General features: G+C 38.4%; 1 protein-coding gene across 1 annotated transcript; it reads right to left on the reverse strand.

The window, feature by feature from the left end:
• Positions 1–27,414: 27,414 nt before the first annotated feature.
• Positions 27,415–113,912, reverse strand: LOC139731794 (5'-3' exoribonuclease 1-like). The gene is made up of 38 exons (XM_071642666.1): positions 113,740–113,912; positions 112,085–112,220; positions 110,303–110,399; positions 102,958–103,165; positions 101,355–101,465; positions 96,733–96,900; positions 95,274–95,439; positions 92,994–93,061; positions 91,351–91,479; positions 90,834–90,918; positions 89,897–89,975; positions 85,194–85,283; positions 82,813–82,969; positions 81,525–81,644; positions 78,304–78,473; positions 77,489–77,615; positions 76,938–77,030; positions 74,790–74,893; positions 74,401–74,508; positions 73,364–73,438; positions 72,731–72,818; positions 70,694–70,807; positions 69,831–69,917; positions 68,141–68,256; positions 65,715–65,876; positions 61,635–61,842; positions 57,760–57,822; positions 57,198–57,330; positions 53,106–53,296; positions 50,756–50,902; positions 49,451–49,813; positions 48,980–49,393; positions 44,616–44,757; positions 41,654–42,375; positions 38,309–38,422; positions 37,700–37,826; positions 36,276–36,400; positions 27,415–27,862 (listed from the first exon to the last, which is right to left on the reverse strand). Exons 1-38 carry the CDS (start codon positions 113,812–113,814, stop codon positions 27,422–27,424), a joined length of 6,123 nt encoding a protein of 2,040 aa, XP_071498767.1. The 5' UTR covers positions 113,815–113,912; the 3' UTR covers positions 27,415–27,421.
• Positions 113,913–116,191: the final 2,279 nt, after the last annotated feature.

A 116,191-nucleotide genomic window follows, 5' to 3' on the forward strand; every position in this document is an offset into this window, starting at 1 on the left:
TCTATTTTTTTTTTAAGAAGAGAAGTAATGAGCTGTAGCATGTTTATGTAATTCAGCTGCTGGGACTTAACTGTCAAATCAGGATGAGATCTTGGGGAAAAAAAATATCCAGAGATTTTCTGTGCTATGTTGTCTTGTGCTTTCAAGCTTTTCACAAAAAGATGAAAAATGTGCCAAATGAGTGATCCTGATAATCTAGCATAAACATTGTTGTTACTGCTGATTTTTTTTATTCGGCATTGTTGTTGTTGTAATATAACGTCTTTAAAGGACTTTTCTCACACTATTACTGGTAATTTGAAAAGTGTATTCTTGTTTGCCACATTATGAACCATTGGTCGTAATCCTGTGTAGATTTATTTCCCAGATCATGAAATGCCAATTTTAAATTGTCTTCAAGTAAAATATCATCCAGACATTATGTTGCTTTGTATGACAACAAAACAAAACAAAAAAATCAAAAGTACATCGATGATTTTTAGCTCACTTGAGCTGAAGGCTCAAGTGAGCTATTGCGATTACTATTGGTCCGGAATGATGAACTTTCACAAGACTTGGCAGCTTTCATCCCTATGGGAATAGGATTTTAATTTGTTTGAAATGGGCACCAGGCCCCACCTGGGGACCCCCAGAAGTCCTAAACCCCCCAAAAATTAGGGAATCTTTAAAAATCTTCTTTTCTAGAATCAGAAGTGATAGAGCTAAGTTGATACTGTGGGTAAGTACATTGATTACTGTAGTTTCAAGATTGTTCATGGCAGATCCAGGGGGGGGGGGGGGGGGGGGGAATGGGGGCCTAAATTGTACATTTCCATCTTCTTGAAAACCCCATGTTAAATTTTCACCAAACTTGGCAGGTAGCATCCCTTGGGGGATAGGATCTCAATTTGTTCAAATGGGCAGCATGCTCCCCCTGAGGGCCCCTGGAAAGTCCCTGAGGAATCCTTAAAAATATTCTGAAGAACCAAAAGTGATAGAGTTAAGTTAATACTATGAGTAAGTACATTGATGACTGAAGTTTTAAGTTTGTTCATGGCAGCTTCGGGGGTCCAAATTGGGGCCTAAATTTTACATTTTCATCTTCTTGAAAAAAACCTGTGATGGATTTTTACCAAACTTGGCAGGTAGCATCCCTATGGAGATAGGATCTCAGTTTGTTCAAATGGGCACCATCCTCCCCCTGGGGCCCCTAGGTGAGCTCAAACCCCTCGAAATTAAGGAATCCTTACATTATTCTCCTCTAGAACTGGAAGTGATAGAGCTAAGTTGATACTATATACTGAGTGTGTAAGTTGATACTGTATACTGAGTCTGCAAGAATGCAGGAAGGTGAACTTGCAATACTCAGGGTTTTTGGGGTGGGAAATCAGACACATATCAAAACTATGAATTTTAAAATTGTCAACTCTTTGATCTAGGTTTTGAGCAGCTCTTCAGTTATTTTCACACAAAATTTCACTAATTCTTATTTTTCTCAAATATTTTGGCCCTGAGAAAACAAATAAAATGTACTCCTATCATATACCAAGAACAGGTCCGAACAAATTTTTTCAGGAGAAAATTTAAAATTGGTGAAACCTTTGCACGAACTAAATGGTGAGCTGCTCAACACCTACATCACACAGAGTTGCCATTTGTCTTACCCTCTAAACTTTTACAGAATTTCATAACTTTTTTCGTGTATCCGATCTTTTCCTGAATTTTCACTGATCTGGTGCTGTGATTTGACTGTTTTCATACAAAGCAACATAATATCAGGATGGAATTTCCCTGAGGTCTGTTGCCTTTGACTGACAGTGGACTGATAAGTGGAGTATGATACCTGTAAAGTGTGTACATAGTGCAAGAGGGAGTTTTTATTAGCATTTGTCAGACATGTGCTTTGCTTTCATCCTTTTTTTTTTTTTTTTTTTGGGGGGGGGGGGGGGTAAACAAGTAATCTATCTCCAAACACTAAAATTGACAGTAAGTGTGTATAATGAGATGGATGAATAAGATCAGGGAATGAGAAGTAGTTATCTTCTTTTCTGTACTTGTAGTATAGAATTATGATACGTTTCATTAAACCTGCATTGCATTATGTCATTGTACAGAGTACAATCATACAAAGCTGGAGGATGGTAAAGCCTATTATAGGAAAGTTAGTGCTATTCAGCAGACGGTTTTATTTCTTGTTTAAAATAGGAACTCAAATTAGGCAAAACATGACTGTATATTCCGTATATTTAGCAAGCCTAATTTTTTATGCATCGGAACTTCCCAACTATTTCGTGAGTGGATAAATTTGCAATCATTATACCCCCGCCAAACGAAGTTTGAAGGGGGTATATAGGAATCAGCGGACGGTCAGTCGGGCGGTCGGGCGGTCGGTCCGTTGCAAATCTTGCGTCGCGAACTACTTACTCAGTTTTCAACCGATTCCCATAAAACTTGGCACAGATGTGTGCCTTGGGTTGTAGATGTGCAAGACGTATTTTTTGACAGTACCCAAAAGTACGTTGCCATGGTAACGGCATATTATGGGCAAAAATGGGTACAAATCTTGCGTCGCGAACTCCTCCCACAGTTTTTGATCAATTTTTATGAAATTAGGTACAGATGTTCATCTGAATATGTTAATGTGCAAGACACATATTTCTGCAGTGGCAAAAAGTGCGTTGCCATGGTAACGGCATGTTATTGGTAAAATATAGGGCAAAATGCTTCATGGCAAAACTGCTTCATCAGTGTTCTTCCAATTCTCATGGAATTCATATTGAATGTTTGTCTTAGGATATAGGTCAGCATGACACATTTCTTGACAGTGACAAAAAGTATGTTGCCATGGTAACAGCTCACATATTATGAGCCAAAATGATGGAAAATTTTGTGTTGCAAACTACTTCCTCAGTTTTTGCCCAATTTCCATGAAACTTGGTACAGATGTGTTCCTTTGGTTGTAGATGTGCAAGACGCATTTTTTGACAGTACCCGAAAGTACGTTGCCATGGTAACGGCATATTAATGGCAGAAGATCAAGGAAAGATCTTGCGGATTTAACCACTTCCTCAGTTTTTTGACCAAAGCTTATGAAATGTGGCACACACCTTGATCTTGGTGGGAAGATGTGGAAGACATATTTTTCGGACGTGTCGGAAGCTGCGTTGCCATGGTAACGGCATATAAATGGCAGAAGATCAAGGAAAGATCTTGCGGATTGAACTACTTCCTCTGTATTCGACTGAAGCTCATGAAATGTGGCACACACATTGGTCTTGGTGGGAAGATGTGCAAGACATATTTTTTGGACGTGTCGGAAGCTGCGTTGCCATGGTAACGGCATATTAATGGCGGAAGATCAAGGAAAGATCTTGTGGATTGAACTACTTCCTCAGTTTTTGACAAAAGATTATGAAATGTGGCACACACAATAGTCTTGGTGGGAAGATGTGCAAGACATATTTTTCGGACGTGTCGGAAGCTGCGTTGCCATGGTAACGGCATTTAAATGGCAGAAGATCAAGGAAAGATCATTCCTTGGGTAAGACTGTCGTCACGGGGCGGGGGTATTAATCACCTTCAGTGATATTTCTAGTTAGTACAGCAAGGGATGGAGAAGTCAGTAAATGGGTATTCAAGCAGTCGCTGCCCCAGGACTTAGACCTACTAAACTGTATTATCACACACCTTATTCATGTCCTGTGCACTGTGTAGCAGTACTTGTATGCATACATGTCACATTTATGCCAGGATCAGAGTTGATATTTTCGCTTATTTGCAAATAACACCCAAGTTGCCAAATCCTTGAAAGTGAAAATTCCCAAAACTATGTGGTATATACAATATGATATAAGATTTTTTAGGTGCCAAAAGTTGCTTGACAGAAAGGCTCAAGGCACAACTAAAGATGAGATTGAAGTAGATATAAGATGATATCACATACATAAGATATTCAAATGTGCAACAAGATAGGACATGAGATATAACAGATAGGTAATTATTTGCCACGTTTTATGGCAATAACATTTCAACTGAGCTGCCACTTTTAGTTTCTTGAGATAAGAGTATCCCACAAAGAAGGCCCAGCATGAGCCCGGGCTTTCTCGCTCTCCTTTGTAGTAAGCTTCAGAAAGACAAGTAATCTAACATTTGGGAGCTCACAACCTGGATAGAATGTGATGAATTATCAAACCATTGCACTGAGGAATAAAATCATGTGCACAGTGAAATAATAGCAATATAATTTGGGAACAAATTATTCTTTCAGGCAAGCAATGGAGTGATTTTAGAATTTGTTTAAGGAGATTGTCTATTGGAGTGGCCTTGTTCTGTAATTTTTGTAGCTTTGCAAGCAGGTTGTGTAGAAGATTAAGAAGTAGGATATACCCATTATCAAAACAAGCATGGATGATCTTGATTAGAAATCATTCCAGTAGAGATAGCAGTTTGTCTATGTTACTACTGTACTTTTTCATTATAAATATCTCAACTTGTGAAAGGAAACTGTTGTAATCTTGGTGCTGCCCCTTCTCAAAATATGTAAACAGACAGCCAAGTGTTATGTTTTAAAATGAATGGGCTTAACAAGGAATGCCTCCATGAAAAATCTATGTGCTGTAAAGGTGGATATTTTGCATTGAGTAATTTTTGCACTTGGCTGAGTAAGTGGACTTTGCATGTTTTTAATTCTGTGGAATCATGACATTACATATTGGAACATGCAAAAATATTCACATGCTTTTATTTTCACGCTAGTTTCTGGTCGCATGAAATGTGCGAAAATTTCCACATTTACAGTATGCAACTCATTTACATCTTTTACTGAAAACATTGCTGTTCTACTGTATTATGACGTTTATGAATCAACATCTGTGTAGTAGGTATGTAAAAAAAAAATAACTGTAACACTAGGGAAAACTGCAAAGTTCTTTAGAGCTTCATATGTATAGCGGTATTATCATACAGTTTATCACAGGGAGGTAGAAAAGATCTCTGCCACCTCCCTGGTTTATCTAACACTTCATGAAGCAGAATCTATATCACATTGGGAAAATACAAGTGTGGAAAGAGACTAAAATGTCACCCTACATGTTGTATTTCACAGGTTGGCAACTATGAGATATACGAGTTGTTGCAGGAAGTGAAAAATAAGATTTTTTTTTTCATTTTCGACATCTTCACCACAAGTGTTCTATAATCACCCCTACAGCTCTTGATACAATATATCATATCGATGTATGGGATTATCACTGCGGTCGATAAGATATTTTATTGGTATGTTTGTACTTTACAATAATGACAACTCTGTATTTGTGAGTAATATATACCCTAATTAGGAATGTATCAAGTAACACTGATGATGCTAGAGATTCTGTATATTGATTGTAAACAACATTTTGTGAAGTCAGTATGTCATTGCAGAAGTTTCTAATTGAGGAAAGTTTGTGTCAAAAAAAATATCAAGGAATTGAATACTTCTTTTGTACATACATGCCTTGTGACAGAATAGGACAGACTTTTTTTCATGATCAAAATAAAGTCAAAGGAATATTATTGCGGCCCACCCCTTGATCCTTATTCCAATGCATAGTTCGTGCCTCAATGTCACAATAAAGTGTTCTTATGTACAATAAAGACAGATGCTGAAATATGCAGTGGTAGGGTCAGTGCCGTATGCTTTGAATGATGTGGCAACAGATGAACGTTAGGCTTTGCATTTACAGGATTTTAAAAAAAAAAAGGCAAAAGAAATAGGCTAGCATAATAATGTGACCATGCATCACAAAACGAACAAAAAGTCGCACGCGTTGATTTTGTGTGAGGACTGAAAATAGGTGAAATGGGTCAACCTAGAAAATATTTAGTTTTTCACATTTTCTGAAAGAGCAAGTTTTCTTAATTGTGCTAAAGTTTGGGATCATAAAACAGACAGGAAATTGTGTTTTTAGCATTTTTCTTGAGCACTTTTTTGTAGAGTATAACAGTCCACTTTTCATTTCTTAAAAGCCCTTTGCACACTCTTAACTTTCAACTCAAATACTGGTAACTTAAGAAAAAATTATGCTACTGCTGTGAAATTTGGCAGTAATCATGGACAAAAGGTATTTTTAAAGCATGCCCAATTTCAGCTTAATCTGATAATCCCTTCATTTTTATTGCTTCGATGGTTTACATCCTGTTTTTGTCACACTCATCGCACAGCTAGCACGGCTTGGTAAAGATTAAGCGCTTGAATAGACACTGTACTTCAGAGCCTCTTTTCTCAGTTCAGACTTTTCCAGAGTGTTTGCTTTCTTTCTAATATTTAGATAGGTTGGGAGTGTCCATTTGAGCCGAGTTTTACATCATTTTAAAGCTTAGAGTCTGCTCTTTTAGAATCTGCCCTTAACTAAAAATCCATGACTGCCGACTTTTTGTTGGTTTTGTGATGCAGGGTAACATGTTTATAGGCCTCATTTTGACTATTATAAGCTACTGTGCGTCCTTATTAAGATAACATGGAAAAAAGGTCTCAGGATGATGTGTGTATTATGGGTGTCTTGCATCAAATGGAATTTGATTTTTCAGATCTTCAGTTACATAAGTGCATGATTTTCCAGTTATTTGGATATGATTGGGCATGAATACTGTAAAACATGATATTCGCGGCATGAAATTCTTGCGAATTAGAGCCGACGGCCTCTTTTGTGGCATGAAATTTTCGTGAATTGCCACTGGCGTGCAGTGCATACAGTGTAGACAAGAACTTTCACGTGCATTTTAGTTTCGCGAATCTTGGTGCTCGCGAAATTTGCGAAAATAAAATGCATGCGAACATTCCTCGTTTTACAGTAATCAAAATCATCAAAACAAAAGTATAATTGAATTGAATGTTAAGGGAATGCACCTAGTGAGACAATGGAATTTCCATGAACATTGCAAAGCAGATACAAAAGAGCTTTGATGATTTCAGCAATCAGACCATAATGTAATAAGACACCATAACTGAAATGTAAGGCATCTTCAAAATAAAAATTTTATTCATGTGTGCTACGTCACTTATTTAATGTTTTATCAAGGCACCTACAGTCTTCATAAACTCCGCGGCATATGTACATATGTATATATATATACATATATATATACATGTATACATATATATATATATATATATATACACACATATATATAAGATTATATATACATGTATATATATATATATATATATACAGCAATAAAAAAAGAAAGTAAACACTTTTTTGAGTTAATATTTTTTTGTAGATTTTGATGAAAATCATTGTATCATATACCATATTAAAGGTAGTTTAATTGGCTATCAAATTAGTAGGCCAGTATAAAGGGAAGCTTTGCGCATGAGTGAAAACATTCGTTTTTTGTCCTCCAAGGTACAAAAGTAAAAATTACAAAAATTGCAAAGTTGTCCTTCAAGATAACGATAACATAAAACCAGTTTAAGATAATGAGAGACATGAATTAAATAGCAAAAATAAGTTTTCGTTCTCTTAATCTCTTTATAACCTCAAACAAAATCAAAGCGGTAAACTAAAGGGGGGAAATATAAATTTTCTGTTAACTCAAACGTCAACTGATATAGGGAGTAAGGGCAAAAAGATTATTGAATGAACATAATGTTTTATTTCATTCTTTTGATTTAGTAATTTAAGAATTCATGAGACAAATTCAAGAACCAAATATCATTTACAATTTTCCTTATTGGAGAAATCAATTCAAATTCCTACCATTTTTGTTTATATTGCTGCTTCTCTCATTTCATTCGAATTTGGATTTGACAGATTCTTCATTTTCCTCCAACTTTTTAGTCTTTATTGATCTTTTGGGCTTAAAAGATAGATCATTGGTTTATTTTTGCAACTTTGTTCATGTTTTTATTGAGCTAAATTTGTCTTGTTCTTATTGTTGCATGGAAAAGCAATAATGAAGGGCACGCATGAATAACAACTTGTTCATTTTTGCAATTTTTACTATTGTGCCTTCGAAGACAAAAATGAAGGTGTTCACTCATGCGTAAAGTGTCCTTTTTTTATTGACTTAACAGGTTGATAGCTAATTAAATAATTTTTCATATGGTATATAATACGTTAACTTTTAGCCAAATATTCAATGAAAAATACAAACTATAAAGTGTTTACTTTTTTTCTGAGTATAATCATGTATTATATAAATCATACAATAGTATGTGAACATCCGTCATGAAGACACACACACATACACTAGAATCTATGGCGTAACTGGTTTCATATCTCCTCAAGGCATATACAATTTTCTTGAACTCTTCTGCAAATATGTACATATACTCTGTATATGATAAGACATATATGTATGTATAATATATATATATATAATATATATATATATATATATATATATATGTATATATATATATATATTTACACACACACACATTATTATAAACTAATTCGTAGTTCACATGTTGGTCTAATGATATCAGTAGTATTGATGATATTTATGAAGAGTTTTTCAAAAACCGATAAGTCCATTTTGTTTATTTTTTAATTACTGTTTGTTTGTTTTTTTTATACGTGTACTCTGTTGGCATGGAATGCGAATGATGTAGAGATCATTATATGAATGTCCTTTACCTATGTAATAACAGTAATGATAATAGTGGCTACTTGTATAGCGCACATGTCCACCTTTCGGTACTCACCGTGCTTCAAAAAAGAAATGAAAAGATGGATATTTTCAAATATGACAACAGATAAGAAAATGGCAAACAACAAACAAACACATACCAGATATAAAACAAATTGTTCCGAACATTATAGATTGCAACATATAGAAGGTTTAATTTTCAAAAATCTACACAAAGAGGAAAAAATGTGGAATTTTGAACTTTTCAATGTGTTTTGCAGCAAAAATCGAAGAGTCCACGTCTCGTTTTGTTGCAAAAGCTGATAAGTCCACCGTGTGTGATATAAAATCGGTGCATTGCAAATCTTGCGAATCGAATTATTACTCCAGGTTTTAGCAATGCTCATGAAATTTAGCACACACACATTGGCTTTGGGATGAAGATGTTCAAGACATTTTTTTTTTTCGAATGTATTGGAAACTGCGTTGCCATGGTGATGGCATATTATGGCCATATATCAGGGCATACATTTTTTCGTGATCGAGGTACTTTCGCATTTTTCGAGTAATGATCATGAAATCTGGCGCACACATTGGCCTTGGATGAAGATGTGCATGTCACATTCATTACTCAGTAATGACTAAAAAATTGCATAGCCATGGTAACAACATATTACGGCGATTGATCAGGAAACGTTAGGGATCGAAAAAGTTTCTCATTTTCAAGCAAAATGTTCACGAAGCGTGGCACACACATTAGTGTCGGGATGAAGATGTGCAAGAATATTTTTGAATGTGTTGGAAACTGCATTTTCATGTTAGCAACACATTATGATAATTACGTAAATGGCATATCACGGCTGTAAATTGGGGAAAATAATGCCGATCATAGAATTTCCTCTCATTTTTTCAAGCAAAATGCTCACGAACCGTGGTACATGTACACACATATTCGTGTCTGGGTGAGGAAATCTTTGACTGTATTGGAAACTGCATTGCTATGGTAATCACATGTCATGAAAATATATCGGTACAAAATATTTGGATCAACTACAGTCAACCTCGCCTTAGTCGACCTCGCATAAGTCGAAAACTCGGCCAAGTCGAAGCTCCAGAAAAGTCCCGATTTTCTCTTTACTTATTTCTTTAAAATAATCTTGCACAAGTCGAAGTTTTACAAGTCGAATTTCGCCTATGTCGAAGATAATTTCGAGTCCAGATTTTATGTAAATACATGTAATTTTCATCGCACAAGTCGAAGTTTTTTTTTTTTCCCAGTACGTCATTCAAACATGGAAGTGAAGCATTCTTTCATTCTTCGATAAATAAACGAAGGAAAAAAACACTACTTTTGTAATGAAATACTCCCACGGGTCGAATACAAGTTAACCCTAATATCCCTTGTATCCTTGATGTCCAGCTGAGAACATAAATCACATGTACCAGGGTAGAGGCGAGCCATGTGCGGGCTGCGCAGCAGGGTTTGGGGAGAACATGGACCTAGGTCCATGGTGAGAAAAAGGAAGAAGAAAAGGTCCTCACAATCCGGTACAAGCCACCAATCTCTGTTTGCGAGCGTCTTTGGGACAACAAAAACCGCTTCCGCGACAATAAAAACAGTGTGCGAGTTTGACTGCAATAATGTTTACGAATTTGATTGCAACTGTTGAAGAATTTTGAAATTCCCTAGTAGGTGCCTATTCGCCACGCTCGCAAACATCTGCAACTCAGTGAGACTTTGCGGAGCATGCGAACGATTTGCGAAGGACGTGAATGGCAAAATCAAACATTCGGAAGTTTTCATCCGAATGTGTTCCGAAAATGAAGCAAGAAGCAAAAAACAATACAAAACAAAAACACGCATTCTTGCGCAGTTTATGCCAAGTTCCCATGATGTAGGCCTATGTGTAAATGTCGCGTGTATACTTTTGCTAAAATACAGCCAGTTACGTAAACGAAAAACACGCAACGGAAATGCAACCACGCAAATTTTTGATTAATCATGGAAAAAAAATTTTCAAGGAGATTGATAACTGTCTTGAGTTTAGGATTTTCTCTTTCCTGTATTTTACCTTTCTTTCCCTTTCATTTCTCCGTTGCGTATGTGTGTGCAGACCATGAGTGCTACCCCACAATTCACAAGCATCTTTTTTTTTTTCCTAGGTTCCCCCACACATTATCTTAAGTTTCAAACATAATTTCCGCGTGCATTGGGAGATATCTAAAGTGTATTTTGGGACTTTTTTTATTAAAAGAATAATGCATTTTCAAACAGGCCTACAGTGTATATACCGGGCTCGACACTAACGGTGGCCCGGGACTACCAAAATTTCAGAAATGAAGATTTTGGTGGCCTGCGAAAAAAGTTGGATGTTTGCCATTACTTTTTTAAATGAACAGCGGTAACAATCGGCTCCGTAAGATGCTGAAATAAATGTCAGATGTTTGCTTTTAATTTTGGAAATGATTAACGGTAATATTCGACTCCATGTGATACTAAAATGAATGTCGGATCTTTGCTCATACTTTTGGAAATGAATAACGGTAAGATTAAGCTCCGTACGGTGCTGAAATTAATGTCAGATATTTGATTTTTGCGTTTGGAAATGAATAAGGATAACATTCGGCTCCGGATGATGCTGAAATGAATATCGAATGTTTGCTTTGACGTTCGGAAATGAATAATAATAATGTTCAAGTCCGTACGATGATAAAATTAATGCCGGTTGTTTGCTTTTACGTTCGAAAGTAAATAACAATAACATTCAGCTCAAGAAGATGCTAAAGTAAATGTCGAATGGTCACTTTGACGTTCGGAGATGAATAATAATAATATTCAACTCCGTATTTGTACCATGATTTAGTAAATGTCGGATGCTTGTTTTTAATTTCGAAAGTAAATATAGCAATAACATTCGGCTCCGAAAGACGCTGAATAATGTCAGATGATTGCTTTTACGTTCGGAAATGAATAGCAGTAATATTCTGCTCCATACGATGCTAAAATAACTGTCGGATGTTCGCTTTCAAATTTTGATATGAATAACAATAACATTTAGATGCGTTTGATGGTAAAATTAACGTTTGATGTTTGCTTTGACGTTCAGAAATGAATAACAATAGTATTCAACTCCGTACGATGATAAAATAAATGCCGGATGTTTGCTTTTACGTTCGAAAATAAATGGCAATAACATTCAGCTCCGGAAGATGCTAAAGTAAATGTCGAATGGTCATTTACACGTCCGGAGATGAATAACACTAATATTCAACACCGTATTTGTACCATGATTAAATAGAATAGATGTCGGATGCTTGTTTTTACTTTCGAAAGTAAATAGCAATTACATTCTGCTCCATACGATGCTAAAATAACTTTCGGAAGTTTGCTTTTAAATTTCGAAATGATGCGTTCGATGGTGCAGCGGAAATTAACGTTTGATTTTTGCTTTGACGTTCGGAAATGAATAACAATAGTATTCAACTCTGTACGATGATAAAACAAATGCCGGATGTTTGCTTTTATACGTTCGAAAATAAATAGCAATAACATTCAGCTCCGGAAGATGCTAAAATAAATGTCGAATGATCCCTTTGACGTACATGAAACGCATTTCGATTATTACAGTCCAATAACTAAGTTTCTCGATTTTTTAAAATAAAAAAAAAAAACACCAAAAAAAAAAAAAACCACTAAGTACTATACGTATTGCTACCGTCTATTGTATTTCAACTGCCAATAAAGACATAAAAGGACACTGCATTTTAAAAATTTATCGGAGAATATTGCGAAACATGCGCGAGACATTCTCCGAAGAAGCTTCGGAGTCTGTTCGAGGTTTCACGAAGATTTTGCGAACATCGCGCACGTCTGGCGAAGGTCAAGCGCTATGTCGAGACAGCTAGTAAAGACATTTTCAAAAACAAATCACGACCAGATCATGACGCATTGTGCGGAAAAGTTCATTGAAAAAAAATATATATATATCTAATTCAAATTCTTACCGAAGTAAAAACATCCCCAAACAAATAACGGCGCCACGAACTCCCGCGTTCGTTTCGCGATCTTTTGCAGAAATTACGTGCAACGCATTTCGATTATCACAGTCCAATAACTGAGCTCCAGGATTCTTTTTTAAAACGTAAACAAAACAAAAATACTAATTACAACATAATACTACCGTCTACTGTAATTTCACGGCCACTAAAAACATAATAAGACACTGCATTATGAAAATTCGTCTGGAAGTACATGTCGAAGAAAAATTTGACTTCCGCGGAAGTCGAATTTCGCGTAAGTCGAAGTGTTTTCGCCGGTCCTAATAGATTCGACTTAGAGCGTGTTTCTACTGAGAGCACCTCGCATCACCGCGAATTTTGTCTCCCGCATCACGTCGTATTTTACGACCACTCGAGCTGTTTCTACTGAGCGGTAAAATACGCGGTGACGGAAGGTGATGTGCAAAATGCGGTGAATCCGGAAGTCACGTATTTTCAGGTCACAGATCGGGTCACGCTGCCTCGACTGCCATTTTGTGGTAGACCACTAAATTTCGTTTAGTTTTTCCATTCAAAATGCCTCTCACCAACATTTCCTGCCACTTGGTTATTAGGAATCGTCGCAGGTCCTAGGGTCCAGTTAATGCTGTCTAGAGGCTCCGGCATACTAACGGTTAGTATTCCAGCGAAAACGAATTAGGGAATCTACAACTTCGAGACGATACGATATTTTGGGAAAATGAACGTACCGTGTAGTGTAAAAATCAGAGTAATAATAAGTAGGCTGCTGGGCATGAGGCAAACAATAAATGATGAATGCACGCAATTCACATGTACCACCACCTCATGTACAAGTATTTAGTAGGAGTTCGTACAAGGCATGATGTGTGCGAAACTACGGTCGCTGTGCATGTACACAAGTGTCGGAGTGTGCGATGAACCGATTTGAAAAGCGCGGGCGAAAGCTCCCAATAATTCGAGACTTCCGGTACACCACAAATTTTGCTACCCGGTGTGTTTCTACTGAGAATTGTCCCTCACATCACCGCGCATCGACCACCTCAAAAGGTGGACGACGGAGCACCTCGCATCACCGTGCATCGGCCACTACCCGATCTGTTTCTACTGAGGAAAAATTCGAGGTGTCACCACGCATCACCGCGCATCACCACGTATCACCACGAATCACCTCGCATCACCACGTATCACCACGAATCACCTCGCATCGTCTGGCATCACCTCGAATTTTCATCGCTCAGTAGAAACACGCTCTTAGGCGAGGTTGACTGTACCTTCATTTTCAGAGCAATGCTCATGCTATTCGGCACATATACCGCTCTTTGGAACAAGGGGAGCAGGAGACGTTTCGAATATGTGGGAAGATGCGTTGCTACAGTAACGACATTTTCTTTTTCTTGCGCTCCCGTTTTAGTCACAGGTTGGACGAAAGCTGGGCAGCCTCTAGAAGCTTCTGTCATATTCCTCCATACGATTTATATTTAGATCAGCATGCAGTAGCCGAGACGTAGGCGCTGCAGCCATGCTTGTCGCGAAGTCTGTATCATGTGTACATGTACATACTGTACAGCATACATAACACACCGTAACATGGAGGCAGACATCTTGAAATCGCATGTGATCACCTCACACATACGACGTGCTGATTAGTTAATGTGGACTTAACTGCTTTTGCAAACAAAGGAGGATGACGTATATCAGTTTTTGCAACAAAAAACTGGAATAGATTTTATACTGAAATGATCCGAGTTAAAAAGCTTTTCGTTACAAATTGATTTTATCCTCAGATTGGTCCCACAATTCCGTAGATCACAGTAGTCCCTATAAGGATTATATCGATTAATTTTCTACAAGTGTGGGCCAATATTGATGAAAGTAACAGTTATCATTTTCTTTCAGAAACAGTTTCAGCAGATTTGGCGGGAATCATCTCTGGGGAATACAGATAGTTGACCAAAAGATTATATTTGTCAAGGTCGGGGTGGGGGGGGGGGGGCTACTAAGAGCCAGAGTGCTCAATACATCTCTAGCCAGCATAACAGGTACAGCTGTATATTGCATTTTGTGTTGACACTCGATAAGTGAACAATAACAATTTATACATTGTAATTACTTTTAAGGCCTCTAAGGAGACCTCAACCTTTGCTCTTCAGGCTGCATGTGCCGACCTTGTACAGTATCTGACAAATCTCCAAAACCTAATGCAAGAGTCAAAATGTCCCGAAATGAGCAAAGGTGCACACACGAGTAAGTGTTGAGTAATTGGTTGGGGGTTGGGTCTTGGGTCTTGGGTCTTGGGTCACATAATTTATTTGAATAACAGTTGCCTGGGACTTACACAACTTTCTATTTCTTCAAGTTCAGATCGTGGTTGGTGCACGCAACCACCTGCGTGCAGACAGCTATACAGTACACAGACGATTTGTACACCCGTACGCCCACACACACACACACACAAACACACACACACAAACAATACAATGCGGCGAAGAACTATATATGCGTACTTCAAAAAAATCTAGGCTTTTGCTGCCTATAGCCGAATGAATATTCACGAGTTAGTCTCTCGTTTGGTCAGGAAAAGAAATAGCTACCCGGAGAAGGTCCGCCCTGCCACGGTAGGGAGCTTTCTCAATTTTTAGCTCTTAATGGTGCAAGCTGGTGCATACTTAAGCGACTATTTTTACTTATTTTGAAAGACAAAAGGGAAATATGCCTTCAATTGCAACTCTCACTTTAATCCTTTAAGCTATGCTCCCAATGCGTGAGAAAAATGGGTGTCATGCGTGAGATCGTGAGACAGACCCTAAATGCTTGAGTCTCACTCACAATGCGTGAGACTTGGTAGCTCTGGTTTCATGATGATACCTTGAGTCACTTTCGAGATATGGAGGAAAAGTGAAATTTAGCTCTTCCACTAGAGCTTTGACCTTTTGACCTTTGACCTTATTTTGGCAAGAAACTTCCATAAGAATCTCTATTGGGTAATACATGTATATATTGAGTTTCAAGAAAAATCCTGCAGGCATTGCATAAATAGGAAAATAGTGAAATTGTGAGGAGTTGACCTTGACCTTTGACCCTGACCTTTGACCCATGACCCCCAAATTCCCTACATAATTACTGCCAGTTATTACATGCATATGTACCAAGTTCCATGAAGATACATTGAACCATTAGCGAGATATGGAGGAAAAAATAAAATTTTAACATCTTCACTTGACCTTTGACTTTTCACTTCGTGACCCGAAACTCTCTCTGGGGAATCTTTATTTGGTAGTACATGTATACACTAAGTTTTAAGAAAATACCTTCAGGCATTGCATACAAATATATATGGGGGAAATAAAATTTCGAGCATTTGACCTTGACCTTTGACCTTGAACATGCAGAGCTACCAAGTCTCACGCATTCTGCGTGAGACTCAAGCATTTAGGGGCCATCTCACGATCTCACGCATGGCACCCATTTTTCTCACGCATCGGGCGAAGTCTGCAACTTGGGCCTATAATAATGAGCATAGAGCTCAAAAGATCAAAGTGATAGTTACAAATGAAGGTATATTTCCCTTTTGTCTTTCAAAATAAGTAAAAAATAGTCACTGAAGTATGCACCTGATCGCACCAAAGAGCTAAAAATTGAAAAAGCTCCCTACCGTGGGAGGCCACAGGGGAAAAAAAAAACCCTCCCACACCCTCGCTCGCGCGCACATTAGCATGCCGAGGTGCCGAGTCATGAAAATCTCACTCATAATTTTTTTTTTTAACTTGGCATCCCTGGAACATGTGCACCCAAAAGGTGATAGGCACAACTTCGCCCAATCATACATTGATACATGCCAAGTTTCATAAGGATACCTCAAACGGTTTTTTAGTTATGCTGCCCACAAAATTGATTACGGACGAAAGGACGGACAGAAGGACGGACGGACGGACGGACGGACAACCCGAAGACATAATGCCTCCTGCGACACTTTGTGGCGGACGCATAAAAATGAAATAAAACAAAATGATATGGGAATAGAATATGAATTATCGTTTATATAATATAGTAGGTGATGTTGCTGTCATCTGAATACCAAACCTCTGCAGTTTTGTTAGTCTTTACGTCCGGGGGCCTCTATACCACTTTTAACTGTTATATTTTATAAACACATATTTGTACACACCAGAAAGTGGAGTCTTAGGAGAGGCTGGTATTTTGATGGACCATATTTGTCCGTTGATGACCGCCTATAACTCCCTGGGCATACAGTCGTCTAATCTACCACAAACTTCCTGTCTTTAGAGATAGATACTATACTATAGATCTCCATGTTCCTGCCCGATAGCATTAATTCCAAGTGAGCTGAAGCCTATCGTTGAAGTGCTGCCGATTGGATCGAGGCCGGTTCCTGAGGGCGCTGTCATCCCACATGTGCTCAATTGGCCATACATTATGTCCCCCCCCCCCCCCAAAAAAAAAAAAAACAAACAAACAAACAAACAAACAAACAAACAAACAAACAAACAAACAAACAAAAACTAGAAATGTCGCTATGGCGACTGATGCCTCCGCCATAATGCATGATTCTCCCAATAGGCGTATAGTACAATGTCTTTACAATGTGTGATCCATGACATTTTCACATAACTGGCAAAATATTGAAATGACAGGTTTGTCAGAAATGTCTTGAACTGGGTTTGCTATAATTTTCTAAGAGTGCAGGTATACATATTTGGGGAAGTTTATGCATTGAGTAATTTCAAAGGTATGAAAAAAGAGTGTAATAACGGTACAATATATATATATATTTTTTTTTTTTTTTGGGGGGGGGGACATTGAAACCTGGCCTTTGACTCTTAACCTTTGACCTTTGACCTTCTGGCTGGAAATTTCCTGGAGAATCTCCATCAGGTAATGCATGTACATAGTTTTGAAACTAATAATGCAAGCATTGCATATACTAGTATATGAGGGAAATAGTAAAATTTTGAGGAGTTGACCTTGACCTTTGACCCCTGACTATTGACTTATGACCCCTAAATTCCCTAGAGAATCCCTGCCAGACAGTACGTGCGTATGTACCAAGTTCCATGAAAATACATTGAACCATTTGCGAGAAAAGTGATATTGCAACATTTTCACCTAACCTTTGACCTTTTGACCTTTGACCTTATGACATGAAACTCTCTCTGGAGAATCTTTACGCAGTAGTACATGTCCACACCAAGTTTCAAGAAAATACCTTCGGGCATTGCATAGATGATACTGACATAGTTTTGGATGACACTCCTTTGGAAAGAATTTCACATTTTAAATTCCTTGGGGTTATTTTAGATGAGAAACTTTATTGGAAATTGCATATCGATTATATTTGTAATATAATTTCACGTAATATAGGCGTTATTAATAGACTAAAATTGTGTTTACCTAAAAAATCATTACTTATGTTATACTCCTCATTGATATTGCCTTACCTTAATTATGGACTTTTAGTCTGGGGCAACACGCACCAAAATCTTTTGGATAGAGTGTTCCTTTTGCAAAAGAAAGCTCTTCGTGTTATTTGTTATTCTCCCACACGTTCTCATACAGATGCACTGTTTGCCTCTAATAAGTTGTTAAAATTTAGAGATTTGTTTTTATTCAATTTAGGTCAATTTATGTATATGTACAACAATAACCTTCTTCCTGATGTTTTCCATTCCATGTTCCTAAAAAATCAGTCATTTCATGAATATCCAACTCGATGCATATAATTTGATTTGCTGTTTAATTGAAGAAACTGTATTACTTTAATCTATTCTGGACCCTCCTGTAAAACAGCGGACCATAATGGTCCTCTTCGCTGAGCGAGGCTATCCAGCCGTATTATTTATGAGTTTTTGTATCACATGATTTGTAATGTTGATTTTTATATTTACGGAAATAAATTACCATACCATACCACGCTCTAACGAATATCATTTACCTCTTTTCCGTACGATTTTAGCAAAGAACACATTTGTTTATACTGGCCCGAGCTATTGGAATTCCATGCATCCTGATATCAAAAATGCCCCCTCAATATACTCATTTAAGAGGAAATTGAAAGTTTCTTTATTGCAACCTTATTCTACTGAATAGAATCAACCAGCTGTTATAACTTCTTTTCTAAGAACTGACGTTTTCACATATTGATTGCCAAGTATACTTTAGCTCTTGTATACTATATTCATATAATGCTACGATGTTTCTCCGATCATATTATATGTCTATTGCCCTGTTCTTTCTCGCGTCACTTTTTCTCACTTTCTCGACATACTTCTTACGAGATCGCTGTCTCTGTAGAACGTTTTTGTCTGTTCTGTTCTTTTCTATTATGTTAGCTTTGCCTCATTTTGTCTCGTCTCATAGTCAACTCTCCATTGTATTGTTACTCCTACTCCAGTCTCATTTCATGTTTATTTGTTTGTATATCTGTCTGCTTTTGTTGATCTATCTTTCTAGTGGGCTTCCAGACTATTACTTTTTTTCTCAACTGATGTTTTTCCTCTGAGGGGCCCACAATCTACAAGCTTTGTCTTCTTAGTGGGTCCCTCCATTTTTCGAATTTTGCATATTGTATAATTACTTCTAATCACTTGAGTTATATGATAGTGTATAATTATTATAAGGTGGTACAATCATTGTATATACATTCTTTCATGCTATACTTTACGCACCTTAATTTCTGTTATTAAAAAGTGATGTTCATATCTTTTTTTGTCGAAAAATGAAATAAAACATTGAATTGAATTGAATATGGGGGAAATTGCAAAATTTGTAGCATTTTACCTTGACCTTTTGACCTTTGACCTCTGGCCAATGTCACTAAAATCTACTCAACTAATTGTCCCATCATACATCATCCTTGGACCAAGTTTGGTGAAAGCTGCTTCATCCAGTTTTGAGTTATCACGTAAACAGATACATTTTAGGATTTGACCTTGATCTTTGACCTTTGACATCAGTCCGATTTCACTGAAAAACTAATTAAGTAATTGTCCCATCATACATCATCCTCCAACAAAGTTTGGTGAAATTTGCTCCATCCAGTCTTGGGTTATCGCGTAAACGGATACAATTTCATGATTTGACCTTGACCTTTGACCTTTAGCCGATTTCACCCAAAATCTAATCAAATAATTGCCCCATCATACTTCATACTTGGACCTAGTTTGGTAAAATTCCAGTCAATATTACTCAAGTTATCGCGTAAACGAAAGCGGACGGACGGACGGACGGACGGACGGACGGACGGACAACCCGAAAACATAATGCCTCCGGCACCACTTCGTGGCGGAGGCATAATTACAATCGGATTTTTGCATTGATAACTATCAATATGATTAAACTGTCTAAATGCAACATCTTAGCTATATTTTGCAGAAAACCCCATTACAGAGAAATGAGGATTGTTGTAAAACATGTCATGAGTCTGATTCTTCCAAGTTTAGCGCTTGGATGCTCTTGGAACTGCATTACGTGTTATGTGTGAACACAATGGACAGAACTTGGAGGGAAGGGATTCCTGACATACTCTACAAAATACCTCATTTCTCTTCAACCACTGAAGCAAATTGGATGGGGTTTTCTACAAGATGTGGGTAGTAAGTTATAGTTTCATACCCTGAAATTGTACTTGGATTGATTCACTATCTTTAAAGTTACCATTGCAAAGGTTCCCGTTGTATTTTTTTTTTTTTTTTTGGGGGGGGGGATCGACATATGGTATGATTCTTGTTGTTTTTCTTTTTATATCAAGGCTGCAGAACCAGGGGGAGGGGGATACTCTTGTGATCCCTGTATAATAATGGCTTCTTCCTGTGATTCTTCCACTCAGTCTAGTAGCATTACAGATGTTATGGACACAAACTTATGAGGGCACAGGTTTGTTCTTGTCACCTTGTATGGAACTTGGATGCATGCTTCTTGGCTGGAAATTTGCGATCTCTCATCTTTACTGTTTGATGCATCTGTCTGTCCTAACTGATGTCTTCCTATTCCTTCCAGTCCGGGATGATGGTATAGTGCCAGTATGTTGGTACTTCTGGGCCCCATTTCATAAAAAGTTGATATGATAGCAACTCTTGCTGGAATGGCAATTGTCATGGTAATGACAAGAATCCAGCTTCCTGATTGGCTGTTGCTATGGGAAATTGCAATTCCAGCAAGAGTTGCTCCCCTAACATCTTTTACGAAATGGTGCCCTGGACTATGTACTTGACAGTTGTGAGTACCAGGTCCAGCCTGGAAGCAAGTTTGCATGCAGAAAGTCCCTGTTTATGAAAGGATATCACCTTCTCTCTCTACACTATGAATATTTCACAATAACCAGTGTGTACGCTTACATCCCCTATATAACTTCTCCAAACCAGTCAACACAATAAACCGCTACTGTAAAAGTGGAAATTTTCGCGGTGTTGAAATTTTCGCGCATGTCGCGCAACCCGAAACTAGCGCGAAAATAAAAGCACGCGAAAATTTTTGTTTGCCATATGTTCCAGCAGGTAATGACTTGATTCCGCGGAATTAAAAACATGCGAAACTCTTACCCCGCCGAGCGCGAAAAATTAGTCACGCGAAAATATCCACTTTTACAGTAATCTTGCTAAGTATGTAGGCCTATACCTAGCTGTATATATCACGCTGATCATGCTGACCACCATGGGACGGCACAAAAATAAAGGGAACTTTGTGTGCAATAATCAGATACATGTATAAAACTATTCAAATTAAGCCCATTTTCGGCTAGCTGAAACAAGTGTCTTAACCAGCCAGAACAGGTGTATGATCTAGTTTTGGGCACTAGGAATTAACAGTGGCCTGAGAACTTACAAGCAGAACAGCAGAGATTTAGTGTTCAGGTGAATGTGGCATCGCCTACCTTATAGTATCAATACTGATAATAATTCTTCCTCCACATTATTTCTTTTTATTTGATATTTTCAAAATATACAAATATATTTATATATATATATGAATGTGTGTATATATACATATATGGACACTGCATATTCCTCTGTATTTATATACTTACATATCATTTACCAATGGCTTGGTGTAAATTGATACACAGACAAAGCCACATCATAAAATACAATCTGATGCAAAATTTTGCTTTAGTAACAATGTGATTTATTTGTTAGTTGTGTTTGTCACATATATTACAACAATGCATCTTACTCTAATAGTTTTTATACATTCAACATTCACAGCAAACACATATCCAATTGGTTATATTTTGTGATATGTTAGAAAAGTTAAACTATCACTAGCAAACCCCATGCAAATTCAGTTTTGTTGGGGGCTATAGATTTGATTTATGTCTTATCATGTAAGTAATCTTTCATGACCATAATACCAAAATCTTAATGTGAGTACATGTGTGTCTCCTACAAAAAGTAAATAGGATAGAACCTCTTCAAAAAGCTGGAATCTAAGTGTCTCATTCATACTGTGAATACCATTTTCATTGGTTTTCAACACTCAGATGCAATGTTTCATGCAGCTTTCCTCTTTTTAACAAGATGTAACATTCTATTCTTATTTGTCTTTGAAGCAATTTTGAATTATTATTTTTTTACTTTTTTTTTTTTGCTACTACAGTTAATAAAAATAAAATCAACACAATAAAATGAGCAACTGGTTTTTATCCAACTGTCCTATGCCTTTGGTGGCAATAAAGTAGACAGTTATTTGGACAGTAGTGAGCTACAAACTAACAGCTATCTTATTATGGTTATCGAATGTCTTGTGTGAGTTTCCACTCTCAACTCATATTGATTGTAACAAATAGAGTGAAGTCATGCAGACCATGTGCATTTCAGTATAATATGATGTACAAAAAAATATGATCCAAACATAGAAAGTTCACATGTTCTTCGCAATATAGGTCACAACCACATAATAGGCATATTGAATACAGTGATATCACCTCACAAATTTTTACATTGACCTGCACACATATGTCTGAAATAAAAGATGGTTAATTGCTAGGCAATGCTGATTTTTGAGGGTTGTGATTAGACTATCAAAAAAGTTGGTATTCTTTTTTTCTTTTTACAACCAATGATCAAGCTGCTAGGAACTGAATCACTGGTTCATCTGATTTGTATTCCTGGTTATAACTGTCCTACTTTTTTATGCAAACATGGGAAACATCATAAAATATCCAATCCTAATGGATTGAATCTGTCATTGTTATTAGTTTCAATATTCATTTTCAGGTAAGTCTAAAGAGTATCAACAGAAAATGCAAACATGCACATACCTATCTCATGTTTACAACTAACATGGTCAGTATCTGTCAATAATTCAATAGCTTTTTTTTTTCTACAAAACTAAAAAGTTCAATGCCAAGGGTCTTAGTGTGACATGAGGATATTTTCTTTAAATTCCTGTGTAAATACACAATGAGAAGACATTGCACAGTTTAGATGTATCATCAACAGCACCTGCACAAGCTTAAGATTTAAGCAGATGCACTGCTGTAACATTACAATCAGTATGATAGGAGCACAACAGAAGTCAGCATTCTTCAAAAACACCTTACATGAACAGATCACCAGTATACAAATGAGTTATGACAATAAGTAAGCTTTTACACCTATGAAAAATACTTCTAAAAAGATTTGCTAGATAGGTTATACAATGATAAGAAACATGCCTTTCAAATATCACCTCTAACCCACACATCAGTGGCTAGTAAATGCAGGGTAAATTCATCCAATATAACTGTTTGAAGTAGGTCAGTAAATCTTATGTGAAATATCCACATGGGGATTATCCATCAGATCCTGAGAGCTGAAAGTTCTCAGATCTGAATACTGTATATGTCATTAGTCATTTTTGTGAAAATTAACTTCTACACTGTCACTTCTGACACAGCCATATATTGATTGACAGATACAGATGTTCCACTTCAGTCCATACTACATACAATGTAATGCATATATGTACATGATAATGACAAATAATTCAGCATAGCTTGACAATTAAAATAACAAAAAACAAAACATGTACCATATCAATGCAATCATTGCCATTTTTGCGACTGTGAAAAGATTTCAGGAAAAATAGTATCATTGATGATCTTACTTTGAAAACACAATGAAAACACACAATAAAAATAGTGTTAATTTGCATATTCATCATCATCCTGTAAATTGATTTTTGGAAGAGTATCCTCGGTGAATCTACTCAATAATTTCCAATTGTACATTATTACATATTTCCATGAAGTGTACCAGGGACACTTCCACAATGTACTGTATTTTGGAAATATTTCATTACAAACTACACACATCACTACTACTGTAGCAAGCAAAGTATCAAGCAAAATAAAACTGGAAGCGCCACATTCTATGATGCACCAGATTAGCGTACATTCATATACAAACACTTACATCTGCATTTAAGTCACTATCAAACTAGATATTTATACAAAAATGATAAGTAACAGTTCACTTGAAGGGAAGGCATTTCCTGGACTTTTGACACAATATAATATCACTAATACTGCATTCAGTGTAAATAGTTTGCAGGACCTGAAGCTATTTATGTGGTCAACAGTTATGTTAATCCATTGCCATTCATCACTCCACATCCATGTCTCATATTTGCAAAGTCTACAAATAGAAAACATTTAAAAACGTTTCATTTTCCCACAACACTACCGCATATCATTGTTGTGGAAAAGCAAAAATTTGTCATTCTCATGTCCACTGGAGGTAGCATTTACTCATAAAGGCATGTGCTTCTACAGTATTAATTGCATCAGAATGACTGGCACATGGAAAAAAAGTGCTGTATGACATATGACAAGGCAAACTGAAAAAGTAGTACAATTTAAATAAATACATTCTTTGAGAAAAGAATTACTGAATGCACTCAGTCATGCTAACTCTTTGCTACATATCATCTTGTGATATGAGTAACATCCATCATGAACCAAACAGGCTTAAATGCTTATGGTTTCCCCTCTCCATTATTGGAATATTTTGTACAATATATGTAAGAAAAATTACCAAGCATTCTTATCAATTTGTTACAGCTCACATGTAACCATAAATCACAAGTGACCCACTGCACTCAAAAGCAGGCAATCTAGCGGTCAATATTGAGGGGGTATGATTCTTTTTACATTCTTTGATACAAGATAAAAGTGATTATGATAAAAGTGATTTCAAAGATGTCAAGATTTCATGAGAGACTGGGAGCACATGCAGTGTAACTCTTGTAAGAAAATAAAGTCTTCATATGACCACAGCACATGTGCAAAAAAGACCAACCAAACAAACAAATTAAAAAAAAGCAATGTCTCCATAGAAACCTCAAGGAGCAGCGCTAACTGTACTGTTCTTTTTCATTTAATTCAACTAACTACAACAGCCTGTCTCTTTCTCTCACTGACACAGAATTACACTGAGATAAACACTATATATGGATATCACTCAATATGCTTGAAGCACTGTTGATAATTTCATTCACAGCTCCTATTGATGTTTTAATCAAATTACAACAGTGGACACAGCTGTTCAACCAAACTATATGTATAGATTGGGGTGAGTGTCTATGATTATGTTATCATTCTGATGAAGTCATCCAAGTCCATGGGATCCCTACCAGTTTCAGAAAGTTGTTTTGGATTTTCTCGTGATTCTCTCTTGAACCTCAACTGGTGCCAATTCAGTACACAAGTTGTCTGCATCACTAAGTATTCACTCTGTGTTTCTTTGTATGCTTGTAAAGAAGAAACCACTCTCAAATTATGTAGCAAATAATGAGTGTAAACACTGTATGTTTCAAACAGAATTCAGTGTGTGTTTACCTGAAAATTTGAAATTAATCCTTTCTGATAACAACCACCTCTCTCTTTAAAAGCAAAAACAACTAGAAATGTCACTCTGGCGAATGGTATGCCTCTGCAATAACGCATGGCTCTCCGAACAGGTCTATAGCACAATGTCTTGACAATGTGTGATGACAGTTTCCCATAACTGGCAAAATATCAAAATGACAGCTTTATCACAAATGCATTGAATGTTCATTTTCCTTGAACTAGGTTTATTTGGATGAATGGCTATATTGTTTACGAGTGTAGATATTTGGGAATTTGAACTCACCTTTTGATCGTTTTATAAGTTTAAAGAAGAAGTGAAATTTAGCACTTTCACTTGACCTTTGACCTTTTGGAAAGAAACTTCCAAGAGAATCTGTGTTGAGTAATACATGCATACACTAAGTTTAAAGAAAAAATCCTGCAGGCATTGCATAAGATAAGAGGGAAATAATGACATTTTGATGAGTTGACCTTGACCTTTGACCCCTGACCTTTGACCCACGACCCCTAAATCTTCTACATGATCACTGCCAGTCAGTACATGCATATATACTAAGTTCCATGAAGATCCCTTGAAATATTTGTGATATATGGAGAAAAAAGTACAATTTCAACATATTCACTTGACCTTTGACCTTTGACCTCATGACCCAAAACTTTCTCTGGGGAATCTTAATTTGGTAGTTCATGTACACACCAAGTTTCAAAAAAATACCTCCAGGCATTGCATAGATACAGGGGAAATAGTGAAATTTTGAGCATTTTACCTTGACCTTTTGACCTTTGACCTTGAGCATGTGTGCCCAAAAGTTCATAGGCACAACTTCGCCCTCTCATACACATACATGCCAAGTTTCATTAGGATACCTCTGGCGGTATTTTAGATATGCTGTCCACAAAATTGATTACGGACAGACGGACGGACAACCCGAAAACATAATGCCTTCGGCGACACTTCGTGGCGGAGGCATAAAAACAAACAAAGCTAGCAATATTCCTCAGCCTTAACAAGCTAAAATTGTAGAGCCAGAATATACTTCTAGAATAATGTGGTATTCCATGTAGAAATGTTTTAAAATGCAAAATTGGACAGGCACAAGGTCAAATGTTTTAATTTCTTTTTCTGTATTACAAAATTTTACTAAAGACATCGTGAATAAGGCAATACAGTAAGAAGAAGAGATTATGAATACGACAACCATTTCTGTTGCAATTTGTCTTTAATGACGTTTCATTATTTGGTATTGATCTTGGAATCATTTTCCTTGTTTACAGAACATATCAACCCAAACAAGCTATTCCAGCTGCCTTGACTTCTTACCCAAACAACGTGTTGGAGCTTCTGTCTTACTCATCTATTCATGATGGATACCAATCTGTTGAAGCATTTTTTACTTTACTACTAACAAAACTGAAAGCGTGAAGGTTGACCTGCAAGATGTGATTTATAGACCCATAATCTACACTTCTGTCTTACATGCCAATAGTCACAGAGTAATACTATACAAAGATACAGAAAGAAAAACAGAAATCAGATGTGATGTCACATATCTCCAAGTGACCCCATCTTGATACAATTAGTTTTAACATAGTTCAAATGCATTTTCAAGTTAGTGCAGACAGCACATGACTACTGTGTCAATTAGCCATCTTAGTTTGTTCATCACTGTAGCCTCGCACTTTGAATTTGGTGTGAACAATTCAGAGCGGAGTTAATCTTTCAATGAAACTGTCAGTATTCAGCTGAATCTTTTTCAAATTTTGGCTTTCTTCATGGATATGGGTCACATACAATAACACACAAATCAGCATTCATTTTTAGCATATCACTATAAAGACAGAACAACAAATGACACATGCAAAATAATAAACTGGCAAGGCTTTGTTATTTGTACAAATTTGTAAGCAGTTTCATTGTTTAAAATATAATCTATGCCAATAATCTTCATTCACTGACACATCACATCACTTTGCCCCTGAAAAGCTGATTGCTAATTTGACACTTCCTTTCTTGTTGGCCTTAGCTACAGCCATTTTTCCAGAACGTTTGTTTTCATGACCAACTTGATCAGTTGTTTGATTAGCTTCTTCAGAAACACGGTCACAAACTACACTAGAAGAAGCAGTCACTTTTGTCTCAATATTTGGTTCTGTAATCTTGGTTGGAGTGATGTTACCAGGCAGAGTTATGTCTTTAGGCAAGCTCACTTCAGACTTGGTTGGCTCCATCTCGGGTTGGTCACTTGTCAAACTGCTTGATTGTGTGAAGGAGATGGGAAATGACACACTCTCATGTTGTGCCTCTTTGTCTTGCTGCTTCTCAGGTAAAGACTGCATACTGTAATTTGCCTGAATATCACTCACATTTCCTGGCTTGAATGGTGCTGTAGCAAGCTGTTTCGTCACCTGTAGATAATATACAAAGTACAAAAGAAATTGAGAAATGGTTTATTATCTGACAACTGGATTCTCCCATAATATCACAACAGGAACTTTGAACACCATTGATACTACCCAAACATAGAATCTCAGGTGTTTGTGTACATTCAATGAGTCACAAAGCAAGTCTTTTTGCCTATCAGTATGTCAGTCCTCTGCAAGATTTGAGGGATTTCTAAAGGAGCAAATTTTTAAATTCACTTTCACTCCAAAGATTTATTATTACAAAGTTAACAGAATACCCAAGTAGTTGGAGATGGTATTATGTATGTTTTGACAGAAACATAATACTATCATTATAAAATTGAATAGTTTCATTGATTTCTACTATATAAGGGAGGGTACCATGTAACCATGTTAAGTTATCATTGATTTGCTGCTGCATCCAGTAAATGGCATTTACTGCACTTTGACAAGGGCATCATTAAACAGGAACACAGGTACAGTTTCAACAAGAAAACTGCTTTAATTGATCAGTTTTATGCATAAAGGTGAATTGTAACCAGTTGTCTGTCATGTATTCATGTCCTTGTTAATGGTTCATAGCCACTGACTTGTTGTATTGATCATATATGCTATCACCTAATTTCTATGTGTCAGCAATAGCGGCTCACTTGATACATACTGAATAACAAAGGATATGTTGTGTTCAGTCTCTAAGGATGACAGATAATGTATAATTTTGCTGTGCAAGAAGTGGTTGCTGTCACAATGCGACCAGTTTTACCCCCCCCCCCCCTTCTCCTCTCATTTGCATTAGGATCATGCATGCTCACATCTTAGTTTTATTTTGAACACATTAGATAGGGACTATCATAAGGAATAGGATAAGGTACCAGTCTGACTAGCGGGTCAATAACACATAGCCCAGGGTTTTAGCATAGTTCAGACAGGTGGGTTTTATTGGGTAGGATGCAAAATCTTTTGTGTTTGTGTATGCAAGTGAGTATGAGAGTGCCCAGTTATGAGAGAGAGTGTGTGAGAGTAGACAGAAGATACCAAGAGCTCCTTGCAGAAGGATGAAGAGCTGAGGAGCTGCAACCCAGGCTCCTATGTGTGGGTAGCTATATGGAATTGGGAAGGCACTGAGGCTGAGGCCCTAATTCGCAAGGTGGTTTTAGCATGGCTGGCAAAACCACAGATTTGCAGGCAGCGTGACTTCTGGCAGCACAGGCCAGGAGAAGCCCATTTCAGCGCAACTGTTGGCAGCACAGGCCAGGAGAAGCCCCCAACTTCCCCCAGCTCGACTCACCCCTTTTATGAACTGGATGAGCTGGGCTCACGACAAAGCTCACGACAAAGCTCACGACAAACGTCTAGCCCGCATCGCTATATAACGCGACATCCGGCACTCATCGATCCCGAGCTGCTATTCAGCACGCAGCATCCCCGGCACTCGGCATCACGCCACTCGCCAAACACTCGTCGACATTCGGCATCTGTCGGCGTCGTTCGTCTCGGAGCCCCGCCTTCGGACCTACTCGCCGTCTTCGTCCTCCAGTGTGACGCACCTGCCCGTCGTCCGCTCTCCCGCGTGTAAGACCCTTGGACACTCCAACTTTGTGAACTTCACGCGAGTGAACTGAAGGACTCGGTAGCTCGATCCGCACACCCCCCCCCTTTTCCAGGTGCTATTTAACTATTTAAATCCCGTGATTGTGTGTATGTCTGCCACAATGTGATTTGGTAGGATAGTAATTTTTGCAGCAATACTGTTCGTTTATGTAACCCTTTGAATTGTTCATTTCTTGTATCACTTGATTTTTATTTCATTTTGACGAGCCGGAAAGCACCGAGCTTCGTCAATAATAAACAATTTATTTCACGGAATACATTTGTGCAACGCCGCCTTTCTTCGGAGTTCATAATTTATACCATTATACCACTGTAACAGGACTTAATCTATCGTCAGCCAGACTACTCAGAGCCAAGAGCTGACATAAATGGCGACCACGAAGGGACTTTTTTTCTTTTGATAGATTAGGTTAACATATAGTTTGGTGTAGTTAGCAAGTTTTGTATGTGTTATCAATTCTCATGCAATGCTATACCCATGTTATATGCAATTCTCATGCAATGTTATATTCTATGCTGTATAGGTAATTCTGCATGGTAACAGTGTGTCAAGTGGGGAAAAGGAGGCTTCATCAGCTGTGCCTGTCTTCACTTCAATTCTGTGCAGCGCGAAATTTATTTTGGTAAGTGTGCAAACTTATCCTCAGTGCCTTACAGTATGGAACGTGATAAATTCATTGCACAGGGAAAAGAATTTGGGTTTAGTGGCAGTGGGTTGAAGGAGTATGTTGATGAGTGCATTAAGGAAGCCAGAGATGAGAGAGCAGAAACTAGGCGAGCTGAGACAGATGCTAGGAAAGAACAAGCAGACTTGATAGCCCAACAAATCAAACTAGAGGAATTGAGGAATGCTAATGGGATGGGACACAGGCCCAAGGTCGCGAATAAACCGAGCATCCCCCCTCTGCCCGTTTTTCAAGAAGGAAAAGATGACATAGATAGTTACCTTTGTCGGTTTGAAAGACATGCATCCTGTGTTGGATGGGATAAGGAAGATTGGGCGCTAGCACTGTCCGCTTTGTTATCTGGTAAGGCCCTTGACATTGTCTCTAGGCTTACATCAGAGCAGGTGCAGGACTATGAGATTGTAAAATCGTCCCTGCTGAAAGGTTATGACCTTACCCAAGAAGGTTATAGGTTAAAGTTCAAGCAGTCTAAACTCCGCCAGGGTGAAACATTTGTGCAGTATGCTTCCCGAATCGAAAAGTATTTGGATAGGTGGATTGAGCTTAGTCCATACAATGATGACGTTCAGGGACTTAAAGCTTTGTTGATCCAAGACCAAGTATTTGATGCATGTAGCAAGGAGTTACTGATGTTTGTCAAAGAACGTCAGCCTAGGAATCTGACAGAGGTTCTATCACTTGCTGATCAGTATCGGGATGCCCACATGGACCCTAGGATTAGGAGGATGAAAGACAAGCCCATTCATTCTAGTGGAGCCCAGCAATCCAGTTCATACACTGCTAATACAACTAACAGTGGTACTAACAAACCTAATTCCTCCCCCGGAGCAGTACCATTTAGAGGAAAGTCTGGTCAATCTCAGTCACCCATGAAAAGGTCAATGAAATGTTTCAATTGTTCTCAATTTGGTCACTCCTCTTGGAATTGTCCAGATAAGAAAGGTCGACAGGAGAAGGGTGCGAGTTTCACAGAGGGCAAGCCAGCAGCAGGTCATCCCCAGGACACGGGACCCGCTGAGCCACGACGCAAGGAGCCGAGTGAGACAACCCACCTGCCGGAACAGACGGGGATGTGCCTCATCGTGGAGCCCTCACCGATCGTGAGGGAGAATCTCACCGACAACGGAGCTGCAGTGAAATTGGCAACTGGTGGCACACTTCCTGTACTGTCAGCGGCTGCGTGTGGAACACGCGGAGATGCTATGCCAGTGTGCCAAGGCATGGTGAATAGGCGGCGTGTGGAGGTACTTCGCGACTCGGGTTGTTCAACCGTTGTTGTGCGACGCAACCTTGTGTTGGAGGAGCAATTCACTGGTGAGCAGAGGACCTGTGTGTTGATCGATGGAACAGCGAGGATGTACCCCGTCGCAATTGTTGAGGTAGACACACCCTACCTAACGGGCACACTTGAAGCGTTGTGTATGGATTCGCCTGTTTATGATCTCATTCTCGGAAATGTGAATGGAGTCCGCGAACCAACGAATCCAGATGAGAAATGGGAGCCAGAAAGTCATCAGGCCAGTGCAGTGGAAACCCGAGGACAAAAGAGGCAAGCAAAGCGTGCACAACCGGCCCTTTTAGTGCCGGAACCACTGGAAAGCATTGTGTCAGTGGATGGCTTGGTGCAGGCTCAGAAGGATGACGAGTCGTTGAAATCGCTGAGAAACCTTGCGGAACTGGGGGATCAACGTGTGACAAAGCAAGGCAATACTACGTCGTTCGTGTACAAGAGCAATGTGCTCTACAGGAAATTCCTTGACGTAACCCCAGGATCAGATGTGGTGATGCAAGTCGTTGTGCCATCAAAGTTTCGGAATCAGGTCATGAAGCTGGCACACGAATCCATTTTTGGAGGTCATCTGGGAAACAAGAAGACCTGTGACAGGATTCAGTCCAACTTCTTTTGGCCTGGGATGCATGCCGATGTGGGACGGTACTGCCGTTCGTGTGGGCCATGTCAGCGAACCTCTCCAAGAGGTAAAGTAACAAAGGTGCCCCTAGGATCAACCCCCCTCATCGATGAGCCGTTTAGACGGGTTGCCCTCGACATCATTGGACCAATTGAGCCCGCAACCGGAAAAGGGAATCGCTTTATCCTCACTGTAGTCGATTATGCCACGCGATACCCGGAGGCGGTAGCTCTACGCCGGATTGACACACAGACAGTCGCCGAAGCATTGGTCAACATCTACTCGCGCGTCGGAATTCCACGTGAAGTGCTAACAGACCGCGGAAGCCAGTTTACATCGGATGTCATGAAAGAAGTTAGCCGCCTGCTCTCCATCCGGCAGATGACAACTACACCCTATCATCCGCAATGCAACGGCTTGGTCGAGCGCTTTAACGGTACGTTAAAGGCCATGCTTCGCAAAATGTGTGAAGAGAAGCCCAAAGACTGGGATAGGTATGTCAACCCCCTACTTTTTGCCTACAGGGAGTCGGTTCAAGAGAGCACAGGATTCTCACCCTTCGAACTTCTATTTGGAAGGACGGTTCGAGGCCCTCTCACTATTCTTCGTGAGCTGTGGACAGGAGAGGTGGAGGAACCAGAGACCAAGACAACGTATCAATACGTTCTCGACTTGAAGGACCGGTTGGAGGCAACATGTAAACTTGCCCAAGAGAATCTCGGCCTGTCAGCCGAGAAGTACAGAAAGCAGTACAACCGGAAAGCAAGGCATCGGAAGTTCGAAGTTGGTGATGAGGTCCTGCTCCTACTGCCAAGTGACCGCAACAAATTGCTTATGCACTGGCAGGGACCATTCAAGGTAGTTCAGCGAGTGGGATACCTGGACTACAAGATCGATATGGACGGAAAGGTAAAGACCTTTCACGCCAATCTTCTGAAAAGGTTCTTCAGAAGAGATAACCTCGACGAAAATGATGTCGCTTGCGTCTCAGTCGTGGATGACGGCACGATGGATGAGGACGATGGGGAGAACACCCAGCCTACAGCTAGGAACAACCTACTGCATCTACCAACATTAACCCCCACTGAATCGCTCCAAGACGTGCAGATTAATCCCGAACTGGATGAAGGTCAGCGCGGGACTATAAACTCTGTACTGGAAGAGTATCAGGAGACCCTGACTGACATGCCTGGATTAACAACTCTGGGAAAGCACGACATCAAGCTACTGAGCAAAGAACCGATCAAGAGCAAACCCTACCCACTACCCCACGCACTGCGAGGTGAAGTCACAAAGGAGGTGAAGAAAATGATTGACCTCGGAGTTGTAGAGCCATCTTTGTCACCGTATGCATCTCCTATAGTCATGGTCAAAAAGAAGGATGGCTCCATTCGGTTTTGCTGTGACTATAGGAAGCTGAACCAAGTCACAGTGACGGATGCAGAACCGCTCCCCGATCAAGAGGAAATCTTCGCAAAGCTGGCTAATGACATGTACTTCACAAAGATCGACTTAGCAAAAGGGTATTGGCAGGTGCCGCTCACAGAGAATGCCAAGGAACTCACAGCCTTCGTGACCTCAGATGGCTTGTACCAATTTTCGACAATGCCGTTCGGGTTGGTAAATGCGCCAGCAAGCTTCAGTCGCATAATGAGGGACTTACTCCGTGGCCTGAGTAATGTGGATAACTTCATAGATGATATCCTGATCCACACGGCTACATTCGAGGAGCACATCGTCACCCTAAACGAGGTACTGAGGAGGCTGAGGCAGGCGAACCTGACGGCAAGACCGACCAAGTGCTTCATCGGGTACCGGAGCGTCGAATTTCTTGGTCACTGTGTAGGACAAGGCGAGCTTCGACCAGTCCAAGACAAGGTAAAAGCCGTCAAAAATGCACCACGACCGAGGACAAAGAAGCAGCTCCGCTCCTTTTTGGGCCTTGTCGGGTACTACCGACGATTCATCCCGAACTTCGCCGCGATAGCCGCCCCATTGACGGATCGCACAAAGAAAGGAGAGCCCACAGTCATTAGATGGGGAGACGCGGAGGAGATGGCCTTCAACACGCTAAAGAAGAAGCTAGAGAAGGAGCCCATCCTCCATCTTCCTGACTTGGATGCACCCTTCATTTTGAGGACAGACGCCTCTGACATTGGCCTGGGAGCTATCCTCCTACAAGCACGAGATGGAAGGAAATTCCCAGTCGCCTACGCCAGTAGGAAGCTCCTCCCAAGAGAACAGCGCTACTCCGTAATGGAAAGGGAGTGCCTAGCCATCATATGGGCAACACAGAAGTTTGAGGCCTATCTGTTTGGTAAGCACTTCGAACTCGAAACTGACCATCAACCTCTCAAGTGTATCGCACGATCGAAAGTGGCAAACGCCAGAATCCTACGATGGGCGCTTGCTCTTCAGCCATATCGATTCACCATCACTGCGATCAAGAGTAGCGAGAATGTAGGTGCTGATTACCTCAGCAGGATCCCTGAAACCTGAACTTAGGACTGTCGCCTAGACAGGGAGACCTGTTTTCCCTTTCTTTCAGATATATTGACACTGGATTTCCACCCCAATGTGTATTTCACAGGAGAAAGCCACTCCGCTAACACAAACTAATGATTTACAATGTTCTAATTCACTAATGTTTTTTCCCTCTTTGAAATTATAAAAATTTCTTGAAGGAGGGGGAGATATGTCACAATGCGACCAGTTTTACCCCCCCCCCCCTTCTCCTCTCATTTGCATTAGGATCATGCATGCTCACATCTTAGTTTTATTTTGAACACATTAGATAGGGACTATCATAAGGAATAGGATAAGGTACCAGTCTGACTAGCGGGTCAATAACACATAGCCCAGGGTTTTAGCATAGTTCAGACAGGTGGGTTTTATTGGGTAGGATGCAAAATCTTTTGTGTTTGTGTATGCAAGTGAGTATGAGAGTGCCCAGTTATGAGAGAGAGTGTGTGAGAGTAGACAGAAGATACCAAGAGCTCCTTGCAGAAGGATGAAGAGCTGAGGAGCTGCAACCCAGGCTCCTATGTGTGGGTAGCTATATGGAATTGGGAAGGCACTGAGGCTGAGGCACGCCCTAATTCGCAAGGTGGTTTTAGCATGGCTGGCAAAACCACAGATTTGCAGGCAGCGTGACTTCTGGCAGCACAGGCCAGGAGAAGCCCATTTCAGCGCAACTGTTGGCAGCACAGGCCAGGAGAAGCCCCCAACTTCCCCCAGCTCGACTCACCCCTTTTATGAACTGGATGAGCTGGGCTCACGACAAAGCTCACGACAAAGCTCACGACAAACGTCTAGCCCGCATCGCTATATAACGCGACATCCGGCACTCATCGATCCCGAGCTGCTATTCAGCACGCAGCATCCCCGGCACTCGGCATCACGCCACTCGCCAAACACTCGTCGACATTCGGCATCTGTCGGCGTCGTTCGTCTCGGAGCCCCGCCTTCGGACCTACTCGCCGTCTTCGTCCTCCAGTGTGACGCACCTGCCCGTCGTCCGCTCTCCCGCGTGTAAGACCCTTGGACACTCCAACTTTGTGAACTTCACGCGAGTGAACTGAAGGACTCGGTAGCTCGATCCGCACACCCCCCCCCTTTTCCAGGTGCTATTTAACTATTTAAATCCCGTGATTGTGTGTATGTCTGCCACAATGTGATTTGGTAGGATAGTAATTTTTGCAGCAATACTGTTCGTTTATGTAACCCTTTGAATTGTTCATTTCTTGTATCACTTGATTTTTATTTCATTTTGACGAGCCGGAAAGCACCGAGCTTCGTCAATAATAAACAATTTATTTCACGGAATACATTTGTGCAACGCCGCCTTTCTTCGGAGTTCATAATTTATACCATTATACCACTGTAACAGGACTTAATCTATCGTCAGCCAGACTACTCAGAGCCAAGAGCTGACAGTTGCCATAATTTAAAACAAGATAGTCACAGGTAGCTTAACAACTCAAATGCTTGTTAGAAGTGGCACAATGAGCTGAGGAATTGTAAAGTAAGCAACTGAACAACATCTCTGACCGACAAGAACAAAACAAAGTGCATATCATTACTGATTACATGGCTTGGCTGCTAATCAATTTTTTATTTATTTATTTTTTTGGGGGGTAAGCATGTTTACTCACAAAATCTGTGACAACTAAAACATTCTTGCACTGTGCAGAGAGTGTAGACTGTTACCTGAAGCGGCACAAAAATGCTACCACTCTGCTGTGGATGAAGTCCTCCTGGATGTAGGTGTGGTATCTTTTGCTGGTGATGGAGTGGTTGTTGCTGTGGTGACATCATCATTGGAGGTGTGTAACCTGCAAACCAAGAAAGAAAACAAAAAGAATCAAGTGCTGTAATCATGAACTCAATAATGTTTGTGACCACCCAACTCAAAACAAACAAAAAGTCGCAGATTAAGATTCCCTGTATAAATGTACCATGATATGTCATCTGGGTCTACCGCCTCTAATTTTTTAAGGTTGTCCTACCTTGGAGAATGATCTTTTCTCTACCTACTGTCAATATTGGCTTAAAACAAACCAGAAATGAATATCAGCAGTTTATCGGAACCGTATTTTTGTTTTCATATGGATGCTGTTTTTACTGTGAAATAAAACAGTTTCATTGTTACTCCTGCACAGCATGCCTGAGTGTCCCTTATCTTTGAATCCTCACTGCAAAGAAGAATTCTTGATAAGAAATTTTTTCTTGCATTCATACTTTAACATGTGACCTTAAATGACCTTTGACCTTAAGTTCATTCATAATTGGCTCAAAGTTATTTTCAAAATGCAGTCTTGTAAGTTAACTGTGACAAATAATGACAGTTGACTGCAGCATGTGACCTTGGACAGCACCACAACAAATATTTCTAAGTGCTTCTTTGACCCAGATTTGGTCAGAAGTGGGGCAATTATTTGAAATCTATTTGAGAAAAGAGTTATGGATATAAAGATGACAGAGGCCATTTGGATCAATTGTAATCAGTGTGACAGTGAAAGTAGCTATATCTTCTGTAACTTACAACTCAATGGCATGTAAAAGATTCAACTCTGAAATGAATAAGGGGCAAATACTAACATGCACTGTAAATGTTACCATGGATATTAGGATTTGAAAAAAAGAACAAGGCAGTGTGCGTGTTAGTGGTGTGATTAGAATATTGTACCTGACACAGTCTCGATATAAAAAACGTTTTGGCCATAGAACAAAGATCATTATCAAAATATATTCATTCATTCAAGCGTATGGCATAATGTGCCTAGTTGATACTGTTTGCTGACTACTGCTAGTGGGAGGGTAGGGGGACCATTTCACCAGGTTCACACCCTGCTCTTTGCGATGAATGAATGAAGTGGAATCTTTTACGTGCATGCGTCGTGCCTAACTCACATATGGGACCTCCCATTTAATGTCCTATCCGAAGGACAGAGTGTTTTGTCTCTCCACTAGAGGGAGCGGAATACTTACACACAACAAAATATATCTACAGAAGGCTACTCTTTTACTTTTTATATTCCAAGCAAACTACTTCTGTTCTATGGAAACCAAGTACTCCTTCTGTTCTATGGAAACCAAGTACTCCTTCTGAAAGGAATATTACAGAATTTTACCTTTTTGTTGACAGCTTTGTGAAAGTGGCATTCCATGTAAATGGAAATTGGAGTTCATGGGTCCCTGGGGCAACACAGGTCCAACTGATATGGGAGTGCCCACAAACTGATGAATCGGAGCAATGCGCTGGAGAGAGATAGAAAATGTGTTGATATACATTAAATGCAAAGTGCCTTGTTTACATGAAACAGTGATTTGTATGCAGGTCTAACTCTTTTTTTACTCTTGCAGCTTTTCATGTAATGTCATCCTACATGGTAATAAAAACATTTGCAAATCAAACCCAGTCAAAGCATTTTTACTGATTACAAAATTGTATTTGCCAAAGTCTACTACACAAATAGTGAATGGTCACGAGTGCAATGGTACAAGATTCCAACGCATGAGTAAAAACTATACTCTACACGTACTTGTTTGATATAACACCCTACAACAAGAGGAGTCAATGAAAACTGGTGATGTCAGCGATGCAGGATATCCATTTTTGCTCAAACACAATTGCACAGCTGACAATGTCAGCATTCAATGGTACTTTTAACTGCATGTCACATATGAGCAATCGACCAATCAGTAAAGTGTCAACAAATGCTTGTCATACATAAACTTACCAATCTATTGAGAGCTACTCCAGCTGCTCTCTCAAGGGCAATGGACTCTGATGGGCAAGGTGGTCCTTCATACCTGATACCAGTACCTAGTGTGCATATGGCAGTCACCATACCCTGCAACAAAGAAAAGTTACAGCAATGACAAATTCTTCATTTCTTTTCTGCATAAGCACAGGAATATAGACAACCAATGTGATAGGAAGTCTTTATGTTCACAAGCATTATTTCCTGGCAAATCTCACATCACGTAGTGTATATGCCAAGCTGTTTTGTTGGCTCTTAGTCATATTGTCTTTATTCAAAAAAAAATTCCCATAAATCCTTGATTAGATGATAGCCTAATGGGACAATCAACAATGTTATTATGCATAGCTAGTGTTTTGCATTGGCATGTCATTTTCATTTTCTATTCAGCATTCTTTTAAAGCTAGATTTTACCATGTAGTCCTAAAACAGAAAAACCAATATTGTTCACCAACTCTTACAATTTAATTTTTTATCATAGTTATTATTCCCATACATTTCCCTTCATGTTAAATGTCAGTTTGATTTATTTTCCTCTTTAAAAGCTAGGAACCCACCCCCTTCCCCCAACTCACCCCCCCCCCCCCAAAAAAAAAAATGTCTTCTGGAAAATCATTTCAAGTACAGCTTTTGCATCAATATTTCATGACTTTGAAGTTTCCTGCACATCTCGTTACCACAGTTTCGAAGATTGTACATACATGTAGCTCTCAGCAACTGTATTTGCTTTAACTTCCAATATTTACAAGCAGAATAAACAATTAGAGAAAAGCAACAAGGCTTATATGATCCACTCGATAGTTTTTTTTTCCAGATTTTAAAAAACACTTTGTTTTAAAAATGTTGCAAACTATTGGTAATGATTTTTACCCACGCCGATGAAAATCGCCAGGGGGTTATGTAAAGGGTTCCGTATGTTTGTTTGTTTGTTTGTTTGTTTGTTTGTTTGTTTGTTTGTTTGTTTGTTTGTTTGTTTGTGTGTGTGTGTACAAGATAACAAGAGAACGGGTAAACGGATTTGCACAAAATGTTCAGGGGATGTTTGGATAATGGCAGGAAAGAATCGATTAGATTTTGGTGATAATCGGTTGACCCTTGCAAATTCTGTGTGACCTTGAAGTTTTGACCCCATGGTATAGTGACCACTCCGAATATTTCCCGTTTCTCACTTTGCGATTTTCCGCTACCATACGAACACATAAACTCCCAAACGATCCGACTTCGCTGCTGAAATGTTCGTAAGAATTCCGAAATTTACGTTTAGGCCTATTTGAGGGACTATGTCCTTCTAGATTTATGAAAGTTCGTTCTCCGTCGTCACGAACTGGCCCGTATTTTGATGATTTTTCAAATTAACATTGATTGTTTTTTTCGTTGGAGGAGCATTTGCTCAGTCAGTCACACTGCACGATATGCGCGCTCAATGTCAATGCGTGTGCAAGGCCGCTGAAAATGCATCGCGCTCTACACTGTTGGTGCAAAATTGCATCGGGGACGTTGCGGCGCTCGTTGGTGACCGAATACTGGTGCAGTAGACATTTGCATTCAACCCTTGCATTGAATAATTTCCGTAGACACTAATCATAGGGGTAATTGCCTAGGGAGTACGTAAATTTTGTTTTTCTTTTGCGCTTTTGTGGATACCATCAAAGATCGTACACTCATACGACCTTTGATATCATCACACTCTCGGCTTGCTATGAGCAAAATATCCCGCAAGAAAACGGTGTATTTCTCGATTTTTAGTGTTTTTTCGGCGACCCGTCGCGTAGACAATACTCTTAAAACTGGACTTAATTCGCGCGCGCTTGGAAAAGTTCTGATTCTGCACTTTTGACGGTGGTATTTGGGATTTTCGATGGATTTTTGGAGGAGACTAAAGGACTTTCCTGTTGTGAATGAGTGCTACCGTATGTGAAATGATGTGATTTGCGTGTGATGTGACTGTAGAGCCAAAGATCGCACACTTCAGTGTACGATCTTTGGTAGAACTCACTGGCTGGTGATAAAGCACACTGGCAATTAAGTGACCAAATTCTGGTAGATGACCGAATGCACATTATGTTTACCCCGACTTTGTACAAGGCGTGGGTCTGCCGCCTTTGACGGCCCCTCTCTAGTTAACTCATGTTTTCACTCCTTTGATCTCAGAGCAGCATGTTGCTGGCTCTTTGAAAGGTGCCAGTTGTATCCAGTGAAACTTGAATCACAACAGAATTCACACACTTTCTGCCCACCCTGCCTTCTTGCTTTCCAGTAGAATTACACATGCTACTCCTACAATATTTTAATTTCTTTGCATTTCCTCACCTAATGTAATGCTTGCTGTGCAAGGAAACAGAAGGTTGATAGATATATTTTGTAGCTACCAAATACAACTGATGTACAGAGGCACAAATAGTGTGCAATAACCTTGTTTTTAATGAAAGTTTCTTTCTAGTAATATGCATTTTGTAAATATCTTTTCATCCAAACTTCTTATTTTCAATATTTAAAATTTAGATGAGTTCATTCACAACTATAATGGACAAGGAAGCTTGGACTACCAACTCATGTGTCTACTCTTTGCATGTGTGTGTCTGCAACACAATTGAGGAAAGCATACTTTGTGTATTGAGCTTACCTTTACGTCAAAATCTATACACTCTGGAAGTATTTCATTACATAAATTTCAAGAGAACTAATTGATATGGAATGAATAATACACAATTATCCACACAAATAAAAGTCTCTAAAATTTATTACAAGGTGAACAAGCCCAATATTGATTACCTACAAACCAAGCATTCAAAAAAAGAAAAAAAAAACTGTCTAGGCTACACATTCTGGTACAAAAAACCTCAAAATTTATATGAATGTTTCACTGTGAAACTAAAATTCATTCTGCAATTATACATATTTGTTGTTGTTTTTTTCTTCCAATATGGTTTTACAATCTATGGTTGGCTCTAGCCGTAGGCCTAATTGAGAAAAATAGTGGGATCACCAGAGACGTGACAAATTTGCAAACAAGTTTCAGGGTCTTCTTTAAAAAAAAATTAATAAATTCAAAAATAATAATAATAGTAATATGCAACCTACCTAGCACTGATGAATTGAGTTCTGCTACTTTGCTTATACAATGACTACCACTGTTAACTTCTAGAAATCAATGTTTGTATATCATCAACACCATGCCACCATGTGTACATGTGCAATGACTACACTCAGTACAAAGCAAATGTTAACGAGAGTTTTTGACATCTAGACATTTTCATTAGGGGGGAAGAAAAATGTATTGTATTGGAAGTAATAAACGCTTCTGCAGTATGTGGTTAATACCTGAGGACATGGCTTGAAAGTATACTTGGGCCTGGAGAGCTTCTGCAAATTGCACCATCCCTCCAAAGTTTGTGCAGCCGAAGGGACAATCAGTGAAGATTGTGCCACAGACTGCCCAGTTATAAAGCCCTGTCCCATGGGATACTGCCGTGCTGGGGGTACCATTGGAGTTGCTACTCCACCACTACCACCAGCACCTGGCATTCCTGAAGGGCCTAGAATCCCTGGAGGGCCTGGCATTCCTGACGGACCTGGCATTCCTGACGGACCTGGGATACCTGAAGGGCCTGACATCCCTGGTGGACCTGGGAATTGGGGGTGTGGGTAGCCAGCTCTAAATGGTGGCTGCCTCATCGGAGGTGATGGAAATGGTTTCTGTGGTGACATCTTAATCTGTTGCTGTGAAGGAGGAGGTAGTAATGGGTCCCTGATGGGCATTCCTGAGTGTTGACTAGGCATATGAGGACTGGTTTGTTGGTGCCTCTGGAATGGGTCCATGAGAAAAGGGTGCCTGGCATGAGAATGCTCTGTTGGTGCATGGAAAGTCGGCTGCTGGTGCTTTTGCAAGGGTAACATATCGGATGTCTCTTGCGGCCCTCCAGACATGGGACCGGTTTGAGGGTTTGGAGCAACTTGACCAAGGGGCTTGGAGTGCATGACAAGGCCTCCTTGTGGAAGGTTGATGGGGCTCCTTGGGCCACCTCCAGACACCTTGGCTGATTCTGCATTATTGAAATGTAAAAAACTTTCATTACAAGCAAACTTATGCATGTACTGCATTATGGATGAGAGCTGGCTCATATTGTAATATTCATAAGAACAGCTTGCACTGAGTGTTTCATTCAGCAGTATGGTAATTCTTGTTTTATATATTCAAATTTGAGCTGCATTTACCCACCCAATCTATAAAGTTCTGTTAGAAACAGAATATGCAAATTTTGCTTCCTGCAAGAGATTAAAGGGGATGGCTAGTAACCGATCAGTGGGAATCAGTGGGAATGCTGAGGGATGATTGTTCCAATCCTTGTGGGATTCATTTAAGAGTACATTGTATATCTACTGTTGTGTGAAAATTATTTGCTTCAGAATGGTCTCATATTCAAGTAATGTGCAGATTAATGCCCCGTCACTGACCAGGGACGCTTACCTGGAAACATTAAACTGCACAGATACTGTTCAGTACTGCATCAGGATACTTTGAATTCATCTAACTGTATGTCCAATAGTTAACATGTTTATTGCTTCCACATGGTCAGAATTTTGTTGCATATTCATTAGCAGAAGTGGTTTGCTACACATGAAATCTTGTATCAAACATCTTCACTATCAGACATGTCTCAATAACTGGTATGTTGAACCAGGAGCCTGTGCTATAGAGACAAGGGTTTATACCTGTCCATATTTTGTGGGTTGATTACATATAATCATGAGCAGTTATGGATGTTTGGAATAGATATGAATATTTTTAAGTCACAAACATAAAACCAAATCACAATAATTTTCAATACACAGGCTATACATAATTTCCTCACATGGGCAGCCCTAACAGAAAAGGACTACACAACAGTAAGGCAGTTATACTGTCTTGTTGGCTAGTAACTGATCAGTGGGGATCAGTGGGAATGCTGGGGGATGATTGTTCCAATCCTTGTGGGATTCATTTAAGAATACATTATATATCTATTGTTGTGTGAAAATTACTTGCTTGAGAACGGTCTCATATTCAAGTAACAAGCAGTCTAATCGTCCCGTCACTGCACAGGCATGGTAACCTGGAAACATTAAACTGCACATTACTTGAATACAAGACCATTCTCAAGCAAATAATTTTCATGCAACAATAGATACATAATGTACTCTTACATGAATCCCACAAGGATTGGAACAATCATCCCCAGCATTCCCACTGATTCCCACTGATCAGTTACTAGCCATCCCCTTTAACTGCTGTCCATAATCTTGCTTGCTCTGGGCAAGGAGGTTATATACATGGAGTAACAACAGTTTTATTCCCTTTCATCTCATGTTTGATGCCGCCACTAAGAAATATTTTAAGTATGTGCTAAACTGGAGCTGCCTCACAGATAGGAAGACAATTGACTAGTGTCTCATTGCATAATCACCAGCTACTTTCAAAGGAAGATATGTCTTTGTGATGGTAATTACTTTTCGCTACCCCCTTCTTAATAAAAGGTAGGTGGTACAGACACGAGGATGCGCGAACAGAAATTGAGGAAAAAATGCTGAAATAAAGCTGAAAATTACTCGACTGGGCATATGTGGGCACTAATCTGATATATCTATCAATGAAGAATTATATTTGAAGATTATTCCACATTACTTTTAATTGGGGAAATTAAGCCGAAAAGTGATAAAACCAGCTTTCCAGGATGGTACAGTTTTAAACATTTTCACATGAAACAGCTCTGATTTACACTTTTGTGCAAATTTCGGGACGGAATTGACTTTTGTTTTATATGCTTTATCATTAAGTGAAATTCCATTTAATTCAATGACTAAATACGCAAAATATGGCCAACATTATGATAACGTTCAAAATAAATCTTCAGATTGCTCAGCAAGACGGCGGCGTCGAACATCGATTATCAAAGGCACAAGTGCACCTGCGGAATTCTTTTGACCATCTATAGAAATCTGACAACTGTTTGAATAATTACAGCCAGTTGGAACTCCATGTATAAAACCTCCTTGCTCTGGGTAACTGGAGAATCGGGAGAGCACTTCTGTCCAGCACTTCTCTTGTGATATTTTATTTTCTTATCTTGATATAAAGCTTCACAACAACTTTCACCCTAAAATATGCAGACAAATTTCATTTCATTATGAACTCATAGATCACAGCTTTTCAGATATCTCCCTATACTCTCACAGCAGCAAACATCAGTCATTGCCATTAGCAAAAGTTCTACTTGGTAGCATTTCATAAAGCCTTAATTCTTACCAAATAACTCTGCCACTGAGACTTGCTTTGTATACACAGGACGGGAAGCAGCATTGTTCTCTCCTGCTGTTATTTCTGGCACACTGTTTACATTGTCAGATTTAGTGATGTTCAGGATACGACACAACTGCTCTGTCTGAGTCTGCGAGAAATCAAGAAGCAATAAAGATCTATGAGGTAAATTTTGCATTGCTTACACAAAAGAGAGTGTGAAATAAAATATATGCATAACTGAATAATCAATAACGTATGTTACATGTTTAAGTATCTTGTAATGGTGCACCTTTGGAACATACTGAATTGTTGGATGCTTTGAAACGATCAATGATAGGAGGAACAGGAAACAGAAACTGTGAGTTCTTTTTCCCCATATATATTGTATAAATTTCTTTAAAATAAGGGTTAAATCTTTGATACCAGATGTTGAATAGAGATTTATCTATAGGCGCCTGTGAAATTCTGGATCCTTCTGGGATTGTGCAGTGTAAGCATTGTACACTCCCCACAAAAAATTTGTAACTTCAACTGGCCAGAAATTGTCATACTTACAAAAAGGACTGAAAAGGTACGATGTACTTGATTCTATACATGTGATGACAACAAAATAAACTGTTTTGATTTGGGTGTTAGCAAATTCACCAGAATAATCAATTCCAGTGATACAGGTGTATGTTATTTATTAGTGGAAAAATGAGCAAAGAAAATGGGATTCCATCGAGATTCGAACCCGAGACCTCTGGACACTAGCCCAGTGCTCTTCCAGCTAAGCTAAGCTATAGAAAGCCCTAGTACAGTGTTCGTCCCAGAAAGTAGTCATCACGCGAGAAATAGCTTGATATTCAAAATTAAAGTGAATTATACATTTCTGGAGAGCTTAAGTCCCTAGGAATATGAATAATTAAGTTTCAGAACATGAAAACGTCTCTACAACGATGGAGGGATGTTGTTCTGAGACCCTTTTCTGACCGCCAGAACCCGATCTGACGGCGAAATTTTGGGGACTAAAATTATGACGTCACGCAAGGAACGAATCAGTCCTGCACTAATGTGCTGTTGCTACGCAGCGCCGTGGTTCAAAGCGTGAATTCCGCATGATCTGCGCAGGAGGTGAAGTCCCTCACCAAGAGGGGGCTGCTCAGTGGCGACCAAGTCACACATTTTTTAGTCCTGTCAATATGCATGATATGTGTTTATGAATGTGCGACAAAACCAATTTTTCAAGCCATGTTTTTATACATAATTTGGATAAATACAGAAATGAAATGAAATGAATCTTGCTAGGATTATTAGAGGGGAAGTGATATTGTAACAGAACCAGACATGGTTCCATTTGGGGCACCATAGCAAAACACATTAACATGGACACACTACAGACAGACAGTGGGCTTTATTGCCTCACCCTCGCTTCTTCTACCACCTCGACTTTGCCGTTGTCACTATCAGTGTCAATGTCACTGTCATCATTCAATTCACTCTCAATATCAAACTCAAAGTCTTATCATACAATATAAGGTAAAAATTGGATGTTTTAATAGCTCAGTCGAGAAAGCCAATGTGAAGAAAGACAGGCCAGATATCACATCCGCTTGCCCTGGAATACGTGCTTTATGAATGACGGCCTCAATGTACCGCTGCACTCGTAAAGGGTTTTGAGCCTTGCATGACGTACATGTAATAATTTAGGGCTCAAAAAAGACAGCTGTTCCGGAGCAAAAATCAGTGAAGTGATTCAATCAGTTTTAACTCACGATTTCTCAGTGGTGCGAATATCTTTTAATAAGTCACATTAAAAATCTGTTTCAGGTGACATTTTCCTCTGCTTTGACACCTTTTTATATATGATTTTCTTAATTTAAATCTCGCGTTCTTTGTCCTTTAATTCTCAATGCACGAATGGTCAGAAGCTATAGCATTACTACAATATGTTATTTGTTACACTTCATTTCCAAACACAAACAACAGAACAGCATGAAAGTCCGCCAGGACATAAACACAATTCTGACTAAATCAGCTTTGCATCTTCAGATACTGTCAAGCCACTGGAAGATCAGGCATTCAAACAAAACACGTCAATTCAACACACCATAACAATGTGCTTCACAGGAATGGTTATAGTTACGCTAAACAAACCTCAATATTCATACTTTCATTGTGGATACACGATTTGACATTCTCTTTGATGTGAGGTGTCTATTAAAGTAGAAATTCAAAGCGAAGGCTCAATTTTTTCAATTAGACATCAATGGGAAGCTCAGAAGTCATAGAATGTAATGAGGTGACGTTCCCTCACTTGAGCTATTCTAGAAGATACAAAATGGTCACAGAAATGCAGTGTTCTGGTAGAACCTGAAACCCCCAATTCGTCAAGAAAGCCGCACATTTCGCCTGACGTCACGCACTGGATTTGCGAACTCTGCTCTGTGAATTTGTGTGCATGTCAATGGAAGTACTACATGTCTCTCTAGCTTTATGTTTTCTTATTGCTAGCTTGAATGGGGGTCAATTTTAACTTGTAAAACATAAGCAACCATGGAGGAATCTTTTTTTTCCCACCTTTTATTCTACTTTTACTCATATTTCTCAAAATCAAGAGATTTAGATGACTACTGCACAGTCATTTTCTTACGTCTTTGATGTTTAGTACGTCGTAGTTTATACGAGTCATATAAACCCTCTAACGCAAAATCATGGAGATGGAAGGAAAAAGATTGGTAACTGATCATGTAATGATGTGTGTAATGATGAGCAGACTTCCGAAAAGCAACAAAATGTCAAATAAGGGGAGATTTTAGACATATTCAACTGTGATATTTGCTGCAGATCAGGCAGCTCACGATCTCATGTAGGCAATATTAATCCGCGCGGTGATGTGGCTCTGCACTGTTCGGGCGAAAACCAGCTGACAGCGCTCGCTAAGCATGATGTGCATAACACATGCTGCGGCGTATCAAGGAGGTGTGAGTCGGCAAACGTAAGGCACCACGTGTTTCTGTTTGGCATGTGCTTGGTGACTTGACTGAATCGTGTGGTGGGTTAGTCTCATTCCTCAGTTACGTTACTTTGTCTTGATGCTTTACGAGGAAGAAAAAAACACACGATAGACTCGTTGATCAGATTAGGTTTGATTTCAGTAAAAAAAGAATTCAATATTTTAGCATTGATGTGCAGATCACACAAGGGAGGTTCTGATCACACGATAGTGCTGGAACATTGTGTAGCTGGGAGTGGGTCGCAATCCCCCTAACCGGAAAATGCTCCACAAAATGTACCGGATTGATACAGCATGCGAATGTGACAGCTCCTTTTTAATGAACTTGCCTTGGCGTACGAGTATTAAAGACCTCTCGCATTTTTTTTAAAGACATGTGACTTCGTTTTTCTACTAAAGTGAAATTTTCAACTTTCAAATGCATGAGTCGACAGTAGTGATCAGTCCAGTATAAGAAATATAAGCTGCGATAAGAGCTGATCGACAGTTCAGCAGCAGAACTACTTGGAATCCCAGCATGATGGTACGGTGGGAAGCTTCATTCATTTGCTGCATATCAATGTAGCGAGTTCACGCTTACGCAATCGTCACACACACACACACACACACACATACACACACACAATCACAAATCCTGCAGATATACACGAAGTGAACAAACGCTCTCAACTCTACACACGCATGCACACACACACACACATGCATACACACACACACCAGTAAGCGCACTGCATGCTGCTGAGAGCGGATGAGAGCGGTGGCGTGCGACTGCCGGACCTACTTCTTGAAGGAACGGAGCCGAAATGAGCACCAAACGCAACACTCAATGGTGAAATAAATCCCCTTTATGCAACATTAGCAGTCATAAATGTTATGATTTGAGAGGTTCGACTGGAAGCGAATGCTATGATCTACATGTAGATGTGGAAGAAATGTACTCAGAGACTGAAATATTGAATTGATCAGGCTGTGAAAACATACTTCAAACAATTTCCCGGTCTTCTCCCTATGATACCTATATGGAACACGTAGACACTCGGAGACTACATATCCAGTGCATGACGTCATCAGAAAAGAACCTTCTGGCGGACGATTCAGCAGGGTCTTCCGAACACTCCTAGGGCTGAATTTTTAATAGCGACTGTGAAGTAGCAATACATTTTCCTCTCTTAATATATGACTTGATACCTTCATCATACATTGGAATTCCCATATTCCAAGTTCTACTGCTATCAAATTCCTATGAATTTCTACTTTAAAACAAGGTGATGGGTGACATTACAGACTACATGCATTATACATACTTACATATATTGCTAGCACCCTACTGATCTGAATGATCGAACAGCAATAGTCACATCCTGTGCTGACTCACCTTTCTGTAGGTGTTGGGAGTCATTCTCTCTATTTCATCATGATCATCAACATCAGCGCTGTCTTGGTCATCTCCAGAACTACAACTGGTAACATACTCTTCTGTGTCATCAAGCTTCTCTCTCTTGACTGTTTCCTCCTTAGCCTCTGTTGTGGCTTGCGTAATAGTCATCACTGTTGTCCCTTTGTCATCCTGTTCAACAACCATAGAAGGAATTTCCTGTGCCAACATCAGCTTGTTCCAGATAGCAGAGAGCTCATCCAGATTGTCAACAGCTCTATCATTCTGCATATCTGCCTCACTACAGCTTTCCTTTGAGAGACGTGGCAATTGCGCTGAAGGAGAATCCACATGTTTTATTTGGCTATCATCCTTTCTCTCTGATTTCTTCTGTGATGGAAGAGTTTCTTCATCCTGGATAGGATTAGAGAAGTCTACAATATCATTCCTCTTCCCCATATCTCTGCTGACTGTCTGTTTGTTTGGAGAAGCATCATCTACTTTTCTAGATCCCTGTGGCTCTAGCACATTGGTCTGTGACATGTGTTTAGTCTGAGCTTCACCAATTCTCTGATTACGTTTCAGTATTGTGACCTTTTTCTCTTGGACAGGAAAGTCCTTCTGCCTGCTGTGCTGTTGGTTCTGCTCACCCTTCTTCTCCTTTTTACTACCTGGTATCTTCCCAAGACCCTTCATTCCAACCACAGGAGGCTGGGAAGTGACTGCTTGTTTCACCTGTGCATCTAGTACCTTGTGACGAGATGTATTTGTGGCTGCTGCATAGGAGAGTGGAGATCCTCCAGCTCCTTCGGGCACTTTGTTTCTGGTGTCAATCTTTAGAAACGTGTAAAATGCCACATTATTACCAACAAACATAGTGCCATACAAAATACATGTATACAATATAATTTCTCTCTTGTGTCATTTGATATCTTTGGAAGAAAATGAAATGGTAGATCATGGATCAATGCAACCATAGAATAAATGTTTGAAGTGAATGTATGCAGTCAAAGCCAGAACAAACTGGTCAAAACTTGCACAAGCTCAGAGTTAAAAAAAGAGAGTTTTAGAACATTGTCTTGATACTGTGGGTCATGTACATATAATTATAGCACAGGATATCACTGGTAGTTTGAAAGACTCAATTTAGTCATATGACTGGGTAGGTGTTTGCATAATATTGCTAGCTTTGAATTTTCTTAAAAGCATAATACTCTATGACCCTATTGCAGATAAAGAGGACACAATGTGTCTGCAGAAGAGTTCTGCATGCAGATCAATTTCTTCATCATATTTGGGACAGTCTATTTACACATCATATGAAAATCAGCATATCATTAAAACGTAAAGACAGCCAAAACTTGTACATTGAGTTGATCTATTCTGATAAATCTACAAATGGTTTTCCTTCAGTCATCTCAGCCATGCTACAGATATCTTACTGGCATGCATTTTTTAAAGCAAAATACAAACATCTTCCTCAGCACTGCAGTCTCTTATAATATGTGTAATAGTAATATTTGTGTAATTTTACTTTCACTTTCAATGGTTTGGCATTGGTAATATTATCAATCATTCATAAAAGTGACCTTTCCTTTTGGAGAAATTTCACCCTTATTTTCAAGATGGCTGAACCTTTAAAAATCTAACTCAACAACTCCATTTACCATTTAGGTGATAGACATAATGTTAGTGTGACTTTCAACTTCATGAACATCATACAACATTGAATACAGTGTACACACTTTTGAAAACGTAAAAATATACTGAACATACCTGGCTCTGGACTGACTCTGACCTGATCTTCCCAATGGAAGCATTGGACAGCATAGACCGCCCATCAGCAGCTCCAGGAGACCCTAGGCGTGCCATGCGGGTCTGATAGTAGTCCTGTGACTTTGTGTGTCCAGAGGTCTGTTTCACCTGTGATTTATAACCCATGCAGCAAACAGAACAGATCAACTATTAAGTTATAGTGGCAACACAGTTGCCTTTCCAAATAGTTAGGTGGGGTGCAGACTATTTATTACTCACATAAAAGAGAGAGAGAAGATAGGATATTTAAAGAAGAATGAAAATCAAGACTTTTAGCCCACTGATTATGTTGAGGGTGGGGTAAAACGCATTTCAGTACAAAAACCAGTTATTTCAGGCCCTCAGAAGTGGCGATATTCAGTATCAAAAGTGTAACATGTCATCTGCTGGTGCATCACACTACTCACACTGGAGGTCGCCATTTTGACAGCCGAATTCACGCACCCCTGCGAAGGTGTGACGTTTTTGCGGAGTACTGCAAAACGAAGTTCCAAGATGTGCGCGACTGAATGCAATGCAATACACACGTAAAGTAAATAGAGAGCGGGAGCAGACAACCGACATGATGGTCTACTGCCAAGCATTCGGCGATCCAAAAATGCAATATACTGTACTGTGTGTATTACAACACAATACCTATACTGCGTATGTACGTGTACAGTACTATACAAGTATAAACGCCAAGCGAACTAGAGTTTATAATTCGAGACTACGTGCAATTCTCCTTGTGCGAAACTGTTCGTAATCAATTTGAAGCTCAAAAATTGATGCGCTCATTCTTCACAAATCTTGAATTTACAAATCAGTGACATTAATAGCATATATATATTTGATTGGAATTATTATCAAATATACGGCAAAAATAATTCAACAAATTGAGTATATATGAACTGTATTTACGGTGAAGCTTGACCAATGAGAGACTGATACTGTCTACTCCACAAAAACGTCACACCCCCCGCGACGAGCGGCGACACCTTCAAAACAATGGCTGCGTGCAGAGACAGAAACATGCCCATTCGGAGCTCTCAAATTCACTGATTTTTCTCTTTTTGGAAAAATCTTCTAAGATTGTGCCTTGGGCAAATGTGGGAAGTTATCAACACCCAATCTAATGAGCAGAATTCATGTTTTGGGTTTATTTCCCCTTTAATTTAATATATGGATTGTTTCCCATATTGGTACTCTCTTTTAGAGACCAAGGTAAGGCCACCATTGCCACTGAGAGAAACAATGACTACACTCGATAAACTTGACTATGCTACTTCCAAATGTGGAAAACAAAGTTTGAATTTTATAGTTTTGGCAGGTCCAAGCTATGCCCACGGGCCCAAATGAGGGGGTCACACTTAAAATTTTACCAATTTTGCATCCCCTGTCTCTGAAAACTATTGCTTGCAAGTTCAGTCAAAATCCACCTTGGTTTTTTACAAAATAATGAAACTGCAATAGGATAATATGGTAATTATGAAAGATGACCAGCAGCCTGTGCAAGATGAAAGATGAATAGACAAAATACAAAAAGCACAAAGATAGGAAATAGCGAACATCAGCCTTTTGATCAGAAGACAAAAATAAGCCATGAATGTGAAGATGATGCAAAGATGCTATATTTGGTATATCTACTCAACAATACAGCCTATGCATACACAGTCAAGATTTCATGCCCTTCTCATACTTGAAAAGAAAGAGTAGCAGCAACTACTAGACTAGTCATCCAAGTATTTGATTACCATTTGCAAATAACACAGAACAACTTTGCAAAGTCTTGTCAGATATTTGCCAATACTGCCAGGCTAATTGCCTTCCTGAAAACGCTTTGCATTGGTGGAGATTTACCCATTTGGCTAGAGATTGGTGCATAAGTTTGCTACTGAGGCATGCTTTGAAACTTGGGCTACATTTGGACTCAAAATTTGTATATGCATAGCCAACAAATTTATCAAGGCCACAAAACAGTGGAAAAGTATGCAATCTTTATGATTATTGCATCTCACACTTCCATAACAGAAAGTATTTGTCTGACATTTTTATATCAACAACAAAAAATGGGCACAGATATACGAGTCAACAAAATTAAAATGGCTTTACCATGTAGAATATGATGCCGGATATCAGAAAAGATGGGACTAGATGCAATTGAGAATTTCAAAGATATGAAATATGTAATAAGTATCAGGAAGTCATATAACGTACATCTTACATTGCCATGAATATTTCTTACTATGGCATGAAAGGATTTCTGCCTTATAATGAAAATGAGCAAGAGTTTAAATTTGGCCTCTTGATGCAAAATATAGGCTCAGTTTACCTGTGGTTTCACAACAGCCATTGTCTTCTCAAACTTCTGTTGACCTTTAACCTTCCTGAGGCCAAAGGACATGTTGATAAGTGCTGTTGGAGGCATTCTGTATCCTCGTTTCCCTGTGCATCCCAATACCAGCCCACCTTGGAACTCCTCATCAAACACAACAACATAGCTGGTGTCCAAAACGGTGGCTCCTATATCAAAAGAAAAATATCAATACAAATATGATAAAACATAGCTTGAAAACTTTCCTTCTCCCCCCCTCTCTTTGGTGGGACTGTACATGTGGCACTGTAAATGGCACATCTTTGGCATCTGTAATATCTTTCAAGACATTTCTTCCACTAATTAAAAAACATTTTTCAGTTAAATGTATAGCAAGGCTTTCATTTAAAAAAAGTCTTGAAATGATTACATGCTTATTAGCTTATCAACAAAATTAAGAATGTTAATATTAGAATTTAACACATGAACCTCATATGACTGATAATCTACAAGTCTATTACCCTTCTACAATATCTTCATGATTCAGGTTTCAGCACACTTTACATATCACATTTTGCTGTATCACAGTTCTAGTCAAACTTGTTTTATTTTATATAATAAACCAAATTCAATGGAATAACAAATATAATCTGTATCAGACGTTTTAGCAGCACATTAGTAATAAGTATTCTTGTCTGTTCGATTTTCACTATGCAATACAAGAGCATACTGAACAAAACACATAGGCTAATGTACTGATTCCCATAGGCTGCCGTTGTTAGTGGCTGTGTAATAATACACTGAACTTTGATCTCATCTGTTCCGTGAGTGCTTGCTGAGTGCGCAAACACTTGCCACTGTACTACATTTAAGTGTAAGAACTCTTATACAGTTTACTTGTTAGTTGCTTTATATGCAGTTGCATGATGTAGCAACTAGCAAGTTGATCCTTTTTCAGTGCACAGTCAACTTCAGAGACTAGTTGAAGTATTGTACTTTTGTACAGTTTATGCTTTTTCTAGATAATAATTAGAGGTAATAACGTTTTATATTGGATGGCTTTATTTCATGGAATACCAGGGAATAATGCACTTGTTTGGACCAATACTGCACTCATCTTCGATTCATGCAATATTCCCTGGTTTCTCATTCATTGCCATCCAATATAATTATTTCTTGATAGCTACAATGTATTATACAATAAAACACAACTGCCCAATTTGGGCAAATAAAGTGACAGCTCTGCAGCATCATATGTGACCCTGCATCACAAAACCAACAAAGAGTCGCCAGACATGGATTTTTAGTTACAGGTAGATTCTTAAAAGCTTTAAAGTGATGTATAGTTCAAATCAAATGGACTCCCCAAGTGTGAAATGAGAAAAGAGGCTCTGAAGTACAGGGTCTATTCAAGCGCTTAATCCTTACAAAGCCGTGCTAGCTGTGCAATGAAAGGGACAAAACACAGGATGTAAACCATCGAAGCAACAACAATGAAGGAATGATCAGATTATGCTGCAAATTAAGCATCTTTATTAACATATTTTGTCCATGATTAATGCCAAGTTTCAAAGCAGTAGAGTTATCCTTTCAAAAGTTATCAGACTTGAAAGTGAAGAGTGTGTAAAGGATTTCAAGAAATGAAAAGGGGACTCTATGGCATACCTGATCATTCTATTCTCCCCAAAAAGGGGTCGTAGAAAAACTATTTAAAACACACCTTCCCATTCATGTTATGATCCTAAATTAAAGAATAATGTAGAAGAAGGATAGCTCTTTCAGAAAATATGAAAAACTCAAGATTGACATGGTTGACCTACTACTCTTTTTTGAGTCCTCACGTAAAATCAAGGGGCGTGACTTTTTGTTTGTTTCGTGATGCCAGTCACATATAACACTTGAAGTCCAGTTTGTTTTTCAGTCATACAATCTGCAAAAAGAACAGGTCATTACACTCAACATCCCATCCTTCCATGACTATAGTTGCCTCTCGCAGTGTAAAGGTTTCCATCATTGAATGATTACTAGATTTTCAGTAATAATTCATTTATTAGTCAATAGTACTGGCTGACTATTTTCAAGGAAACCCAAGATATACTGCCCTGTCACTCTAATATTTAGTCGGTGATCAGAATTTGTAACATTTGACATTCCCTGGATTCATCTTTAATCTAATCACTGTCCTGCAATACCATTGCACTGCCCGAAAATCTGACAAAGTGCCACAATATTTCTTGAATCACTCTATTAACCCTAAAAAGAAGGCCGGGGGGGGGGGGGGGGGGGGGGGTGAATCAACCCCCCCTCGACATTATTCATGACTACTCTGCCGCGCGAAATTTTTTGACCGCGCTGTTCGCTGACTTTTTACTTTCAAGTCTCGCGCATCTTTTGACACCATTTTCGCGAAAATCGCGCATACCATTACGACGCTGCATGACGTTTTATACATGCCTGTCAGACCGAAAATGGCTCAAAAACGTGATTTTGTGTATGAAGTCAAGGCAAATGGAGTTTTCTCTTCTTATTCATAAAGATTTGATTATTTTCACTTTCATAGGCTGAAACTAATTAATTTTAACATAATTATGCTTGAAATAGGTTCTGTCATAAATTTTGCGGAAAAAAAATGATAAAACAAAAGGTCGAAAAAAACAAAATACATAAAACAATAAAATACATAAGAAATTTATTTTGATACCAAATTTTTTTTTCAAGTACATTGTCAGAAATGCTACAAAGAATGTTTTCACCAAAAATTAGGATTCTAGGAGCTTTAATTTCTGATTTAGAGCAAAATGTATGATTTTATGCATATATTAGCATAATTAATTATTATGACAAAAATTCTCATTTCTTTTTGTATAGCTTGGTAGAATATGCCACAGGTAATGCACGTGCCAAATTTCATGGCGATTGCGTGATCGATTGCCGAGATCGATTGCCGAATCAACCCCTCCCCGGCCCTAGAACACCCAAAAAAGCCCGGCCTAGTTAGGGTTAAGCTCCCCCCCCTCGCCCCCCCAATAATTTAGCCTTCAGCTCCTTGTCTTAGCCACGAGCCACTTGATTTCTGTGTCCATTATCACCCTTAAGGGGAAAAAAAAAATCAGAATGCATTTCCTAGCTTTGTAACAACCAAATTTGGATGATGGGCATGCTGAAAATCCTCAATGTGACACTTTGCCTGCACACATTCCAGATTATTGCACTGAAAGGAATGCAGTTTTTGTTTCTTCCCTTTCTCAGTAAAGCCTGTTATGTTTCGATCATAAGATATAGCAAGAAACAACTATGCAATAAATGCATACACAGGGATTTCATATACATAGCAAACCAGCAAGATGAGAATATTTAAAAAATGACATCAGACTGAAAAGATTTATCAAAATATGTTCTATCTTACTGCACACTGACACTTTCATCCACACTTAATTTCACTGGAAAGTCATGTCTTATCATGTCATAAAATGACATATAATTACATTGAAACTGGCATCATCAAAACATAATATTGCCTGCATGCATCACATACAATTGTGTACACACAAGTGCATGCATATATGAAGGCAATGAGTAATGAAGGAGATAACTCCAGTATCCCTAACTTTGAGAGAAAACTATAATAAAGCCATCATGTTTTCACGCAATGTATCTTTTAAAGAATAGCTGGCACAATTTGTGTCCCTTTTTAGTTTACACAATCATTACAATCACCATACTAGCATGCAATTGCACATGGAGCATGAAATGTAAGTAGTAATGCTAGAAACATTAGATAATTATGATCACTATGCTCTAGTCATGCCTGACTGATTGAGCTCAATGTTGACAGACTGCAGTGAGCACAGTATTTGACGAATTTACAGCTGGCTAACACAACATCAAAGCTTAACCATTACATATGTCTACATGACAAGGACAATGTATTGAGAAATGTAGTATGCAACTGATGCATGAGTGCATGATACACAATATTAATGCACATCCTATCCTAGTAACACAGTTGTCAAGATTTACCTACAATGTCTATGTAATCTTATTTACACTCTATGGCAGAAGTATGTGAAACACAATGCAGAAGAGAGAATAGGAAAGTTGAGCACTGACCTGTTTGGATACCAGTCACTACTCCTCTGAGACCTAGTGGAACAGTGAAGCCCTCTCTAGCATTGACAACTCTGTCAAACAGCTGATAGGTAGCATCTGGATCTGGGATGAGGTTTCCTTGTCCATCAAGGGGCTGAGAAGAGGTTAAAGTAACGCAGGTGATTCACTGGTATTATGACCTAAATATACAGTGTATATGTTTGTTTGTTTGTCTGTTTTATGTTTGTTTGTTTGATTGATTGATTTTTTAAGCCAATAGTTGTAACTGTGCCCATGGACTTATTTTGCTTGATATACAGAACGTATTTAACTACATATAAAAACATGATGATTAGCAATTCACTACAGGGGAACAATTGCTTTGTCTTAGTACCCTATGTCCTCCCTCTACACCTCTTATCAACTTAAATGGTACAACATTTTTCTCACATATAAAAAATGAATGTCATAACAATAAATACCTACACTGAAATACAAATTATAACATTAAACTCTTCTGTTGTGTAAGCAACAGACTAGATTAAAAGTTCTCTACAGGATTATGATACAGTCTTTTTCTCACCCTGTAAAGAAGATGTGGCCGTACTGCAAAGTTCACCTTCCTTTTACTTGTTGACTGGGTCACCTGTTTAATTGAAAAATAATACAAGTTAGACAAAAAGAATGAATTAACAAACAGCAAAGCAAATATGCCATACATCAAATCAAAAGGAGCTACAAGTCAGAATTTTCAAAGTTTCTATAAACACAACATTTATTTGGTCCATGGTATACGCATGAATTGGAAGTGTACTCCACTACAAGAAGCACTGTACATCCAGAAATATGTTGCAAACTTGGAAACTTGGCAACAAAATACAAAGATAATTGCTTCTAAAGTTTGCTCTCAGTTCCTCTTTTTATTTGAGATTGCTCATCTTCTGGGATGGAAATGTAACATATAAACTACCTACTACTACTAGCAATATATTTCCTTCATCCATTACTAATGTCACTTTGCACACTGCATCATCACACGACTTCATACTCTGTTTGCTGGTGAGTATGAGACTCCAGCTTTAGGGTAGCAGAATAACATGGGGTACAACCGAGGCTGTGTTCATTTGAAAAACACATAAACGATGCCATTCAGAACTAACGGCCAAGTGATGGGGGGCACACTGGTCAATTGCAACTAATGACCATAAGCGATTCAATCAATCTTCTGATTGTCTTTTCAGGGGCCCCAGTCACAACAAATCTGTGTAAAAGTTTCAAAATTGATTTGCCTGCCCTACACTTTTCTTTTTCTCTTACTCTTTCTACGTCAGCAGTGATTGATATTGCCGAGTTGTCAATTGGAAGATTATCAAATGTGTAAGGGAAATTGTATTGGTTAACAAAATGCAAAAACGCATGGTCTTTACTGTTTTGAGTTGAGACCTTGAAGAAGAACACTGAAAGCACACACACAAAAAAATGAAATCTACGGAATATCTTTATTTCAGTTTCTCACAGCAGAAACAGTTGTTCGCTTCTGCAAATATGGAGCAAGTAAAATTCTTCCCTCAGTTGTTATCTGAAGATCAAGTTTGATGAGAAGGTTTGAACTTGGTTGTTTGTTGTATTGTGTTTGTACATTTTCTTTTTCACCGCTAAAGTTGAAACTATTGTACCTGACTATAATACTTGTGACATTTTCATGAACAGAATATCAAAACCAATCACGAAGAAAATGTACAGAACTGTAAAGCTTTTCCTGTTGTTTTTTTGTTTTTTTTATCCAATGGCTCCACTAGGATTCTTTTATTCTTTGTATTGTATCAGTACTCTGTTATACAATTAGTGCATGTTCTATCATGCACTATACTGGATTATAGAGTGACAAATACTAAATTATCCTGAGTGCCATTCTGTTTCATCGAGGCTGCAGGCCGGAGTGAAATAGAACTGCACGAGGGATAATTTTGTATTTGGAGTTCTAGATACAGTCCAGTACTGGTGCATTAATAGAACATGCACTTATTGCTACAGTAAATAGACCCCTTGATCTACATACATTTTCTGTAGGTCTAGGTCCCACTAGATCTACAAGTGATTTTGTGCCGGCAGAGTATAACCATAATCTTGTTTATGTTCAGCCGCATATTGTGCTGAGCAGACTTGTGTATAAACTGCATGATTTCTGCTATTTGTGCTCTATGCATGAGCTGAAAGAACTACATTGTAAAGGAGGCCTTGCTCTACATTCCAGGCCCCCCCCCCCCGCTGTAGAGATAACTAAAGCGTAGGTGCACAGCGAGTGTTTCAGTATGGGGCATGGCCATGCACTATACCAAAATGTTTACATGATCATGTGATGGAACCTAACTAATCACAACACATATTACACTTGACCTATTTAATAAAACAGATTATTACTTTACAGGATGCAGCAGCGATAATAATAATTTAAAAAAAAATGCTTAGACAAATGTCCAATGACAATCTTGTTATTGTGTATCAAAGAAAGATATTTTGGGCAAAGTCCAACATTGGTTTCACATTAGACAACCAAAGGTAAAGGTGGCAAACAACTTCAAAATGACCCTTCAGAGGAATGATTGTTTGAGTCAAGAAAAGGCTCAGTAGCAAATTTTAGTACATGAAACAACTTAGAATTATCACTGGGCAATAAGGTTTTGTGGAATCTCTGTTTAGTCAAGTCATCAAAAATTTGTCTATAACTATGTACAGTTGAACCTCTCTTATCCGGCCTCCCTTTATCCGGATCTCTCTATTATACGGACGCAATCTCGCCGTGATTTCTTTTTTAATAATTACGGGAGGAAAGGGGGATTCCCAACTCCTTGAGATCTCCTACACAAACACAATGAATTACATATACTTGATACATTTCTTAATAATTATTTAGGTAAATCATCCCAAGAATTTATAAAAGAAAATGATTTCATTCTTGCAAACATGAACCTCTATTTTGGGGTCTGTTACTGAGTGTAACAATGAAAAGGTTGCAGTACACACATTACTACATGTGGTACTACAATGGGCTACATCAGTACATGTGTATGTATATGTACATGTATAAAGCATTGAGTCTCCCGTATCAGGCCAAATCCCTTATCCGGATGAGCCCCGGTCCCGACTTGTCCGGATACGAGAGGTTCAACTGTATATGTGACCCGCTACAACAAAATGATCCTAAATTAATTAGGTCAATTATTTGAAAATTGCATGGCATAATTTCCTAATCTTTCTGCTTTAAATTGATATATAACACATCTTATAAAAATAATCGGCTGCGGAGATATCGATGTTAAAAAGAGAGCATGTCGAGACGTCTGGGAAATCACTGTTTCGAGAAAAGCACCCTAAAAGCTTTCCTTGTGACGCAATCGCGATCAAGGGACACGCAAGTCAGTTTTCACCTCCGGACAATAGAAGGCAAGCCCTAGCAACTCCCGAAATGCTCATTCAAGCACAGCGTCGGCGGTCTCCTCACCGACCAATCAGTGACCAGGATGCCAGGAGAAGCAGCTGGGCATAGCGCACCCCGCCTGCACGCACCAGTCGACTGGGCAGTGTGTGAGCTTCACGCTTCGGTTAGCGGCAAGCAGCAAACTGACCAATGAGATCACTCTGGTCGTTGTTAGGGGCGGAGCCTATCTGTGGCGCTCAATCCAAATTTTGGAACCCGTTTCTGCTTCGTTGAAACGCCCAAAAACATGGCCCAGAAAAATGCTATATTTTGGTGTTTCCTTTCACCATTTTGCTTCAAAATTTTGACAGATGATAGAAGATATGTCAGACTAAAATATTATGTCAAAATCAGAAAATCGTAAGTTTTGACCAATTTTGATGCTCTGACTTCAAACTCGATTTTCACGGCTTCAACCGTGCGCGACTTTAGGACCCTTTTGTTGTAGCGGGTCACATATATTCTAAAATTGTGACAACACAGGTACAAATATGTATTATTCAGGTAATGCACCAGATTTTGTACTTCATGCTAGTTAAGAAGCAGTTTACAGAATTATTGAATGCCTGGGCTTGATCACGGATTGCACTGATAGACATCTCCCTTTTTTTTTCAAAACCCTTTGGGTTTTTGTGTCACCGTCAGCTTTTATTGCATGGAGAGTAGCTGCTCAAGTGATTGGACGAGAACCGGTATATTAAGCGTGGTATGGCTGTAGGCAAGTGATATGAACATTGGGATAGCACTGGCTACTCTTAGGGGAGTTTGCAAAAAATTTTACTGTGCAAAAAATTCATACTTTGAACTACTGCGTATATAAATTCAAAGGGGGATAAGATGATAGGCTGTTACATAAATCTTGACAAGTACCATGGGAGGGAAGGGTAGTACACTTAGGACAAATGAATTGTTTGCTTTAAGCACATTACATACTTGGTATACATCTGTCAGTAGTCCTCAATGGGTACATGCACACAAACCTTGACAAGTTCCTCCTCAATAGACTTGACGACATTTAAGTCCAGACTCTTGGCTCCAATTTTGGCCTTGGGTGCCTTGGAGCAAGGCTGTTGATCAATCCATGCTTTCACATCCTTCAGGGTGTGACCAGAGTTATCAAACATCTCCTCCTCATAAAAGGTATCATTGAAACCTTTCCTGTTCAGATATATAATAACCTCTGGAAATCTGTAACAGACAGATAGGATAGACTTGATCATGAACACACTTACAGCATATTACAGCATGCTGTTCATCATCAGCATTTATATTTGTAACACAATTACTTAGATGAAAGATTTCATCATGTTATGAGAGAATTATCCAATGCAGTGGAGCCTTGTTCAACTAAAATAGAGAAGTGAACAGAATAAATTCACAGAAATAAATCAAAATCAATCAGTTCCAATAAAGTTGTAAGTTTGTTTATATCAGTATTCATCTATCTATCATGAAATACTTTAGGAAATCTCAAAGGCTCTGAGCCTATGTCCTCAAACCTAAAATTGTTCCGAATATACTCGCCATAAACTCATTCATTCTTTGTGTGCCATGTTTGTACACCAGACTCAGACTTGATTATTTGTATTCGAAGCTGATTTATATGTGTGTTTGTTTGTTTTGACAACTGCAAAGCGCTTTGAAACATGTTGTATTAAGCGCTGTATGAATATTTCATATTATTATTTGTTACCTCTGCCAAGGGAGGAGGTTATGTTTTTGGTACCGTTGGTTTGTGTGTTCGTTCGTTTGTTTGTCCGTGTGCAAAATAACTCAAAAAGTAGTAAATGGATTGGGATGAAACTTGCAGGAAAGGCTGAGAATGACACAAGTAACAAACGATTAACTTTTGGCAGTGATCCGATAATTTTGGGGGAATCTATGAAGGATTTTTGATATTTTGGCAGGTAGGGTCAATCAACTTGGGAGTTCAGGTTGCACGTATTTGAGGTGTGCATGCGCGCACTAAAGTGCGTGCTCTAGTTTCTGCTAGGGCGAGGCACGCCGTGCAGCTGAGGGTTTATGACGTAACAAAGGCTTCTACATTACGTATATTGGGAAATCAGGCGACTTTCAGCACACAATGCTATATAAGTACGTATGGGTGGAGATGAGCTGCATGCTTGGCGGAGGTCTGCGCTCTCAGAGTGCTTTTCTAGTTATTATTAAAATGATTTGCTTTTGGTATGAGCTTAGTCCTGTGAGAATGATTTGTGATCAAGTTTCTATGTCAGTAAGAAAAAAAACCCATCACCACTCCTAACCCAAAGAGGGAAAGAGAAGGGTTTGTAAGACAGGTCACATACACTGGGACATAAAAATGTATGAATATCAAGGGAACCTTGTCTGTGAAGACCATTTTGAGGGGCAATCCTTCAAGGGTGAAATACACGCCAAGCTGATAAAAATCTTCACACAGCTTGATACATATTCCTTGTGCAGAATTGAGGCAAAGCGATTCTGTGCTGCAATTATGACAAGATTGTAAACTCACTATAATGATACAATTTTTCATTTACATTTGCCTGAGAAAGATAAAAAATTGCAGCTTTATGAAAAAAAAATAACATCAAGATAGCTCTACTTACAGAGCCAAGTGTTATCAACTTAACTGGCCAACTCACAAATTTCTACAAACTTGCATATTATCATAATGCTAGTATTCATGAGCAATCACAGTAAAGTGACACTGCTGCATCACAAAAATTGACTTGCAGTGCATTCTGAAAGGGATCCTGTTTGTTGGAGATAGAATAAAACTGTCTGTTACTTAATTCTAAACTAGAAATGTCGCTATGGCGACTGATGCCTCCGCCATAATGCATGATTCTCCCAATAGGCGTATAGTACAATGTCTTCACAATGTGTGATCCATGACAGTTTCACATAACTGGCAAAATATTGAAATGACAGGTTTGTCAGAAATGTCTTGAACTGGGTTTGCTATAATTTTCTTAGAGTTCAGGTACACATATTTGGGGAATTGAGAATTTTTACTTGAATTCTGACAGACCTTTTTATAAGTTTATGCATTGAGTAATTTCCAAGGTATGAAGAGTGTAATGACGGTACAAAATAGATTTTTTTTTTTTTTTTTTTTTTTTTTTTTTGGGGGGGGGGCATTGAAACCTGGCCTTTGACCCTTAACCTCTGACCTTTGACCTTCTGGCTGGAAATTTCCTGGAGAATCTCCATTAGGTAATGCATGTATTATGTTTTGAAACTAATAATGCAAGCGTTGCATATACTAGTATATGAGGGAAATAGTAAAATTTTGAGGAGTTGACCCTGACCTTTGACCCCTGACTATTGACTCATGACCCGTAAATTCCCTAGATAATCCCTGCCAGTCAGTACATGCGTATGTACAAGTTCCACGAAGATACATTGAACCATTTGCGAGAAAAGTGATATTGCAACATTTTCACCTAACCTTTGACCTTTTGACCTTTGACCTTATGACATGAAACTCTCTCTGGAGAATCTTTACGCAGTAGTACATGTCCACACCAAGTTTCAAGAAAATACCTTTGGGTATTGCATAGATATGGGAGAAATTGCAACATTTGCAGCATTTGACCTTGACCTTTTGACCTTTGACCTCTTCCCAATGTCACTAAAATCTACTCAACTAATTGTCCCATCATACATCATCCTTGGACCAAGTTTGGTGAAAGCTGCTTCATCCAGTTTTGAGTTATCACGTAAACAAATAAATTTTAGGATTTGACCTTGATCTTTGACCTTTGACCTCTGTCCGATTTCACTGAAAAACTAATCAAGTAATTGTCTTATCATACATCATCCTCCAACAAAGTTTGGTGAAATTTGCTCCATCTAGTCTTGAGTTATCGCGTAAACGGATACAATTTCATGATTTGACCTTGACCTTTGACCTTTGACCTCAGCCAATTTCACCCAAAATCTAATCAAATCATTGCCCCATCATACTTCATACTTGGACCAAGTTTGGTTAAATTCCAGTAAACATTACTCAAGTTATCGCGTAAACGAAAGCAGACGGACGTACGGACGGACGTACGGACGGATGTACGGACGGACGTACGGACGGATGGACGGACGGACGGACGTACGGACGGACGGACAACCCGAAAACATAATGCCTCCGGCACCACTTCCTGGCGGAGGCATAAAAAATGATAGTAAAGGATTCATATGGTCTTGTTTTTAATGAGATAAGGCCCCAAAACTGAAACTTTCAATTACTGCTGAAAATTGTCTGAATCTCTCATTTAATATCTACTATATGAAATATATATCTTGTATTTAAGATACACAAGAATTATTGGCTGCAAATCAAAGTGAGCGCTGCAAATGTGTCATCAAAGAATGCCAAACCTGCAACATTTCATGCAAAACCAAGGATCTTTTCACAGTTAAAGGGATCGTATAGTTTTGGTTGAGACCTGATTTCAGGTTTCGGGTTTCAGGTTTTTTTGGTGAGATAATGAGAAACATCTTTTGAAATATGAAAGAGCATGCAATTCTATGAGGAATTCAACGTTTATTTGATGTAAATTGGTTTTGAAATGGCTGAGATATCTAAAAAGAGCGATTCTAATAAAGTGTGGGACCCACACTTTATTACGATCGCTTTGTTTTACTTTGTTTTTGGATGTTTCAGTCATTTCAAACCCGATTTTCATCAAATAAACTTTGATTTCCTCCTAAAATGGTATGTTCTGTACTATATCATAAGTGTTTTCTTGGTATCTCGCAAAAAGTTAAAAGCCCAATTCTCATCTCCACCAATACTGTACTATCCCTTTAACATAAACTTTCTATAAACGTCTCTTATCGTAGTTATTGAAATACTTAACTAAATTAAACAGCAATGGTTTAACAACTTGCTACACTTTCTGTACATTTTTGTATTTCTGAAGTCAATCTGTCAGGAGTATGTTCATATTGCCCTATGTCTTTTTTTAACAATGCAATGGTGAAAGTCACATTACTGTGCACATACATACAGTCACAGCACAAATTCACAAAATCTGTTTTGGAAGGATCAATGCGTAAACATACTGCAAGTAACTCACCTTGCACAGTAGTCCCTGAGAGTGTCCAGAAGCTCACGGGAGTATGTCCATTTCCCACTGTCATTTCTCCTTGTGAACCCGGGTACTTCTTGCTCTGTCTTGTTGAACTTGAGGTTGAGTCCAATGTTGACCCCTGCTCCTTTAAAGCCTTCATCACTCCTCCTTATATCAAAGAAACAGGAAGTGATACAGTGCTTACTGATCGTCATAAAGACTTTCTCAGACGTGAACTCTCCAGAGTTTCTACCCTCTGAACCTTTTAAAAGCTAAGTCAGCAAGGCAGTATACTGTATACCCAAAACCTGAATGACTTTGGTATGTGCTAGTGAGTTTTAAGTGCCCTATAAAACTCTCATGAGTAGGTGCACTGATTGTGGAATTTTCATGTTTGTTGTAATCACTGGCCATTTTCACGATGAAGAAAGGAATTTCGGTAGCCACTTGCTCTGGTAAAAAGAAAATCTAGTTGTTCTTCATTTCTTATCCTAGCTCTTTCTTGAAAGCTTTCAGACATTTTTACACCTTTATTGCCACCATTTATTTCTGGCTTTAGTACAATGTACCAGTCAATTTTATGTCCTTACCTCCACAGGTTCACATTTCAGTTAGGCTTGCATTCACAAAATACTTGTCAACTTTGTTCCTATGCGAAGATCAATATGTACAAACCCATACAGTTCCCGAGCACGAACTGCAAAGTTTACTTTGGTCCTGGCCAGTGCCACATACAAGTCAAGGCTTCAACTTCATGATAACCAGAGTCACAACATTGTATATTTTGCCTCTAAGAACCCACTGCTCTTGATGAACAATATCCAGTGAGTGAACAAAAACATTGGGCCGAATGCATAAAACAAGCAATTGCTTGTAAGCAATTGCTTCAAGCAAAAGCAGAAGCTCGTATAGCAAAAGGTCTAGCTCAAGCAATTGCTCAAATCCATATGCATAATCTTTTGCTTATGCCAATACCTTTTGCTTGTCCCGCACAAGCAATTGCTTGCGTTTTCAACAAAAGGGATGTCACGCCTGTGCGAAGACAAGAACAAAGGCGAGTGTGGCAGCATGTATTTGAAAGGGCATGTGTGTGTGGAAACATTTCCTGACATAGCAGAAGAGCTATGAAATGCACACACAGACACATACACACACATCTATACACACACACGTATTACTGGCTGATTCCCATCACTGCAGCTTACAGCAGCCCGGATCTGCCAGATCGCACGTGGAGAGAGGTCTCCTCGCTCTCCACCGAAGTCAGACATCCTACCTGTTTTTCATCACATTTTGCGTGATAACCACCGGACATTCTCGTTGTTGAAATGAAAAAGTTTCTTACACTACTTATGAGTAATTTCTTGTAGATTTATACCACTCCTTCACAAGTGTGGTCTTTCTTTCATAAATATGAAAATGATACTTAAAAAGGAACGTTCCGGTTCAAGCAAAAGCTGAAGCTCATTTTACAGAGCTTGGAAAATCGTAAGCAATTGCTAGCAAGAACTAGCAAATGGTATGTTTTATGCATACGTTTTTAAGCAAATGCTTGGTCTCTAAGCAATTGCTTGCGGGCAGCAAGCAATAGCTTGTGCTTGCTAGTAAAAGCTTCTGCTTGCAAGCAATTGCTTGTTTTTATGCATACGGATTCGAGTAAAAGGCTAGCACAAGCAATTGCTAGCGTTTATGCATTCGGCCCAATGTTCAGGTTGTAAATCAGAATTCATTTTCATTTAGTTGTTTCATCTTTTAAGCATTTAAATTTATCTCCATAAGTTTTCTCTATCACAGAGTATACAATTTACACCAGAATACACCTGAAAGGATGTAAAATATCATTTGTAAATGTATCTATGGTGGTGACTGTGAACCTGGGTAGATGTGCCCTCCAAGGAGTACAAAATATGTTCTGTTAATTACCAACACAGCACTGATATTGCATCCAAACTTTGGGAGATATTGAATGTATAATCCAATAAAACAGGGCAATTGCTAGATTTTTTTGTGTGTCAGCCATAAGAGACAATTCAAAATATACGTCTTAACATGAAATAGATGAATAGAAGAAAAATCAACTGGAGTACTTATCTCAGAGAATCTAGCAGGTTACTTACAGATAACATATGACATTAAATGACCTTTGATCGCAGCATGTGACAGACAGCATTATATCATGAAGATCCCTGCAAAACATCTGTCACCACGGTTCAGTCATTACTACAGCAACGATTGTGTTAAATAATATAGCATAAGAAAGTCTTGCAGAGGAACTGTTGACAAGTGTGATGAATAGCAGACAGGTGGAATTTTGATCCCCCAGTCCCGCTCATAACTTAAGTGAATGTTCAAAGACAAAAAAGTAATATGCACAGTAAACATGCTAGGAAGCAATAGAGCAAGAGGTTATGAAAGTTGGCATTTATGCTTACGATGGTCTAGGTCCTTTTGTGACATATACACATCCTGTGAGTTGCGACACCTGCTGAGAGGCTATGCCGAGATGTTGTGCCATGATGTAAGCTTCAACATACTGCTCTGAGCAGGTCTGCCACAGCAAAATTGATAGAGAGAAAGAGAATATGGTCCATTATACTAAAACTGTTCAGTACATCTATATTTTCAATTGCTGTTATTATTATTATTATTATTATTTCGTTTTATTTATACAGGGTGGCCCCGTCAGTAATCAAGTACTGTTTTCCAGGGGGCCCTGTAAACACATACATACAAGGTGACAATCACAACAAATAACATTTACATAACTCCGAATAGTACATCAAACAGAACAGAACTGATCATAACATGTTGCCTAATAGTACATCAAACAGTACATCAAACAGTACATCAAATAGTACATCAAACAGAACAGAACTGATCATAACATGTTGCCTAATAAGTTGCTTGATTTATCAAATAGATCTGTTCCTATCACAAATATGATTGGTTCGAGAATGCAGATAGAGAACGTGTTCTGCAGACACTGAAAAGTCTTTGTGGGAAATTGTAGATCTCAACACAGAGTGCAGGGACTACAACTTTAGGCACCTCCCAAAAGCAGTTAAAATCTTTAGTTCCACATTCACAACAATAAAAGTCTTCCTTTGTGGTATTACATGGGTTTTTCAAGTCTTGAAGAACACCTACCTTTAATTCATCATTAAAAAAAATCTAGAGTTGAGACTGCCTCCAGACACTTTAAAGACTTGCAAAAAATCACAATCCTGTACACTCTGCAAATTACTGGTCATTTTTTCCCCTCCTGTTGTTACTAGTCATGACCAATTTATTTGATCCATTAGCAACACTAAATCTCTTAATGAGGAAGGAAATCCCTGCAGTTGAACAAGTCTGTATTTAGAGTGCACATTCAGATTTGTATCCCCCCTAAATTTGTTTAAAATAATCAAATCATTTGTTGATAAATCTGTTGAGGTCATTTCTATTAAACACTATCAAGGTAAAAGGCTGAACTTCTTCAGAAATCACAAAATTGATGGTAAAGCAGCTAGAAAATGACACCAATATTCCAGACCACTAGTCCAGGGGCAATTCAGTGCTCCACAGACCTCTGCAACCAAGCTTTCAGCTGCTTCTTTTTTTGGCAAAGTGCAAACTCCACCATGAAATGTTGGGACAAGAGTGCTTGATACAACATTTCTAACATCTCTTTATTTAAATTTGTGCAATAGAATCTTTTGAACTGTTAAAGTCTGTTAAAGCTTCTCAGCAGAAATGAGAGGCAAGTTTACATTTCCTTTTACAATTTATGGAGTAGCACTATACTGCACTCCTGAGTTCAAAAGTTTTCTACAATATTGAGACTTGAAGAATGGGAAGTTGCTGATAGATAAATGCAGTTGACAGGGCCCCAAAGTGATTGTCTTTTGTGATTTGGTTCACTGGAATCTTAGTTGCCCATTAGGCCACCAAAAGATACCCTTTTTGAAAGCTTGGTGGCCTTACATCAAATTTTTGTGGTCCTGGACCATCATTACTGTCATGTCCTGGTTTAAATGCATAGCATACTTGAATTGCAAAAAAGAAAAAGAAGATAATAAATAGATTAATATTGTCAAAAAAATTGTGTAATCTATCCTAAACCTACAAATACAAACTTACACTTTGACTGGTCTTGATCGCTTCCAAGTCTGGCTCGTTGGGAATGGAGAAAATAACCTGTACTCGATCATTTTCCACTTTGTCAACCTGGAGACAGGAGGCAAGTCACATGCAATACACATGTGTCATGGCACTAGTGACAAAGAAAGTCTCTACATTGCTCTTTGAGAGTAACATCAAAGTCAATGAAGGCCTTATGACTGCCTCATGAGGTCGTAATCCCGACTATGCGAAAACATGACTGATGTGTCCACCTGGTTATTGTAATATGGTAGCCCACAAAACAAGTTTCTCTTAAATAATGAACAATACATATGAAGAAACTAAGACTACTTGTGCTATGTACAACACCTTTTAGAGGAGGCTTGTACTTGTGAAAACTGATGCTAGAGAAAATTGGAGTGGTGGTAGGAGAAGTGGAAACCTTATCCATCCCTTTGTCTGTTGTTACATTCATTACTGTACAATTGACTCTTTCATACTCCCTAACACCATTTGTTTCACTAATTGAATGCATCAAGAAAATGTTTGCCTAGCTCATAACACACTCATCCCTGGCCTAACACATGTCACTCCCTTCCTTTACTTCCTGTTCATCTATATCTTTAGTATCAGTATCTTTCTTTCTCCCAGAATCGTGGATAGTCTTGTTCCCACATCTGTGTATATGTCTAACCATCATGCTCCTTATAAATCCAACAAAGCATGCTTCTTGCCCCAGATCACAATTCCATCCATAATTTGTTCACAGTTTAATATGCTGACTGTTTTTTTAAGTTCATGCTTTTTATCCATTTCAACTTTCTCTCTAGACAAGCTATCTAGTAACCTTTAGACAGAAGTTTCTTCACGTTAATACTCACTGTGCCTTGACAACCGTAGTGAGGCACGCCCAGCATAAAGCAGGAGGAGTTGGCTGGAAAGACCTCTGCCAGTGTCTTATACTGCTTGAAGCTTGGGTCATGAACAGTGATGTCCTGTCAAGTATCACAGTAAGGACAAAAACAGGTTGATGTTCTTGTTCATTGGAGTATTGAAAAATATGTACACATTGAAATACCACTTCCATTGAATGACACAGAAAGAGTTTCACCATATCTCATGAAGGGAGATGCTACTGCAGTAATCTCCTACAATTAGTTTTCCGCACATAATTGGGCTCACAGCTGTAAAAACACTTATTATGCAGACTTGGCCGCCAGAACCACTATAAATTTGTGCAGCAGTATGCTCAATGCAAACTGCTTTTCAAGTGGAGAAGCCACAAATGGGAAATCTTCCAGTATAACATAATATTCTCTGATCATATTTTCACACTATCAGCTTTGTTATACTTTGGAGACAATATAAAAATATTTGCTCCAAAACATCAGAATTGATACTACAACTTGTAGCTTGACTTATGATACTGCAGCGCTCCCATAGACTCACACGTAATTATGCTACACTCCCCAAGCACAAGACATGGCTTGCGATGAATCGAGTGGAAGGAGAACTTTGCTGACCGAATGAGAAATCTTCCTGTATATAAGATGTTCTCTGATAATAATATTTTCACCCTACTACTATCAACTTTATTGTACCCCCCGGCATGTATGCCGGAAGATACTTTGGATTCAGCAGCGTTACGCCACCGCCACCGCGTCACATTCTTGTGTGTACTCTAGCGGCCACAAACCTTGACAGATTTCTTTGAAATTTTGTATGGCGGTTCATATTGGTAATTTCTCCACACCTATAACTTTGGGTGATGTTGCCCTCAGTGTTCCGTCTCTTATAGGGTAAAATGTCACATTTCTGTGTTTAGTTTGTGTGCACTCTAGAGTTCACATTTGTTAAAAGATTTTGATCAAATTTGGTATGGAGGTTTATCATGATGTAATCTAAATTCCTATAGAGTTTGGATGTGCTGCCCCCAGTGTTCCGTCTTTTACAGGATCAAAGGTCATGTTGTTCTGGGATACTTTGTGTGCGCTCTATAGGCCACCTTTCTTGACGGATTTTGTGCAAATTTGATATGAAGGTCTACTATGATATAATCTACAAGCCTATAGATTTTGAATCTGCTCCCCCAGTGTTCCGTCTTTTATAGGGTCAAAGGTCATATTATTGGTAGATGGTTTGTGTGCTCTATAGGCTACATTTCTTAACGGATTTTGTTCAAATTTGGCATGAAGGTCTACCATGATATGAGCTACAAGTCGAAAGATTTTGGATGTGCCGCCCCCAGTGTTCCGTCTTTTATAGGGTCAAAGTTCATATTGTTGATGGATAGTTTGTGTGTGCTCTACAGGCTACATTTGTTAACTGATTTTGTTCAAATTTGGTATGGAGGTTTATTATGATGTAATCTACAAGCCTATAGTTTTGGGATGTGCTGGCCCAACTGAATTTTTGAATGTGACATGCAAGCATGTATTTCTCCATTCTACGCGTGCTGTACTAACAATCACAAATTTAAACATTTGCAAAATTGTTGGGAACTCAGACTCGCTACTTACACTATGCTACACTCTTGAAGCACAGCGATGCATCAAAGTGTATGGTGAGCTCTTGGAGATCTTTGTAGAAAGTTTTCTCAAGAATTTTAAATGGTACCCCCTATCGAATTTGGTATCTACAAGAAGCGGATGCAGCGAACATGCAAATGGTGCACTTTCACTGTGCGAGGGCAGCATACAAGCACTTTATTTACGATCATAGACAGGCATGTATTTCGTTAAGTTGACTTGACGTTGGGCTGTAACCTGGCGCAGAGCCCGGTGAGTTAACTCACCATTGGTCGCGATAAGGTTAAAAGCTTATTTCATACTGTTCATTTGTCATTACAAATGGACTATTCATTTGTCATTAAATGAGGAGATTAAATCAGCCTGATGAAATTCACTGAATTGTGTCACCTGTACAGTGGCTTGGTATGCATAGGGAATAGGGGACGTTGTCCATTGCTTTTCAATGGTGATGCTGCCATTCAATCCGCATGCATATCTGGAAGATTAAGATGAAAATGATCATACCATATACTGTTAATCAATGAGAAAATACTATGAAGTAGATGTTACTGCACACAAATACATACACACACACACACACACACACACACCCTTCTTATTAGCACACACAGACACACACACAACAGCAACAACATAAGAAATGAATGGAAGAGCAAATGCTGTGTCAATGTCATAACATCAACTGCCAGGGTTGAACACAGCATTTCAGAAGGCATTACAATACACGATTTACTGGCATTACAGTTAGATAAGTGTACTTCTCCTGAACATTCAAAGATGGGATTGTTTGGCATGGTCACACAAATGTACGATACTTCATCCATGCCATCAAAAGAAGAGACCTGATTTTAAAAAAGAAAGAAAAGATGTTCTTCTACTTGCACCTTGCAACCTACCATAGGTAGTTAATAAGGCATCATCACAATACCAGCAAAGAACGCAGGGCAGTTCAACTCACTGACTTACTTGGTGAATTCAATACTTGTTTCAAATCACAGATTTGTATGCAGTGTTTTATACCTTCTGCCAAGCAGGGGACAGGCATACAAGATGATTTTGGTCTCTCCAATGTTCACACCTTTCCTCCGAAAGTATCTGGAAATAGAGCATGACAAGTTGTAATGGAATATTAGAAGAAAAATGAACTAAAAAAATCACTGAAGGTGATTAATACCCATGCATAAAGTAATTCACGCTGCAAGACTTTATATTAATTTCAGGGCCACAATCCACTGTTACCACAGCCACATATTCCCCGCTACTCTTGGAAAATATATCTTACACATCATCGCATCAAGTCACATGCATGCCAAATTTCTCTTCAATTGCTTCAAAACTGGTCATTTTTGTACCTGCTTTTCCTGATTTAGGGGGTCATTATGTACCATTACCATGGCAACATCCCACAACTCTTGAAAAGTTTGTATTGCAAAAATTTATATCACACCATGTCTGCCAAATGTCTTCTAAATCTCTTTGGAGTGGTGACACTAATTTTAATCTGTAAGGCTTTTTCTTGATTTGTGGTCATACTGGTAATGCTCTCTTATAATAATGCAATCTCCAGTACTTTTGAAATATGTGTCTTGCATAACATTATGTAGAATTTTTCATATGTGCAAATTTTCTTGAGAAGTATTTCATCTGAAAGCCTTTCATCTGATGGGAGGGGCAATCATGTGTTGTTACTGTGGCAATGTACTTTCTGCTACTCAAATTGTGCACAATTTTATATTGAGCTCCAGATGTGTGCCAAATTCTTTTTGTATTACTTGAAAACTTATAAACAGGAGAAGTACATTTTAGTTTAATCCACAATAATTCCAACAGACCTGCCACCACATGCCAATTCCTATCTACCCCTTTAAACTTTGTTTGGTAGGATATAGCTGAATATGAGTTTGGTAATATTTCCTTTTTAGCTCGTGAAAATTTGAATAAAGAAGGCCACATATTTTCTTTATATTCTTTAATGAATGAGTTATCAATTACACAAATTAAATCACTTTGAATTTGATATGTATTGCTCTGTGCAAGAAAAGAACTCCTGCACTTACTCTTCTCCAATTGTCTGGGCATCTTTCTTCCACTTTGTTGCCTCAGCTCCCTCAAGTTTGATGGCATGCATCATGCCTTGTCCTCTTGGGTCTTCTGTCAGTTCATACCTAAATACACAGAAGCATGTTTTTAAATCAATGTTAAAAAATGGGGGAAACTCAAAAATATGAAAAACTGTAGAACTCTGAAAATAAGACAACATTCCCTGACTTTATCATGATTTTGCGTAAATCTAATCATATACATAATGTATGGTATCAATGTACAGTCACATGTCATTTTAGTGATCGGCACCAAAAAGAAATATGTGATAGAATATGCTTACAGTATACTAAGCCATGTAATGATTAAACTATAATCTCACTATGCTATTAATACAGAAACAGACCTTTGTTGACCATCAGCAACACCTATGACTTTCACCTCCTTGAGATGAGGCCACTCCGCATAGACCGTTGAGCCCAGCAATTTTTTGGCTACTCTCTCAACATCCTGTTAAAGACAAACAATTTTAAAAAGAAAATATGTCTAGGTTAAAAGCAGCTTGATATATCTTCACTTACAAGTGTAAGAACTTCATCAGTTTCATACCTCACAAATACTTGTCATTAAACTTACTTTGTCATTTATTCCACTTACCTCTCAAATGTACACTGCTCAATCAATATATGACATTTACCATCAGATTTTGCTCTGAAAATGGATCAGTTAATATATCAAGAATAAGCACGAAAAGTTACCATCTCACTTGGGTATGAACTGTGTCGTTTTCTCCCAAACGTCAATCCTTCAAAAGAGCACACTTGTTTCAATTTGATTTGCATTTACTTCCAAGTCAAAGGGAGAGAGCAGACATTTCACAGTGTATATAACTACGACTGCATAATATACAAATGATGCACAGGATAGAGTGTGTTAGTGAAGGTGCGGCGCGCTCGAGAGTATTGACAATGGTGCGACATGCACGAGGCGCAGCCGAGTGCATGTTTGCAACCGTTGTCAATACTCGAGAGTGAGCCGCACCTTCACTAACGCCACGAAATAATCCTGTGCATCATTTGTTTTATAAAATGGGTCGAAAACTAACAGCATTATTCACGTACCTTTGTGGGTCAATACCAGTCAGCTACATGTAGCACTCGCTCAAAAGTCAAGATGTCCGAAGATGTTCGTCCCATAACATTTACGCATGTCGCACTCGGAAATCCCGCACATAAGTACTGTACGTACGTATAAGAGTATACGTACGCCACGTACTGTTATGCACAAGAAAGGCCGCCGGCTGTTGTGGCAGCCCGCGGCCCGAACTAGAAGTTGTTTACAGGATTGACAGCGCGTATAGTAGCGCGTGACACACTTGTAACAACTGATTGAGTGCGCACTGCTAGTGTAAACATTGTGACGTACGTCAGGCCAGGGAGGTGGAAGAGAGACTCTTCTTAGTGCATACCTGAAGAAATTAATGCACGCACACGTGACTCATTTCAGCGCTTCCAATTGGCTACATTCTTGAACCCATTTTATAAAGTTTAACAATGCAATGCAATGCCAGCTTGGAAAACTGATGCACTGCAGAACAAAGTACAGGACTTGACAGTAACATCGCCTTGTCAGCCAGGAAGGTATGGGAGTCAAGAGTTGGAAGTGAGAGTTGCTTACTCTCTTAAACAAGGGAGTCAAGAGTTAGAGGTGAGAGTTGCTTACTCCCTTCGATTTACTAATCAAATAAGAACGGTATCAAACCAGAGTTTCTGCATTTTAAGGGTACTGCCAAGCAAGGACTTTGTTTTTGCTGTATGACAGATAAACCACTCATAAACATGTGAGAATATTTTTTCATCTCAAAACTCCTACAAAAAAACAAACCTCCAAACAAGGACAACATCTATCTAATCTTTTATTGAGTTGACTTTCAGTAGTGATAAATCACTTGATGCAATCATGCACAACATAGATCATCATATTGCTCGCCCCTGCATGTACTCAGTCACAACCAGCGCACATGAAATGCTTGGAAATAGAGTTAGTTTATACTGACTGTACATACATGCCTTTGTAGCGGCTGATACTATGGCCCAAATTCACAAAGGTGGTACAATCTTTGATGGAAAAAGATTGTACCACCTTTGTGAATTCGGGCCTACAAGTCTATCTGTAAACATTGCACAGCTCAAAATTCCCTGTGTACCTCAAAGTATGCAACTCACAAGTGATCATACCTGTTCAATTAACTCTCCTATGAAAACTTTTTACATTTTCAATGACCTGGAATCAAGGCAAAAAAGTTCACAATTAGAAGTTTAGAGAAATATATATATATCTCAACCATACTTCAGAATTCTGACATTGAACATCAAGTCCCATTGTTACATACTTCATTATTAACATCCTTTGTATTTGATGTCTGTTCATCAGAACTGCCACAGTTGCTCAGTGGCACAATGGTGGCACATTAATCAATGATCAGTGTGCCAAAATGGGTAAAACTCTGTCAAACTCCTTTGCGAATCTCTTTCATTGTATCTCAAGTTCTCACCGCTGCTGGGTCCGCTGCCTCAATGGTCAGAATAGCATTGTCTCCTCTGCTCAGCTGCTGAAATACTTTCACTTCAGCATTCCGAATCTCAGACTGTTAGATTTAGAAAAAAAAAAAATCAATAAATAAATCAAAGGCTAATTTCAATGAAAATTATCAGGAATCATAATTCAGTTATATACCTGCCACATGAATAATACACAAGACAGTACTTCTATACATTATTTTAATTTCAATAACTGGCTGAAGAAATTTCTTCATAAAAAATGCAACAGGTTAAAGACCCCCCCCCCCCCAAAAAAAAAAAAAAAAAAAAAAAAAAAAAAAAAAATGTTACATTGAAGTAATTGGTCAGATTCATAAGGGAAGCCAACAGGCATTTGAGACACATTTAACTAGACCTAAAAAAAAATGTCACAAAACTATGAAAATATATGGGTTACAAAGTCTGAAATGTGAGGGGCAATTAGCCACAAAGTTGAAAAATAAAGTGATAAATAAATAGAAGTGAAGATCAATAGTACAATCTGTTTCAAATAATATCAGCTTACCTCAAAGTTAAGGTGGTACAGGGTGGGGAAGCCTGGAAAGTATACTCCTAACCTGACATCTGACAGAAGTCCTTTCTTTAGACAAGAAATATCCAGATGGAAAGCATCTTTCCTCACTAGGTCGCATCTACCATCAGACAACACAAAGAACAATCACTGTGCATACAGGTAGCACAAACAATGTAAATTGCCAGTGTAAATAATGTAAATTGTCAGTGTATGGTAACCCAGCAATATCACAGTCAGGTAAAACTTGGTCTGTCATACAATAATCCAGGTACTAGGTTATATTTCATGGACATGACGGTCATAGGAAAACCCACAGCTTAAACTGAATCTGGGTAAACATATCTGGTATGATGGTTCATAAAAATATTTAAAATTTTAGGTGAAAAGTGGAGTTATTTGAACCATCTTGACAGCTCTACTGTTTACAGGTACCAAAACAGTACTAATCAGCACAAAGCCAGAAATCACAGAAGAAAATGATTTGTACACGGCAATTTCTTATTTGATGCAGTCCCATTTACAATGTCTACCACCCTGTCTCAAAGAGGTGAATATTAGAACAAAAAAATAAAGTAACAGATTAACCTTTCTGTATAGCTAATGTAAGCTTACCAGCCGCAATGGGTTAACAGTAGGAGCAGAAGAACAAACTTTTGTTTAATTTCATGCACTAAGATGATATTTGCCAGAGGTTTAATTATGAAGAAATGTAATGAAGGTGATGATGATGATAACTAGGTAAGAAAATTGATAGACATACCCCAACAAATGTGTTACATTGGGAAAATCATGTCACAATACTACACCTGGCAATGCAGTTGGTGATATCAGGAAACTTTCCTTGAAGGGGAGAAGTGTATTTGTAGGGGTCATTCTTGTCTGTGGTGTACAAATGATGGGGTCCATGTATGTTTCGTTCTCTTTCCTCTTTTGTCAGCTTGTGCTCATGTTTCTCCATTGCTGATAGCAATCGCTCCTGTGGACAACAAAGAAGACTGAAATTTAATTACATGACTACCTTACAATACAATACAATACAATTGGATCATTTATATAGTGCCCTTACACAGTCAATGACTAGTTTCACAGCACTTCACAACAAAATTCAGTCACAGATTAGCATTTTTAAAAAGTCTTAAGATTCTTCTTGAAGACATCCAGGGATGTGGAAATGCGGACAAACCGAGGTAGATCGTTCCACAATCGCAGTGCAGCCATCACAAAAGCATTGTTCCCCGCTCTACTGTTGGTTTTGGGTACATGGGAGTAAGGTGCTATGTGCACTTGAACATAGTCCAGGTCGAGCAGAATAGTATTGGATGATTAGAGATCTGAGATAAGTAAGAGCTTTCCCTTGAAGACACTTGTACACAATTGTTAAGAAGATCTTGAAAGCAATGGGCTGTGCGACTGGTAGCCAATGTAGCTGCTTCAGCAAGGGGGTACCTTGTCCCAGCACAAACAGTATCTCTGTAGTGATTGTTTCAATGTGACATCACGTGTAATGAATTTGAAAACATCAATAAGCCCAGATTGACAATGACATCACTATTCTGAAAGACTTTTATGTACACACGCTTTTGTTTGAACACAAAAACTGTGCAATAAGAAGGCAAATAAACTGTTTCAGACACTGCATTTCACTACAGAAATGTAAGATTTTACTTTTAATATCATGCCTTTATCCTTAGTACAGCCTTCTAAAAGCATTAGTTAAACTAGAAATATCACTTAAGGTGATTAATACCCCCGCCCCGTGACGACAGTCTTACCCAAGGAATGATCTTTCCTTGATCTTCTGCCATTTAAATGCCGTTACCATGGCAACGTAGCTTCCGACACGTCCGAAAAATATGTCTTGCACATCTTCCCACCAAGACTATTGTGTGTGCCACATTTCATAAGCTTTTGTCAAAAACTGAGGAAGTAGTTCAATCCACAAGATCTTTCCTCGATCTTCCGCCATTAATATGCCGTTACCATGGCAACGTACTTTCGGGTACTGTCGAAAAATGCGTCTTCCACATCTACAACCAAAGGCACACATCTGTACCAAGTTTCATGGAAATTGGGCAAAAACTGAGGAAGTAGTTTGCAACACAAAATTTTCCATCATTTTGGCTCATAATATGTGAGCTGTTACCATGGCAACATACTTTTTGTCACTGTCAAGAAATGTATCATGCTGACCTATATCCTAAGACAAACATTCAATATGAATTCCATGAGAATTGGAAGAACACTGATGAAGCAGTTTTGCTATGAAGCATTTTGCCCTATATTTTACCAATAACATGCCGTTACCATGGCAACACACTTTTTGCCACTGCGGAAATATGTGTCTTGCACATTAACATATTCAGATGAACATCTGTACCTAATTTCATAAAAATTGATCAAAAACTGTGGGAGGAGTTCGCGACGCAAGATTTGTACCCATTTTTGCCCATAATATGCCGTTACCATGGCAACGTACTTTTGGGTACTGTCAAAAAATACGTCTTGCACATCTCCAACCCAAGGCACACATCTGTGCCAAGTTTTATGGGAATCGGTTGAAAACTGAGGAAGTAGTTCGCGACGCAAGATTTGCAACGGACCGACCGCCCGACCGCCCGCCCGACCGCCCGACCGCCCGACCGCCCGACCGCCCGACCGACCGCCCGACCGACCGCTCCGACCGACCGCCCGACCGCCCGACCGCCCGACCGACCGCCCGACCGCCCGCTGATTCCTATATACCCCCTTCAAACTTCGTTTGGCGGGGGTATAAAAACAACAATACTAGTACTGTCTAGTCCTTCTCTAAAAAGGACAGCAGAAAATTTCCCTGAGATCCTAACAGCATTCTTTTTTTTACACATCCCAAAGGTTCCCTGCTACGAATAAAAACAACATTTCATCAGGCAGTTTAAATGAAAAGATGAAAATGTGTATTTCAATCCTTAGAACCCTATCTAAACTTCTCATCCTTTTAGGTGACCTATTTGGTCACCACACAACTGTCATTTTTTTTTTTTCTACCTCTTATGACTTGATTGTAATATTTATGTATCTGGAATAGAAAACCACAGAAATGTTCAGTTTTTTAGGACTTTTGGACCCCGCCTTGGACCCCGATGGCCTACATTGAGTCATTTGAACTTTGTTTCTCCATCCCTCAAAAAAAGGTCCCAACAAAGTATGGGTTAAAACTGGACCATAGATAATAAAAAGACAATAATGTAAAAAGTTTACACACAGCAAACAGTGGGTAAAAAGTGGACAGGGAGCCATAGGCTCACATGAGTGAAACTCAAACTCCAAAGTATCAACTCCAAAGTTCTGCTAGATACCAGGTATTTTAGTATCTTTTCTTTTTGTGCCATGCAGAATAGATCCTTTATTCACACTCTGGTAATGGTGCATGTGTCCTCACCTGGGCCCAATTGGGAGAAAAGAACAATAAAATACAATACAGCCCCTATTTGATGTACATATGTTTGACTAATGACCATGTGCTACAGAAACAAAGAGTGTACATAGAAATATGCTTGATATCAGAGTATTTTAAGTAAGTACCTATGATCAAACACAAAAGCCTAGTGCAGGTATGATAAAAAACATAAAACCTTATTTCATACCGTTTCTTACACTTCTCTGACTTCCTTTTAGTCTGCTTCAGATTTTGTTTTACACTAGCCCAGTCTGGATTGTGGGCCATTCAGATCAGAAATTGAAGCTTGGTGATTAAACCCTAAAAGCATAATAATTTCACAATACACTAATAGAATAGACTGTGCTACCTAAAAGCTGATGTAACATATTTCCTGTGAAATTTTCCACAACTTGTCAGGTAAGGTATTTTAATGATAGATGGAAAGGCACAATCTACTTCATCTCTGCATTGAGATGCTGTACCTAACCAGTGTGAAATGCGCTATATAAAAACTGGCTGTCATTCGTATTATTATCTTTGACTGATGTAAATCTAGAACTCACTCGTATTTCACACTGATTCTTTTGTATAGGGTGAAGATTTCATTACCTCATCTATGAAGGGGATGAGAACCACAGCTTCCCAAGCCATCAACTTGCCATTGAGATCCTGTTCAAACTTCAGTGGGTAGTACTCAATGATAGGTGAAGTGTCACTCAACATCAATGGCTGTGGAATAATGGTGATAAACAAAGAAATATCATTTTCATAGAGGTTTTATCCAATGGTTTACAGTGTACACAACAGCTCCATTAACCCTTGACCCCAGAGAGCCCCCCCTCCTTAAAACTGTTCCATAGCCCCTGATTGGTTATGAAGAGAGTATGTATCTAATGAGACAAAAATGTTACAGTGCATGTTATCAATTTGGTACTTACACTATGCATAGGGCCACAGTCCCTATTCATATTTTCTGTAACTTGGATATTTTCCTATTAAAAGGTATTCTAACTAAATTTGAATGAAATGTTCACTTCAATTTCAAAAGATGAATATTTACAGGTCTGCACCATAGCAATAAACAATAAAAAAGTTTCCCTTGACTCTACCATGCCTCTATTGTATATCACAGGCATGTTATTAAAACACACAAGTGTCATCACGTCTTATTTGCTCAGTATTGTTTTCAAGTCTCCTGGGAAATTATGCAAAAGACTTACAGCTAAGTTCACTTTTGCTGCAAATACCTATCTCAGTCCAATTCAGAAACTTATTTAATGTACTTGCATATAAAGCTTTGATTACGTAATGACTTCATAGACTCCTTGCTAACTCCTTAATAAGATAATTTATATCTGTCTTGTTACCATCATATTTGGCACTATCAGAAATCGTGCATGTATCTCTCAATTATGTCATCAATTTACCTCCCTCCTCCCCCCCCCCCCAAAAAAAAAAGCGCATTAAATGTAACACACCAACCCACAACATGGGTTACACAACCTAAAAAATAAGCCTTAAAATCTTTAACATTTCAGAACAATAAAATAATTCAGTATCATGTGATATTTGCAGTTGTTGCCAGCATTGTAAAAAGCACTGCAGTATTCTGGGTGCTGAAAATTCACACTTTCAGTGGATAATAGAGTCTTCTCACCTTTCTTCCTTTCCTGCAATAGACAAGTGTAGTAATATAATATGGGAAAACAGTATTTTCCAAAAAACCTGCAGTAAAAAAAAATACTGCAAAAAATCTTTGTATTTGCATATCTGTAATTAAATCAAATATCAAGCCTTTGCTAAAACTTATTCCATATTGGGTTTAATCTTTGAATGCTTGGTATGTTCACTCTGGATTTCAGTTGTATAAGGTTGCTTTCCACATCTTTTTGCCTACCCAGTATGCTTCAGGCAGATGGTCTTTACTGGCTGGAGGCAGAACAGCAAGAAGCTGTTGAAAGGGAAGGAATGGTTGACCTCTGTCAAAAGCCAACTCCATGTCACTGAAGTCCTTCAGATCTGACATGTACGGTGCATAATGATGGGGGTAATACCTGCCAAAACATGCAAATACAGAGATGGTAAAAAATGATATGTCATATTTCTAATGATCCCTTATTAAGACGTTGGACACTATAATGATACACTAAAGATGAAATCTGCACAGTATTAAAGGTCGTAAGGATGTATTAAAGATATATCACAAAAGATGTTTTGACATAATCAATGAAACAAAAACAAAAAACACAACATAATTTTCACAGGCTACTACAATGAGAGACAAAGAGGTGCTAAGGGAACAAATAAAGCGGACACAGAACTGATGAGGCAAATGAGAAGTTGGAATGATGACATTGAAGACTTAGAGAAATATTAGTACAGAAGAAAGGTCACTGCAGATGTTTACGGGAAGTATTGGATATAATATTAATAGTTGGATAAGAGAAATGTGACCTACCACGATCACATCATGGGATACATGCAATGTCAGAAGCTTTTTACATGTCATGTTACTGATTTCCTAGTGAAAATCCAAAGTACAGCACCACTGTGGAATGACCACTACTTAATGGAAGTTATTCAACATACACAGGGGTCAAACCTGCACTCATGTGGGCTCACTAACTATGACATGGGAGGGGGTGCAGTTATCATCAATATGCATGCATGTTAACCATGAAATTTCTAGCAGCAAGGGCATCACACTTACTTTACGTTCAACCAGCTAACCCCAAACTTAAAGTTAGAGGCCCTTGGGGCAATGCTATTACAGAAATAATAGCTATCCACTACTTAAAACGACAACTCGGTGTGAACCAAACTTTTTCTAACTATGGAGAGCAGCTTGTAGATTTCAAGTCTGCATTTCATGCCTGCATCTGGTAGCTTCTTCATTTCAAATCTGTTTGTGGCCTGTTTCATGGAAGTGGGCTGAAGTAGGAGGTACTACACTGCCTAAAATCATGCAATAACTATATTATATTGGATGGTAATGAATGGGATACCAGGGAATATTGGCCCTAACAAGTGCAGTATTATCCGGTATTCCACAATATAAAGCCATCCAATGTAATCATCATTATCTATAATCAGTATCTGGAGAAGGAATAAATTGTAAGAAAGTACCATACTAACACTACACTTTAAAGTGTACTCTGCACTGAAAAAAGAGTGACTTGCACTTGCATCACTTAGCAAGATGTTTGCATGTTTGTGAATTTAACAAGAATTTAACAAATGTTCACACACTTGGTATAGTGGAAAGTGTTTGTGCCCTCAGCAAGCGCTCAGGCAACAGATTTGACAAAGTACAATGTATTATTACACAGCTTCTCACAACAGTAGCCAACGGGGAATTAATACATTGGCTTATGCGTTTCATTGAATAGTCTCTCATTTTGCTCAATGAAAATCAAGAGTACAGGAATATGCGTTTTTAATTCGCTACTAAAATGTCCTATAGAGATAATAAATAATGGTTCCTATTAGCTATTATCATATCAGTTCGCAGTACAGCCTCCAAAATTTTGCAAAACAAAGCAGTTGCGATTGCAATATGAATCCTTCTACTCTGGAGCAAGAGATTTTTCAACATGGTAGTTCTCTCCATATTTGGCAGTCAAGCACAGCACACCACAATAACATGATGATTCCACCATTGGCCAATACTTTTTAAATGTGCAACACCTCTCACAAGCACACCTGACCTGCATGACTGTCAAATCACTTCCAAAAAACTCACTGAAATTGACAGTGTTAAAAAAATATTTCAACGGTTTCCACGGACAAGAGAATTGTGACCTGGAGTTTTAAAAAAATCAAAGTTACTCATTGATATGTAAAGTTTTTTCAGCAAAATTTGTACCCTAACAAGAGAAAAAAGACACAGTGCAAAGATTCACTATGTCATACGAGGGATGCTGGGAATGACAGATCAGGGGAATGACACACGTTTAGTACTTACATTGTAAATTAAATAACCCACTGTAACACCAAATTTTCTAATTGCAATAATAGTAGGTCAGCCTGCGACATCCAAATCATGTCATACTGGAAGAATGCAGTGCAGTGCTAGGCTTCTTTCACTATAGTTTCTGCAGTCACAAATTCACAACAGCCCAGCACTGATACTAGGCTAGCTAGCACTCTGCTCACGACATGTGAGGGTCCTGCTGTACTCAGTTTGTAAAGCATACCCCCCACTTCTGGCATTCTCCACCCCCCCCCCCCCCATACCTTTTCCAAGGAAACATATCACCTCATTCCTTCATAGCTTACCAACTCCATGACTGGATTCCATTGTAGTAGTAGTGTAGTATCCACTGCATTGCATGAATGTAGTCACACACTATCTTTGCTCGCTGATCTCTGCAAAGAAAAGAAGAAATAACTTTAGTAGACTTAACAATGCAATTTTACAAATAACTTATCACTATAAACTAAAAAAAGATATAAAGGCTCCTATGCATGTTGCTGCTTTCAATACATGCATTTACCTGGTGTGAGATGGTAACTTCAAGGTGCAGTCATTAAACCAATAATAATATATTTCCCAAACATCATGTTTCTTCTCACATGAATGAAAACATCACAAATATTAATCTTAAACATTATGCCCCTGTTTCACTTTCATCTTTAAATCACTTAATGTCAATACAGTTTGTAGTAAACTACTATGCACTAGAATAGTTTTTTCTTTCACTGTAAATACTATTGCTCAGTCTTGGCATGATTCAAGGGATGGTATAGTATTGGTTGAGGTGAGGATACAGCTTTTAACTTTTTGTGAGATAATTAGAAATCATTTTATGAAATGTTAAAGAGCATATAATTTTAAGAGGAACTCAATTCTATTAGATGAAAATCAGTTTTGAAATGACTGAGATAGCACAAAATAAAGTCATACACAGCGATCCTACTCACCTTAATTAGGATCGCTTTGTTTTGGATATCTCAGCACCAATTTTCATCCAATAAACTTTGAATTTCTATTAGAATTTTATGCTCTTTCACACTTCATAAGGGTTTTCTCATAATCTCTAAAAATCATCATAAAAAAAGTTGGAAACCTGAAGCCCCATCTCAACCGAAACTGCACCATCTCTTTAATACTAATAGACTGCAACATCCAGTAGACTGGTATTCATGTATCTTTCCTTTCTCACGCAATCATTGACTTTACCTGCCACATGAACATGGCCCCTCATTTCCATTTTGATAAAGTTCATTGATCTCAACCACTGACCAGTGGTTGACTTTTAAAAGTACACAGTAATTGTAAGAGCATCGGCAATGGCAAGTGAAGATGTGAGTTACAGCATTCCAAGGAAATCATATGGACCTATTTGGTCCTAGTGGCAGTGGGCAATCGCAGAATTATTCAGCTAAATATATGGGGGGACAGTAGTACATATTGCAATCAGTCTTGTAAGTGTGTGTCTTTAACATGTCGACCTATACATCTATACATATATGTTCTGCATGATTAGAAAGTAGTACAGGGTATATAAACTGTATGAAATGCCCCCCCCCCCCAAAAAAAAAAAAAAAAATGTAAAGACAAACACTAATCATTCAGTAAATTGAGGTAGAATTGACACGTTTGTCCCAAATGTGAATTATACTAAGATCAGCCCTAGACTCAGTGGGCTTTCATCTCAGTCTGCAGTGAGCTCCTTTGGCCCTGTTCATGCATCTTGACCCTCCAAATAGAACTATATTGTATTGGTGTAAACGTACACTTGTACTTTATTTTTTTTTAAAAAGAAGAATCTATCAAAGCCTTTGAATTAGCCATAGCCTTGACAGCACAACAAACTTGATACTGTATAAGCTGTTATTTTTCGGTTAAATTTTCATGAATTTCAAAATCACAGATCTGGACAGCAAAATTAACAACACGCAAAAATGTTGCCACGTGCTAGGGTAATAGTGCATTTACAGTAGCCTCGGTGTCGATTCGCAAAAACAACATATTGCAAAAATGTCTGATGAAACATGTTATGCTGGTGTCTTTTGACAAATTGATCTTGATGACCCCTGAATGTTCCTACTTTGAAAACCTTTCAAATCAAAATCTAAGTTTCCAATCAAACAATTTGAAGATTGCCCAAGAAAATATCAGACACAGTAAAAAGAGAATAGCTATCTGCCATGTGGTTGATAAACCTACAGTGCTGTAATTGTACAGTCTCTGTTTTGGATCATAATGATTTAGATAAAAGGTGTCATCACGCAACTATTGAACTAGTTCAACTGTGGTTTATGCATATTATAAATACATGTACCTCAATAAGTGTGTGAGGCCCCTTGTGGATTTCGGCCATACAGTGGTCAATATATAGCTTAACCCTAAAGGGGCCGAAGGGGGGGCAGAATCCGCCCCCCCTCGACGTTTCGCGCTATAATTCTGTAACGCGAGAAGACCTCGTCGCGAGGCTTGACTTTCTTTGTTCAAGTCTCGCGCAACTTTTGAGACCAAATTTGCAACGTCCATGCATATTTTTACGAAGCCACGCCCATTTTTGTAATGGCATGTCGCCCCAAAATGGGCACAATTTTGTGATTTAGTGTACATTTCCTATGGAAAACAGTGCTCTGTCATGAAAGTCATAAAAACCTGATTATTTTTACAATTCATCACTTTCATTGATTAATTTTATGCTAATTATGGTAGAAAAATGGTCAGTGACAATTTCCAACAAGAGACCCGCTGGTCACGCGCTCACCTGAGTATCGCAATTTCACCTTCCATGCATTCTTGCACACTCTTACCTGAGAACATTGGAAACTTAGGTCTGCATATGGATCCCCCCTCAACTTCGGGGGGGGAGGCAGGCAGCCCTGGATTTGCAATGAACAAACTTGGAAGTAAAGTCATCAATGTACAAACTTATGGTATTAACTTTGCTTTATCATTTCTGGTTCTAGAGCAGAAGATTTTAAATATTCCTTAATGTGGGGAGGGGGGGTGGGACCCCTAGGGGCCCCTCATGAGGGACATGGTGCCCATTTGAAGGAATTGAGATTCTATCCCCATAGGGATGCTACCTGCTAAGTTTGGTCAAAATTCATCATGAGGTTTTCAAGAAGATAAACATGTACAATTCAGGCTCCATTACAACTGTAGGACTTCTCCCCATCCCTCTCCTGGGTCCCAAGGGGGGTGGGGGTGGGGGTGGGGGCACCCCTGATTCCGCCAACCCCATGAACAAACTTGAAACTACAGTCATCAATGTACTAACTCATAGTATCATCTAAGCCCTTTCACTTCTGGTTCTAGAGATTTTTAAAGGTTCCTTAATTTTAGGGGGTTTGGGCCCCCTGGGGACCCCCCAGATGGGCCATGGTGCCCATTTGAACAAATTGAGATACTATCCCCCTAGGGATGCTACCTACCAAGTTTGGTGAAAATCAGACATGGCGATCTCAAAGTGAAGATGAAAATGTACAATTTAGGCCCCATTAGGACCCCTCCCCACCCCCCTCCACTGGGTCCCAAGGGGGGCACCCCTGATTCCCCCATGAACAAACTTGAAACTCCAGTTATCAATGTACTTACTCATAGTATCAATCAAGCCCTATCACTTCTGGTTCTAGAGAAGAAGATTTTTAAAGATTCCTTAATTTTAGTGTGTTTGGGCCCCCCTGGGGCCCCCCAGGTGGGCCATGGTGCCCATTTGAACAAATTGAGATCCTATCCCCCGAGGGATGCTACCTGCCAAGTTTGGTGAAAATCGGTCATGGGGTTCTCAAGAAGAAGATGAAAATGTAAAAAGTTTACGCACGACGGACGACGGACGACGGACGACGCACGACGGACGCCGGACGAAGAGCGATCGCAATAGCTCACTTGAGCCTTCGGCTCAGGTGAGCTAATAAAAAGACAAAGAAAAACAAAAGTTGAAAAACAAAGAAATACATAAGAAATTCTGAAAACAGTAAAATACATAAGAATTGAAATGACTTTTGGAAGTTTTTGTGATGTACAATTGTTGAATATGCCAAAACAGATTTACAGACCAAAAAGTAGGCTCTCAATGCTTTTAATTAGGCTAAAATATGATCTTGAGCTTAATTTGCATAATAAATTAATTAAAATTAAAAATTGATTGTTTCAAAAAATATTATAGCACAATCTTGTAGATTATGACGTGGGTGTCACACATGCCAAATTTCGTCACGATTGCATCTCTGATGGGCCGGTCTTAGCATAGCCAAAAAAGCCCGGCCTGATTAGGGTTAACCCTATTCACCAGGCCAGGCTTTTTTTGGCTGTTCTGTGGCTGGGGGGATTGAATTCCCCCCCCCCCCTCCCTGTTATCTCGGCCGTCGATCGCACAATCGCCATGGAAAATGGCACATACATTACCTGTGGCGTTATCTACCAAACTATAAAAAAAAAGAAATTGAAATTTTCATTTTATCAACTAATTACACTGTATGCTAATATATGCAAAATATCATACATTTTGCTCTAAATCAGAAAATAGAGCTTCTAGAATCCTAATTTTTGGTGATAACATTCTTTGTAGCATTCCTCACAATGTACTTGAAAAAAAATGTGGTATCAAAATTAATTTCTCATGTATTGCATTGTTTTATGAATTTCTTATGTATTCCCCGTTTTACAACCTTTTGTTTTGTCATTTTTTCCGCAAACTTTATGATAGAACCTATTTCAAGCATAATTATGCTTAAATCAATTGATTTCAGCCAATTACCATTTTTGAATAAGGTGAGAAAACTCCATTTGCATAGACATGCATCATGTTTTTGAGCCATTTTCGGTCTGACAAGCATGTATAAAAGGCGTGCAGCGTCATTCCTGTATGCCCGACTTTTTGCAAAGCAGTGGATGAAAATGAAATAGGAAATGTTTCTTTTATGCAAACAGGATTAAGGCACTTTATGCAGAATGTTCCCAAGGATGCTTTTTCCTTACATCCCTTTTTAAGCACTATTTTCAAGAATTAGCTTACTTTGAGATGTCTTTGAAGCCCATCTTCGTATCATAGTAGTCCCTCTTCCGCATTCTGAATTCAAGTTCCACAACATCCACTGTGTAAATGATTTGAAAAGCATGCAAGTTTTAATGCATTTACATAGTGACAAAAGATTACCTTTCACTGTCCACTGTCACTCTCAAGGTATCAAGCTATCTTCTCTTTCAATGATCATTTACATCCAACTGAATCTTTTTGGAATAAGAACTTAGAGAAACAAACATGCAGAGAAAACTTGTGGAATACACAAAGCAAGATATCCACTGTAACATGGTGACTGTAGCACCACAAAACCAATTAAAAAATATTACTTCTTAAAAGTGATGCAGAAAATAAACACAAACTTTTCCTCACGTTAGACATTGTCTCTTCCTCACATGAAAACAGCAGTTGTTTGAATGAATCTAGAAAATACTACACAGAAGTTGAAATAAACCACATTCTGAAGTCAAATGTCAAGTGAAGTTTTACAAATTTGTGTGCAGTATAGCACGAAGGGTTTGTGGTGTTGGGGATTAAAAGAAAATTTGGATGTTTTTCAATTGTAACTACTAGTAACATGAGTTTTCACATAATAATCTGGCCACATACTTTTTCATCTGTTAACATTCACACAAGAACTATCAAGTGTGAATACGCTCCTTTACTCATTATCACTTCAGTTTAAGTCAACTGAATTGCCAAACACTCCATATACATGTCTCATAATTTATTCAACATTGATATTTAGCATTTTATTCTGACAATCAATCTTAGTAATAAGCTGGCAATACTCTGAACCTTTTTCCACTTGAATGCTGGAATAATATTCAGGCAAACATATATAAATCTATGTATGTTACTGTTTGCACTGCTTTTGCACAACATTGGGAGATAAAGGAAAAAATTTAGTTCTTAATTTCCAAGCACTTACACTCTTCGTCCTCATCTTCATCTTCCTCTGAGTTTTCATCTATGTTCTCATTCTCTATCCAGTCCATGCCCATGAAGCCAGGAGTCTTGATTGTTGGAAAGGAGAAAGAACAATTTTAAATTGAATAATTTTTTTTCCCCCTATGGGTAGAGATGACTACAACATGTTCTCAAAAGGTCTAATTATTAGTTTGAGGTTGTTGAATCAATAGCCACTTCTGTAATTTCTTAAAACTCATATCTGTATCCCATAGGCACAATACATGAGCCATTTGTTTCTTGTATTATAGTGTATGAAAAGAGCACCTGGTAAACATCATCTCATTACATGATTGTTGAATATGCACAACAAAAAAGAAACATTTCCATATGGAACATCTATTTATAAATGAAAACCATACATACATCACAGCTCTTGATTTTTTTTTAACTCAAAACACTTTTGAAAACAAAAAGGTTGAACATTTTGTTCCGTGGATATACAAGGCAATTTGTAAAGAAATTCTGATATTTCTTACTTCTTTTTGCAGACTTTCCCTGATGGCTTTCTTCATCTCCACTCTCTTACTCTTCCAGGCCTCTCCACTCTGCTTTCCTTCCAAAAAACTAAGGTCAATGGACTGACTGTCAAAGTTATCATAGTCAAACTGTAAGATGAAGAGGGACAGAGATAGAGAGAGAGAGAACAAAAAAACTGGATATGATTTCTTTAAAGGCATTATTTACCATTTTCAGATGAAACATAAACCCAGCTTAAGTGCTTCTAAATAGATCTAAAATGTGAGTTAGGGATAGAAACACCCAATGTAAAATATTAATCAGTATAATCAATGTTACATATTGTTCAATATACAAAATGTGAACAATAGTTATAATAAAACTGTTCCTAGAATAAACTGTTTGCAGTTATGGTTTAGTGAGAAAAATAGTGAGATCCCCATATATTTTAGGCTTTATTGTAAAACTTTTATATGGTGGGATGTTTTGTGATACAACTGACCTACATATGTGCATCAAATGTGATAACTGGAACATTTTTTTTAAATCACTGCTCCCAATAGTAAACAGTTGGCCTACCTTTAAGGTAAGCAGCAGTATACAGATCAGGACCGCTTTTTGGGGTATTGTTGATATTATTGCCCCATGGGATCTCAACTCCATGCTATGACCTAAGGAACTTGCTCTAAGGGTCATAGCATAGAGTCTCTGTTCCAAACACTGAATGAAACTAAATGAAATTGTACTTATTGATTGCATATGTTATGTTGAAAATCAACAATTTCAGTGGTTCCTACAGGTTACATACTGCTGCGATAAAATTCACACACTATGAACTTGAACCTAGAACACTGTATTACAGATTGAGAAGAGAGTTCTTGTCTGCATAATGGTCAGGCTGTTTGCATTTTGGATTTACCATTGCATGCACTGAACACACAAGGTTCACAGCTGTACACTCACAATGTACACTTAAAAAGCCAAGTGTTTGCAGTTAATGTAGACACATACATATACACACATGTCTGCATACATACCACCTACATCACAAAAAGAGGGCAGTTTGGGTGCTATAAGGTCTGTTTGGGTGTTATACGGGCAGTTTGGATGCTATTTAAACTGTGTGCAATGCAGGCAATTGTTGAATTTATGCCTGCAATTTCAACCAATCAGAACTGAAGATTCATCAAATGATGTATATAAATGGTAATATACTACTTTCTGAAATACATTGCAAATACTGCCTCATTCAACACACAAACAATCTACATTCTACTGTGTCTATGAGTTGTTGGTAAGTTGCTCTGGAAATTAATCTGGAAAAATTTGTACACAGACTAAATATATTCAGATGAATCTTGTATAAGGGAATTATCTCCAAGTCCCTATAACACTGTACCACATAAGGAAAAACAAAAACAGAAGGTGATAAAATTATTTCATACACCTGAAGATAATGTGACATATGAATTTCAGAGGATGACAAACACACTGTGTTATTTTTTTTTCCTGTGTGTTTTAATTACCAAAAAAAAAAGTAAACAGACAACATAGTATTATAGAATATGCATGTGGTTGTAGCACGTTTTATAGAGATCAAAGAATGTAGATGACACTCGAACACCTCAAGAATCATGCGTAGTCACACGTGGGGAAGTACTACCTTCGAAAGTTTCCTTATGAACTTTTCAAATCTTGGTAAGTTCAGGAATCCAGCCTCATTGATGTAGCCTGAAAGTGTATGATAAATTTCATGCATAAGCATAAAAATACAGGGCAAAACAAATGTGTAACATTTTAAGGGTTGGAAATGCAAATAAAGTATTTGAAATAAATGTATCAGAGTGAACGTAATCATATCAATCTTTCTTGTTTTACTTGTGATTTCCATGCTTCTACCTCTCAGGATCATTTGAACAAGTCTCAAGTCCTCCAATTCTGGGGATTATTCCTGCCAACTTAGATTTGAAAATGAAAATGAAAATGATTTCTTTTTTTTTTCTTTGGGTCTCTGTCAGGGGCCAATGTGGTCACCCTTAAAAACTACATCACACAACATTTAGTTTTCATATAAATAGGTTTCTCTGCATGGTATAACTTGGTGTAATATTTCTGCATCTAGACACAACGTTGTTTCAGAGATGAAAACAGCTATGGCCTGATCTACAGTAAGTCTCTGCTTTTGAGCTCTGATTCTGGACCAAAATCTTACATAGAGCTTGTATCATTGGGTTTGTACCTTATGTAAAACTTCAGAAAAACAAGCACACACAAATACATTAACATGCAAACACATTAAGAAATACAAATGAGGTTTGTTATTCATAGAACTTATGAAAGCCTTGATTGGAATAGAATCCTACCACACGTTTGTTTGTTTAATTTTTTCAATGTCACAAAAATCATCACACCACTTACACAAGTGCTGCATGGGGGAAGGGCTATTATGCCCTCCGTCAAATATTTGTCAGTGCTTCCGAAGGCCTTCAGATAATATTTTAAAATGGAATTCCACAACTTTTTCTGTGATCATTCCTACACATTTTGATACTGAATTTATGCTAATTAGACCCAAAGTACAGGTGTCAGATTATGTTCACCGAACACTTCATTTAAATTTTGCTTTTTCTACATATGACTGTGTATACATTTATGGACAAAGTCAGAAACTTTTCCAAATTATGAAAATACTTTCATAAATTTCTCAAATAGTAAAGACAAATACCACACACACATCCTCTTGCACATACACTAAAAAGGGTTGAAAAATTCAAAGAAAGAAAATATGAAAATTCAAAAGCTATAAAATACATAAGAAATAAAATATCTCAACCTATTAGTTTCTTTGAGGAATTGATAAGAAAGTTATGACACTTGTATAAAAAAAATGTTATTCCTAAAGTTTTTTTCAATGAGGTATAACCAAAGCTAAAATTTCTCATATTAAATTAGCATAAATTCATGTGAAATAAAGGAAAGAAACTTTTGTAAATTGAGCCATACAGCTTTGTATATTATTTCATCCTCTACCCTCGGTAAAATTTTGAGATAACTGGGCTCTCCACAGCCAAGAGTTTTCAGCCATGTGTTTTCAAGAAAAAGATGAAAATACGATAATTCTCCACAGGGCCCATCCCCGGAACTGCCATGAACTAATCTGCAATCACCAATCTACTTACTGCTCACATCACTGACTTTACTTTAATAGTAACTTATCATTTCTGGTTCTAAAGAAGACGATTTGTTAAAATTCCTTAATTTGGGGGCTTTGTCTCTCCTCCCCCCCCCCCCCCCATCTTCTACACTCTAGTCATGACACCTGTCAATTTGGTGAAAATATGACCATAAGTTTTGAAGAAGATGAAAATTGGACCCCAAATTGAACCCTCCCTCCCCCTCCCCCCATCTGCAAAGAACAAACTTGAAACTGCAGTATACCATTTTCCTTACTCATAGCACTAACTCGGGTTATCTCTTCTTGTTATAGCGAAAAAGATTCATAAAGTTTTTTTTTTTATTTGGGCTTTGCCCCCCCCCCCCCCCATTTTGTCCCTTGGGGCCCATAAGTGGGGAACGGTACCCATTTGCGCAGATACTTATTTTATCATCCTTGTGATTAATCCCTGCAAAGTTTGGCAAAAATCATGAGTTTTTAAGAAAAACATGAAAATGTGAAAATTGTGCCCTAACCCCCGATCTGCCATGAGCAAACTTGAAACTAAAACTACAGTTACAAATCTACTTATTCAGAGCACTAACTCAGCTTGTCCCTTCTGGTTCTAGAGAAGGAGATTCATAAAGATTCCTGAAAATTTGAGCTCAGGCACGACAAACAATGAATGACGGACAGCAGATGATGAATGATCGCGACAGCTCACTTCAGCCTTTGGCTCAGGTGGACTAAAACGAAGATAAAGGAAACATCTATTCTAAAACAACTCACCATCTAGAGTGGGCAAAACTTCAGCATATGTTGTGTACAGGAGAGGTAAGGCATTGTGAGATATATGCATGTCTGGTAGATGAGGCACGAAGTCATTACCAACCAGAAAACCTAGCAGAATCCAGTCATCAATGATGTTCTCAAGATCATACCATTTGATCTTGTCCTGTGAGAGAAAAAGAAGAGGAAAAAATACAGTCAGTGCTCTAAATGGTTTATGTGTACATACAATTTTCCCCACTTATGTTCTCCATTTCAAAATTGTAACAAAATTCACATTTCAACAATACACCATATCCAAAGAGCACTTGAACTAGCTCCTAACAGAGGCATACCTGCCTTAACATGTTTCAGTAACAGGGCATGGGATTGGTCACTTTTCATACAAAATCATGATTTTTGAAATTCCATTTGTGTTTTCTTTATATTGTACTACTACTGTGACATCACAAATTGATGAAGAGTTGCCATCTGGAGAGGGAGGGCAGCATGAGGATTAATCAAAACTGTAGAAATGAATACAAGCTTTGAATGGACTAATTCTCCTCAAAATGTCACTAAGTGGTTTACTCCATTTGTTTAATCCCATATGTTTGGAGAAAATTCCCCAACTTACACTACGTGCAAACAGAATATGTACGCTTCAGTCTAATCCCATTTATCCAGCCCTGAGGGGACCAGCAGCCTTTCTGATACATGTATATGATATGGCTGGATAAGCGAGAAATGCTCTATCACAAATCTTTCTGGCAGGTTGTGTTGGGGTATGTATAAATGAGACAATCAATAAACTATTACCATGACCAGTTGGTGGTATCTGCAATTTACACAAATCATATGATGTGGACATAAAATGAATAATGCACCTGTCTTCTGTTTCAAATCTGTCTTTTATCTCTCACATATCTTCCTAATCAAACAATTACATGAGCGGCATACCTTTCCACCTTGCGACAGCATTGTGGGCAGTATAAATGTACATTGTATCATTGTCATCAACATTTATGTCCAAATAGATCTAATCATTTGGTATTTTCAGCAGCTTGATTTTTGTTTGGTTGTAGTAAGACTTTTTTCTATCATCTGAAAACACATGCAAAATGCAAAGAAGGATAATCTAGTGGAAGCTAATGTCTGGATTACATAGAGATCTGAAAAAAAAAAGTATGGCTGAATAACAGAGGTCAGACTGTCACGTGTAAATTAAACATTTTCACTTGTCATGATTTGTGTACAATTTACTATTTGTGCATGAAATGCTTTTGAATTTGCATGACATACACACAGTATTTGCATGTTAACTGCAAATCAGATGCTTAAAATGTAGTACCCGCCATTCAAGACAATTCCTCCTACTTGCTAAAAAAAATAATTGTAAACAAATAGTAACAAATGTCTAACAAAATTTTGAACATTGATAATAAAACAATAAAAATGAATACATTGCTGACAGACTCACTTTGAGCACGGCAAACTCAATGCCGAGATATTCCCTGAACAGGGAGAGATGGAGAAGATGAAAGGTGGTCTCCTCTACTGTGGTTGGTCGTTTTGTGTTCTTGCCAAACTTGACCTCTTCACGTAGCAATGAGAAGTGAGGTTCATGGGAAATCAGACCTAGCATTATCTTTGCATGCAAAAGCATGGGCGAGAGTGAGAACAAGAAAAGGAAACCTGCATTCAGAAGAAATTAAATGCTAAAATAGTCCAGCGTGTATTGCATGGAAAGCATCAAGTGAACTCTATATCTAATATGAGTAATTGTGAAGGCCAATAGTTATTCTCCCTTGTCAAATGACTAGGATTACATTCTCTGGGCATCGGTCTTACAAGCACCAAGAGGTTTCTTGTAATGTCAACCTATACTCAATACTCAATGAAGGAAGAAATAAAGATGTAAGCAGGGGGAGTGCTATAAACCATCAGATAAACATATCCTTTTTTACACATATCCCACAACGAAGAAACTCACATACATGTAAACACATATTAGGACTGTTGGTTCAGGTGCCACTGAAATAAATGATGAAGTACAAACTACATTTGTGTAAATGTTTAGCACAGGTAACATTGCTCCTTTTCTGTGAGAACATACTATAATATCAAAATTGTTTAAATTAGCACTATAACAACGCTGCACACTGGCACAGGTCCGATGGTCCCAGACCAAGTAAAGTCACTGTCAGCCAGTAACCTTTCAGGAATTGCCAAAGTTACTGGTCCGACATGACCAGTAAAAACTAGAAATGTCCATTGTTGCTCAATGCAATTGTATCCCCTGGCACAAGCAGCAGCTTTTGCTTCATCTTGATGTTTGAGTGAGGGACAAAGATCCCCTCCCCTTCTTCAAACATAAAGGTGAATATTGTGAAGACTAGGCACAGCTTCATAAAACAATATTTATGTATACAGACTAGAGTATAATGCATCTGTATACAAAATTCAAAAGTACTATCTGAAAATATGTCACCTGCATGCAGAGTGGCTACAAGATAGCCGCTAATGTCCCAGTCACACAGTTGCTCAAACAATGCTCTGAGTCTGGCGTTGCATCATAAAAAGCATAATTTTTAAATGAACTTTGGGATGCAACGTTGGATGTACAAGATTGTTTGAGCGACTGTGTGACTGGAGCTTAAAATGTGAAATTTGACTATGAACAATGTATAAGGAACATCAGGAGGAGCATCAAAAACTGTGGAAGAGTAAACTATGATGTACACTATATATAATCTAGAAGAAGTCAGCCTAAAATGTGACTGTCAAGTACAAGCAAGACAGCAACCAATAGGCAACATTTGACCCGTAAAAGATGGAACACTGGGGTAGCATCAGAATAAAATTAGGTAAAGTACATGTATGGTACTCCTTACAAATCTGAATGGAATCAACTGGAAAAAAAAAGGTGATTGCCAGAGAGGAAGCAAGACAAAAATCAAAATGTGATATTTGTCCCTGTAAAAAAAAAGAAGTGGATCCATAAGAGCATTACATTAAGTATAGACATATCCAAGATCTTTCCACTTGTACGATGTAGCTAATATCATGGTAGACCTTCATACCAAATTTGAACAAAATCTATTAAGAAATGTACATGTAGCCTATAGAGCACACACAAACCATCAAACAATATGACCTTTGACCCTATAACAGATGGAACACTGGGGGCAGCACATCAAAAATCTATAGGCTTGTAGATTATGCCATGATAAACCTCCATACCAAATTTAAACAAAATCTATTAACAAATGTGACCTCTAGAGTGCACACAAACTATGCACAAAAATATGGCATTTTACCCTATGATAGCTAGAACACTGTGGGCAGCATCACCCAAAGTTACAGGTGTGGAAATATTACCAATATGAACATCCACACAAAATTTCAAAGAATTCTGTCAAGGTTTGTGGCTGCTAGAGTACACACAAGAATGTGACGCAGTGGCGGCGGCGTAACGCTGTTGAATCAAAAGTATCCTCTGGCATACACGCCGGGGATAAGGCCGTGTAACACCTTTCCGAGCAAGCTACGCGGGCTTGTTGCAAGTAGGGATTTTCCAGCATGCAAGAGAATTTTCTGCGGGCGGACAAAAATCAGCAAGTTTCGCACAATGTGTCCTACCTGCTAGACGTGTGCTACTTAACTTCTACTTGCGTGTATTCCGTGTGACCTGCGTGAGAGCTTTGAAACCAATCCGTTATCTGTTACGAGCGACTTACGGGTACTGCGAAGTACCTGCGTTGGAGTTGCCTGTGAGGTGCTGCCAGTAAGGGTCTCCTACTGGTGTTCTGCTTGTACCTCTGCGGGCAAACCCCCGCGATTCACTTGGAACAAGTTTTGAGCATGCTCAAGGCCTTCTCTTACCGTATCAGGGGAAGTTTTGTGGGTTGACTTGTGGGGAAATGAATTTACTACCTGGAGCTCTCCGCACTTGGTCTGCACCTGACAGTACCTAGCGCGTATCTCGCCCGTAGTTGCCATGGGCCTGGCACGCAGGTCACACTGAATATCCGCAAGTAGAACTTAAGTAGAACACGTCCAGCAAGTAAGACACATGCAAAACTCGCACAAATCCTTGTCCGCCCTTAGAAATTGTCCAGTATGCTGGAAAATCCCTACACACAACAAGCCTGCGTAGCTTGCCGGAAAGGTGTGACAGGGCCTAAACATGGTTGCAGGTAAAAAGGAATGCATTTTCAACCCCTTCTGGTGCATACATCACAAAAGATTACTGCCGAAATGCACTAATTTTTTGAATTAGTGTATAATCTTTTGTGACATCATCACAATCCCGCTGATATTTGAGGAAAAAATAGGCGCAAAGAAGATCATGAATTCGGCCGTGTCGTACATCCTTCAAGAACGCATGTACAAAATGCAAAGAGATTATTGGGAGAAAAATAAAGAACGCATTTTCAACCTCTTCTGGTGCGTGCATAATAAAAGATGACAGCCGAAATAATTTATGAAGTCATTGCAATCCAGCTGAGCACCAATAGCGTGAGATACACGATGTTTAGAAAAAACTAACCAACTCATTTGATACAATCTGATTTTGTTCATTATAATTTTATGCTTTAACTTACAAACAAAAATTCAATTCTTTTAGAGTGGTTCTATACACGAAGAAGAGATAGAGCCTGTGTACAAAGCATCACAAAATCATCAATTCAACTCTGCCGTGTACTTTCAAGAACGTATACACGAATGCGAAGAGATTTTCGGAAAAAAAAATTAAAGACCGCATTTCAACCCCTCTTTTTTTCTTCTTCCTTTTTGTATCAATTTGCAAATAATTCCTTTTTATTCTTTCTCATGTAATGATCCATATAGGCTTTCTTGTTGAATATACGATGCAAATTAACAAAATAGTAATCTGTAAAATGTGCATTTTTTTTGGGGGGGGGGTTGGTTAATAGTAGCCAACAGAAAACATGAAAATACATGTGCAAGTCTTTTAGTGATTTTTATTGTTGTTGACCAGTAAATTTTCTGTTTGGACCAGTAAATAGTAAAACTATGTATTTACTGGTCCAACAGAGACAGGTCAGACCGGTGGAAAAAATAGGTTAGTGTGCAGCCCTGACTATAACATTACAACAGTGTACATGACAAAGATACTAATTTGGGAAAAAATTTCCAGCCACTTACAAGAAATTAAATCAGTTTAAGATCCCAACCAACATACCTTCTTTGAGATTCTCCTCAACCCTTTTACTTCAAGCAATGAGTACCGTAGTTGCGCATTATGTCACAGCCACTGGTTATAACCAGAGGTCAGCTCATTGCTGAAATATAATCAATACAATCCAAGTGCCAAGCAATGTCTCACCTGCATATCCCAAGTTGTGATCAGTGTTTTACAATGTATAAAGCTCATTGATCTTTTGACCTTTGACCTTGTTGGACTTCACCAATACTCAAACTTGACCACATTTTTGGTGAAGTACCTGTGGTGTGAGTTTTGTGATCATAGCTCAAACCTGTGGAAAGTTATTGAGAGCACATCACAATACTGCAGGTACAGTGCTAATCACAGAATTTTCATTAACCTTAGAACTTTGAACTTGTTGGACTTCACCAACATTCAAATTTGACTAGCATCTTTAGGTGATGTATATTGTACCTGAGGTGTGAGTTTTGTGGTCATAGCTCAAAGCTGTGAATACTGTGACTACAGTGCTTATCAGGGAAAGTTTATTGACCATTGACCTTGTCAGACTTCACCCATATTCATAACCATCATTTTAGGTTTATGTACCTGTGGTATGAATTTGGGGCACAGCTCATACCTGTCAAAATTATTGAGAGTACACCACTATACTGTGAGTTTAGTGCTCATTAAGGAAAGTTCATTGATCATTTCACCTTTGACCTGTTTTGACTTCACCCAGATTCACACTTGACTGGCACTTTTAGGTTATGTAACTGCAGTATAAGTTTGGTGCTCACAGCTCATAAGCTATGAAAAGTTATTGTGAGTACACCAAATTCTTGATTCCACCGCCACAAGAAGACAACAACAACAGTGACAGAAAAGTGGTGCCTATGTCTTGCAAAAAGAATATGTACTGTTCATACCAAGTCAGCATCCAAGCCATACAGGCAATGTCGCGTGTTGGGATCATAACCCTTTGAGGCCTTTTCTGATCGAATGAAGTCCATGATCTTGTGTTCTCCTTCTCCCGGTGTCTAGAAATACAAAGAGCCGACAGTAAATTTGACTGAAACAAGACGTGAAACTAATCATTTTAAGACAACTTACGCTTGGGGTCATAAGATATCTGTTGTCCATGATCGACACATCGTAAAAGGGGACAGGTAGAAAATGAAGCAGTACTTAGTATGGTGTCATTAATTTAAAAGCAATCACACCCTTACATACGCAAACCTCAATTTTAACTCTCATTTCCACAAACAAGAAAGTGATGCTAGGATTGGAAGTTATATGAGATACGATCATGTAGTCGAGTTCTATTCTACCTATAAAATTTAGATACTTTTCAGCAAATTGTTTCTGTAATGCAAAACGAAGGGAAATCGTGTATGTGTGTGTGCATGTGGCGTAAGTGAATTTTACCAGCTTTATTTACCAAGAGATCTTCAATATGAACAAAATAAAACATGACAACAAAATGTTTTCAGGGTCATCTGTACTTTAACATTGGCCACTTCAAATATGAATTTTGACCCTTATTTGCATAACCATGATGGCTATTCAAATTCATGATGGCTATGTCTAATCTTGCTATCATTATGATCAGTTGGGCAAGCTCTACAAGCCTACAAAATTTTGCAAAGGTCAAGGCAATGCAACCTCCAATAACAAAACAAAGGGAAAATGCGTGCGGGGGCATTTACTTGACAATATGATTTCAACATGGATGAAAGTGGAGTTAGCTTAATTGCAAAAAAAAAAAAGTAAAAGAAAAAGGATTATTTCCTGGATCCTGTCAGGGTTCGAACCTGCATATGTCCAAACCTACATCTATGGTGCCACAGACCAAGTTCTTAGCCATGCACCTATACGTCTCCCTGTTGAACATAAGCTAATATGAGAAACATTAATCCAGAATCATTTTGTCTGGATTCCATTTGCATTTTCCCTTTTAAGCTACAAATTGTCACCCTTAAACCATTGAGGATGGACTGATTTTGCTATAATACGCATTTCCCATAGACACCTGCCCACATATTCTCGGGACTCGCAATATTACTACACCTTATTGCCTCTGCTGCAACATCCTAAAATTTCAGAGGAAATGGAGCAAAATCAACTGAAATACAGCTTCCAGAACATTATCAAGTCAATGCATAATTCAAAAAAAAAAGAACAAAAAAATCACCTGCAACAGACGTGACACGTAAGCTCGACTCATTGTGATACTTTGCATTATGGCATCACAATCTTCAAGAAGATGATGTCATCAAATTGAAAAACAATGACATTGACTCAAAAGACAATTGTTCCAAGTACAACATACATGTTTCCGACTTCGCGAGAATATTTTGCAGAAATGACTGAGATATGCACAAATGAATGTCAGAAATATTGCATCAAGAAATTAACTTGTCACTCTCCTTTTCAAATGAACTCTCTTCATTTGTACACAAAATTCTAAGATCTCAATAGGCAATGGTCACAACTATTAATACACATAATATGTATCACACAGTTGCAAACCTCATGTCCTGACAGATAAACTCTGATTCCTTGCCACCTGCTGTCATGTGTGATCTTCATGTTGACAAAGTACTTCAGCTGCTCCTGCAACCTGACCATGAAATGCGTACCAGGTGTGATGCAGTTTGAGTCAAACCTCTTCTCATCTGGTAATGTTTCCCCCTTGCTGAGAGCCTCTTTCTCTCTCTGCTCTGCTTCATGTGCAGACCTATAACATGTTGACAAGTAAAACAGGGGAATCACATTATGAGAATCAGCTTATAATATCAAAAGGAACACCCTTGACTCAAAAAATTCCCTTACCATGCTGACCAACGGTAATGTATTCCTGTGATTACAAGGTGAAATTCAAATTAACTAGAACTATCACTGAAGGTGATTAGTAATACCCCTGCTCCAGCAGCTCAGACTATTATGAAAAAGAATTGAACCAAGGGTTTGGCGAATACAAACACACAAAGGAAAGGGCATTGTGCACAAATATACCTACAGATCTTCATACACACCAAATTCATAATAACTTTTTTTTTTTGTATACATGTTATTCTAATACTGCATTGAACTTGAATTAAGTCATGACTAAACAATGCTTCAGTTTGATTTTAAAAAAAAAGTGTGGTTACCATGGCATTACTTTTTTTTCTAATACTACACTTGGTGTCTTGCATATTTACACCTACACTGTATACATTAAACATACTAAATTTCATCTTAATTGCCAAAATGCTGTGGAATTAATACAATTCACAAGGTTTGGGTAAAATTGTGGTTACCACAGCAACACTTACTCTGGCAAATACAAGAATCAGGTCTCCACATTTATACATTAATGCCATTATGTCCACCAAATTTGATTTCAATTGCTTTACAATTGTGGAAGGAATTCACTCCACGAGATTTTCAAGAAAAATATGCAGTTACCATGGCAATGCCTTGTCGGGTTCAAACCAGAATGTCTTGCATAACTACACATATGGATCATTATACACACCAAATTTGTAATAAATTCCTTAAATACTGCAGAAGTAGTTCATTCCAAAAGGTTTGGGTAAAATTGTGGTTACCATGGCAACACTTTCTCCAACAAACACACAAAAAAACATGTCTTGCACATCTACACCTCAACGTCATCATGTACATGTATCCAAATTTTCATCTACAGTATTGTAAAACATGATACAGTATTCATCGCATAATCGGGACAGGTTGGGAGTAGCAAACACGGCCCCTTTAAGCGGGTGCCCGATTTCGCGATGAGCACTCACCATACACTAACGGCATACGACATGTACATGTAGTGCACACACACACACACACACACACACACACACACACACATGCATACTGACGTACTGTACATGTACATGAATACACAACCACGCTACCCCTCGGCGCGACCCTCTAGCTCATTCACAACTGAGGAAGATTGTGACGTACACACAGATCACAGTGTATTGAAAGTTGAAACACTCAGAGTGACGAGGAATTTGGACTTTGCCCTCAAAGTGTACGTGTATGACTGAAATTAAACAACAAACATAGCCTGAGCTGTAAGAGCGAGGCATGTTTTTTATTGGATGTGAGTAGGAATTGCACGCGAGCACATGGCTTTGCTTATGTAGGGGAGAAGAATGTTTGCGAAAGCATGTGTTTCGCAATGGCATGGATACTTATACTGTACACAGCACTTTCGTGGCTATGCATGTATCTGTACTGGATGGACGGAGGTCAAAACACACTGGTCAGTCCGAAGCTTGCTTTGTATTAAAGTTCGATGTAAACGACAACTGAAAGGAAATCTTTGAAATACACTGTATTGTTGCAGTATTTTGGTAGATTTTTTGTGTAAAATACCAACAAAATCAAAGATCGCTTGAAGACAAATTTTCCCTTTATCAGGGGTCCCCGCCCGATTATAGAATGAAAATAACATGCATTGTGTCATTTAAGCGAGGTTCCCGATTATCAGATGCCTGATTATGCGATGAATACTGTATATTCGCAGCATAAAAATTTCGCAAATTGGAGCCGACCGCCTTTCTCGCAGTATGAAATTTTTGTGACTCGCCACTGGCATCCAATGCATATTGTGTAGGCTACAACTTTTGCATGCATTTTAATTTTGCGAATACTGCCGCTCATGAAATTCACAAAATTAAAATGCACACGAAATTCCTCGTTTTACAGCAAACTGCTTCAAAATTGTAGGAGTTTAATTTGCAATGCAAAATTTGGGATGGACCGCCCAACCGACCACATGCTGATTACTGTGTATATATACCGCCTGTCTTAGCAGCCACCAGTCTATAGTCTAGCGGATATAGGGCACATATAGGGTGAATCATGCACATGAAATGGTAAAAGCACCATATTTGGTACACATGTATATGATGCCAATACAAGTCATTTCTGATATGGAAGCCACTCTGATTCTCCCTTTGGCGGCCATGGCGGCCATTTTTCAAAATGGCCGCCATGTGATATAGCAATGCTGTGTATTTTGGAAACTATAAGTCTGATTGTCGTGATTCTTGTACCAAAGTATAGGTTTTGAGGGTCAAGGATTCAAATAAAATGATTTTTGAGAGGATAAAACCATGGCAACCCTACTTATTGGTGGCCATTTTGAAAAAAATATGGCCACCATGCTAGATATAACATATCCTTAAAACGTATGGACAAAGGGTCATGACTCTGATACCAACTTATATGTATTTGGCGTCAAGGACTCTGATAAATTCAACTGCAGGTGAATATGAATCGTTTCATCCTACGTTTTGGCGGCCATTTTAATAAATATGGCTGCCATACAATGGATAATGAATATTGTATATCTTCGAACTCAATGAATATATAATCGAGATTCAAGTGTAAAAGTATAGATTTGGGGTGAAGGTTTTCAATATAATGATGTTTTAGCAAAGTGAATAGGTTCATCACACCCTTTGTTTTGGCGGCCATTTAATAAATATGGCCTCACTCCAGTTAAACATGGCTGCCGCTCTGCATTCTATTCATATATCTTTAAAACCAATGGATGCATCTTCGTGATTCTGGTACAAAAATATGTTTTTGAGGTTCAATTATTTAAATGGATACATCTTTTCGTGTATACAACCATCACATCCTATGTTTTGGCTGCCATTTTAAAATATGGCCGCAGCAGTATCTATACTATACTGTACGTCTTTGAAACTAATTGGGGTCAATGATTTTAAACAAGCATTTGTTGATGAATAGAACTAACACATTTCGTTTTCATGTCCATTTTGATAAATATGACTGCCGCACTACATAGAGTATGCACACACACACACACACACACACACACACACATTACATACAGTGTGGCCTAGAATTAACGGAAACGCGAGTTTTCACAAATATCTGCACATTTGCATTACTTTGATGCCAAAATGAATGACATAGAGTTGTAGAGAATTTATCTAGAAGAAGAATGACACCAAAATCATCCCATTTGGTTGAGTAGTTTTCATTCTACAGATGTTTTTTTAAAGATGGGTCGAGCGTAAATTTCTTAGCTCAATTCAACAAATTTCAGCATCGAACAAAAGCCACTTGGGAGACTAACAAAGAATTGAGGCCGCACATCACAATGTGAAATGCTTGAATAGGATAATTGTCGAAAATTGACCTTCAATTGTTGGGTAGTCTCCGTTGCTGAGCTTTGATAAAATAAAGTAAGAAATTAATGATTAACAAAAACATGTCTAGAAAGAAAAGTACTCAACCAAATTGGACAATTTCGTTTTGGTTTTGGAAATATATTCGTTTCCATTTTCTGAGGGGCCACCCTGTATGTATTATATATACACCCTCACTTGCCATCATTGTCCCATTGACAAGAATCGTTGTCGTTGCGGCGTTTAGTTCTTTACTATTCATTGATTGTTGTTGATTGACCATACCTCTATCACATTCACTATTCGAGTAGGTATTGACACTAAAGATAATTGTGTTGAATATCAAAGGTAGAATAAAATGGTGAGAATGGAATAGAAGACTTTCCCCCCAATTTTGGATGCATAGACAGGAGAGTGCAATTAGTGTACTGTCATAGTTTCCAGCCACAAAGACATGATTAGTATTGCAGTCTTATAAGACCTACTGATTTCTAAAGTTTGTTTTCAGTTCTTGTTCATTATTTCATAGTATGACCTTGTCAAAACTGTTACACAAAATTATAAGGAATCATATGAAGGAATCGAATTAGCTCTGACAATCCGAAACAATTATTGTTCCTGATCATCCATTGCTAAGCGGTGATGAAGGTGACGGGGGCAGATATATAGATGCAGGTGCGCTTTAGAGAACGTCTTCAGTATTTCTACTGGTGCCGGTAAGTAAGATCGATTTACTGAATATCTTATTCTGCAGTTTTATCTTCCAATAATTATGAACCTAAAAATGTGTATTTCTTTGAGGTTTTCCTTAAATTCATAAATTAGCATAATTTTTCTTGTAGTTTATATTTTGCGAGTAGACTCATGTAGAGCTGCAAATGACAATTAGATGTAAACCTATAAAGATGTATTGTATAATACCTACATGTATTATATCTGCCAGAGAGATGATGAACTACAACACCTTACCGCCTTAGGGGTTCCGCTCCGGATTTGGATAAGGTTTACTCCCTAGCCTTTGATTAACCAAAAAAACTGCCCGCAAGGAAGCCTGAGACTCGTGGAGGGCGGGGACGTCTTTCTACCCGTACAGGACCAGAAGGACCTGCCCACTGCCACTATTGACTTTATTGTTTGATGTATAAGATTCAGTGTAGTTATAAGTATCAGAACAGCCTGGTCAATCATGGATTTTATAGACAAACATATAGTGTGTTTATATTTGATGTAAGTGACCCAAGAAGTTTTAGAAGTTTTCTCACACTTAGTGTCATTTTTCCAAAGAAAATAGATGTACTAATCGGTTGGAAATTATGATTTTCATTCCATAGTCCAGGGACCAGAGAAATTGAGAGTCTATATTTCTAGAAAATATATAATATTGATTAATATGTACTTCAGACATGAAATTGTGAAGATCATGTTTTTCACGTACACTGTACACTCAGAAATCCTATAAAGGAAGTTGAGCATACTTTCCAAAATGCTTACAAAGTTAACTATGGCCAGATGTCCCACATTAGAATACTAACAAGGAAAAGTAGAAATTACGCACCGCGTAATATATGTCCCCGCCGGAAGTAGCATTTAGTAGCAAAATGTACAATATAGGTAAAAAGATGAAGGTCAAAGGTCAAAGAAGTCAAAGGTCAAAATTCTATGTAGAAGTTTTGAAGCCCTCACCTAGTGCCATCACATAAAGCAAACGGAATCGAAATCGGGTTAGAAATGGCGAAGGAGTAGCATTTTGTAGCCAATGTACAATACAGGTAAAAAAATCAAGGTCAAAGGTCAAACAAGTCAAAGGTCAAAATTCTGTGTAGAAGTTTTGAAGCCCTCACCTAGTGCCATCACTTAAAGCAAACGGAATTGAAATCGGGTTACAAATGGCAAAGGAGTAGCATTTTGTAGCAAAATGTACAATATAGGTCAAAAATCAAGGTCAAAGGTCAAAGAAGTCAAAGGTCAAAATTCTGTGTAGAAGTTTTGAAGCCCTCACCTAGTGCCATCACATAAAGCAAACGGAATCAAAATCGGGTTAGAAATGGCGAAGGAGTAGCATTTTGTAGGCAATGTACAATATAGGTCAAAAATCAAGGTCAAAGGTCAAAGAAGTCAAAGGTCAAAATTCTGTGTAGAAGTTTTGAAGCCCTCACCTAGTGCCATCACTTAAAGCAAACGGAATTGAAATCGGGTTACAAATGGCGAAGGAGTAGCATTTTGTAGCAAAATGTACAATATAGGTCAAAAATCAAGGTCAAAGGTCAAAGAAGTCAAAGGTCAAATTCTGTGTAGAAGTTTTGAAGCCCTCACCTAGTGCCATCATATAAAGCAAACGGAATCAAAATCGGGTTAGAAATGGCGAAGGAGTAGCATTTTGAAGCAAAATGTACAATATAGGTCAAAGGTCAAGGTCAAAGGTCACAATTGAAATTCTGTATACAAGTTTCAAAGCTCCCATGTAGTGCTATCATATAAAGCAAACAGAATCAAAATCGGGTTAGAAATGGCGAAGGAGTAGCATTTTGAACATTTTGATCACACACGGACGCACACACGGACGGACGGACGGACGGACGGACGGACACACACACGTACGGAGCCCGTTTCATAGTCCCCTGCTCGAACTCGTTCGGCGGGGACAAAAATGAGTGAACAAGTAATTGTTGACCCCTAAAACAAACATTTACACCAGAATCAATCCACAATGGGCGTCCCGCTTTTATAACACTCGTATGCTATTTATTAAATGGCCGCCAAAACAAAGGATGTGATGAACCTATTCACTTTGCTAAAACATCATTATATTGAAAACCTTCACCCAAAAATTATACTTTTACACTTGAATCGTGATTATATCTTTTGAGTTCGAAGATATACAATATTCATCATCTGTTGTATGGCAGCCATATTTATTAAAATGGCCGCCAAAACATAGGATGAAACAATCCATATTCACTTACAGTTGAATTTATCAGAATCCTTGACCCAAAAACATATAAGTTGGTACCAGAGTCATGACCCTTTGTCCATACGTTTTAAGGATATGTTATATCTAGCATGGTGGCCATATTTTTTTTTTCAAAATGGCCGTTAATAAGTAGGTTGCCATGGTTTTATCCTCTCAAAAAATATTTTATTTGAATCCTTGACCCTCAAAACCTATACTTTGGTACAAGAATCACGACAATCGGATTCAAAGTTTCCAAAATACACAGCATTGCTATATCACATGGCGGCCATTTTGAAAAATGGCCGCCATGGCCGCCAAAGGGAGAATCAGAGTGGCTTCCATATCAGAAATGACTTGTATTGGCATCATGTACATGTGTACCAAATATGGTGCTTTTACCATTGAGTGCATGATTTTTTCTATATCCGCTGGACTAATAGCGACCACCTGCTTATAGCAGCCACTTAAAAATTCCCTGTATGAAATTGCTTTATTATAGACCCATTTTTTCTTTATATTTCCTTTGTTTTAACAAAAAATAAAGAGGGCGCGCGCCCGGTACGCTTACCCCTTGATACGCCACTGCCCTACAGTTGTATTATTATTAAATTAAGTTAACTGAGTGCATCCCTGCATGGATATACTGTATACACAGAATGAAGGCCACAACTACAATCTTGAATAAGGGCACTTGGATCACTCTAGTTCTATCAGTAAGAGTAGCTCTCATTCTTATACATCATCATACCTAAATCTTCTTCCTCGTTGTTGATTCATCTTGGCTCTAGGTGCTACTCCATCAACAGCCATGAAAAAAACTTTGCGTGGCTTGATGATGCGGAACAGTACCTACAGAGAGAGAATCAATACAGAAACGTGTGAGGATTTGCAGAATGTTACTCAGTTCTCATTAAAGGGAAGATAAACCCCAAGAGCAATGTGGATTGAGTGAAAGCAGCAACATTAGTAGAACACATCAGTGAAAATTTGAAGAAAATTGGACAATCGATGCAAAAGTTATGAATTTTTAAAGTTTTGGTGTTGGAACCGCTGGATGAGGAGACTACTAGAGGTTATGACGTATGAGTGGACAACAATACCAAGAAAATATAGAGAAAATACTACAAAAATCCATTTTTCATGAAAATTACAAATTCCATCAACTTGATATTGACATATGTTAAGGGTAGCAATTATTCCCCCTGCTTTCTGAAAGCGGTTGGTCCATTGCTCTTTCATAATTCTAGAAAAGTGAATTTTTGTTGAATTTCCTTTATATTTTCTTTGTGGTGTTGTCCACTCATACGTCATATCCTCTAGTAGTCTCCTCATCCAGCTGTTCCAACACCAAAACTTTAAAAATTCATAACTTTTGCATCGATTGTCCGATTTTCCTCAAACTTTCACTGATGTGTTCTACTAATGTTGCTGCTTTCACTCAATTCACATTGCTCTTTGGGTTTACCTTCCCTTTAAACTTGTATCAGAAAACCAGATTGTACCTAGGCCAGTGATGTAAATCATGTACCATTTCCAAGTAATCATCTTTTCATTCACAGTGCTATTAAACTTCTGTAAACTTCTGGTAGCAGCATCATTTTATAAGGCTGCTTTGCTGCATACATGTACAGTACATGTAGTAGTGTCTTACTGGAGAAGTTTGATGGCACCATGAATAAGAAGATGATTACCTAGGACACTGGTACTTACATGTAGAATGGCAATACAAAAAGTAACATACTGGTATCACATCTATTTTATACTCTTTATGCAAAACATATGTATACCAAACATTATACCAACAAAGTTGGGGGTTGCTAGACTAACTTAAGTTGAGTTTAAATATCACAATGTTAATAGCAGACACATAATTTTTGGCCATCTTTGCCATATTCCCTATTTGACGCATGTGCAGATTTTATTTTTCAATGCACACATGTGCTGGTCTTTTGAAGTCAAATCTAAAATTTGGTGAATCTATTAAAAACAATCCTAAGAAGCCTACCCATGCAAAAATAAACCTCCCAAATATAGAATAGATGTACATGTAGCATACCCTGCACACTCAAAATATAATAATGCAAGGGTTTTTCTATATGCTGCAATGGCTTGAAATGTACCATTCATAACAGGGTGATTCTATTGACATAGACATTTTGATGCAAGCACAGTCAATGATACAGCAGTATGATGATCCATGACCTGAAGCACAGATACTGGGTAATTTGGATGATCAATGTGAGATGCTGACTTATGAAGATATTGATAGGCGTGTCTACAATGTGACTGCAAGATGATTACTCTGAAAATACAAACTAGATCTTCTCGTAACATAACAACACTAAAATTTTGATGCTGATCAGTCATTGTCTTTCAGAGGGAATGTCTAAATTTTGTACAGAAATAATAAAGGATTTTTTTCTTAAAAAGGTGATGTAATGCGTATAACTAGATAAACATATCATATATACACGTACAATTTTTATGCAAAACACAAAAGCCAAATTGTTACATGATTTGTGCAAACAAGGTACCTCTATGTAATGAAAGATGGCTTTGAACATCTGCTCTTCAGTCATTCGAAAGTGAACATCATCATCATTTGGATGAGTGCAGGTGTGAATGATGCCATTCATGTCAAGATACAAATTGTCAAATTCTGGAATCTGGAGGTGAAAAAAGGACAGAAAAATGAAGGTTAAGTATATACATGCAGGTCATATTCATGAAATATATTAACAACTCATTTGATTAATATCACTTTATCAAGTATGGAGAAAAAACATGAACTACACATACCATGAACTTGATGGCAAATTATATGATTTGCACTTGTGCAGCATTATGGTACCAGAGCTTGCCTCTTTTTCACTTTCAGCAACACACAATTTTTGCTACAAAAGTATGAGTGATCCAGCCTTCTCAATTTCATCTAGCTGTCTTTGTTTAGTCTTCTGCCTATGTGTGAAATCAAAGTCGCTTTCATCTTGGTCTCGATCTTCACCTCAGAGAAAGGCATTCTGGTGGCTTTGATTTATGATCAAAGTTGAAACTAATGTCAAATTAAAGTTTTCTTGTCTGCTTCGTAAAGACGACAGTTGTATTGATACATACATTGTACATAGTACTAATAGTAGCATACACTGTACACACAACATGGAAACACCATACATGTGATGACGTATGCACAAGTGCACACTTGCTAATTATTCCATTACGAAAATCGTGTCCAGACTTATAATTCGATTTTATACCACACAAAAATAAGACAACTTTTTGTAGACCGTGGTCTAGATCTGGAGGGATACATTTTAGAACTCTATATAAGTCTATTTTCCAAAAATCAGAGTAAATAATTTTCACAATTTTGCTAAATTCATAATTTTCAGGACTTTGTGAATTAAACTGGTGCTATTTTCGGCCGAAATCTTATCCTCTTGAGTATGGAATTCAGAGCCACGAAAAAAAAGTGTCCAGTGATATGATCCACTCACGTATTACGTTAGCTCTCTCTCTCCTCCAGGGGCCTGTTTCATAAAACTTGTTATCAGTGACAACTGTCACATTTCTATGACAAATTTGTTCTCAGCCAATCAGATGCAAGGATTTCAGTAGCTTGTCACATCAATGACAACTTGTCACTGATGACAAATTTCATGAAACAGGCCCCTGATGTAGAACGCATTCTACATATGCAGCAAGTTGCACAACTTCTAACGTTTAAATTTATAGTCCCCTAACCACATCAGCGTGGGGTGCTGTAGCTAGACTCTAGTAACAGTATGTGTTGGGGTCGCTGGTGGTGTGGTTAATATAGAAATTTCTAGACCTAGTCCCCATAGTATGAAAAAGCTCCCTACCACCCCCCCCCCCACACACACACACACACAATTAATGCCATCTCGCTTCATTCTCTTGATCGTTAATATTATGAGATGGTACGCGGTAGAATCTACTCTAACAGGTTAGTAATTACTCACTCCCATAGACCTAGTTTAGAACTTGGCATCTCTGTCGAAAGCATACTAGCAAAACATACACAGTCTTTCTCCACAATTAATGCATACCTTACCATAGTACATACAAACTACAATGTGTACACACACTGATACAGCGCCCACTGCACAACTTCACCTAGTCTTAAGTGTAACAAGGACAAATACCATCTGTAAACGAAAAACATACCTGATTTTCTTTAACAACTTCACTCAAGCATGGATATCGCTCACTCTGCCATCTGTAGAATTTGGGAACCCCCATTTTGGTGGCGTTGCTTCCTGTAACTGGTCCTGAATCAATCTCAAGAACTAGACATCTAGCTGGTGTTGAACATAACCCAGCTGAAACTTCTACCTTCGGTCCCCGCTGGTTTGGTTTAATTGATGCATGATGGTAGGTATATGTGTAGTAGATCTCGAGTGTACGATAATGCATTGAACATAAGTATGGCATGTCAACGTACATCCGTACGCCATCCGTACACGCAGACCAATGTATGGCAGGCTAACACTGCCACTATGGTTGGCTATTGCCGCCAACACTGCCACTATGGTTGGCTATTGCCGCCAAAACGCGTACCAACACCAAGCGCGTGCATGTCAGAATGTACGCATATGGAAGGCCATCGCCGCCAAAACGTGTGCCAAACCATACGCATACATGTCAGAACGTACGCATGCCTATTTCATAACGTACGCATGGTTCTGTCATAACATACGCATGGGACATTTGCTATTATTTTTCAACGAAATTCCTAACGTACGCATGCTTCTGTCATAACGTATGCGTGGTCTTGCCATTACATACGCATGGATTCGGAAAAAATGTCACACTCTCAGACAGAACCAAGTGTATGTAATGCATGAACGATGCGTACGTAATGACAGAGCCACGCGTACGTCATAAATAACGGAACCATGCGTACGTAATGACTCGACAATGCGTACGTGGTGCATCATATATTTTTCTGTAGCTGTTACGATCTCGCACAACCAATGAGAAAGCAATTATAAGTTAACATATCAGTTCGGTTTAGTCCAATTCAGACTCGGACTTTATTCTCTTGTCTGTATTGAACGTACTTCAAATGAAAAAGAGTATTCTTTTTATTCTTTTTTTTTGAAGAACAATAAGGTGCACAATCAGTACATTCATATAAGTAAAATTAAATATACAGTAGTCTGATGACAGAATGCAAAATTGTGTTGATTTTAACAATTCAGGATAGAGGAATAAACGGTGATCTAACTGGTTCATGGTAGAATGATTTTGGGGGATTGGAATGCAGAAGTCTGTCGTTATAGATAGGCTAATAACTTGAAGAGACGACAGTCTGAAGAAAAGAGTTTAAAAAAATAATAGGAAATTGAAAGTACAGAGCAAACGAGAAAACCATGTTATTTGATATTCTGGAGTTTTGCGTTGCGTTGATGAAAATAGATCGTCAAGTCTAAAGGGATGAAGTGAGTGCAATATGCCTTAAACTATACGCGTGAATTTTTTTCTGAATGGTTTGATGCTTAATACATTCGTGAACAGTGATCCGAAATATCAAATGCATAAAGCATTTCGTGAATGACATAATTAGATGTTTCCTGATCTTTAGAGTTTGATATGCTTTGTCATGGGAGATTTGAAAGAAAAACAAAGGTGTCGCGCACGATTTGATTCGTTCCGGCAGTGATTTCTATTAACTGCAAGGTCCGTGGTATGAGATAGAACTATGGAAGAGGAGTTGCTTCGGATTTTTGAAAACGAAAAATCTTTGCAATGACGTGCGCGATAGGAGGTTGATATTGCGGTTGGGGATGAATGTATCGTGGAAGAAATGAAGTAATTGTGTTGATGTGCTTTAACATAACAGACTGGTAGGTACAGAGGTCACGTACTCTCATAGTTCTATAGGTGTTTTGATAAAGGAGAGGTATGAGCTAAATAGACAGAATGTATATATACACATTGGAATGTCCTTTTCTGTACGAGAAATAACGCATCAATTTTGGATTTGTTACAGTAACTCCATACAGTAGGCTATTACAGAAGTTGAGCCATGGTGAAACAAGATAGTTCCTCGGTTGAAAAGCAAAATATTTTCGCGGCATGATATTGTCTTGACTTGGAGCCGACGGTCTTTTTTCGTGGCACAAAACGCTCGCGAATCGCCGCTGGCATTCAATGCATATGGTATAGTAGGCAAAAACTGTCGCGTGCATTTTCATTTCGGAAACCTTGACTCGCGAAATTTTGCGAATTGATAATGCACGCGAACATCTCTGGTGTTCTACGATAAATAAATTATCAGGAGGACTTTCTTTTTTTTTCGGGGGGGAGGAGGGGTCAATTCAATAAAGTGTTTCAATTGCAATTGATATTGCTCTACATCAACGTATAAATAGGCACCGAATTAATCAGTGTTTAGTAGTAGCCACGATAAGAAATAATCAAAGGCCTAGGCCTACATATTCGGGCGGGATTCAAATTTACGACCTCCTGAGACCTCTGTGACCTCTTGCGGCCTCTACGACCTCCTGCGACCTCCTGCAACCTTAATTGCACAAAAATCTATTAGACATAATGGACCAAACCTTTGGAACACACCTCCAGATTATGTTAAATCATGTAAAACGTTATATTCTTT

Source organism: Diadema antillarum, unplaced genomic scaffold, assembly GCF_040938485.1.
Source record: "Diadema antillarum isolate AM-2024a unplaced genomic scaffold, OU_Dant_1.0 seq00000385_RagTag, whole genome shotgun sequence".
NCBI classification, from domain to species: Eukaryota; Metazoa; Echinodermata; class Echinoidea; order Diadematoida; family Diadematidae; genus Diadema; species Diadema antillarum.

What these genes read in the sequence shown, in the direction of transcription:
- LOC139731794 (XM_071642666.1), bottom strand. Translation starts at nt 113,814, where the DNA reads ATGGGGGTTCCCAAATTCTACAGATGGCAGAGTGAGCGATATCCATGC. An exon ending in TTGAGTTTGCCGTGCTCAAA is followed by an intron (nt 95,440 to 96,732) that starts GTGAGTCTGTCA and finishes TTTCTCTCACAG; the next exon opens with GACAAGATCAAATGGTATGA. An exon ending in AGTTTTGCCCACTCTAGATG is followed by an intron (nt 93,062 to 95,273) that starts GTGAGTTGTTTT and finishes ATACACTTTCAG; the next exon opens with GCTACATCAATGAGGCTGGA.